Source organism: Apium graveolens, chromosome 1 (assembly GCF_009905375.1).
Source record: "Apium graveolens cultivar Ventura chromosome 1, ASM990537v1, whole genome shotgun sequence".
Taxonomy (NCBI): domain Eukaryota; kingdom Viridiplantae; phylum Streptophyta; class Magnoliopsida; order Apiales; family Apiaceae; genus Apium; species Apium graveolens.
In genome coordinates this window covers 200,648,034-200,779,147 of record NC_133647.1, presented here as the reverse complement: position 1 = coordinate 200,779,147, position 131,114 = coordinate 200,648,034, and the positions used below count along the sequence as shown (strand labels likewise).

At 35.9% G+C, this 131,114-nt stretch overlaps 4 protein-coding genes and 1 pseudogene across 4 annotated transcripts in view; 2 read left to right on the top strand and 3 right to left on the bottom strand.

The window, feature by feature from the left end:
* Positions 1-14,833: 14,833 nt before the first annotated feature.
* Positions 14,834-15,436, top strand: LOC141716940 (glutathione S-transferase T3-like). Its single transcript, XM_074519095.1, has one exon. The coding sequence runs from the start codon at positions 14,834-14,836 to the stop codon at positions 15,434-15,436; it is 603 nt and encodes a 200-aa protein (XP_074375196.1).
* Positions 15,437-17,558: 2,122 nt separating this feature from the next.
* On the bottom strand, positions 17,559-74,508 carry LOC141716924 (uncharacterized; annotated as a pseudogene).
* Positions 74,509-86,085: 11,577 nt separating this feature from the next.
* Positions 86,086-89,111, top strand: LOC141724247 (L-Ala-D/L-amino acid epimerase-like). Its single transcript, XM_074526314.1, has 7 exons — positions 86,086-86,529; positions 87,239-87,349; positions 87,507-87,723; positions 87,865-88,198; positions 88,353-88,414; positions 88,544-88,624; positions 88,854-89,111. Exons 1-6 carry the CDS (start codon positions 86,170-86,172, stop codon positions 88,618-88,620), a joined length of 1,161 nt encoding a protein of 386 aa, XP_074382415.1. The 5' UTR covers positions 86,086-86,169; the 3' UTR covers positions 88,621-88,624; positions 88,854-89,111.
* A 30,996-nt stretch (positions 89,112-120,107) lies between these two features.
* LOC141678529 (diacylglycerol O-acyltransferase 3) lies at positions 120,108-122,344 on the bottom strand. Its single transcript, XM_074484880.1, has 2 exons — positions 121,865-122,344; positions 120,108-121,074 (listed from the first exon to the last, which is right to left on the bottom strand). Exons 1-2 carry the CDS (start codon positions 122,258-122,260, stop codon positions 120,367-120,369), a joined length of 1,104 nt encoding a protein of 367 aa, XP_074340981.1. The 5' UTR covers positions 122,261-122,344; the 3' UTR covers positions 120,108-120,366.
* Positions 122,345-127,504: 5,160 nt separating this feature from the next.
* LOC141678520 (ABC transporter B family member 3-like) overlaps positions 127,505-131,114 on the bottom strand; it is a 5,561-nt gene continuing 1,951 nt past the window's right edge. The window contains exons 6-12 of the mRNA XM_074484870.1: positions 130,788-131,114; positions 130,345-130,618; positions 129,316-130,187; positions 128,938-129,204; positions 128,560-128,823; positions 128,072-128,365; positions 127,505-127,990 (exon numbers count right to left, since the gene is read on the bottom strand). The exon at positions 130,788-131,114 is cut by the window's right edge and continues 199 nt beyond it. Of these exons, the coding sequence (XP_074340971.1) occupies positions 127,640-127,990; positions 128,072-128,365; positions 128,560-128,823; positions 128,938-129,204; positions 129,316-130,187; positions 130,345-130,618; positions 130,788-131,114 (2,649 nt within the window). The 3' untranslated portion in view covers positions 127,505-127,639. The remainder of the gene's footprint in view (positions 127,991-128,071; positions 128,366-128,559; positions 128,824-128,937; positions 129,205-129,315; positions 130,188-130,344; positions 130,619-130,787) is intronic.

Here is a 131,114-nt window from a genome sequence, read left to right as displayed (position 1 = left end):
CGGTGGTGGACATCACTAAAGCTCACATTTCACAACAAAAAAATGTTCGTATTTTAGGGGCTTTTGTTGCTCTAATATCAATTGATATAATTGATAGTTCAGAACATTGGGCTACATATGATGCTTATATGAAGATCAATTGTGTTACTACTAATTTTGGAATTGATATAGATTGAATTACTCGAGATGTCATTTTAATACTTTTTCGATTAAAGTATTTGAACATTCTATGCGTTAAACAATCTGAAAACAAAACAGCTATTAGGTTAGCTCGATTTTTGTTTCATAATCAGGTTGTAATTGATAGTTCGGAGGTTTGTCCCGACCGGGGTTCAATATTTTAATGAATTCTTCATTTTGTTCGTAAAAAAAAATTAATTTTTAACCTTTAACAAATGATGTTCGATTGAAAATTATGACTTAAAATAATGTTCGTTGTTCACTTTTAATCATTTGGTTTTGATACGTCATAAGCAATCAACTATTTTAGTATCATTTTGCGACAAATTGTTGGTTGAAAATTAATAACTTTTATTAATAAACGAAATCTCATTTTTTAAGTGATTCTTTGGTTTTGCTTACCTTTTGATTCCACCACCTTTGATCTCATAACACAAATATCACACCTTTATTAATATATGCGAAATCCCTTTCTTAAATGGTCCCAAATTTTATATCACCTTATTTTTGTTCAACCTTTATTTTGGTTTCACTCCAATCATCCTATTTCATATACAATTCTATATTATTTTATTTTTAATGAAATAACTAAATTGTTGAAATTTTAGTGTAATTATTTCTATTTTTATTTCAGCTCGATAATCCTATTTCCGGTATGATTCTATATAACTATATAGTATTTTTTAATGAAATAATAAAATTGTTAAAATTATATTATTATAATATTTTTTATTATGATTCTAATGCCAATAATTTATTTATCTCATGTATATTACAATTTTTTCACTTTTCTTAAAATAATTGTAAATAAAAAAATAAAATTAACAATAACTTTAAATCTCGATTTGTTCTCATATTTATTTCACATATAGATTCATATAATTTGTATAGTTTAAATTGATTTTCAATAAATTAATATGATTATCTGAATTATTTTGTAATTGTAAATTTTTTAATAATCAATCATACTCTAATAAATAATATATGTAGTTAATAATGATGATGTATAAAAAGAAAATGCACGGATTACCCACTTTTAAAACATGATCCCGGAAATACATATTAGTTCCCGTGGTTAAAATATCGATCAACTTATACGTACTAATATTTTGTTTAAACTATACGCATGTTTATGCCTAAATATATACAAAACATACATTTTCGTGATGTATTACCCAAATTCTTCGTGTTTAGGGGGTACCTTGGCTAATTCTTTCAATCACTACATAGTTTATGTTGCGTTTTCTGAGTATAAATTGAAAATTTTGTCATAGCACCCATATTATAGCACCCATACTATTATGATTTTTAAAAATTATTTAAATAAATTAACTCGACTCGTATTTCGGACATATTATCAACTATTATATTTATAATTTGCGATCACATATTTGTAAAATGAGTATACATTTGTGACCAAAATTTAAGGCTTAAATATTTTTTTGTTGATTGAAAATAGGTATTATGTGAGTTTTCATCGTGCATGTGGGTGGAGTCACATTTTAGGAAAGTGTTATATTATAAACAATCGAAAATGTTACGCATTCGGGTCGATATTTTTGCTTTTGTTTTTAATCGACGAGTCAAGATCAAGGAGGTTTTAAACAAACAATTATATCGGTAGTTTGGAGTCGGTTTTACCTTTATTTTCAACCGACAAGGGCCATTTACAACCATTTTTTTTTAGTTTTTTTATTTTATTTTTTTTCTTGGAGGGTTTATTCACCTACTGCACTCATAAGCTAAAGCAAGATCCCATAACCTCATGTATATTACAAATGAAACATTAATAAATATCTATTAATTGCAAAATTGGCTATAAAATGATCCACAGAAATTCAATATTTCATGTACATGTTAGGGTGGCAACTTCGCAGTGAAATGAAAATAAACTAATTGATAAATGATAGAGTTAAAATTTGTGTGTGTGCAGGTGATCAAACAACATACTGCTCAGGATCAGAGACACGAGATTCATGAAATCTGGCAATGAAAGCAGAAGCTTTGCTATCAATTCGACGATCCCCAACCCAACGCCCTTTATCTTCATCACTAGGACAAATTCTAGCAGTATCATCCCAACTGTAGTGCTTAACATCATCACTTCCACCAGAACAACAACCCATGAACCTGGACAACAAGGAGGATGATCTTTTCTCACGCCTTCGGTAAGTTCCCATGGGAGTGATAAAATTGTTTGGAATGATAGGCATGAAATATCTTTGTAGACATGTGCATGTATATATACTCGAGGAGGAGGGTAGGTGACTGTGCTTATTAGCCTAAGTGGCTTATTTAAGTCCATAAGTACTTTAGATGGGTATTTATTGACCTAACTTACTTATAAGTCGATAAGTTGAATTTACAACTTATAAGCTGATAAGTTGAATTTTAGTATTTACGTATTTTTTCTCAACTTATTTTGATTTTCGTATTTTATTAACTTTTATTTTATAATATATGTTTATAAATATTTTCCTAATTTTAAATTCACAAATTAAGATAATTGTATCTAAAAGTTATTTATTTTTCATTTATTTAAGTAAAATGAATTCCGACTTTTAAGTAAAATTATCCGAACACTTACTTAACTTATAAGTATTTATATACTTATCACTTGTAAGTCACTTTATCCATTTTAAGTCATAATTTACTTATTTTAAGAATTTCCAAACGGGCACTAAACACAGTACGATTACGTGCAAGTATATATGAACAAGAAGAGTCCTCCTCGTCCATGACAAACTATTATTGTAATCATTTATTAGCTATAACTTTTGCGGATATGTTTAATACTGAGAAAATTTATGACGTCATCTATCCGTTATTAATTCATCCCTTTTCGAGTTTCTTCAAATTCGCGGAAAAATAAGAGCGTACTGATTATTAGAACAATCGCTTAACAGAGACCACCTAATTAGTAGACTGCAACAGTGAAATGACATGACAAGAAAATGAAAAATAGTTTGTGATGGTGGGAAAACACAAAAAACTAAAGCACAACCGTTGTTGTCCTCTGCTTTTGTTCTTGACCTACACAGTCTTCCAAAGTTCCCCTACTTGCTCTTAATATATTACCTAAAGAGGAAAGTATGCGGGCATCTGTCTTGGTTATCATGCATGATTGAATTACTAGGGCCTTAACCTTTCTGCAATACTCATCACTTAATTAGAATTAAACTGAAAATCAAAGTTTCAAAAGTCACAGTTAAGTCCTTTTACGGGCCTGGCATAGCTGATAACAGTATGCAGTTAATAAGAGGTCGAAGATTTAAGTATTATGAAGATTCGAGGATTCCGACGTTAAAAATTATAAGATCATGTTAGAAGCTTTCTCTAAAAACTTAAGATTTTAAGTGAATTAATTACTTTAACATGATATTAGAGCTCGGTTTAGTAAGAGTCTCGAGTCCTCTCAGGCTCAAGTCCTCTCACCCCATTAAAGTAAAGGTCTTGACGATTTAGGGATTGGGTTTTAGAGCGACCGGTTACTTAACATCCGGTTAAGTTTCACCATATATATGATGTATGATCGAGTAACATTATACTAAGAGCTTTACTAGATGGAAGCTCTTTTGTTGTTAGTGTTGCCTTTCTTTACTACTTTGAACTGAGCATCTGGCTGTAGCCTGTATGGGCAGAAATTAAAGGCGTAGCTAGTTACACTACAATACTAGCTGCCTCAATGCTTGCAAGCTGTTTTCCTTTAGAACGCCTTTAGTTTATACATGGCAAAATATCATACTGAAACCAAACAGCAGATATCTTATGCCGTATTATGATGAGAGATGAATATCGACATGATGTAGGGGCGGATCCAATAATTATATTCCAGGAGGACACCGACCATATTTTTTGAATACACTCTTATATTTTTGAATTTTCGTAAAATTTTATTTTAAGGGGGACACGTGTTCCCCGGTGCCCCTTACTAGATCCTCCCCGACATCATGCACAAATTGTAATTTTTCTGCAAGGTAAACAAAGTTCAGATGGAGAGGTACCTTAGTTTTCGTCACCCTGATAATTAATTGGGGATGAAAAGGCTTCGGATTGTTATGCTAACAAATTAAGGACTTGCAAAATGAGAGTTCCTACCTATGAAGTCGAATGCAAAGTTCTGTAATTCTGTTTTTTTTCCTTATTGCGCAAACATGAATCATGCTTATAATTGGTCTAATCTTCCCAGTAATAATAATTCTGATTTATCATAGGTAATGATTTTCTTGAAGATGATGAGGAAGTTGAGTTTCATAGGTAAGTAAGGAGTGCAGTGTGGCTTGAGTAAGATTTGAAACTTGGTAGATTTGATATACAAATTAACAAATTTAAAACTATCCTTAATAACTAATTTTAAACAATGTTGACAAAATATGCATTGAGAATCACATGAATAATGTTATACTCGCTCATTCCCTTCCAATTGTTTATATTTCTGAGCAAGTGTCCGACACGCATTTTGAGGTGCATAAAAAGTATAGTTATGTAACTTATTTTTATAATTTTCTTTTTCTGAATAGAAGTTGAATGTTTTAATTTTTATTCAGAAAAAAAAAATTATAAAAAAAAATTACAGAACTATATTTTATATGCGCCTTAAAATACGTGCAGGACACTCTCTGAAAAATGTAAACAATTGAAAGGGACGGGGGAATATATCTTTAGACTCTTAAGTTATTAAGGTAGCATTTTAGTGTTGATAAGGATGATGATGTTAATTATGATGGCGACAACGATAGTACTCCCTCCGTCTCAATTTACTTGTTCAGTTTGATTTTTGCATGTTATTTAAAGTGCATTCCGTTAATCATTTTTCAAATTTTCTGTTTTAAATAAAAATTTAAGATTTAGATTTTTATTCAGAAAAAAAAAATTTAAAAAATAATCAAAGGAGGTACGTGGTCAAGAGACCTTAAAATACGCGTAAAAGTCAAAGTGGACAAGTAAATTGGGATGGAGGAGTAATAATGACTGTTTGTCCAGTCTTTCAAGTGGAAAACGATATACTCTCCAGCTACAAGAAACCTCTGCAAGACTAATATTAGGTGCCAACATTGTACAAGTGAGACTGGGAAATTTACGCCTGAGAATGCTGCGACATGTTTTTCCAAATAGTTGTTTTCTCTTCAGAAGTACCAAAGAAAGATTCAGTCATCTTACATGATAATAATAGCAAGTCGTACATAATCCTTCGATAGTAATGGTCAGCTACAGCTGAGTGTGGCTCGACTGTGAGACAAAAACTTGGACTTGTGTGGACTATTTGAAATGCTCCACAAAGGATTGTGTTTGCCACAAGGGAAGGATAGTCTAGGATCATCCAAATAGCATATATTAGGTATGAACTAATCTTTGATAGTTTTTTCATATTTGTGCATATCAGCAAGACGGAGTTTTTCTTCCACGTTGCAGACGGACAAAATATTTTAAGCCTTTGCTGCCTCTCAAGGATCTTTTTCTTCTTCTTGCTGAAGATGTGCCCGGTTCTATTATTAGTGATGCTGAATATGATTCTGATAATAGTTATTGTGATAGCGTTGATGGTGATGATGATCGAGATGATAATCAAGAAGCTCTATGCCCTCTCTGTAACGATCCTAGTGACAGTGAAGTTGAAAAAGATCTTTTATGTGCTTTGGATAGATATGATCATCGAAACAATTCAGTTGGTAGTAGCCGTGGTTTGTACAGTCTTTTAACAGGAAAAACATATGTACTTGAGTTACCTGAAGCCTCGGGAAGACTAATATTAGGAGCAAATCATGGATGGTTGCTAACACTAGGCAGAGATTTACAAATACATCTTTTGCATTCCTTGTTAAGGTACCAAATTACACTACCACCCATGCCTACCTTACCTATTCGGTATGACTACAATGCAAGCGGATCACATAGAAGAACCTCACTTCCCAGGGAAATCAATCCATTGTATCTCTCCTCCACTTTGGTATATTTGAATAATACAGGTATCCGATTACTGAAGTTAATCCCAGTTTATACTCTAAAAGACGAAGGTTTAGGAAATATCTTTAGTATTTAGTATTACATATTCATAAACCGGAACTGATGTTTCAGACGATTTGGTATACTTTTGGGAACTAATATTATCTATGAAAGTTTTTAATTTCGTTTGAGCAATGTATTAGTATTGCCAATTCATATCTGAATGATGACGAGCAATCATCTCTGGAGTTCCCTCGTTCTGTAGTTCTAATGATTTGCAGGTGTTTTACTGCTAGTTTCGTCTAGAAATCTGGCATTGAAGTTTATCATCAGCAACTGATTGTATCCAACTATTTCTGTAGCAAGTTTCCTGTCATTCTTTTTCATAAATCTCCTAAATCTATCAAGGTCTGCCTCATATATTATCAAATTCCAAAATTAAACAACCTGTGGTTTTATCCAACTGTTTTCATGATAAAGCAGAACTGTTTTCATCAACAATACCAAAATCTTCTGACCAAACATCTAAGCACAATGGATAATCTGTTAGAAAATTAGGATTTTAGAGCTTAATTTAATTATGTTCTTGATGTTAATCCTAAAATCTAATGATTGGAAATTGTTCAATGATATTTGAACTTAAATTTTCATGTATGGTTTTAAGAATTTTCTTAATGAAATCCATATGAAATGAGAGTTGAAAGTAGCTTGGAAAAGCTTGAAAAAAAAAATTGAGAATGTTTGTCCCACATTGAAATAAATAAAGGAGGTTGTGTGCTTTATATGGTATTACCCACATGAGTAGTACACAACTACTAAGGTGTGTAATGATCCATTGTGTTGTTGTGTGCTTCACGCGCACACACACCCGTGCGCCCCGCCCCGGGTCGGGGCGATGGGCGAATGTCTCGGCGTTTCGCGTACGCGAGGCGACCTGGGGAGGATTTTATTTATTTGAGAATTAATTTTAATTCGAATTTATTTATCTGTGACTGGATTATTATTAAATTGTTGGACTGGGTTTGATACTGAAATGGACCTTTGTTAGTGGGCTTAGTCTAAATACATTGAACCTGGACAAATAATATAATCTGATCTGTAACTGATGAATAAAATCAGATAATAATGTGGGTGTTACAAATAATTTAAATTCAAAATCTGATCAGTGTGTGGACAGTTTCATTTTTCCTCTCCTATAAATAGAGACTGAGGTGCTGGTCGAAGTGGAGCTTTTGTTGCTGCTGTTAACATAAACTCCGAGTTGTTTTATCCTGGTGGAGATATTGTGCGCATCCCAAACGCAGCAGGTAGGGGCAATATTCTCTTCAAGAGCATCCAGGACTTCGAGCAAGGCCTAATGACTCAGCTGTGATCATTTTTCTTGGCATTTTATATCTGTGAACCTTTATTTCAGTCACTGTTAAAAGCTATGGTTTCAGGTACATCTTTCTTTCTCTCTTCGTTATTTCAGTTACTGATTTTGTTTACCTGTATGTTTTGTTTTGTTAACTGTGGTCTTGGCCTAAACTTGCTAAATTCTTTATACACTTGCTTCTATGTTGCTATATTTGTTAGTGAGATTTACAACATTCTTGAAGAGAATATTAGTTATATAGAATTTAGCATAATGGTTAACGAAAGTGAGGTTATCGTTGGTGGTGGTAGCAGTTCGGGTGCAACTGCTGGGGCCATTGATTGGACCACCTATAGTTTCCCACAGGCTGTTGAACTAACCGGTTTACCGGAGAAATTCAACGGTGGCATTGGCTTTTCTCGCTGGCAGAAAAGGATGAAGTTGTGGTTGACTATAAAGGGTCTGTGGCCGGTTGTGGAATATGAGAAACCAGAAGTGGATTAAGAGAAGGCTGACACAGTTAAGGCTTTTGCGAAGTGGGCTGAGAAGGATGGAGTGGCTAGGGCAGCAATTCTGGCGGCACTAACAAACACTTTGTTTGATGTCTATTCTTCTGATGCCTACTCCGCAAAACTCTTATGGGAGAAGCTGGACCAGACACATAATACTGACTCACAAGATCTAGAAAAGTATTCTGTGGCAAGGTTCCTCGAGTTCAAGCTGGTGGATAATAAGTCTATGACTGAGCAGGTGCATGAATTCGAGATGATAGTGCATGCTTTGAAGGAGTCTGGAATGAATCTCCCGGAGAAGTTTAAGGTGATGAGTGTGATTGAAAAACTCCCGAAGTCTTGGGAAGAGTTCTCTCTCTCCCTGAAAAGACAGAAATGAGAGATCACCTGGACCAACCTTATGCTGGACATCTCGGTGCAAGAACAACACAAGTCCAAACAGGGACATGTGATGCCAACTGAACACGGTACCTCAAAGGTAAACATAGCAACTGTAGGACAAAAGAGAAAGGCTTTTGCTAAGAAAGCTAATAGTAATAAACCTAAGAGTGACAAGGACAAGGCCAAGAAACCCAAGGCAAACAAACCATGGTTGTTGGTGAGGCTACGACTTCTGAAACCGACGTTGACCGGTATGTATCCTACAACCCTGTGATATTTTCTACCTATCTGTCAAATGAATGGTTGATAGATACTGGAGCTAATGTACATATTTGTGCTGATATTAGTTTATTTGTATCTTATCAACAGAGTCATAGCCTGACTGTGAAGATGGGGAATGCTAGTGTTGCTCAAGTACATGGAGTTGGAAACGTGGATCTGAAGTTCCCTTCAGGACGTATTCTATCTCTGACGAGAGTGCATTATGTTCCCAACATGCGTAGAAATATAATAAGTGGAAGCTGTTTAGTTTCTAGTGGTTTTGAAATTTCGTTCAAGTGTAATAAAGTAGTTCTTATTCACACTGGTACATTCTTTGGCAAGGGTTACTTGTCAAATGGTTTATTTGTTATTAATGTGGATCCCGTTTTGGGAAATTTGAATAATAATGTTATTCCTACTGTTAACTGTATTGAATCCTCAAATATATGGCATGCTAGACTAGGTCATTTAAACTTTGGTGCTCTTAAGAACATGATGAACTTAGAGTTGATTCCAAAATATACCATAGAAAAGAATTCTAAATGTCAAGTATGTGTGTCTGCTAAACAGATAAGGAAACCTTTTCATAACGTTGTTAGGGATTCAGACTTGTTAGATTTAGTACACACTGATATTTGTGAATTTGGTGGTGTGTTGACCAAGGACCAGTTTAGATACTTCATTACTTTTATAGATGATAGTAGTAGATACTGTTATGTTTATTTACTTAGACATAAGGATGAAACACTTAGTAAATTCATTATATATAAAACTGAAGTAGAAAAACAAACTAGTAAGCTACTTAAAAGATTGAGATCTGATAGAGGTGGTGAGTATACGAGTAATGCTTTTAATGAATTTTGTGCAAATAATGGTATAGTTCATGAAGTTACTCCACCATACACACCTGAGTCTAATGGGGTTGCTGAGCGAAAGAACAGAACATTTAAAGATATGATTAATAGTATGCTTATTAACTCTGGGTTGCCTAAATACATGTGGGGAGAGGCTCTAAATACGGCTTGCCATATTTTGAATAGAGTCCCTCTGAAACACATGGATAAAACACCCTTGGAGTTATGGAAAGGCAGGATGACTAGTCTTAAGTATCTTCGTGTGTGGGGGTGCCTTGCTAAGGTGCTTGTTCCTGAACACAAGAGAAAGAAACTAGGTCCAAAGACTGTTGACTGTATCTTTCTGGGCTATCTTGAAACCACTACAGCTATGAGATTTTTATTGTTAAAATCTGACATAGATGGTATAGTGGTAAATACGATAGTTGAATTTCGAGATGCGACATTCTTTGAGGATGTTTACCCTATGAAAACTGGAATACCTGAAATGATTTCTGATGAAGATCCTACTCACACATCAAGTTCTATTCCTGATCATGTGGAAAAGATGACAAATGTGGGGGCGGAACCTAGTAGTAGCTCTAGTCCTAAGGAACTAGAGGAACCAAGGAGAAGTAAGCGTGCAAAGGTAGTCAAGGATTTTGGAGGTGATTTCATCACTGTCAATATCGAGGACGAACCTTTAACTTTCCGGCAAGCTATGGATTCTTCTGAGTCAAGGCACTGGAAGGGCGCTGTCAAGAGTGAAATTGACTCTATTGTTTCTAGTGGAACATGGGAGTTGGTTGATCTCCCTCCTGGGTGTTCTACTATTGGGTGCAAATGGGTCTTTAAAAGGAAGTTGAACCCTGACGGCTCAATAGATAAGTACAAAGCTAGATTGGTAGCTAAGGGTTTTAAGCAAAAGGAAGGAATTGATTATTTTGATACATACTCTCCGGTTGCAAGAATGGTAACAATCCGAATGCTTATAGCATTGGCTTCAGTCCATGGTCTTATCATCCATCAGATGGATGTAAAGACGACTTTTCTTCATGGTGAACTTGAAGAAGAGATTTATATGGATCAGCCTGATGGATTTGTTGCATCAGGCAATGAAAGGAAAGTATGTAAGTTGATCAAGTCCATCTATGGCTTGAAACAAGCTCCCAGAGATTGGCATAAAAAGTTTGATGAAACAATATTGCCTTTCAGTTATAAGATTAATGAAAGTGATAAGTGTATCTACATTAAAGTTAAAGGTAATGAGTGTGTTATTTTGTGCCTATATGTGGATGACATTTTATTGTTTGGAACCAATATTGAGATTATTAACGAGACTAAAGAATTCTTGAAAAGGCATTTTGAAATGAAGGATATGGGTGAGGCAAGTGTGATTCTTGGAATCAAACTGATTCAGTCCACTGAAGGAATAACCTTGACTCAATCTCATTATATAGAGAAATCTATACTTGAGAAATATGGTTATTCACAGTGTAGAATTGCTAGTACACCTTATGATTCGAAAGCTTCCCTTGTCAAGAATACTTTAGGAGTGCCTGTGTCTCAGTTAAGGTATTCTCAGATTATTGGGAGCTTGCAGTATCTTGCTAACTGTACTAGACCAAATATTTCATATTCTGTGTCTAAATTGGCTAGATATACAAGCTGTCCAAACAGAACTCATTGGGATGCTCTTGATAAAGTACTTAGATATCTAAAAGGCACAATGTACCTTAGTTTACACTACAGGAGATTTCCTGGTGTGCTTGAAGGGTACAGTGATGCAAGTTGGATAGCTAAGAAGTTTGGTTCCAATGGAGTAACTGGATACGTGTTCACCTTGGCTGGTGGAGCAATATCCTGGAAGTCAAGCAGACAGACTATAATTACCCGGTCTACTTTTGAGGCTGAGTTGTGTGCACTTGACGCCACAGGGACGGAGGCTGAATGGTTACACGGACTTATGTCTGCAATACCTATAGTAAGCAGACCGCTTCCTGCTATTGCTATTCACTGTGATAGTCAAACAACTATCGACAAGATTAGCAGTAAAAAGCATAATGCTAAAACCAAGAGACACATCCAAGTTAGACTAAAGTCTATAAGGGGTTTAGTGACTGATAGGATCATAGCTATAGAGTTCATAGAAACTCAGAATAATATAGCTGATCCACTTACTAAAGGACTAGAACCTGCAGTGGTCCTTAAGTCAAGGTTGGGGATGGGATTGTCAACCCATCATAATTCATCAACAGTGGGAACCCAATACACATGAGAGGAGATCCCTCGAAGTGTATTCAATGGGTAATAACAAGCTATAAGGATGAGTTGGTAGTACCTTTGCTACATAGATGATACTATAGTATCTGAGTCTATCCCCTGTAAACCTAGAAGGTACTAACACTGCCAGAAAAGCAAGAGTGGTAAAACTCTGAATGGGATCAAGTCATTTGACGAGATAGAGGCAGTATATCTCTGGAGATGCCCAGCTAAGCGAATGTAATTGTGTGGTCGCAATTAGAGGATAGGGTTAATCCTTGAAGCATTCGATGAACAGGATCGATACATGACCATTAATGTCTCAAAGCCGTAGATTGGCACCATAACCTTTGACTTGTCGTCGTCTATGGAATATGGTTATACTAAACGGATTAAGATTCAAGGTGAAACATTCCATCTGAGTCCGATAGCCATTGAAGTAGAGGAATTAGGAGGGTTCAAACCCGGAAGGGTACCGACTTTGAAAAAACAAGTCATGATGGGAAATTGATCGCATTTCTGTATGGATTTGTGGGGGATTGTTAGAAAATTAGGATTTTAGAGCTTAATTTAATTATGTTCTTGATGTTAATCCTAAAATCTAATGATTGGAAATTGTTCAATGATATTTGAACTTAAATTTTCATGTATGGTTTTAAGAATTTTCTTAATGAAATCCATATGAAATGAGAGTTGAAAGTAGCTTGGAAAAGCTTGAAAAAAAAATTTGAGAATGTTTGTCCCACATTGAAATAAATAAAGGAGGTTGTGTGCTTTATATGGTATTACCCAGATGAGTAGTATACAACTACTAAGGTGTGTGATGGTCCATTGTGTTGTTGTGAGCTTCACGCGCACACACACACGCGTGCCCCGCCCCGCCCCACCACGCACCGGACCGGACCGGGTCGAAGGGCGATTTGGGCGAATGTCTCGGTGTCTCGCGTACGCGAGGCGACCTGGGCGAGGATTTTATTTATTTGAGAATTAATTTTAATTCGAATTTATTTATCTGTGACTGGATTATTATTAAATTGTTGGACTGGGTTTGATACTGAAATGGGCCAAGTCACTTTGTTAGTGGGCTTAGTCTAAATACATTGAACCTGGACAAATAATATAATCTGATCTGTAACTGATGAATAAAATCAGATAATAATGTGGGTGTTAAATGAAAAGCTGTTACAAATAATTTAAATTCAAAATCTGATCAGTTTTGATTTTTTTATTAATGAAGCAGTTTAATTCAGACATTAAGTGTGTGGACAGTTTCATTTTTCCTCTCCTATAAATAGAGGCTAAAGTGAATGTATTATAGAACACACTACATTCTCTTCTCTTCTACCTCTCTGCATTTCTCTCCCAAAAGTTCTGAAGTGCTGTTATTTTCCGGCGACTGAGGTGCTGGTCGAAGTGGAGCTTTTGTTGCTGCTGTTAACATAAACTCCGAGCTGTTTTATCCTGGTGGAGATATTGTGCGCATCCCAAACGCAGCATGTAGGGGCAATATTCTCTTCAAGAGCAGCCAGGACTTCGAGCAAGGCCTGGTGACTCAGCTGTGATCATTTTTCTTGGCATTTTGTATCTGTGAACCTTTATTTCAGTCACTGTTAAAAGCTATGGTTTCGGGTACATCTTTCTTTCTCTCTTCGTTATTTCAGTTACTGATTTTGTTTATCTGTATGTTTTGTTTTGTTAACTGTGGTCTTGGCCTATACTTGCTAAATTCTTTATACACTTGCTTCTATATTGCTATATTTGTTAGTGAGATTTACAACATAATCGTGTTCTAACTGAGTCAACAAAGTTGATTAATTTGTTCTCTCGATGCACATAAAGAGGAAACTAACAAGATTTTATAGTAGAATACCAGTCGACAGCTAGCCAAAAGTTTACCAAATTATGTAAAAAATTAGAAAAATGTTTGAGATATAGAATTGTGTAAACATTTTGTACGGATGTAGTGTGTTTTAATTGGAATGGATAAACCCAATTAAAATATCACACATCAATTCCCATGTCATTCTATACAAATATTTTGTACACAATTCTGTACACCTAGCATTACTCAAAACTATTATTATTAGTGTCCACAACGTGTATAATCACTAAATAAAATTTCCTTCAATATTTTCTATAGACTACAGAGTACAGACCAGTATAGACCTTAGAGCACCCCCAGTAGGGGGTCACTTGCCGCATCGGGCCACGTGAAATGGTTGGATTGTGTAAACTGGGACTGTATTTGCATTGGAAGAATGAAAATAAAAATGTGCAGTCCCTCGTTAGAGCACCCCCGGTGGGATTGGAAGATTGAAGATAAAAATGGGCAGTCCCTCCTTACCGGGACTGTCCCATTTGATTATTTTAGTATATATTCAAAATCAGCTGCATGTGCATTACTTTACTTTTTCAGTTTATAGATACCTACATACTGCTTTTTTGAATATAACGTATATATTTCTAACGTAAACTTAAAAAACGGTAATATTTTTTCGTATAAATACTCTTAATTCTCATACCTTATTCATAATCTTTACATTCTCAAAAAAAAATTAAAAAAAATTCTTTGGGAAAATATGAATCCAAACAATTCCAACAATCCTCCACCTTCAAATTCTCAAAATTCAAACCCCCAATTTCCATACCCATATCCAAATTCCTATTTCTCAAACCCATAAAATTTTAATTTTAATTCTCAAAATCCGAATTCTCATTACCAATTTTCATTTTCTCATGATTCTCAATTTCCATTTTCATGTCCTCAAAATTCCCCGTACCAATTTCCATTTCCTCCGTTTTCAAATCCACAATTTGAAACCCAACAAATAACCCCCGATAGTCAAAATTCTCCACGTTTGCAAGTTCCGGCCTTTAATAACCCGAATTTTATTGATTTAAATGATGATTGTGAAGAAAGTGAAGATGTTCGAGAAAATACTGGTCAGTGGAAGTGGGTTGAAGATCAACTCTTAATAAGTGCATATTTAAATGTGTCAATTGATCCATTGGTTGGTACGGATCAAAAAACTGAAGCATTTTGGAAACGAATTCATTAATATTGTGAAGAAGATAATCCCGATGTTATCAAGAGAGGAGTTGTGGCGATGAAAAAATGGTGGAGCCGGATAAATGAAGGTGCTCTAAAATTTAGAGCGTGTTATGAAAAGGCAGTCAATCTAGTCGGGAGCGGTTCAAATTTGGTTACTATATCTGACCAAGCTCATGCATATCATTTAAATATATACAAAAAGAAGTCTAACTTTGACAAACACTGGTTTGAGCTCCGTAGACATCCTAAGTGGAGAACTCCTTCAAGTACTGAAAGTTCGAAAAGAACTAAATTAAGTAATTCCGGAAATTACTCATCATCGGGAAATAATGATACACCAACAAATGAGAATGTTGTTGAATCTCCGGTTTGCCCTCAAGGTACAAAAGCAGCTAAAAGGAGGGGAAAAGGGAAGGCAAGAACAATAGAAGCAGATGAAGAGTATGAGGAGTTACGCGCTAATGCATGCCGAAAGTTGAACCTGATGCAAGAATTAAATGAAACTAGACAACTAGAACTTGACACTCGACAAAAAGAGATTAAGGCAAAACAAAGTGAGATGGATTTACAAGTCATTTTGGCTGATACTACCAAAATGACTGATGCTCAACGGAAGGCTCATTCAAAAATGCTTGAGAAGATTATGGCAAGAAATTAATATTTGTTTTTATTTTTCTTTTGTAATCTAGCCGTTGGAGGCTTGTGTTTGTCTTTATTTCTTTGTAATCTGGTCGTTGGAGGCTAGTGTTTGTCTTTATTTCTTTGTAATCTAACCGTTTGAAGTTAATGTATGTCTTTATTTCTTTGTAATGTAGCCGTTGGAAGGTAGTGTCTGTCCTGGAATATATTCCTTTTTACCTTCTATATAAACTACGTTTCTTGATTCATTTAGTTCACTTTCATATGAATCAAAATCCTTACTTTCATATGGATGAAACACTAGAAACTCTAACTAAAGAATTCATTGATGAGTTCTGCTACGATGATACTGAAGATGATCGTATTCTGGAACTTTATCATGAAAGGCATGGACAAACCTCAAGATCCAGGCCTATAAAAAGTATATTCAGAGACCGTGAAACGGGTCATCGGCGTTTAATGAATGATTACTTTTCACCGAATCCAGTATATGCTGAGCAAATATTTCGACGAAGATTTCGTATGGGAAGACATGTTTTTCTCCGCATTGTCGATGCTCTTTCTAATGTTGATCCCTACTTTTAACAAAGGGTCAATGCAGTGGGAAGAAAAGGTTTATCACCTTTACAAAAATGCACTGCGGCAATGCGTATGTTGGCGTATGGCGTGTCAGCTAACGTTGTTGATGACTATGTTCATATCGGAGAGACAACTGCAGTTGAATGCTTAAAAAAGTTTGTCTCTAATGTTATCATGGTATTTGAGGGTGAATACTTGCGAAAGCCGAATTCTGATGATGTCGAACGTCTATTACAGATGGGCGAGGCTTGTGGCTTTCCTGGTATGAAAGGTAGTATTGATTGCATGCACTGGCAATGGAAAAATTGTCGAAAAGCATGAAAGGGGATGTTCATGAGCGGTCACAAAGGAGTTGCAACAATTTTATTGGAAGCGGTTACCTCATCTGATTTATGGATATGGCACGCATTTTTTGGAGTGGCAGGATCAAATAATGACTTAAATATTTTAGATCGGTCACCTGTGTTCGATGAAGTGCTAGAAGGTCGTGCTCCCCAGATCAATTATACTATCAATGGAAATAATTATAATATGGGCTACTACTTAACTGATGGAATATATCCTGAATGGGCAATATTTGTTAAAACTATACCACGTCCGCAAGGTGAAAAAAGAAAATTATTTTCAAAATATCAAGAAAGCCAGCGAAAAGACGTCGAACGAGCGTTCGGTGTGCTATAATCCCGTTTCGCAATTGTACGTGGTCCCGCACATTTTTGGGATAAAACAGATCTTGGGAGAATTATGAGGGCATGTATCATAATACATAATATGATTGTTGAAGACGAGAGGGACACATACGCCACTCAATTTGGTCCCCTACCAACTTATGATGATACAACAAATGACTTATCGCAACCAAATTTAGGCGAGGAAATTCCAGTTCAGTATGAAACATATATTCAGAAGACTATACAAATGCGTGATAAACGAGCACATCGCCGGCTACAAAATGACTTGATTGAGCATATCTTCCAGCTCCATAATAATCGTTAATTTTTTTCCATTTTGCAATCTTTTTAATTTAATGCTTTATCGTGTGGTGTTTTTCAATATTTTTTACCGCAAATATAATTATATTTATTTATTTAATTAAATAGAATATAGTAAGATATTTATAATTATAAATTATAATTTTATAATAAGTATTGTAAAAGAAAGAATAAGATAAAGTTAAAAGGGACCCATATGTAAGTAGAATTGGGCTTGTGCATTGGAAGGGAGTGGCCACTTATTTCCAAAAGACCACTTAATGCTTAGTTGACAAAAATATAACCCCACATGTAAGTGGGTTGGGTCTTGACATTGTGGATGCTCTTATTCAATCCAGAGCCACTACCAAACCACGGACTCGGTTTGATTTTAAAACTCTCTCTTCGACTAAAATACGAAACCAAATGTCCAGCAGCTAATGCATAAAATTGAGATATTAATGTTAAACAGATGGCTTAATGATCTTTTCGTCATCAAAGTTTGCACCCGTGTAGCCCATAAATCCCCTTAAGCTTAAAAGCGTGCCTTTTCAGCCCTTACTTATCCAAAATGTGTTTTTTTACTCTTGAGCTGAAATTGGTCAGAAAATGTTACATAAATTGTTAAATCGGCAGGGTTATTTCAGCAATTGACCAGCCGACAAGACAAGTTTAAAATGTATCTTTTGGACCTTAAAGTTTGGATTGCACCCATAAACCCCTAGTTTACATCAAATGCAGAGGCTGTACACAACCCGAGCAGCAGAGTAAGGGAATTCCCCTGATGTGTCTGCAGAGAGCCTACGCTTTATGATACTTTGGAAAAAACAGACTAATGTTCATCAGTATCTATGTATACACGAAGCCTCAGCATGCAGTAGTGCATACGCACCCCAAGTGATCAAAACAGATATAATATCATACATCAATGGCCGAAGAAAATAATGTAATCAGGGGTAGTGCACTAGAACGCAAACCTCGGCATTTAGTACCTCTAAGGCTCTAACACAGCACCTGGAACTGGATCAGGGTAGAACTCATCTGGCGTGAAATTGCAGAGAATACGTTTTAGCAAAGGAAGACTTATTGATCATGGCACACCTGAAAAATGACAAAGAGATCGGAGGTAAGGAGTGAATTGATGTAAATAAATCTTAAAAGTCAAATATGTGTACTAATGTCGAAAACAGACCTCTGTTCTAACTGAGCGATCCATAAGCATGTCTTTTGGTAGCATTAAAAGATCACTCAACGCGTTTAGAAGTTTAAAGCATTTAGCTCAGCTTCTCCCCCATGAGAGACATCATTTCCGGAGCTATCTTAATCTTCTATCACAGAATCATCAACATCAATGGCAAAAAATCACTAAGCCATCTGGACCAACTTCCTACCTGCAAACGGAAATTTTTTTAAGGTATTATCACACATAAGTTCTAAGAGCAAGTCCAATATGTTAACTTAATCCTTAAATATAATATAAAAAATTAGCTCTTAGTAAGTTAATACATGAAAAAGTAAGTTTGTCTTCAACAATACACCTTAAACTTGTTTCTTATAAGATATTTTACTATTAAAAGTATATTCAATTAATTAAAATATAATGTAAAAGAGAGAGAAAGAGAGACAGTGGTTCCTATAATATATTATAAAATAATGGTTAGAGTATCTCCAACCATGATAGCTAAAATGAGGATTATCTAGAATTTTATTGAAACTGCAAAGCCATACACTCCAGTGGTATTAATTATAATTATTAGTTATATTCAAAAATATTATTTTTTCCTATTTTTCAGATTTATATGTATAAATATAAACTTTAAATAATAAAATAAATTAATATAACCTTTATTAATAAGCGAAACCTCATTTTAAGTGATACTTGGTTTCACTTATTTTTTGGTACTACCACTTTTGGTTTCACTTTTCATGATTCATATTATAACTCTAACTCTAATTGTATTATTATTATCCTTTTTGATTCCTATATGACTTATAATTCTATATATATATTATATTATTTTAACCCGTTTTTCTTTATTAATAAATTTTTTATGTGATACTTTATTTTCATTTATTTTTTGGTTTTATCACCTTTTGTTTTTTTGTTTTTATGATTCATGTGTAACTCTAGGTGTAATATTTTTATCCTTTTTATTCCTATATGACTTATAATTCTATATGTATTATTTTTACCCGTTTTTTTCTTTATTAATAAACGAAACATATTCACTTATTTTTTAGTTCCACCACCTTTTGTTTTCACCTTTTATAACTCCAAGTGTATTATTTTTATCCCTTTTTATTCCTATATGCCTTGTAATTGTATATGTATTATTTTTACTCATTTTTAAATTTTTTATAAGCCATAATTTTGTATTATTTTTATAGGTTTGAATCCTATTTTTAATTATATTTTAAAATAAATAAGTTCATAAATTGACTCAACTAAATAGGTTACGAAAAATATAAACCACGACGAAGTAAATAAGCCATGTGTTTAAATTGGAATTTTTTAATTTAGAATTTTTTAATTTGTTGGTAGAATTCCATTTTAATAAAATGATATGAATATTATAAAAAATTGTATTTTGATTTCACCACTAGAAAATAATAAAATTATTCAAACCGTAATATGATTAAAATTCTATTTTCGTAGAACTCCAAATTATTTCTTGATAGGGTACTTGGTTTCATCTTAGTAGTGGTATTTTGATTTCACCCCAATAGTTCTCTTTCATTAAAGTTCTATGTTGTTTTTTAACAAAATATAGATGAGAATCATATTATAATTACCATATTTCTATTTTTCGTAGAATTCTTTTTTATTTTTTGTTAAAATAATAAAATAGAATCTTTTAAACAGTGTTATTATTAATTAGTAAGAAAATCATCTTTTAAGGGATACTTTGGTTTCACCTCTTTTTGGTTTTACGAATTTTTGGTTTCACCCTTTTTAAATATTGCTATAGCTCTAAATATACCATTTTTATTTTTTTTATTCATATATGACTTATATTCTATATGTAATACTTTACCCGTTTTTTGATTCTTATATACCACATATTTATATTGTTATTATATAAAAAAAATCGTATATACATTGTAATTTCTAGATTCATACCTACAGAATGCTATTTTAGCACCAATTGCAAATTTATACATACATAATGAATATTTTATGAGAAAAAATTATGCAATCACAAACTATATAAAAACACAAATTCAGCTAACAATAAGAAATTTAATATGTAATTACTTAGTGCTGTTGATTTAATTTTTTGTTAAATTATCCATCAATCGTGTCGCGACTAAAGTTTTGATGTAAAATATTAGTTATGTCTTTTTGAACAATAGATACATAATAACGTAGAGTTTGTTGTTATAATAAGATTTGAATTAATGAAATTTACATATAATTTAAAAATGAAAATTGCAATAATCATACAATTTTATTTATTATATATTTTAATAAAAAATTAAAATAAATTTTTATAATCATTATTAAATATTGATATCCGTGCTGCGCACGGGTTATCTACTAGTTTAGTTAATACTTAATTCAATACATGAAAAAATATATAATTATAAGTTAATAATTATTACAACTGAAAATATAATAACATATAAATATAACAAAATTATTTTTAATAAAAAATTACTAATATATATTGTATTATATATATATATATATTTTGTTAAAAATAATTAAAAAAATTTGTTTATAAGAGAACAATATTTTCACACTTAATATTATATAAATTAAAAATATTATATATAAAATAATAATTTTAATATTTATGTATTAAATATTATATAAATATATGTATGTATTAATGTGTACGTGTATGTATTAATGTGTAGATTTAGGTTTAAACATGACCTGGAAGATATAGCTAATGCCTACAGATTCAACAAATATAGAAGACCAGATGAAGGATATCTAATTTTTTTGCTAACAGGTAATGTGATTGGAGTGCTGTTTTTTTACCTAATATCTATATGTGAGTGATAGATATGATTTTTAGCTAACATGAGGTCATGGTTGGAAGATGCTCTTAGAGGATTCTTAAAAAGATAGTGCTAGTTCTTAAAAATAAAGAGTGAAGGGATGATTTTAGTAATTTAAGTAATTACTAAGTGACGAGACTGTTGGAACATAATTTTGGTCCTCATTCCTTAAATTTTAATTTAAAAGTTTGGATAACTAGCTTGTTTTAAATAGATATGTTTTAACTTCGGGGAAAATCGGTTTTAAAATAGCTTACACATTGTTACACATATTTCCTTTAGATGTGTTCTACAACATAACCATACACTAAACACGAAGCACAGATCCCCAGCTGGAATGGGTAGGACTTTCGAATCAACTATAGGATCGGATATAGGATCCGTTGGAATCTTGTGGGCTGACTCGCGCAGAATAGCATTGAACATGGCTTATGGCTACATCTAGTCTAGCTACGCATTGTTCCATTACCTAAAACAAACACAAGTCAAAATTAGAGACCAAAGCAATAACTGTTACAACAAATTTTCAAGATTTAGCAGGGTTATTTCAGTAATACCCATGTAAACTTTATGGGTTTATCGGTGCAATTCCAAACGTTAAGGTACGTTTTAAACTTGTTTGGATATCGGCTGGACATTTACTAAAATAACCCTGCCGGTTTAACAATACACATGAAAATAATTCTTGCATGGCAACACCATGTAGTCTCGTTTTTCAAATTTGAATTCTGGAACCACAACCAAACCATTGACTCTGTTTGGGTTTAGAATTCTATGACCTCGAGTTTCTAAAGATCACATTATGAAGTTCGATATTAGTGCATCGAAACACTGGTTTGGACTAATAACGAGTAATTTGATCCCTAGCATTCCTTCTAGATCCCGGAGGTCTAATACACTGCAGATGTTCTACTTGTTTCCTCTTGGGAGTTTGGCATCGAAGTACATCAGTATCGTGCACTCCAAAGGTTTCTCTTGCATCGATTGTTTTAGACTTAATTGCACGAAAATGACTGAGTTATAATTTTTTTGTGCAAAAATGATCAATATATAATAATAGGCGCCAGTATGACTTATGTATAATTTTTTTGCCACCCGATTGTATTCCGTTAGTTGTCTTTAACTGATGTTAGGGTTTTCTAAATTAAAGATGAAATTACACGAAAATGGCCTAAATTATAATATTTTTGGAGGAAAATGGTCAATCAAGGAATTGAAAATCAAATAGAATTTACAAATTAAATCAATTACAAAATTAAAAACCAAAGAGAAGTTACAAGTTAACATGCAAACTTTTTATAAAGGTAAACGACTTCCCTTTTGTAAAACAACATAATCACACCTTAATCTACATTTCTGGGATAGAACCAAGACGGAAAACAGTAAATCATATTTCAAACATAAGCATTCAAAAATATATTAAGCTTAATTCCTAAATCTTTATCTTCTTCGTGTCCATCTCTTCCACGAGCTTTCTTTGAAGCAACCTTCTGACTAATTTGCTTAATTTTACCAGGTCGGCCACTACTAAAGGGACTCTTAAGTGAGAAGTCAATATGCTCCGGAAATCCACCATCACCATGAACGAGGGAACATTCACCATCTGCTAGTATCCATGTAAAATAAGTGTTAGAAATCTAGAATATGTTGTAGCTCAGCCACCTGCCGGAAATATATATGCAGCTCAGCCTTATCTTACTTAGAATTATGTATTTCTTATTTTCATATACAGTTTGATAACATGGAAAAAATTAAGGATACTAATGTATCAATATATTATGAATTTGAATCTATATGAAATTTCAGGAATCAAAATTGTATGCTAGACAACATTTGAAAGTGAGAGTTAAAGAGTAAGGGACGAGATAACTCATACAAAATTAGTATATTTTTTAATAAGAAATTAGTTAACGAGCATGATGTAAAAAAACACCAAAATATGAGTTATATAAAGCCATCGTAGATAGACTAAACCAAAGAGGGACTTTCAAATTATATTGAAAAAGCCAAGAAATACACACAAAGCCATGCATTTGACTTCAGATCACTTAGGATTACAGGATTATAGAAAGATTTGTAGGGTCTCTTTGATTTTTAATTTTGTGATTGATTTGATTTGTAGATACTTTTTGGTTTTTAATTCTTTGATTAATTATTTTTGTGCAAAAAAATTATAATTGAGTCCATGTTCATGCAATTACATCTTTAATTTATAAAATCCTAATATCCGTTAAAGACGACTAACAGAATACAATCGGGTGGAAAGAAAATTATAAATGAATTATATGGATGCCTATTATTATATATTCATCAATTTTTTATAAAAAATTATAACTCGCGCCATTTTCGTGCAATTAAGTCTTTGTTTTATCATCATCTTTTGTCACTCCCTAAAAACTGTTTTGAATCTACCTACCAAGAGTGTGAAGAAAACTTCCGACGCCTTTGAATTGTGTCTATATTTTGTTTTCCCTGTCCTGAGACCTGAGCTTGTCAGCAAATATTCATCCTTTAAGCAACAGTTTATACTCTGCCTCAATGGTATCTTTTTTTTGAAAGATACCTCAATGGTATCTAAATTTCATAAATTGTTATAAAATTTATATAATTATGAGTATTAATTAATTTTCTTGTATTCTTCTTTTGTATTTTTTAAATAACGGGCGGGCAAAATTTATGAAATTCAAGGTTTGACATTCTACTTAAATCCGGAAAGATTAACGAGATTATGTATAAACTAATTTGCCGCGTAGAATCAAAATCAACGACTTTTAAAATTTCATATATTATTATTAACTAGTGTTATTCCCAAGGAACTAACAATGAAATTTACAGAAAGGGGGTTGAATGTAAATCTCAAAACTTTTTCAAGTTTTGAGCAGTTTCAAAAGCTAAGTGTATGATGAACAGATGTGTGTGAATTGCTTTGAGCAGGTGCAGACAGATGTATATTCAAGACACAAATGTAAAGAACACAAAGGCTTTAAAAACTTTTCTGGTGGATTTGTTGTTCCACCAGAAATGTGTATTTCAGAAAATCTGTGATACAAAGAATTGATCACAGCTGCTTCCTAGTACAAACTAGATGATTTTCTCTCTATGTTTTTCTAAACAGCTCCAGAAAATTCACACCTAATTACTAGCTGCAACTTGGTTTATATGTCACCAAGTTTACAAGTGAAGACAAAGATTAAAATACAATTAAAAAATAGTTCTTCACATGTTTCTTCTTCATTTCTCTATTCAACGCAATCTAAGATAATCTGTGAATATTTGAATACTTCCTTGTTTGCACCAGAATGAAAATGCTGCTTTTTCTTGATTCCTCCAAGAGGCTACCACATTCCAATTATCTCTGTCAACCCATGTGCCTCTGTCAGCTTATGAATTGTCACTATCAACTGCTATTGAACTGAGCATCCGTTGATGGCTTTATCCGTTGATGCTTTAGCAGTTGAAACTTTATCCGTTGATGCACTCATCCGTTGATGGATGTTATCCGTTGAAGTTTTAGAGACATCCGTTGAAACTTTGTTTCTCATCCGTTGAAGGCCTTTAATTTATCAGTTGATACTACATCATTTACACAAAATTACATGGCATGAAATATTTACAATTAGCCCTCCTATTTACATATCCACTAGTAGTCAACATGACTTATAATTTCCCACAACTTCTAAGAATTATAACTTAAATACAGAGACTGAAATGTGCTACAATACTAAACTTCTTTCTAAGTAAAGCTACTCCATCAACGGATAACCAAGATGGTCTTATCCGTTGAGGCTACAAACACTAGATTTCTACTTAAGTATTTTGTTTAACTTATCATCAAACTAATACACATATTCCTAACAATCTCCCCCTATTTATGTCTACTAGAATTGTAGACATAAATTCAGGGTTAACTTGATGATAACAAAATACTTAACAAATATATGAGTTGAAATTAAGTAGAAATTCAAAAGTGCTGCAAAAGTATATGTACTGAGATAGAATTGAAGATTTATAATGTTTCCAAGGGTGCTCCTTTAGTCTGAGCAAATCATTTTCTTTTCCTTTGTTCCCTTGTTTTCTTCCCTAGCCTCCTGTCATTTTCCTCTACTTGAAGTTGGAGTTGTCTGTAGAATTTAGCTTCATCCTCTTCACTGATATCCAACTTAGATTGCATGTCCTTGAGAGTTTCATTACTGGCAATTTTAAGCTGGTCTTCAAGTCTGAAAAATCTTCTGACTCCTTTGTTGTCTCTGAACTCCATCAACCAATGAGGTGATGTATGAATTGTAATTCCATGCTTAGGGATGAGTAATGTTCTAGGCAAGGAATTTGACTCCCGCCAATTCTTCCTTATGCTGGCAATCTTGTTGAGAATCTCAGTTTTGGCAGTCCTGGTAAAGCCAGTATCCCTTTTTATAGCTGAGTAGACACTAACCAAGGTAGAATAGCCTTCACTTAGAATTCTTTGAAGAGGCCAAGTCCTTTCCACATTTCCTTTATATTTGAACACTAGCCTTTCTTGTAGCTGTCTAAAGGCATTTATTCCCATTACTTCCTCCAGCTCATCCAGGAAGAGTTCAATATCTGTATGTTCTTTTATGTCACAAATGTGAACATAATCGTTCTTTGAGGCTTGTGGCTTAGGCTTAGGTTTATGTTTCTGAGTGAATTTACTTGAGGTTAGGGGTGGTGTTGATTTGGATTTTCTTTTCAGTTTCTTTGGTGGTGGAGAAGTAGTTAGGAAGGTAGGCAATTTGATGGTGTCCCAATCAATAGGTTCCTCTTTAGGGATGATTGTTTCACCATGAATATTTATATTGGGATCAGCATCAACAGGTTCAGGGATAGAGGGTAGTGGTTTAGATTTTGATTGGGTTTCCTCAGTGTCATCTTCACTCTTCCTTTTTGCCTTGACCTTCTTTCTGTTCCCTTTCTGCCATTCCTTTCTTTCCTCACTTCTGAAAGGAATATGTCCTAAGTCCAATCATGTATTAGGATTTAGGAATAACTTTTTATGTAATCTGTTTTGATTTCATTGATATTAATAAAAGACTTGTTTTGTTTTTATTACGGGCTTTATCTATTTAAGTGTTTAAATAAGATATACCATAGTTTAGAGTAAAGCTTTTTATGGATTATGATGAGATCATAATAGTGAGACCTAAAAGATGATAACTCTAAACTTAAATAGTTCCTGGTCATAGGATTACTAACTGGTAATTAATAATCCGCAAAGATCGGTACATACTATGCTTGCTTCATTATGAAGGATGTCTGTTCTCATAGACTTTTGTGTGGTGACACTATAGCTAGTATGTAGGTGCTTATTATAGAATAAGTTCACTGAACATGACTCGCCCAGCTGAACAACTGATGGAGTTCACTCACGTGTCAGCAGTTGTTCACATAGTGATAGTTGTACAAGTATCCTTATACTTGAGGTCATCATAGTCATCTTGTGTACACTGAACTATGCTTTGGTTTAGTTCTTAGTCTCCAGGGACAATTATTAGGGCTCTACTGGGTATAGGAATTTGTACACGAAGATAGTGTATGATCAATATAGGATCTACCCCTTCCAGTGAAGGAAGCGAATGTTCAAGGCTGATCCACTTATGCTAGTTCAGGAATCTCTGGCCAAAGTAAATGAAATTAGAAAGGAGTTTCTAATTTGCATAGAACTAAGCATAGTAAATGGTAAGCAAGTGATTGAATTAGATAGGCTTGACACGAGATCCATGCCTTGTATTTAATCGGGACATTGTAGGGTAGAAGGAGTTTATTGTACGGTAACTATTCACTGAATAGGTTCTTGGTATTCTAAGCAGTGAATTCATATTATCCGGATGATCGCGATATGCTGAGAAGTATCCCTCACGATGTAGAATAAATGTGATTAATTAATTAATCAGATTTAATAAATTAGAGAATTTATATAAATAATGATAAAATAGTTTTATTATTATTTATTTCTACTACCGGCTTAATATTGAACCTACAGGGTCACACCATAAAAAGAGAATGATTTAATGGTGGAGGAATTAATTAATAATGGCTAATAATTATTTATTTGTGAAATAAATAATTAATTGGCAAATTTAATAATTGATTAAATGAGATTTAATTGATTATAAATTAATTAAGAAAAGTTCTTAATATTATTAATTAAGGATTTAATTTTTGGAAATTAAATCAAGAGAGAGAATTATTTCTAAAGTGTTTAGAAAAAAGATTAATAATTAAAATGTGTTTTAATTATTAATGAGAATAATAAATGGGATAATAATAATAATATTTATGGGAAAATTTCAGCTGAAAATTTTGCCTATAAATACACTATTATAGACCCTATTTTTATTCGAACCTAAGAACCCCAAAAACCCAAAAAGTTTGGAAAACTCAATTCTCTCCACCTCCTTCCTCCTCCTTAACATCTTTTTCTTGGTGGATACCGGTGGAGTGCTTCACACTTGAGGAGCAACTGCTAAGGATCTCTGATCGTTGTCTCCGAATTATTTTAAAGGTTAGATTCGATCCCTCGAATTTTTATTCATGATCTGTATGCTTTTATTTGGATTTTATATGTGTAAAAGTGTTTTGCCATGCCCTGCTGCAATTAAAATCCAACAACTTCTTTCCTCCACACTCTCACCAACTATATCACCCATATCCACATTTATGCTTTCAGTCTTGTCTCCTTCACTCTTGTCTTTAATTTTCTTCTTTTCTTAAATTTGACTTGACTTTAGCTGTTTTTCAAGCTTTGCTTGTGCTCTTTTGTCAGCCTTTAGCTTTTTGGCTTCTTCCTTTAGCCTTTTGGTCTCTTCCCTCTTGGCTATTGAGAATTTGGGATGTCCTTGCATCACACAGATGCTCTTTCCCTCTATATAGATGATAGCCATATTCATTCTTTCCACTGCATCCTTGGTCTTCTTGTGCTTTATGATGTTACCACCCAAAACTTTGTCTTCATCAGGCTTTGGAAGAGGAAAGTCCATTTCTTTTAGTTGAGCAAAGCTTAGAGGGTTCTTTGTAGAGTCCTTGTTGAATCTAGTGGTTGGCTTGAGTACCATGGGCTTCAGGTTCCTGAAATAAGTTTCTCCAACCTTATTCCTCCTTACTGGCTTGTGCTTCATAATGATTGGCTCAACTTTTATGCTATGTTTCACATATAAGGATTTTGTAGTTGAAGAGCCAAACACTTGTTGCATCCTTGCATCAATTTTTCTCCATTGCTCTTTCACCTTCATCTCAGCTGCTGCTAGCTGGATTAGATCAATTCCATCAAGCTTTCCTTTGATTTGAAGTGTTGGAGAAGTAGTGATGGCTGGAACTAGCACTTTTGATATTTGTATATGTGTAGATGGCTCCCCTTCCCTTTCCCCTTTATTCTCCCCCTTTTTGTTATCATCAAGGAGAGGGGTTAAGCCCTGTGCTTTAGCCAGTTGCATTAGAAGACTAGTCTGAGACTGTTGATTGTGAATAATGGTGACCACAGAGTTTTCAATGGCTTGAACTCTTTCCTCCAATTTGGCCATCTTCTTGTCAGCATCTGATTCTCTTCTCATTCTCAGTAATAGTTCATGCATGGTACCAAAGGGCATGATTGAATCCAGCTTCTCAGAATTGTAGGACTTTAAGTCAGCTATATCCTTCTTGAGTTCATCCACACTTAGATTCTGTCTTAATTGTTGGAGCTTCATGAGATGTAGAGAATCAAGGTGGGCTTGAAGAATAGCCTTGGTACCAGCATTAGAAGTTTCCTGAATGGCCTTTTGGATAGACATGATTTGTTTGACTAAGGATACATTGAAATGCCCTGGTGTAGACTCCTTTGTCAATGTCCATTCAGGTAATTCTGGAATAGAACTTGGGCCTTCATCTCCCCCTAAGTTCATGCTTCCATCAAAAGAATCAGAGTCATCATCATTAGAATTTACTCCAAATTCTTCAGATGGCTCACCAGCTGTAGAAGGCATCCTATTGACAGCAGCTTTATCTCTTTGTAGAGATTCTGAAGTATGTACTAGATTTAAAGTCTTTTCTGCCTCCTCATTGCCCTGAATAGCCAACAGTTGATAGGCTGACACATGATGAGTAAAAGTGTCAGCATCCAAGGAAATGTAATCAATTACAGCTTTGTAATGTTGCTGAAATTGTCTCTCCTTTTCAGCATCATCCATAATCATTGACTCACTAGCAATGGCTAGATCCACCCTTATACCTCCTGTACCTGCTTTTCTCTCAATTTCTCTCTTTTCTTGCATCAGGGGCTCCCCCTGGCTCACACTCCTCACACCCTCACCTTCACCTACTAAGGTGGTACTCCTCTCACTTTTTTTTGCCATGCTGGAAGAAATAGCATGCATATGTAGACTCTCAAGCTCTCCTTTTGCCTGGGAGCAACCCAGCCTCTCACTCAAGTTTTCACTCCCTTCCCTCAATCCTAGAAATGATTGTACAGTAACTGATGGTATCAACGGATAATTGCTATTAAGCTTATCCGTTGAAGAACAACCACTTGTCAACGGATGAGGAATATCCGTTGAAGAAGGAAAAGAAGTAGAAATTGAAAGTGACATAATTGTTGAATCTTTGTGGATTGATTTTAATTTAGGTGACACAGATTCTTCAACTAAGTCTGAAAGAATTGGCTGATGATCCAACAAATCATCTAAAAGATGATGATCCCCAATATTTGAGTGGGGCTCCTCCCTGAGTTGTAAAGAGGGAGAATCAGGAATTGATGTGAATATCATGTCCACGTCCAGAGATGGCGATGGAGAATTTGGTGATTGTTGTGTGTCAATTTTGAGAGAATGGGGCTGTGACTCCACATTTGTTGGAGTCACGTCAAGCTGAATTTGAGAAGGCATAGTACAGGTGGTTGTATCTGTGCAGTGTGTGCACCTTGTGTGGAAACTAGGGTCTTGACCCTCTTTCTTCTTGTGAAGGCTTTTACAGGTGAGTGTGTGGCTTCAGTGTCCCTCCTTCTTTTATTCTGTGTCCCTGGTTGGGGACTATTTTCAATAGTTGCACCCTTTTGGGAGGATGCAACTAGGGATGAGTTTGAATCATTTTCAACCACCACAGTCTTTTGAGAGACTGTGGATTGGCTAGCTTAGGTACCACTCACCTCTCCTACCTTATTCTGGGGGTTTTCTTGATGTTCACCCCTCCCCTCACCACTAACACCCTGTTCACTCCCCTCAAGGTTCATGGTAGGTGTTACAATTGTTGTCTTTTGAGAGACAACAGAGGTGGCTTTCTTTGACTTGGGTTTTGAAACTCTAGGTTTGGTGGCCTTGGTAGGAATCTGTTAGGACATTGACACAGATCCCATGGCCACACTTGAAGGCAAAGAAGTGAAGGGGTTGGAAGAAGTAAGAGTTGAAGAAGTATTTACCTCACTTACCTGAGGTGCATTCATGATTGGTAAGTATACCAATGGCACCTGACTGTTGAGGTTAATTCTCAAAAGGTCTGCAAGGACCCTCTTCTCTTGTGCCCAGCATTTGAGTTTATTACACTCATTAGTTATGACCAAACATTCAGCAACATGGTTAGCCAATAACATAAAGAATCTAGCATAGTAGATGTTATGAGGTCTATTAGCCTTGTTACCTAACCTAGTACCCAATTCTAGCATAACATAATTGCTAAAATTAAAGTACCTATCAGAAACCAGCATATAGAGCATATTAATAAGAGATAAAGTTATTGCATCAAAATTACTAATTTTCCCAGAGAAAACCTTTATAAAGGCATCACTAAGAAAACTTCATTCTTTCCTAAGGCCTTTTCTCTTAATACTACCTAAACTAGTAGAATCAAGGAAATAGCCTATGGAATCTAACATGCTAGATACATCATTATCAGTGTGTGGTGTCATGGCATTGTTTTCAGGTAATTTAAAATAGGACTTTATATCATCACAGTTAATACAGTAATCTTTACCTTTGAGAGAGAAAGTGATGGTCATATCAGTGGGATTGAACTCTGCAGTTGTCCACATTTCCTCAACTACCTCACAGTAAATCATTGGGGCTTCCAGCATTGCATAGCTTAGTTTGCAGTTTTTGATGAAGTCCATCATCTTGTGATAATCTGAGTGGGCTTCATTCTTTTCCACCAAAGCTACGAAATTGTTTTTCTCATAGAAAAACCCAGATTGGGACATTATCTTTACTACTGGTGCCATTGTTGTAAGTCGAAGTTGCAAAGAAAGGTTGAGAGTTTTGGGAGAGAAAGAGAGTAAAAGCTTTTGAAAATTGCAAGAAAGTGTAAAGTGAAAATAAGAATTCAAAGGGGCTTTTATACTTTCTCAAAATGAAAACATAAAGAGAATGATTAAACAATATTTTTAAGTGAATTACAGCCGTTTGAGAATAAAAGGAAAACTGCATGTATTCTAAAAACTGCCTTTAATACAAATGCATACAACTGTGTATATATATATGTATCAACGGTTAAGTAAATAGAATCAACGGCTGTGACTCACTCAAAACGACTGATGTGACACTTCAATGGATAACCTTCAACGGATGAGGTAAATAGTTATCCATTGAAGATTAACACAGTTCTATCTGTTGAAGGATAAAATTACCAGAAATGTATTTATCTTTCAACGGATAATGGACATCCGTTGATAGAACAGTTTTGGCTTTCAACGGATAGGGAATATCCGTTGACAGAATAAACTTTACTTAAAGCCAACTTTGTTCTTGTGAATGTTGATTCATCAAGTGGCTTGGTAAATATGTCTACAATCTGTTTTTCACTTAGAACAAAATGAAGTTCCAAGTGGTACTTGATGTCAATGTGCTTGGTTCTTGAATGCCGCACTGGATTTTTAGTAATGGCAATGGCACTTGTGTTGTCACAGAATATTGGAATTTTGTCAATATTTAGCCCATAGTCAAATAGTTGATTCCTCATCCATAATATCTGTGCACAACAACTACCAGCAACAATGTACTCAGCTTCAGCTGTTGATGTAGAAACAGAATTTTGCTTCTTACTAAACCATGACACAAGCTTATTCCCTAGAAATTGACAGGTGCCAGTTGTACTTTTCCTGTCTATTTTGCAACCTCTTGTGAAGTAATTATCTAGAAATTTTTTGACAAAGTCTCATACCAGGCTCTAGGTGCTTGCGTTAGTCCATAGAGTGCTTTCAACAGATAATACACATGGTTTGGAAAATTTGGATCTTCAAACCCTGGAGGTTGGCTCACATAAACTTCTTCCTCCAATTCTCCATTTAGAAATGCACTCTTAACATCCATTTGATAGACTTTAAAATTGGCATGGGCTGCATAGGCTAGAAAAATTCTAATGGCTTCAAGTCTTGCAACAGGAGCAAATGTCTCATCAAAATCTATTCCCTCTTGTTGAGAGTAACCCTTGACAACTAATCTAACTTTATTCCTTATGATAATGCCATTTTCATCCATCTTGTTTCTGAATACCCATTTTTTGTCAATAGAACTCTTGTTCTTTGGCTTGGGTACCAGCTTCCATACGTTGTTCCTCTCAAATTGGTTTAGCTCCTCTTGCATTGCTAAAATCCAATCTGGATCGAATAGAGCTTCTTCCACTCTCTTAGGTTCCTCCTGTGATAGAAAACTACTGTATAGACATTTATCTTGAGTAGCCCTTCTAGTTTGCACCTTATGTAATATCCGGGATATATCGTGTAATTATTTTTGCTATTATATAATTATTATGTGTGTTCAGTATCTATTCTGTGAGCTAATTGTTAAGTGTTATCTGTACTTGAATATTCAAAAATAATATTAATTGAGTATTTTAATTTTTATATGTTCAAAATAAAATATAGATAATTGTCATATCTTCCTAATTATTTTTATGTTGGTTTATGGATTTATAAGAATCATATGAAATTTCTAAAATCTTTTTCCGGGTAATTAAAATCTATTTTATAAAAACGGGAACCAACCGACGTCAACCGTTGTTACGTTTTTGGAACCCGAAACTCTTTCGAGAACTCCTTCCTAAACTAATTGTAATATTCCGAGCATATTCCATGTTTCGACTTTTTCGATCCGGCGTACGGTTTGTCCTGCGCGGGTCCCGGCGCAACATTTTCGATACAATATTCGTTTCGGTAAATCAATAAAACCCGTATTTTCGATAAAAGAGCTTTTTATTAAACTATCACAATTATCACTTCGTAATACGTGTAACCAGGTGCTGAGACCAAGACCGCAGTACAAATTGTACTGATTTGGATAATTATCCCGAAAACCGATACCGTTTGGATCAATTTTTACAAATAAACGTACCGTTTTATATCCGGAATGATCCAACGGGATACAAATTTTCCGTAATTATAAATAGCCTTTTACCGTATTTTATTTCGTATCAAAATCATTTGCAGATAGTTAATTATATAATTTTCAGAGAAAAGCCCTAATTTCCTAAAACTGTTCTAAGAATCAAACAGCAAAACGAAGGCGTTACCGATCTCTGTTTTCAAAGCTTGAGTAACCAAAACGAAGGATTTGAAGTGTTCTATTAGATTCTGAGCTTTGTTTCACTGCAGAAATCAAGGTTATTTTTCTAAAAATTTATTTATTTTCGAATTTATTTTATTAAAAATATGAATTTTTGTTCGGATGATTGTTTGTATGATTTGATGATTGAATGTTGTAGAGCTTGTTTTCCTGATGATTTTCATATGTCATACGTCTGATTTGGAGTTCAATAACATGCTCAAAAGTGGGTTTAATTTTCGAATTTCAAAATTAGGGTTTATAACCCGTATGAATGTTCTTAATTGAAATTTGGGGGTTTCTTATTCTGTGATAGATTGATGTTGTGTTATAGTGGGTTGTGTTCTCTGTGAAATTTGTAATCTAGTCGTATAAGTTTCATGAACCAACGAGGTCTGTAGAGAAGGGAGTTGTGTTTTGAAGTTTTCCGATGTTCGCCGGAAACTGGAAAACTTCACGGCCAAATTCCGGCCAACTCAGGGATTGTTAGGATGAATTGATTGCATGGTTGTGTTCCTGATGTTGTGTAGATGTGATCTGGAGGTGTTGGTGGGGTGAGGACGCCGAGAACATGTTCTCCGGCGAACCCGACTGTTTTCCGGCGAAGAGCTGGAAAATTACAGTTTAGTACCCCAACTTTTGAAAACGATGCAGTTAGCTCCCTGAAGTTTCCAGACTTTGCAAATTTAGGATTCCTGTTTATAAAATGTTTAAAAATCATATTTCCTATTTATTTTTATTATAAAAATTCATTTTTAAATTCTGAAAATTCTAAAAATTATTATTTTAATTCTGAAAATTATTTTTAATTCATAAATAAATCTAAATTAATTAGTTAATTAATTTCAGTTAATTTATAATTGATTAATTGGTCAATTAATTCGAAAATTAATTGATGAATTGATTTAATTAATTATTAATTGATTTTAATTAATTATTTAATTAGATTTAATTATTTAAAAATGATTTAAAAATTCTGAAAAATAGTATCGAGCTTTAAAATATTATTCTAAATTATTTTCAAGGCTCGATAATTATTCTAAAATTATTTCGGAGCCAGAATGGGCCAACCGAACCCTGTTTATTAACCCGAAATTGATCCAACGACCCGTTTTAATTCCGAAAAATATTTTAAAAAATATTTTAAATACCAGAAAGCCTATTTATGACCCGAGACTTCTTTATAAATAATATATCATTGATTAAGTGATGTATTATGTGCTATATGTGACTTGTTAATTGACTATCAGTCTATATATTCGGTGTTTACTTGATTATTGCATAACTTTCAATCCGTTAATCGGATTTGGGTAAAACGAAGGGTAGATAGAAGTATGTGTTGAATAGAATTGCATGAGTAAATTATTGATAGATGCTTATGATATGTGAGCAGAAGAGGCAAGACGTAGGAAAGGGAAATAGATAGTTGAGGAGTAAAATGGTTGTGATTGGAAGCGAGTGCAGTGTAGTAAGCTAATACCAGGCAAATGTTCTGAACTTTCTCGAGATATTGTAGTACTTGATAATCCTGTGATATTGCAAGTGCTTTGAAGTATAGAAACCTAAATCCTGATTTCAGTTATTGTTCTTGAGCCATGAATCATATTCTTTCTAATCCATTGATTATTGTATACCCAAACAAGAACCACAAATCTACGATACTACTCTACAAATACATACAAACTAAATACCAAACACTGAAATGAACTATTATATACTCAACCCATGGTATCTTATACTTTGAAAGACCAAATCCTTGAAACCTTGAAACGTTGATTCCTTTGTTATCCAATTCTTTCATTACCCAACATCCAAGCTTTTAAATTGGCTTATTGATCCTTACAAGGATTGAAACCCTTTCATTGTTAAACATTTATTGTTGTTAATGATTTCGATTATTGTTTATTATTGCATATTCTATTATTATGTTAGAATTGGATTGTTTTTATAAAATTGTGGACCAGATTCGTGGTCAGACCATATAATGATCAAGTTAGGCCAATGTGTGCCTTGGATCCAGTAGTTAGAGCAATGCTATGTGCCTTGCTCGGGGTTAGTGCGTGACTGATCAGCAGCCTAACCTTGGTTTTTAAAATAAAAGTATATTATCCAATTCTAAATCATAATCCATTGTTCACTTGATATCATAACCATATTCACCTGATGATCATTATTCTCAGTTTTATCATTGTGACTTGCTGAGCTAGTTAGCTCATTTATGCGATGTTGTTTATATTCTTTCCAGTTAAAAAGGAACCAGTTGGTACAGAGGATCCCCAGTCCAGCGCGAGAGCTAGGGGTTCAGGTTGAGAAAACTGAGCTAGTAGGCTTCTTTTGGAATAATTTAAGTTTGTGAAAGTTTGTAATAATGTTTAATACTCAGTTTGAATTTGAAATAGTTGGGATTTGAACGGTTTGTAATATATTAGTGTGTTTGGCTTGTGTGCATACTTTAACCTGTTGTGGTCCGTGGTGGTTGGTAAGTAGGGTCATTGCATATATTATTATTATCTTTATTATTGTTATAAGCAGGTTATAATTAAGGTGTGTGTGTGGACCCCAAACTTCTGACCCGGGTTTGGAGGGCGCCACAGGTTTAGTATCAGAGCTACAGGTTATAAGTCACTGACACAAGCCTAGGTTGACGGGAATGGGTAGAGGGATAGGATTAGAAGTAAGGTATAGGGTGATAGAAGGTCGAGAGCTTGAGTGTTATGGTATAACCGGTATTAGTATAGTTTGCGTAATGGTAAGAGATTCTTATATTACGATATGATTTCAGATAGCAGAGATGGCCGACTCTTTTATTCCCGTATCAGCTGATCACTCAGAGCCTTCAGTTGGAGCACCAGCATCGGATCCACGTCCTGTTATTCCACCAGCATTGGCTATTCTACCTCCACAGGTGTTGCAACCCGTACCATTGCAGGCTATTCCACCTCCAGGCATGAGGCCACCTGTCAGAGGGCCCCCACCAGCTGATTCAGATTCCACTGGGCATTCAGTAGCGAGTGCCCCATTCCAGTCTACATTGCCCCCAGTTCCTTATTACCGGTATGAGGCTCTTCTATTGGAGCGTGATTCCTTGTTGGCTCAGATTAGAGAGTTACAACATATCATTAGGACTACAGATGTTGATCGTGGTGTGAGGGAGCTTCGAGAGGAGATTCATGTGACACAGAGGGTTCTTGAGGCTAGGCTACATGGAGCTACACTACCTGGCAGAGGCCCTGATGCACTGCTGGGCTGGGCTACTGAGGTGATGGAGGACTTTGAGAGGCTGGCAGGACCAGAGTTTCCTTGGAGCTGAGTTAGAGATTTTGAGATGGAGAGGCTGAGCAGTGTTGTTATGGTTATGTAGTATGGACAGTAGTGTGTAGTGTGTATCAGTAGACTTTTGAGTTGTATTTATAGACTAGCGATGCTGACTAGTGAGTAGGTTGTTGTACCCTTTTTGCTTTTACTTTCGAAGCGTCTTTACGCTTGTACTACCTAAAACTTTTGATCTATATATCAGTACCTTTTCCTTTCCAACACTGTCATTTACTTTATTGCACCTGTTTTACTTTACCTTATTTATTGCACCAGTATATCCTGTGATACCATGTACCCTGTTTTCCATAACTGTTTATATTCTGTAAAGAAGCATGCAATTTACTTAGTTACAACTGTTTTCAAAAAGAGATATTTCTATTTCACAAAACTTTTCTTTTATACAAAGATTTGATTCAAAAGCTAAATAAATTGATTGATTCTTTACAGAAAATGCCTCCCAGAAGAAATACCCGCACCAACACCCAGAATGAAGAAACCAACAACAACAACAATAACAACCAAAATGATATAAACCAGAATGTGAACCCAGGACCCATGGACCCAGCAATAGCCCAGATTCTTCAAATCTTGGCCCAACAAACAGTTCACCTGGCACAACAACAGTAGAGACAGACCAATCCCCAGGTAACTTTCAAAACTTTTCAGGCAGTAAACCCACCAGAATTCAAGGGTTTCTTAGAGCCAATTGAAGCAGATGTGTGGTTAAAGGAAATAGAGAAGGCTTTTGCCTTGGTAAAAGTGAAAGAGGAGCAGAAGGTTGAATTTGCAAGTTACTATCTGAAGAATGAGGCCACCTATTGGTGGGAAATGGTGAAAACATTGGAAAACACAGATGTTATTACTTGGGAAAGGTTTAAGGAATTGTTTTTAGAAAAGTATTTTCCTCAGTTTGTTCAGGATCAAATGGAGCTGAAGTTTTTAGAATTAAAGCAAGGGAACATGTCGGTAACAGATTATGAGGGGAAGTTTGAGGAATTGTCAAGGTATGTGCCGTCGTATGTTGATACTGATAGAAAGAAAGCTAAGAGATTTCAGCAAGGCTTGAAGCCATGGATCAGAGGGAAGGTAGCTATTTTTGAATTGGATACCTATGCCGGGGTTGTACAGAAAGCTATGATCGCAGAGACAGAGAGTGAGATGTTCCAGAAAGAAAAGGAAAGCAAGAAAAGGAAAGTTGAGGGAAGTGAGGGTCAGTCACAAACAGGGAAGTTTCCAAATTTTAAGAAGGGCAAGTTTCAGCCAGGGAGAAATTTTAATTTCAGGAGACAAAATGTAGGAGACGGAGGCCAGGGCAATCGTTCAACTAATGTGAATCAGCCGAATCAGTTGAGATTAACTTTTCCAGATTGTCAAGTATGTGGAAAGAAGCATGGAGGAGTTTGTAACAAGTTGAATATGGTATGTTTTAAATGCAACCAGAAAGGGCACTACTCGAGGGAGTGCCGAAATCAGCCAGCAAGAGAGCCAGCAAATAAGGATCAGCCTATCCGGAATCCAGCAGTGAAAGTTCCAGTAATTGGATTTATATGCTTTAAATGTGGGAAGCCAGGACATATGGCCAGGGATTGCAAGACATTAACCCCAGTCAGTAATGCATTAAGGATTATGGAATCTACCCCAACAGTGAATGAGACTCCGAGGGCTAGAGTTTTTGACATGTCGGTGAAGGATGCGATCCAGGATACGGATGTCGTGGCAGGTACGCTTAATGTGAATTCTTTATGTGCCAAAGTGTTAATAGATTCGGGAGCAACTAGATCGTTTATTTCACAAGATTTTGTTAGTAAGTTAAATTGTCCAGTTGGGTATTTAAATGAAATAATAACTGTGGAATTAGCAAATCAAGAACGTGTAACTATTAACCAAGTTTGTGGGAATTGTGAGATTGAGATTTCTGGTAGTAAGTTTTGTGTAGATTTGATACCGTTTAAGTTATGAGAATTTGACGTTATATTAGGAATGGATTGGTTATCTAAGCATGATGCTCAAATAGATTGTCGAAATAAGAAAGTAATGGTGAAAATGCCAGACGAAAGAATAGTAACGTTCAAGGGACAGAAGCAGGTAAAGAAGTTCTTAACGATGATTCAAGCTAAAAAGTTACTACGACAAGGATGTGAGCATTTCGTAGCATATGTGATCGACAGAAGTCAGGAGCCAGCAAAACTTGGAGATATTCCAGTTGTAAATGAATTTCCAGACGTATTTCCCGACGAGTTACCAGGACTTCCTCCAGATAGAGAAATTGAATTTGCAATCGAATTAGCACCTGGAACCGAACCAGTATCCAAGGCCCCGTATAGAATGGCGCCCGTTGAGATGAAAGAGTTAGCAAAGCAATTGCAAGAGCTGTTAGAGAAAGGAGTAATTAGACCCAGCGTATCCCCGTGGGGTGCACCGGTATTATTTGTCAAGAAGAAGGATGGAAGCATGAGACTGTGCATTGACTATAGGGAGCTCAACAAGTTGACGATCAAGAATAAGTATCCGTTACCCAGAATTGATGATTTGTTTGACCAATTGAAGGGAGCCAAGTATTTCTCCAAAATCGATTTAAGATCGGGATATCATCAACTGAAGATCAAACCAGAAGATATACCAAAGACAGCTTTCAGAACAAGGTATGGGCATTAGAGTTTTTAGTGATGTCTTTTGGATTGACCAACGCCCCAGCAGCGTTTATGGACCTGATGAACATAATTTTCAAGGAATATTTGGACAAGTTCGTTATAGTATTTATAGACGATATTTTGAACTATTCAAAGATGGAGGAGGATCATGCGGAACATTTAAGGACAACTTTGGAGATTTTAAGGAAAAAAAGAAGTTATATGCTAAATTGTCGAAGTGTGAGTTTTGGCTACAGGAAGTTCAGTTCTTAGGACACATAGTCAGTAACGAAGGGATCAAAGTGGACCCGGCAAAGATCGAGGCAATTACGAATTGGGAAAGACCGAGAACACCCACTGAGGTAAGAAGTTTCTTGGGATTGGCAGGATATTATCGATGATTCGTTCAGAATTTCTCAAGAATTGCAACACCATTGACAAAGCTTACACGAAAGAATGAAAAGTTTATATGGAATGACAAGTGCGAAGAAAGTTTTCAGGAATTGAAGCGGAGATTAATCATAACACCTGTTTTGTCACTTCCAGACGATCAAGGGAATTTCGTAATTTATAGCGATGCTTCTTACAAAGGATTAGGATGTGTTCTTATGCAGCACGACAAGGTGATTGCGTATGCGTCAAGGCAATTGAAACCACATGAACAGAAGTATCCTACTCATGATTTGGAGTTAGCAACTATAGTTTTCGCTTTGAAGATTTGGAGACATTATTTGTATGGAGAAAAGTGTGAGATTTTCACGGATCACAAAAGTTTGAAATATATATTTACCCAGAAGGAACTTAATATGAGACAAAGGAGATGGTTAGAATTGATCAAAGATTATGATTGCTCGATTAATTATCATCCCGGTAAGGCGAACGTTGTAGCAGATGCGTTAAGTCGGAAGGAAAAGTTAAATGTATTATCCGTACCTAAGAGATATATAAAGAATTTCAAAAATTGGAATTGGAAATTAGAATTTGTAAGCCTGAGGAAGCAAAAGTGTATGGTATGATTTTCCAACCGGAGTTATTGGAGAAAATAAAGAAATGCCAGAAAGAGGTAATGGATCAAGATATAAATAGTTTGGTAGGTGAGGAATTATGCACGCAACAAGATGATCAAGGTATTCTTAGGTTTTCTTCAAGAATTTGGATTCCACCAGTAACGGAGCTGAAAAATGAAATTTTACAAGAGGCACATAGTTCAAGATATTCCATCCATCCAGGGAGTACCAAAATGTACAGAGATTTAAAGAAGAATTATTGGTGGCCAAATATGAAGAGGGAAATTGCGGAATGGGTTAGCAAATGCTATACCTGTCAGAAAGTTAAAGCGGAGCATCAGAGACCAAGCGGATTACTACAGCCATTGGAGATTCTAGAGTGGAAGTGGGAATATATTACCATGGATTTCATAGTTGGATTACCAAGGACAAGGGCTAATCATGATGCCATTTGGGTTATAGTAGATAGACTTACCAAGTCAGCTCATTTTCTGCCTATAAATGAAAGATTTTCGCTCGACAAGTTAGTTCATATGTACTTGAAAGAGATCGTAGTTCGTCATGGAGTTCCAGTGTCTATTGTATCTGATCGAGATCCAAGATTTAATTCAAGATTTTGGAAGAGTTTTCAAGAATGTTTGGGAACAAGATTGAATATGAGTACGGCCTATCACCCCCAAACGGATGGCCAAAGTGAAAGAACGATCCAGACAATCGAGGACATGCTACGTGTTTGTGCTATTGATTTCAAAGGAAGTTGGGATGAACATTTACCCCTAGTAGAGTTTGCTTATAACAACAGTTATCACGCCAGTATTGGGATGCCACCTTATGAAGCCCTTTATGGACGCAAATGTAGATCTCCAGTATATTGGGACGAAGTAGGAGAACGCAAAATACTCGGACCCGAATTGGTGCAGCAGACAAAGGAAGTTGTTGAAATTATCCAGAAAAGATTAATAGCCGCACAAGATCGTCAAAGGAAATATGCAGACCAGTCAAGAAAAGACATAAAATTTGAAGAAGGAAGCTTGGTATTATCACCGTGGAAAGGACTAACGAGGTTTGGGAAGAAAGGGAAGCTAAACCCAAGATATGTCGGACCTTTTGAAATCCTAAAGCGTATTGGCAAGGTAGCTTACGAGTTGGCGTTACCTCTGCACATGGAGCACATTCACAATGTTTTTCACATATCAATGCTTAAGAAATATAATCCAGACTCCAGGCATATAATAGAATATGAGCCAATAGAACTTCAAGCAGATTTATCATATGTAGAGAGTCCGATAGAGATTCTAGAGGAAAGAGAGAAAGTATTGAGAAATAAAGTGGTAAAGTTAGTAAGAGTATTGTGGAGAAACCCAAAGGTTGAAGAGTCAACATGGGAGTTAGAAAGTGATATGAGAGAAAAGTACCCTCATTTGTTTTCTTAGAGATTCTGAGGACAGAATCCTTTTAAGGGGGGAAGGATGTAATATCCGGGATATATCGTGTAATTATTTTTGCTATTATATAATTATTATGTGTGTTCAGTATCTATTCTGTGAGCTAATTGTTAAGTGTTATCTGTACTTGAATATTCAAAAATAATATTAATTGAGTATTTTAATTTTTATATGTTCAAAATAAAATATAGATAATTGTTATATCTTCCTAATTATTTTTATGTTGGTTTATGGATTTATAAGAATCATATGAAATTTCTAAAATCTTTTTGTGGGTAATTAAAATCTATTTTATAAAAACGGGAACCAACCGACGTTAACCGTTGTTACGTTTTTGGAACCCGAAACTCTTTCGAGAACTCCTTCCTAACATAATTGTAATATTCCGAGCATATTCCATGTTTCGACTTTTTCGATCTGGCGTACGGTTTGTCCTGCGCGGGTCCCGGCGTAACATTTTCGATACAATATTCGTTTCGGTAAATCAATAAAACCCGTATTTTCGATAAACGGGAGCTTTTTATTAAACTATCACAATTATCACTTCGTAATACGTGTAACCAGGCGCTGAGACCAAGATCGCAGTACAAATTGTACTGATTTGGATAATTATAACGAAAACCAATACCATTTTGATCAGTTTTTATAAATAAACGTACCGTTTTATATCCGGAATGATCCAACGGGATACAAATTTTCCGTAATTATAAATAGCCTTTTACCGTATTTTATTTCGTATCAAAATCATTTGCAGATAGTTAGTTATATAATTTTCGGAGAAAAGCCCTAATTTCCTAAAACTGTTCTAAGAATCAAACAGCAAAACGAAGGCGTTACCGATCTCTGTTTTCAAAGCTTGAGTAACCAAAACGAAGGATTTGAAATGTTCTATCAGATTCTGAGCTTTGTTTCACTGCAGAAATCAAGGTTATTTTTCTAAAAATTTATTTATTTTCGAATTTATTTTATTAAAAATATGAATTTTTGTTCGGATGATTGTTTGTATGATTTGATGATTGCATGTTGTAGAGCTTGTTTTCCTGATGATTTTCATATGTCATACGTCTGATTTAGAGTTCAATAACATGCTCAAAAGTGGGTTAAATTTTCGAATTTCAAAATTAGGGTTTATAACCCGTATGAATGTTTTTAATTGAAATTTGGGGGTTTCTTATTCTGTGATAGATTGATGTTGTGTTATAGTGGGTTGTGTTCTCTGTGAAATTTGCAATCTAGTCGTATAAGTTTCATGAACCAACGAGGTCTGTAGAGAAGGGAGTTGTGTTTTGAAGTTTTCCGATGTTCGCCGGAAACTGGAAAACTTCACGGCCAAATTCCGGCCAATTCAGGGATTGTTAGGATGAATTGATTGCATGGTTGTGTTCCTGATGTTGTGTAGATGTGATCTGGAGGTGTTGGTGGGGTGAGGACGCCGGGAACGTGTTCTCCGGCGAACCCGACTGTTTTCCGGCGAAGAGCTGGAAAATTACAGTTTAGTACCCCAGCTTTTGAAAACGATGCAGTTAGGTCCCTGAAGTTTCCAGACTTTGCAAATTTAGGATTCATGTTTATAAAATGTTTAAAAATCATATTTCCTATTTATTTTTATTATAAAAATTCATTTTTAAATTCTGAAAATTCTAAAAATTATTATTTTAATTCTGAAAATTATTTTTAATTCACAAATAAATCTAAATTAATTAGTTAATTAATTTCAGTTAATTTATAATTGATTAATTGGTCAATTAATTCGAAAATTAATTGATTAATTGATTTAATTAATTATTAATTGATTTTAATTAATTATTTAATTAGATTTAATTATTTAAAAATGATTTAAAAATTCTGAAAAATAGTTTCGAGCTTTAAAATATTATTCTAAATTATTTCCAAGGCTCGATAATTATTCTAAAATTATTTCGGAGCCAGAATGGGCCAACCAAACCCTGTTTATTAACCCGAAATTGATCCAACGACCCGTTTTAATTCCGAAAAATGTTTTAAAAATCATTTTAAATACCAGAAAGCCTATTTATGACCCGAGACTTCTTTATAAATAATATATCATTGATTACGTGATGTATTATGTGCTATATGTGACTTGTTAATTGACTATCAGTCTATATATTCGGTGTTTACTTGATTATTGCATAACTTTCAATCCGTTAATCGGATTTGGGTAAAACGAAGGGTAGATAGAAGTATGTGTTGAATATAATTCCATGAGTAAATTATTGATAGATGCTTATGATATGTGAGCAGAAGAGGCAAGACGTAGGAAAGGGAAATAGATAGTTGAGGAGTAAAACGGTTGTGATTGGAAGCGAGTGCAGTGTAGTAAGCTAATACCAGGCAAGTGTTCTGAACTTTCTCGAGATATTGTAGTACTTGATAATCCTGTGATATTACAAGTGCTTTGAAGCACAGAAACCTAAATCCTGATTTCAGTTATTGTTCTTGAGCCATAAATCATATTCTTTCTAATCCATTGATTATTGTATACCCAAACAAGAACCACAAATCTACGATACTACTCTACAAATACATACAAACTAAATACCAAACACTGAAATGAACTATTATATACTCAACCCATGGTATCTTATACTTTGAAAGACCAAATCCTTGAAACCTTGAAACGTTGATTCCTTTCTTATCCAATTCTTTCATTACCCAGCATCCAAGCTTTTAAATTGCCTTATTGATCCTTACAAGGATTGAAACCCTTTCATTGTTAAACATTTATTGTTGTTAATGATTTCGGTTATTGTTTATTATTGCATATTCTGTTATTATGTTAGAATTGGATTGTTTTTATAAAATTGTGGACCAGATTCGTGGTCAGACCATATAATGGTCAAGTTAGGCCAATGTGTGCCTTAGATCCAGTAGTTAGAGCAATGCTGTGTGCCTTGCTCGGGGTTAGTGCGTGACTGATCAGCAGCCTAACCTTGGTTTTTAAATTAAAAGTATATTATCCAATTCTAAATCATAATCCATTGTTCACTTGATATCATAACCATATTCACCTGATGATCATTATTCTCAGTTTTGTCATTGTGACTTGCTGAGCTAGTTAGCTCATTTGTGCGATGTTGTTTATATTCTTTTCAGTTAAAAAGGAACCAGTTGGTAAAGCGGATCCCCAGTCCAGCGCGAGAGTTAGGGGTTCAGGTTGAGAAAGCTGAGCTAGTAGGCTTCTTTTGGAATAATTTAAGTTTGTGGAAGTTTGTAATAATGTTTAATACTCAGTTTGAATTTGAAATAGTTGGGATTTGAACGGTTTGTAATATATTGTGTTTGGCTTGTGTGCATACTTTAACCTGTTGCGGTCCGTGGTGGTTGGTAAGTAGGGTCATAGCATATATTATTATTATCTTTATTATTGTTATAAGCAGGTTATAATTAAGGTGTGTGTGTGGACCCCAAACTTCTGACCCAGATTTGGAGGGCGCCACACCTTAGATGTTGCATCACCAATTATTAATTCAAAAGGATGATTCTTGGTCCATTTCCTTTGAGGTGGTAGATTAGCTCTAGATGAGGTCGCCTCAGTATTGTCATGATGTGAGATAAAATGTTGATTGGTTGAAATTCCCCTGTGTTATTGGTCCTTTGTGAGGAACTGGGAGTTCTATCAACTAATGATGTAAATTGATTATCTGTTGATGAACTATGATCAATGGATGCTCCATCATGTACTTCAACGGATGATGCACCTTGTCTTTCAACGGATGCTGCATTACTTTTGTCAACGGATGCTGAATTATGACTTTCAACTGATGCAGCATTTTGTGCATTATCCAAAGGCAGATTTTGAATCATTTTTGAAGTGTCTTCTTCATCATTCTCATTTCACTATCATCACAATATATCTCAATGTTGTCAAATTTGAGTCCTTCATGATGTCCCTCATTTGTTAGTCCATCAATCTTTTTATCATCAAACACAACATGCACAGATTCCATAACAATATTGGTTCTTAGATTGTAGACCCTATATGATTTTCCAGCAGAATAACCAACAAATATCCCTTCATCAGCCTTTGCATCAAACTTTCCTTTGTGATCAGGTTGGTTCCTTAGAATGTAACATTTGCAACCAAAGATATGAAGGAAGTTTAAGGTTGGGTTTCTTCTCTTGAACAATTGATAGGGAGTCATGACTTTTGCCTGATTGATTAGAGAAATATTCTAAGTGTAACATGCACAGTTAACAGCCTCAGCCCAAAAGTATGTTGGGAGTTTTGACTCTTCAAGCATTGTTCTTGCAGCTTCAATTAGTGATATGTTCTTCCTTTCTACCACACCATTTTTGTTGTGGAGTCCTTGGAGCTGAGAACTCATGCATGATCCCATTTTCTTCACAGAACAACCTCATGGTAGTATTCCTGAACTCAGTTCCATTATCACTCTTGATATTCCTTACTTTGAAATCTAGATGGTTGTTGACTTGCTTGATATGATTGATAATGATTTCACTAGCTTCATCCTTTTATCCAAGAAAATAGGTCCATGAAAACTTTGAGAAATCATCTAAAATCACTAGGCAATATCTTTTCCTTGAAATTGACAATATATTGACTGGTCCAAAAAGATCCATGTGTAGCAGTTGTAATGGTTCATCAATTGCTGATTCAAGCTTCTTACTGAATGATGCTCTCTTTTGCTTTCCTTTCTGACAAGCATCACACAGTCCATCCCTTGAGAATTCCACTAGAGGCATTCCTCTAACTAAGTCCTTTTTGATTAGATCATTCATTGTCTTGAAATTCAAATGGGACAGCTTCTTGTGCCATAGCCAACTTTCATCTTGACTTGCTTTGCTGAAAAGGCAAGTGATTGATTCTGCATCTGTAGAGTTGAAGTCAGCCAAGTACACATTCCCTTTTCTAACTCCAGTTAGAACCACTTTGTTGTCCTTCTTACTTGTGACAACACAGGCTTCAGAATTGAAGGAAACAGTATTCCCTCTGTCACATAGTTGACTGATGCTCAATAGATTATGTTTGAGACCATCAACTAATGCAACTTCATCAATGATGACATTTTCCTTTGAAATCAAGCCATATCCCATGGTGAACCCTTTGTTGTCATCTCCAAAGGTTATGCTAGGGCCAGCTCTCTCCTTGAACTCTGTGAGCAGGGTGAAATCTCCTGTCATGTACGTTGAACAACCACTATCCAAGTACCATAGATTCCTTCTTTTTCCCTGCACACAACAAAATCAAATCAAGTTGATTTTGGTACCCAAGTTTCCTTGGGTCCAGCCTTGTTAGTCTTTTTCCTAGACTTCACACTTCCTGCACCTTTTGACTTAGGTAACTTTGAGTCAACCTTGATCTCAGATATAGTAGGTTGAAGTGTAGGGTTAGTCACAGAGTCATTTAGCAGATTTGATTGAATTTGATAAGGCATAGATTGTGCAAATATATTATTCCACATAGGCATGTTGTATGGCATTTGAGGCATACTAAATACAGCAAAATAAGGATTATTAACATATGGCATGTTTGCAAAATGTGCATGTGGATTCTGTTGAGACATAACAGGCATAGCATGCAGTAGTGACATAGACATGTTAGGCATGGAGGGAGTTAAAGGCATGGGAGCATTCTTAACAGATTTGCAGTTAGCAGATAGAAGATTAACACTACTACAATGCACACAACTTTTTCTAGGAGCATACTTATTAAGTGTGTAATTGTTGTGTTTGTTAATCCCTACCTTCCCATTTCTATTAGATTTTCTTTCAGTTTTCTTTTTATCCTCAACCAACTTAAGCCTATTTTTCAACTGATCTAAAGTCATGTGTCCTATATTCACCTTACTGGCATCTTTGGATGTGCTAGCTTCTTCTTTGACAAAGTTCTTGGAAGTTGAACCAAACTTCTTACTGAGATTTTTCAAATTATTTCTTTTAGAATCATTTGCCTGTTTCAATTGATGAGCCTTCAACGGATGCTCCTTTTCTTCCTTCAACGGATGACTTTCATCATCCTTTGATTCCACATCCGTTGACAATCCATCAATTAATTCTATTTCCTTTTTGTTTTTCTTCCAAGCATTCTCACATAGTGATTCAATTCCTTGAACCTTGACAATTTGAGCACTAACATCCCTAGATGTTTTCCAGGCCTTGATTACCTCTTGCTCACGTTCTAGTTGTCTAGAAAGAACTTCTACTTTCTTAACAGATTCTTCTAGTTCACTCTCAACAGATAAGCATTTGATTTTAATCTTTTCAAGCTCAATTACTTTACCCTCTAACACAGCATTCCTATCACTTAAAAACAAATTATTCTCTTTAATTCTTGTGTTCTCTTTAGCCAGTGATTTAAGGGAAACACGTAAATGATATAATTCATTGGACATATCATTTATAGCTTCATTGCATTCATTTTTAGAGAGCTGAGAGAGGTCACTAGTGATTACCTGGTTGCTTGATGAACTAGTTTCATTTTCATCAGAATTAGCCATTAGGGCTAAGTTGACATACTCCATATCATCATCTTCATTGGCTCCATCAGCTTCCCAGTCATTTTCTTGAGTTATAAAAGCTCTTTCCTTTTGTTTGAGCAATTCAAAATATTTCTTTTTGTAATCCACTTGCTCAAATTTCTTCTTTTAAGAAGTTGACTTTCTACACTCACTTGCAAAGTGTCCACTTGTGCCACAGTTATAACACTTGAACTTAGATTTGTCCACCATGTTCTTGTTTGGCTTAGTGGCTCTAGTATTTTTTTTGAATTTCATCTTTGCAAACCTTGTGGACAGAAAAGCCAGATGTTCATCAACATCATCAGAGTCATCTTGACTGGAATTGTCTTCAACCTCAGCAGCTTGCTCCTTTCCCTTGCTTGATTCTGATTTGCTTGTACCAATTTTGAGACTTGGCATTGTCTTTTCTTCATTTCTGGCTTCAGTTCTATCATTTTCAGCTACAAGTGCAACTGATCCACCTTTTCTCTTTCCCTTCTCCAATAGCTCATCTTGCTCCATCTCAAGTTCATAAGTCTTCAAAATTCCATATAATCTTTCAAGTGTGAAGTCCTTATAATCTTGAGAATTCATTAGTGAGACAGTCATAGGCTTCCATTCCTTTGGTAGAGACCTCAGAAATTTTAGGTTGGAATCCTTGACTTGGTACACTCTGCCATACAGCTTCAATCCATTCAACAGTTTCTGAAATCTATTGAAGGTATCATTCAATGATTCTCCTTCTTCAGAATGAAAATATTCATATTGTTGAATGAGAATCTGCATTTTGTTTTCTCTAACTTGTTCAGTACCTTCACAGATAAGTTGCACAGTATCCCAAATTTCCTTAGCAGTTTGGCTGTTAATGACATTATCAAACATATCTTTGTCTATGCCATTAAATAGAATGTTCATGGCCTTCTTGTCCTTGTGAACCTCTTCAATATCTTCATCAGTCCATTCTGCTTTTGGCTTGGGAATAGACTGTCCAACAGCAACTATAGCAGTGGCAGCTGTGGCCACTTTGTGAGGGCTGTGAGGACCATTCTCAATGCAGTTGATGTAGCTTTCATCTTGAGAGAGAAGATGTAGATGCATCTTCACTTTCCAGTGATGATAATTATCTCTTTCCAGGAATGGAATCTCCACTCCAATATCCTTCTTACTCATGTTGTTAGTAGAATAGATCTTTAAACTCTTTGTATGTCAAGAGCTTGCTCTGATACCAATTGTTATCCCCAAGGAACTAACAATGAGATTTACAGAAGGGGGGTTGAATGTAAATCTCAAAACTTTTTCAAGTTTTGAGCAGTTTCAAAAGCTAAGTGTATGATGAACAGATGTGTGTGAATTGCTTTGAGCAGGTGCAGACAGATGTATATTCAAGACACAAATGTAAAGAACAAAAAGGCTTTAAAAACTTTTCTGGTGGATTTGTTGTTCCACCAGAGATGAATATTTCAGAAAATCTGTGATACAAAGAATTGATCACAGCTGCTTCCTATTACAAACTAGATGATTTTCTCTCTATGTTTTTCTAAACAGCTCCAGAAAATTCACACCTAATTACTAGCTGCAACTTGGTTTATATGTCACCAAGTTTACAAGTGAAGACAAAGATTAAAATACAATTAAAAAATAGTTCTTCACATGTTTCTTCTTCATTTCTCTATTCAATGCAATCTAAAAAAATCTGTGAATCTTTGAATACTTCCTTGCTTGCACCAGAATGGAAATGCTGCTTTTTCTTGATTCCTCCAAGAGGCTACCACATTCCAATTATCTCTGTCAACCCATTTGCCTCTGTCAGCTTATGAATTGTCACTATCAACTGCTATTGAACTGAGCATCCGTTGAAGCTTTCATCCGTTGATGGCTTTATCCGTTGATACTTTAGCAGTTGAAGCTTTATCCGTTGATGCACTCATCCGTTGATGGATGTTATCCGTTGAGGCTTTAGAGACATCCGTTGAAGCTTTGTTTCTCATCCGTTGAAGGCCTTTAATTTATCAGTTGATACTACTTCATTTGCACAAAATTACATGGCATGAAATATTTATAATTAGCCTTCCTATTTGCATATCCACTAGTAGTCAACATGACTTATAATTTCCCACAACTTCTAAGAATTATAACTTAAATACAGAGACTGAAATGTGCTACAATACTAAACTTATTTCTAAGTAAAGCTACTCCATCAACGGATAGCCAAGATGGTCTTATCCTTTGAGGCTACAAATACTAGATTTCTACTTAAGTGTTTTGTTTAACTTATCATCAAACTAATACACATATTCCTATCAACTAGTATATAACCCGTGCGCTAATCATTATATATTGTAAAATATAATTTTAATATATTGTTGTTGGTATTCGAACCTCATATCCCTAGTATAATAATTTTACAATGCATCACGGTTATATATTTTTATCATTATATATTGTAAATTATAATTTTAATATATTGCAGGTAAAATTCGAACCTTATACTTTTTGTATAATAATTTTCAAGATTATATCTAACGGTTCTCATTAGTTTGATCTGACGGCTCTGGATTGAGTGACCAAGGACTAACAACCAAACTTTTAATGTTTCATTTTTAATATAATAGTATAGATATGTTAATTTTTTTATTAATTTTGAGTAAATAAGATAAAAATAAAATTTAAATATATATATGTTTAAATAAATTAACAAGACATATAAAAAGCTAAAGTAGAGAGTCTGGTACACTCGTCGGACACCCGACGCGGGTGAGTGTTAATCTATTAGTTTTTTAAAAAAAATTAGAATTCGGGAATATGGATCCGAAATTGGACACGGTGTGGGGATTCGGCATAAAGAATTAAAATAGTAATTTATTGATATTTCTATAAAGAATTAATTTGGTGTGTGGCCTTTTAAAATAATTTGAACTAAATATTTTGAAATCAACGTCGAATCTGGAGGTATTTAATCAAGAATTAAATTATCTTTACAAATTCGGCTGTATTCACTTATGATTTCATATAAATGTTTAAGATATAACGGTATATAAATTTTATGAATTGTTATGAATTTTATATAATGATGAGTATTAATGACTTTTCTTGTGTTCTCATGTTGTACTTTTTAAAGTACGGGCGTGCAAAAACTGTGAGATTCATGTTTGACGTTCTACTTATATCTGGAAAATTCAACAAATTTTTCGTATAGAATCAAAATTAACAACAATTTATAAAATTTCATAAATTATTATTAATATGTTAAAACAAATTATTAATTATCAGTAAAGATGACAAAAATAAAATATAATTATACATATCTTTAAATAAGTATTAACAAGACATATAAAAGCTAAGGTAGCCAGACACGGGTGTCGGAGGGAATATCTCACTCAAAATGATGAGAATAGAGCAAAGGTTGTGAATAGTCTTGGGGATCAAGACTCTATTATGTTATTTAGATAGTAGTCCAATTTGACTTAATTAACCTTAATCGTACTCCTATCAGGTATTATAGGTATTGCATATTACAAAGTCCATATTCAATCAGATGTTATTGTACCCTCTAGTTTAGATTACTTAATTAGTCCAAATAGAGAATACACATAAAATATAATTGTCTTTGTTGTGTGAGACATGTCTGTATAATAACAAGACTAAGTCATATTGACAATTCTAAGATTAAGTTTTATGATAATCAATATTTGTATTCTGTAATTGTATTCCTTGAGTCTGTAAGAATGTTTAGTAGAATATACGGGGGAATTTTTCTGTGAACAGTTTTCAAGCTAAGAAATAAATTCTGGAAGAAGATTAAGTCCTGATCATGCCTCAGAGAAAAGTGTAGCAGCTTGGAGTTGAATAATGTTATTCTAGGAAAAATATTCTAAATCAAGATATCGACAAGTCATAGATCAAGGGATATCGAGAAGTCAGTCGAGAAGTCCAAAATGAATTGTAGAAAAGTCCCAAGAGATAACAACAAGTCATTTCTACTGTAGAATTCTCAGAAATATCGACAAGTCAAAATGTGTATGTAGAGATCTCAGAGATATCGACAAGTCATTTCTCCATGTAGAGATCTTAGAGATATTGACAAGTCAAACTCTTCATGTAGAGAACTCAAGATGTCGATAAGTCAGAAGCCCATGTAGAAAACTGGAGATGTCGACAAGTCATTTTACATGTAGAGAACTAGAGACCTCGACAAGTCAAATACATGTAGAAAACTCAAGATATTGATAAGTCATTATACTTATCGATATGTCACTTCTCTACAAAACAAAAAGAGATTTCGACATACTATCTCAAATTCAGAATACAGACAAGTTCAAGATTTAAGATTATCAGTCAACAAATAATTCAATCACTAAATTAGAAAAACTACAAAATCAGTTTGAAGAATACAAGATCAAGGGCCAAGATTCACTGGACAAAGGATGGTCACAGACCTGCAAGATTCTGCATAAATTTGCTAACACCAGAAAAAGAAATAGACAAGGTTGCTTTATAAATTGGTTTAGTACATTTTAGTGCAAGTTTTTTAAACCCGTGTTGCTAGACTATAAAGCATGCACGGGTCCTTAGTTTAGTGGTAACATACAGATCTAGAAAAATCTCGTATTCTCTCAAGATAGTAGTTGAGTTCTTATTTCTAAGAACACACATCTGTAGCAAGACAAACTTAATTAATACAATTAAGTGCGTTTTTGATATATTGTGTTTTGTGTGATTTGTATTAAACATAATGTCTCTACATAGAAGGCAAGAGTTGAGATGATACAGATGAAGAGGATGACAATGAAGAATTTGGAAATTATTCTCTCATGGCTCTAGAGCAAGGAGAATCATCTGCATCCAAATCAGAGGTATCAACTCTAACCACAATTAATTTAAATATAATCCAATATAAAGAAACTATTGAGAAAATGAGTGTAGAGATGTTTCATATCAACACAAGTATGATAACAGCTACTGAGAAAGTGAGTAGGCTGTCAAAATAAATGAGGAGCTTGAAACTGATAAACAAGATCTAGAACTGCAGCTTGTTTGTCTTGAGACAGTCAAACAGGAAAATGAGTACCTCAAGAACAAGCTAAAGTGTGCTGGAGAAATAGAAGTAGTGTTGAGAGAGAAGATTGAGAAGAATGATTTGAAGCTCAAATCATACAAGAATGCATCTCAGTTGGTTGGACAATATCATGAGAAAAACAAACCATGTGCTAACATATCTATTGGTTAGGACTATGAGGGATTGAACTCTCACAAGAAAGATGAAGCTAATAAAGAAAAAAATAGTGAACCATGATGTTCCTGTGATGCTGAAAAATGTGAGTGCACCTCTGTTCAAAGCCTGTGAGGTTAATTTCAGTGAAGTTGAGTTCGTCATCAAGCAAGAAATTGCAGATGAGGATAATGAGAAGAATAATGCAGAAACCACTCCTACTATTGAAAATGAAAAGAAGCCCACAGTGAGTCAAGCTGCCAAGATACCAACCAATGAGATCAAGACTGGAAACACTGGAAAAAAGAAAAAGAACATGAATGGAAAAATAGGTCTAAACAAAAGCAACAATTATGGTTATGTTGCAGATGCTCCAAGAAAATATTGTCAAAAATATGATTTAATAAATTATTTAACTCACCTTTGTAGAAAGGCTGTTAGTGAGCCAAAAGTGGGAGCATGCAAGTATAATGAGGTCGTGGCTGAAGATCCCCAATCCTGTTGTGATAAGTTTGACTACATTCCTTTTAATATGAAGGTTATGACAAGATGTCATAAATTGAGAAAAGATCTCAAGGAAGCCAATCTTGGATCTGAGATTAAGAAGGAAAATGCTAATCAAGTTATGAATGATCTTCTTTTTGAAAATTCAAATTCTACTTCTACAACTTCTATGAAAAAAAGAAAGTGCCTAACACTTAATCCTCATTGTGTGCAGGGCAAGAAGAATAAAGTCATATAGATCATTGATAGTGGATGTTCCAGGCATATGACAGGTGATAAAGCCATGTTATCACAGTTTGAAGAGATGGTTGGCCCATTGGTGACTTTTGAAGACAACAACAAAGGATTCATAATGGGATATGGCAAGTTGATTTCTTGAAATGTTGTCATTGAAGATGTAGTACTAGTTGTTGGTCTTGAAGTAAATCTTCTAAGTTTCAGCCATTTTACAGAAAAAGGTTTCAAGGTAATATTTGACAAAGAAGCTTGCTCAATCACTAGCAAAAAAACTGGTGAAGTTGCTCTGAAAGGAGCAAGGAAAGGAAGTCTGTTTGTTACAGACCTAAATTTATCAGACAAGGATGGAATATGTTACTTCTATACCAAGGCATCCATTGAGAAAAGCAAGATATGGCACAAAAAACTCTCTCACCTGAATTACAAAGCAATCAATACCTTGGTGAAAAAGGAATTAGTAAGAGATAGGCCAAATATGAAATTTGCTAAAGATGAAGTTTGTGAGGCTTATCAAAAAGGAAAACTGAAGAGGTCCAGCCACAAGAGCAAGAACGTAAATTCTATAAGTGCTCTATTACAGCTTATTCACATGGACCTGTTTGGACCAGTTAATTTATTGTCTATTTTCAGAAAGAAATATGCACTGGTGATGGTGGATGACTACTCAAGATACACTTGGGTGGAATTTATGTATTCAAAAGATGAAACTCCACAGATCATCACTGAACACATAAAGAAAGTTGAGAAGCAGGACGATGATCAAAATTGTGTTAAAATATTGAGGAGTGATAATGGCACATAATTCAGGAATGCAACTTTAAGTGAATTCTTCAAAGACAAGGGCATTGTTCAAGAGTTCTCAGCTGCAAGAACACTCAAGAAAAATGGTATGGTTGAAAAGAAAAATAGAACTCTGGTTGAAGCTGCAAGAATAATGCTACAAGATGCCAATTTGCCAACAAGTTTTTGGGAAGAAGCTGTCAATACTGCATGCTATACTCAAAACAAATATCTAATCAACAGAAACCTTGGCAAGTCACCCTACTCAATTCTATCAAAAAGAAATCCTACTGTAAATCATCTACATGTGTTTGAAAGAAAATATTTTATGCTCAAAGATAACTTTGAATATGTTGGAAAATTTGACTCTAAAGTATTTGAAGTTATTTTTATAGGATATGCATTGGAAAGAACTGCCTACAGAGTTTATGTGCTTGAGCCAAAGAAAATTATGGAAAGCACTGATGTGACCTTTGATGATGACAAGTGTCCAGACTTGGAATTCCTAGATGAAAATAAAGCTGAAGCCCTAAAATTTGAAAATAAGAACATTGATAGTGATTCTGAAGATGAAGCTGAGATTAACACAAAAAAAAATGGAGGAAGAAATAAATGAACCGGTGAGTGTAAAAATGAGGATTCATATCAAAGTAGAAGCTCACCTGAATTTGATGGCACAAACTCAGTGGGAGAAAGAGATGACAGTTCGGAAAGTCATTCCAACAAAGAAGAAAATGCAGGCAACTCTAGTAAAAAAGATCACACCAGAAAATGGGATAGGAGTCACACAAGAGATGCAATAATTAGTGATCTAAATGCTGGAGTGAGGACTAGGAGTGCAACTACAAATGAATGTTTGCATGCATGCTTTCTTTCATAAATTGAGCCTAAGAAAACTGAGGAAGCTCTACTTGATCCTGACTGGAAATCTGCCATGCAAGAAGAGTTAAATCAATTTGAGAGAAATAAAGTTTAGGAATTGGTTCTTGCACCAAAGAACAGAAGTGTCATTGGAACAAAGTGGGTGTACATGAACAAAATAGATGAAAATGGAATTGGGACAAGGAACAAAGCAAGACTGGTTTCCAAAGGCTACTCACAAGAAGAAGGAATTGATTATGATGAAACTTTTGCTCCAGTTGCAAGACTTGAATCAATAAGAATTTTTCTTGCATTTGTTGTACATTTAAATTTCAAGGTATATCAACTGGATGTGAAAAGTGCATTCATTAATGGTGAATTTGAAGAAAAAGTCTATGTGCAACTGCCACCTGGTTTTGAAGATCCATAATTTTTAGACTTTGTTTACAAACTATTAAAGGCTCTTTATGGATTGAAGCAAGCACCTAGAGCATGGTATGACACACTGTCAGAAATTCTACTAAAATATGGATTCACTAGAGGAACAATTGATAAGACTCTATTCTACAAGTAACATGGTGATGATATTATCCTAGTTCAAATCTATGTGGATGATATCATTTTTGATTCTACCAATGAAAAGCTATGTCAAAGATTTTCAAGACTCATGCAGAGTGAATATGAAATGAGCATGATGGGAGAATTAAGTTACTTCCTTGGTCTTCAAGGTAGCCAAAGAAGTGATGGAATCTTTATCAGTCAAACCAAGTATGTCAAAGATTTATTGAAGAAATTTAAAATGGTTGATTGCTCACCCGCATCAACAACTATGTCTACAGCTACTAAGTTGGATGAAGAGAAGAAAAAAAGTGTAGACATTTCAAGTTATAGAGGAATGATTGGATATTTGTTGTACTTAACTGCTAGCAGACCAGACATCATGTTTGCAATATGTCTGTGTGCTAGATTTCAAGCAAATTCTAAAGAATCACATTTGATGGCTGTTAAGAGGATTTTCAGATATTTGAAGGGGACACCAAACTTGGGATTGTGGTATCCAAAGGGAACTGGTGTTGAAGATGTTGGATACACATATACAGATTTTGCTGAATGCAGGGTAGACATGAAGAGTACAAGCGGAAGCTGTCAATTCCTTGGTCAAAGACTTGTATATTGGTACAGTAAGAAACAACAATCTGTATCAACTTCCACAACTGAGGCTGAATACATAGCTGCTGTAACGACTGGGAAATTTACTTTGTATTATACAATATTTATAATAAATTATGTGTATTAATATGTCATTTATGTGTGATTATCTGTTAAACCCTAATTGTTACGTGTATTCCGTGTCATTTCTGTATTTTTAAGATGTTAGGTCACACACACACTGTAGAGGGGGTGAATACAGTGTATAGTACACTCAAATCGAACTTTAAGATCTTAAGTAACAGAAAACAAACTTTATTGAAACAATAAACTCTGTAACAGTATGGAACTGTTACCTCTCAGTGATGAACAAATATCACGAGAGCTGCTAGGGTTACAATGAATAATCTTTTCTAATAATGATAACACTTATAGTGTAAACCCTATGTCTGTGTTTATATACTACACAGTTACAAGATAATCGCTAATTGATATGGAATATAATTCTGCTTCCTAAAATATATCAATCAGATATCTTTTCTTCTAAATATTCCATTCTTCACGGAATTCCTTCTTCATGTATATCTCTTCTTATGTTTATCTCGATCTTCTTTCCTTTAATCAGCTACTGTCCTTATCTGATTGTCCTTCAGCACTTAAGTTCTGATATCTATCTTCTGATGATTATCTCCTGATAATATAAGTACTGATATCCTTAAGTCCTGACTTCCAGTATAAGTATTGATCAACAGTTAAGTACTGATTTATCCTGTTCACGTAAGATCTGAAAGCTAAACATAAAACATATTAGCCATGACATTATCAAATATATCTAACAATCTCCCCCAACTTGTAAATTAACAAAATATACAAGTTTAACAGATATTTGATGATGTCAAAAACATTAAGTACAAATGCATCAGAAATAGACTAGATAACTACAACTTACAGTCCTTAAAGTTTTTACCAATTTCAACTTCTGATAACAACTTCAATCTGTATAAATATTAGAATTTAAGCAGTTGTAGATCTTCGACTTGGCTTCTTCATTTTCTGATCTCTCTGATGTCAGGAGTTGTTCTGAGATAGTTCTTCAACAAACATTTCTCAGCATATCTTAGTTCATCAATCATTCTCCTTTTAACACCTTTAAGCTCTGCAGTATCTTCACCAGTTTGAAAGATTGCAGCTCTGAGATCATTAATCTTTGCTTTTCTCAACTCCTGATCTAGTCTTATGACATAAGCTTTGTCAGACTCAAGATTGAATTCAAGTCCCTTAATACCAAGATACGTTCTGATCTGTGCAGTATTAGGCTTCATATCAACAATATCACCATTGTGATCTCTGTACTTTGGAACATATATACTGTCAGACTTAACAGAATAAAGCCTTTTCTGTCTCTGAATCTGTTCTTTTAAGTAGTTTGCAGCAGTCTCTGTTATTCTGTCATCCACTTGAAGTAAGAAAAGTACATGCTCCAATTCTTCAAAATACTTCAAAGGAATGGCATTTTGTCTTATATGATAAACCCTACCATCTGTCATGAAATACAACATGATGTATTCTTTCAAGTAGGTATGGTAAACCATCTGTACAGATTCCAGTTGATTCAATCTCTCAGGAGTTGCTCCAATACCTGGTTCACTCAAGGAAGTTGGATCATTGGTAGTGTTGTGTACTGTTCTTTCATCAGCACTTCCCAATCCAGTTTTATCTCTAGCTTCCTTTCCAGTAACTACTCTTGCTTCAAAACCACTTGCAGTAGTCTTCAAAGATTGAGCCTGTTTTGCTTTAGTGAATCCTGGTAGGAGTGTCTTTGATCTATTTTCTGATATCAAGTTAACTTGAGCTCTGTCAGAGGTTACTTGCTTCTTCTGAATATCAGAACTTACAATTTCTTGACTCTGAACAACTTGAGCCATGTCAGAGGTTGTTTTAAGAACTTTTCTTGAAGTCAGAGCAAGATCATCTTTTCCATCAGTAATTTCTTCTTCCTCAGGAGGTACATAAGCCTTGATAGGTTCACCAACCTTTTCTTTACCCTTGGATCTTGGATCTATCTGTGGTTGTGATCTAGCCAAAGTTGCTTCAATATGTGTCCTTTCTTTGATCACAATTCCTTTAAGTTTTGGAAGTAAATTTTTACCAGAAGCTTCAGATTTAGATGTGACTTTCTCTGATTTAAGTCTGGCTTCTTTTTCCTTTAAACTTTCCAAGTCCATCCCTGAATTTTCTTGAAGAAATAACTGTCTTGACATTTCCTCATCAAGATCTAGAAGTTCATCAGAACTTATCCTTTTACCAGCAGCAGAACTTATTCTTTTCCCAGTATCAGAACTTGTTCTGTGACTAGCTTGTCTTGATGTAAACCTTCTACCTTGACTATGACCACTACCCATTCCAGAGTTTCCTTGGTCATCTTTTCCATCATCCTTTCCTTGCAGTGTCTTGTTGGTTTTGCATTTGGACTTAATTACCTTCTCCCCCTTTTTAGCATCAGCAGGTAATAAAAGAGAGATAAGTAGTTCCACTGAGGTCTGGATTTCAGTAAGTTGCGATTGCTGAGAAGCTTGATTTATCAGAATTTGATCAATCTGAGCTTGTTGTTTCTCTTGAGTTTTCTCAATATAAGCAATCCTGTCAATGGTAGGTTGAAAGAACTTTTTCTTATCAATTTTCCAAACTTGTTCCTGTTTGATAAAGTTCGCCTGAATCTTGTGTAGTTCTGCATGAGTATTGGAATGAAGACCTTGTAGATGTTTAGTACTCAATGCAGTGACTCTAAGCTGGGTTTTAATATCATCAGAATTTAACATTTCATCAGCTTTAGTCAAGTGCTCAGCAAGATGTAAAGCATTTGGAACACATGAAACTGAGTTCCATTCCTTAGTCCACTCCTGACCTGCAGGAGTTTCACTCCAAGACACTGGTGCATCCCTGATAACAAACTCCTTTACCAGTTCAGACTTAGGAAGAGTCGGTGGAGGAGTATGTCCTGAAGGACCTGCTTCATCAGCATCTACAGTTGTAGCAGCTTTACCAGTATCTCCAACATTTGCAGCATCAGAACTTAAAGAATCAGTATCTTCTGATAAGACAACAGTGTGAGTAGCAATGGAGGCTTCAACATCCTCTAATTGCTGATCTGATACTAAGTTCTGATCAACAGCCATATCCTGATGCTCACCTAAAATCTGATCATCAGCATCTTGATGCAGAGAAGGTGTTGTTGATAACTCTGGAGTTTGAACAGCATCAGTAACAGGTGTTGTGGAAAGATTATTTGCTGTTGGAGCTTCTAAGAAAAGTATTGCAGGCACAACCAGGTTATGAATATCAATTTCAGCACTTGTGCCTGGATCAACAAGAGACACAGATGGTGAGTTAGCCTTGTCAGATACAGCTTCCTGAGATTGAGTTGATGGAGAAGAAGTGACTGGAGCAAATTCCTTGTCTTGTGAGATCAGAGATTCCTGATCCCCTTCCTTAGCTGCTTCCTCCTCATCATCTGAAACTGGCCTTTGTGCCCTCTGTTTCTTGTACTTCCTTGTTGATTTAGATTCCTTGGGAGTTTCAGGAACTATCATACGTCTAAGCCTCTTGAGAAGCCTAGAACCCCCAATTTCAGAATCCTTCTGAGAAGTTGCTTTCTCAGCTTCAACCACCACAGGTTCTGAAGAAGGAATCTGATTCATCTCTCAAAGTAATTCTCCTCCTCTTTTGAGGTGTTTGATGAACAATCTTTGTTCTCTTTGGCTTAGAGGATGTAGGCTTCACAGTAGGTGCTGAAGAAGAAGGTTGAGCAGTCTGTGAAGTGGAGAGATAGGATTTGAGATAAGTTCTGAGGGTAGGTTGAGTAGAATGAGAGGTAGGTACTGAGGTTGATGGATTTTGGGTGGTTGGAGGTGGTTGGACATCAGAGTAAACAGATCTATAAGTATCAGGATCAACATTTACCAGGATCTGTTTTACAGACTTAGGAATCTGTAATGGTCTAACCACTTTCTTCTTAGTATCAGCATTTACCAGGTCATTAAAGTATCGTTTTACAACCTTAAAAGGTGGGGTTTGAGTGCTGACTAAATGAGGTTCATCAGTACAGTAAGTGTAAATAAGTTGACAGAATCTAGCAAAATAAACAACATCTCGATCCTCTGTCATCCTATCCCCAATAAAACCAATTATTCCAGTTGCAAAATCAAAATGAGTTTGATGGATAATAGCATACCCTATGTGCTGACTCAAAATTGGGATAGCATCAAAATTTGAACATTTGTTCCCAAAAGCTTTGGTGATGCAATCAAAGAAGAAACTCCATTCTCTTCTGATATTAGCCCGTTTCAACTGTCCAAGTTTCGTCAGACTCTTTTCATATCCCAATTCAGCCATTAACTCCCGAAGGGCTGAGTCCTCTGGAACTGAGAAAGTACAATCCTCTGGAAGATGTAAAGCCCTGCGTACTGTACCAGGAGTGACTACAAAGGATGAATCACCCACTTAGAAGATAATACTGGGAGTTCCACGGTTACCACCATCATCAAAAACTCCAGTCCTCCAGAACCTCAGAACTTGTTGACTTGAAAATAATTCAGGCTGAGTTAAGGCGTACCCAACCTCACTATGTGCAAGAAGATCTTGCACAAAGTGCAATTCAGATGGAGCGTCAGCATGATCAAGAATTGCAGCATAGTTGTTTGGAACAAACTTTGCTCCATCAATGATTAAATCCTTTGGTGCCATGTGAAAAAATTGAGAATTAAGTATGCCTGTTAGGTGTTTGATATAATGTCTGTATGAAAACAACGGAAAAAGTAAAGTGAAGGAGAGTAAAAGTAAGAAGAGAGATAAAAGATGAAGAAATTAAAAAGATTAAAGAAATCTTCTCTCTGCTGTACTTATACAAAAAAAATATTACCGTTGGACACTTGTCAGACATGCAATAATAACGGATAGTTACTGGGCTCGAGAAAATAGTAATCATGACTTACCCATTTGCCGAGTTTCAAGGAAAAAACTGTTTCATTTATCAAGGGAAACAATTTTAATTCAAAATTTAACCCGTTAGCACTGATTGAATTATTTTTCACTGCAACATTAATATTCTGAAAATAAATCATGTTAAAAATGACCGAGATAATTTCGATGAATAAGTGCTGACAGAGAATCAGAACTTAAATAAAAACAAAATTTAAATGGTCATCAGAATATCAATCAGGATTTATCAACACAAGATAAAATAACTCAGAGACAAAATCTTGAAGTAAAAACAATTTTCATTAATATATCAAGACAATACATTTATGAAATGGAAATTACATCAATACTTATACAAGATTTTCCCTAAGCTTCTAATCCTAACATCAACAGCTTTAGTCCTAGCTAAGAAGCCTGACAAAGCTGAGGATGAAGAAGAACAGGAAGAAGACAAGATTAAGTCATCTTCCTCTTCCTATCTTCGACGAACAAGATGGCGAGTCGTATGATTCGCTCTTGCTGACAGATACGACGAAGGTGAAGGTCTCTTCGAACGGCCACCAGATCACGTTTGATAACCTCTGGAAATTGAATCCAGAGATTGTGAGGGATGTTGGTGATAGGGTAGGGAGTTGGAATTCCATTCAAAAAGACATGCACAGTCTCATCACCGTAATTGTAGAACCAGCCAAATTCAGCCATTTGTGATAGAAAAAGAAAAACAAGACTGAATTTGTGATAAAAGTGTGATGAGAAGACTAATGTGAAGTGGCTGCTTATATAGGCAAGAGAATGCCAAGAGACGCAAAGATATTTAATGCTGACAGGTAGAATTAATTCTACCTCGTCTCCCTAGACTTTGAAAAAGAATAACAGTCATTGGAAAGAGGAAGCATGGTCTAGACCGCACAAGACACAAGAAACAGTGGATTGTTCAAGTACAAATACCATTAATCCTAATCATAGTGACTATTAATCTTCCACTTCAACATATTCGAGTTTGAACTGAGACTGTTATCAAATTTTATTCACAGATAAGCCAAGTAAAGGATTAGACTGAGAAATCAGAACTTAGACCTATACCAGAACTTAACAGTCATCAGAACATAATTTTTTTAACTCGAAAAAGGAATGCCCATCTTAGTAAATACTCATACAAGTTCTGAGTTATGGACGTCAGAACTTAATCATCAGAACGTGTAACTTAGAACTTGTCCTCAGAATTTGTGCAATAATGACACAATGACTGTTTATCTAAAGTAACATAGACCACCACAGAAATTTTCATCATTCAGATGGAGTGATTAGTGTGTGCATTAAGCTAAAAACAGACAAAGAGTAAAGTCTGATTCACTTCAGTACATCTTAGAAATAAGGCACAACTAAAATTTTACTAAAGATCTGTCATTGTCCTGAAACCTACTGATGAATGAGTTCATGCTAGAGTCCATCTCAACTATTTTGTGCTAATTTTATGCATCTTTTGCAATTCTGTTTTACAGTGGCTTCTCAGTGTAAGTGAGTCACGACTGTTTATCAGAATTTATGCTATTTTCAGAGTATTTCTCCAGTAATCATAGAGTGTGAAAAGTCACCAAGAAAATATTTTGCTTTTCTGATGCATATTTACTTAATACCAGCAATGCACTTGGGTCGTCTCTTCCATATTTTTACTTTAGATCTCAAAGGAGTACCTGATTTTAATCTTTGATCTTTTTGCTTTTTCTTTTGATAAGAGAGGTTTATCAGCACTTAGTACATTCAGCAGTTTTACTAGTATCAGAACTTAACAGATGAGTAGCATTATTCTAATTTGTGACTTAGTAATAAGATATACAAAATAAACTTAACTAAGCTCAGTTATCAGAATTTGCTAGTGTTATAAGATTTCCACTGAAATAATTACTTCTTCCATGGAATCATTTGTTTATTGAAGACTACTAGGTCAGTATCTAGCACAGTTATCCTCATAGGATTGAATAGGTACTAGAACAAACATATCACTTATCATAGTTTAGAAACATATATCAGACAACAGTCAGTACTTAAAGACATTTATCAATTAAGCACAGAATATACAATGAGATTAATTCTGTAAATACTGAGCATAAAGTCTGATTCATAGAACATGTCTAAGCAGATTTAGAGAAAGAACCTGAAACCATTCCAAGTTCATTTACCAATCTTGTAAAAATAGCTTCACATAATGGTTTTGTGAAGATATCTGCCAATTGTTGATCTGTGGGAACAAAATACAATTCCATTGTACCTTCATCCACATGTTCCCTGATGAAGTGGTACCTGATGCTGATGTGCTTTGTCATTGAGTGTTGAACTGGATTACCTGTCATAGCAATAGCACTTTGATTATCACAGTAAATAGGGATTTTAAAATATGTTAACCCATAATCCAGTAACTGATTCTTCATCCAAAGAATCTGTGCACAACAGCTTTCTGCAGCAATATACTCTGCTTCTGCAGTTGATGTGGAAATTGACTTTTGTTTCTTGCTGTACCAAAAAACCAATCTGCCTCCAAGAAATTGGCAGCTTCCACTTGTGCTTTTCCTGTCAATTTTGCAACCTGCAAAATCTGCATCTGTTCTAGTTCTGACACCTGCATCAGGATTTCCAATTATCAAATCAGGTGTATGTGATTTTGTCCACTTCCTTGCAGATGGAAGGTTTTCTCTAGAACTGGATGCTCCCCCATGATCCATGCTATCTTCATTTTCATTTTCTGATGCTCCCCCTGAAACTATGCTCTCTGAGTTGGATTCTTCAGTATTTAGATTTTCAGCACTATCAGAACTTGGCTTATCAGAACTTGACGAATCAGAACTTGAAGAGCCAGATGCATGTTCGGATGTTTCTTGAGATGTGGTAGGATCTTGAGTATGCTCCCCCTGCATAGGTGCATCTTCCTTTAACGTAGTCACCACAGTTTCAATAACATCAGAGTTTAATCCATCAGAGTTTGCAATATCAGGACTTAGACTGTCAGGATTTTCAGTATCAGAATATGAGTCTTCATTTTCAAATCTCAGCTGATCATGGTCAATGAAATCTTTAAGACCAGTGATCTTCTTGTCATCAAAAGAGACATTGATAGATTCCATGACCACTTTTGTTCTCAAATTATAGACTCTGAAGGCTTTTGTGGAAAGTGGATATCCAACAAAGATTCCTTCATCAGCTTTTAGATCAAACTTTGATAGTTGTTCAGGATGAGTCTTGAGAACAAAACACTTGCATCCAAATACATGAAAATATTTCAGATTTGGCTTCTTTTTCTTCACCATCTCATATGGTGTTTTTCCATGCTTGTTAATGAGTGTTGCATTTTGAGTAAAACAAGCAGTCTGCACAGCTTCAGCCCAGAAATAGGTTGGAAGCTTTGCTTCTTCAAGCATTGTACGTGCAGCTTCAATGAGAGTTCTATTCTTCCTTTCAACAACTCCATTTTGCTGTGGAGTTCCAGGAGCAGAAAATTCCTGCTTTATTCCATGGCTTTTGCAGAACTCTTCCATTATCAAATTCTTGAACTCAGTGCCATTATCACTCCTTAAAATTTTCACAGAATCTTTGACCATTTTATCCAGCTGTTTGACATGATCAATCAAGATAGATGCAGTTTCACTTTTTGTGTGCAAGAAATACACCCATGTGTATCTGGTGAACTCATCCACTATGACCAACGCATACTTCTTCTTTGCAATAGACATGACATTTACTGGACCAAATAGATCAACATGTATAAGATGATAAGGCTCAAGAATTGATGAATCAGTCTTGCTCTTGAATGAAGATTTTCTTTGTTTGGCTTTCTGACATGAATCACAAAGACCATCAGGAGTAAATACTGTGTTTGGCAATCCTCTCACAAGATCTTTCTTGACCAGTTCATTTATATTGTTGAAATTTAAATGAGAGAGTTTCTTATGCCAATTCCAGCTTTCTTCAATTGATGCTCTACTTAACAGACAGATTGCAGAGCCATCAGTACTTGTTGAAAGCTTAGCTTCATAAATGTTACCACGTCTGTATCCTTTCAGAACAACTTTGCCTTTAGATTTACTCACAACTTCACAGTGTTCTTCAAAGAAATCAACATGATAACCTCTGTCACAGATTTGACTTATACTCAGTAGGTTGTGTTTAAGTCCTGAGACCAGAGCTACTTGTTTAATTATGACATTTCCAAGATTGATATTGCCATATCCCAATATTTTTCTAATGTTGCCATCTCCATAAGAAACACTTGGGCCAGCTTTTTCCACAAAGTCTGATAGCAGGGCCTTATTTCCAGTCATATGTCCTGAACATCCACTATCCAGAACTAGAATATTTTTCCTGTTGCCCTGCTATCACAAAGACCACTAATTATTAGTTTTAAGGACCCAGACTTGCTTGGATCCTTTGGCCTTATTAAGTTTGTTAACATTTGCAGCGGATTTAGCATCAGAGTTTATGTTAACATTTTTCTTATCAGAATTTACACTATCAGACTTTGAATCAGAATTTACACTAGAAGGAACAATGGAAACTTTCTTCAAAGAAGGTTTTATTTGATAATAATCATAGTACAAACTATGATATTCCTTACAAGTATAAATGGAATGCCATAAACTACCACAATGAAAACAAGGATTTTATGGTTTGTATCTAACAGACTGACTCTTAACTCCTGATTTTGAAGGTAAGGAGTTAATATTCTTATTCTTCCTGCAAAAAGAAGCCAGATGGTTAGAACTTCCACAGTTATGACATGTTTTCCTAGGAGCATCAAGAACAGGTTTATAATCATTGCTTTTATTCACACCTTCCTTTCCATTCCTATTTTTCCTAGGTGATTTTACCTTGTTTGCATTCTTGACATCTTTCAGCTTATGCTTAAGCTGCTTCTTTGTCATTAAGCCTATGTTCACTTCAGCTGTCTTTTCCTGTTTTAGTTTGTCAGAAGTTAATTCCTCTTTAACTTCTGATTTCTCATTTTTAGACTTTATAGTTACAAACTTAATAGGTTTAAACTTTGGCTTTTGCTTAACAACAGGCTTAATTTCTTCAGTTCCTTTATCATTCTTATCTTCTCCATAACCTAAGCCCTCTTTCCAGTTTCCACTACTTAGCAAATTTTGAGTTGTTTTGCCAGAGTTAGTCCAAGTCCTGATAATCTCTCTTTCCTTTTCTAACTCAGTTTTTAGAGATTCATTTAATTTTAGCACTTCATTCCTAACATAAAAAGCATCATCTCTATCCTTCTGAGTTTGATGGAACATGACTAACTCTTTTTCTAAGAAATCATTCCTTTTCTTAAATGCAAGATTTTCAGAAGTTAATCTTTCACATGTTAAAGTTTGGTCTCTATAGCTAACAAACATGGTTTTAAGATATCTTCTCAACTCATTAATATCATCAGTATGAAAAGCATAAGTAGTCTGAGGTACCTTTGTTTCAGCAGCTTCAGAACTGCTCTCAGCACTTTCTTTATCAGCATTTGCCATCAATGCATAGTTCTCCTCACTTTCAGAGTCTGAAGTGTCTGTCCAGCTTTTCTGCTTTGTGACAAGAGCCTTGCCTCTGTCACCCTTTACCTTCTTGCAGTCAGGAGATATGTGGCCTTTCTCACCACAGTTATAACATTTAACATTGGTGTAATCTCCTCTGTCAGACTTTCCTCCTCTGCCTTCAGATCTTCTGAAATTCTTCTTATCAGAACTTATGCTTTTCCTGGAAAACTTCTTTCCCTTCCTGAACTTCCTGTATGCAATCTTTGTGATTCCTTTCACCATAAGAGCACACAGCTTCATCATCTCCTCATCAGCATCAGTCTCAGGCAAGCTTTCAGAATCTGAGTCATCATCACTCTCAGAACTTGATGACTCAGTATCAGACTTTATGAAAAGAGCTTTACCCTTGTCTTTCTTTGAGGAAGCTGATTTGGGGAATTCTTCTTCAGCCTTAAGAGCAACTGTCCTTGACTTTCCTCCTTTCCTCTTGCTTCTTTGTTCCATCTCCAGCTCATGAGTCTTGAGCATTCCATAGATTTCGTCAAGAGTTGTTTCATCAAGATTGTAGTTGTCTCTTATTGTCGTTGCCTTCAAATCCCAGCATTCAGGAAGAGCTAACAGGAACTTAAGGTTTGAATCTTCAAGATCATACTCTTTATCAACCAATGACAAATCATTCAACAGTTTGACAAATCTATCATATAAATCATTCAATGACTCATTAGTCTTTGAGTCAAAGTGTTCATACTCTTGAGTGAGTATTGTCTTCCTGTTCTTCTTAATTGTGTCAGTTCCCTGACACCTTGTTTCCAGAGCATCCCATATCTCCTTAGCAGTCTTGCAGTTGATTACCCTGTTTGACATTACATTATCAATGGCACTATGCAGTAAGTGTCGTACCTTAGCATCCTTAGCAATTGATGCTATGTCCTCAGCAGTATAATCACTCTTCTCCTTTGGTACGGTCGTTGCTGCTTCACCTGCAACTGCAACAGCGAGTTTGGTTGGTTTGTGAGGACCTTCCTTGATTCTATCCAGGTATTCTGGATCTGTTGCTTCCAGGAACATGGTCATCCTTACCTTCCATATGGGATATTCAGATGGTCTCAGTATGGGGACTCTGATGGTCTCATACCGACTCTGAATTTGTGTCTTTGGTGGTTCCTCAGTTGTGGTAGGCTTAGTTGGAGTTTCTGTGTCCGACATGATTGTGTTTGGATCTTTAACTGTATGTAAGTTAACAGATAGGCTTTGATACCAATTGTTAGGTCACACACACTGTAGAGGGGGTGAATACAGTGTATAGTACACTCAAATCGAACTTTAAGATCTTAAGTAACAGAAAACAAACTTTATTGAAACAATAAACTCTGTTACAGTATGGAACTGTTACCTCTCAGTGATGAACAAATATCACGAGAGCTGCTAGGGTTACAATGAATAATCTTTTCTAATAATGATAACACTTATAGTGTAAACCCTATGTCTGTGTTTATATACTACACAGTTACAAGATAATCGCTAATTGATATGGAATATAATTCTGCTTCCTAAAATATATCAATCAGATATCTTTTCTTCCAAGTATTCCATTCTTCACGGAATTCCTTCTTCATGCATATCTCTTCCTATGTTTATCTCGATCTTCTTTCCTTTAATCAGCTACTGTCCTTATCTGATTGTCCTTCAGCACTTAAGTTCTGATATCTATCTTCTGATGATTATCTCCTGATAATATAAGTGCTGATATCCTTAAGTCCTGACTTCCAGTATAAGTATTGATCAACAGTTAAGTACTGATTTATCCTGTTCACGTAAGATCTGAAAGCTAAACATAAAACATATTAGTCATGACATTATCAAATATATCTAACATAAGATATTCCTCGGATATTTTATTTTACCTTCATCGTTTTCATTTCAAACGTTTTACGACCCAAACCATGATTTTAAAGCCAGTATTTCAAATAAAATAATGGGCCTTATTTTTCATCAAACGGTTTTTACCATCGCATTATTCTAAACATCTAGATATTTTATAAATTTTCTTATTTTGCGAAAAATGACTTTTCTGGGCCCCATTGGGTGTTAAAAATCCCACAAAAATCACATTTTTATTTTTATAAAATTATAGGACTTTTATTTATACCATTTCTTTGTATTTTTGCATTATTCACAATTTTTGAGAAATTTTGGCAAATATATTGTATATATATAATATTTATAAATTAAATTTTAATACCCAAAAATTATAAAAATTAGGGCCAAATATTTTTATTAGGAGTGTAATTGGCCCCTTAATTTTATTTAAGGGTATTATTTTTCACACTATAAATACCCTAATTATTATTAATTTAATTAATTAAAAATCAAAAATTCTGCAATTTCCCCAATTTTCCAGAAATTAGGGTTTGGTGTTCTTGACTTCCACCAGAGATTTCATCGTGATTCTGATCTCCAAATCAAGCATGTGAGTAGTCAATCAAAAGCTCTTGATCTCTACTTTCTATTTCTGTCATCAATTTTGTGTTTTATTGCTTCGATTTTCAATTTGTATTTTAGGGTTCATGAACTGAATTTGGGGATTTTTGATTCTGGGGTTATTCGTTGAAATTGATGCTTGTAATAGTTTCCTGTGCTGAATTACAATTGATTTGTGCTATTTATTTGATCAAACGATTGCTCTAAGTGTTAGTCCTTATATTCAAGTTTATATTAATTTGATTTTAGTTCATTTTTGATCTTGCACAAACCTGAGGTTATTATGTTGATAGGGGATTGATTATAGATGTTTTAAGCTTTATTTAAAGCTATAGAACATAATTTTTCAAGTACGAAATAGTTGATTTGGTGTTTGGCCGGAAAATTTCTTGATTTGATCGGAGTTTTAGTTACAGGGGTTATTAGGATTAGATAAGGCTATTTTCAGATTCCTGCTGAAATTTTGAATGAAATTGACACTGGAATCGATCCAAACGATTCCTGGATCGTCCGTAAAAGGCTCGCCGGAGTTACGTTGAAGCTCGCCGGCGTTCGTGGTGGTTCTGGCCGGAGAACGCGACCCAGGTAACGATGGTTGCAGAGAACACGACGATTGAGTTCCTGGAAGCATGGGGAATGAAAGCCTTCGACTAATTTCATCGTTTCGTCCTGATTTAGCCGGAATCCGGTCGCCGGATTCTGGGTTGTGAAGAACACCGGCGGGTCGTTCTTACAACCCAGACCCGACCCGTTTTCTTTTAATTTTGAACCGGGTTTGATCTTCAATACCCAATTTCATTAACCTGATTTCTGTTTCTGGATTTTAATTATTTAATTATATTTTAGTAAATCAAAAATTAGTTTTTAATAATTCTGAAAAGTAATTAAAAATTAGTTTTAAGTTCTGTAAAATATTATTAATAATTTCTAAATTATTTTCTCAATTTATAAATTCAAATTTAATGATTTAATTAAGTATTTAATTATTTATTTAATCATTTATCTATTTAATTATTATTTAATAGTTAAGTAAATAATTAATAATTACAGATTAAAATTTATCGAATATTAAGAGAAAGGATTCGATAATTAGAGAATAAAACGAGTAACTCGTATTTATACGGATAATTGAACGATAAGTTCAATTATTATTATTATTCGGGCGATAGTTAATTATTCGTAAAATATCGTAATGATTATTCGTAACGAATAATTAAATATAGATAATTGATATAAATCATATAAATTATAATAAAAACCGTAATGTGTTAATAATTATACGAGAAAGGTGAATAACTCGTATTAAGGCGAGTAGTTAATTGGTGAATTGAATTTTGATTCGAATAATAGTTTATTTATTCGATAGTTATCGTAACAGTTGATTGTATCGATTATTTATTTGTAAATAATCGATCTAATCGAGTAAATTATAATAAGTTGTAAATATTTGCAATAAATTGTGATTAATCCTAATAATTAGGGATTAATTATTTCAAATTATTAAATAATTACTCATTAATTATTTATTAGTTATTTATTATTTATTAATCATTTAAAAGTGATTAATTATTTCAATAATTAATCTAATAACTTTCGATAAATCATAACATGTTTATTTTAACTCCAAAAATTATAGGAAAAATTATTTTGACTTGGATTTTTTCTTAAATAATTATTTAAAAATTATTTTAGGATTTAAAAATTTGTAATAATTATTTATATTGAATAATAAATTGATTTATCAGTGTTTAATTAATATTAATTAGACCGTTAGTCCGATTTGAGCGAAACGAAAGCCAATTGACTCAGAAAAATAAATCCTTTTCATTAAAAATAATATGAAGACCTAGTTTCTTCTAGAAATTTGTTGAATTTATCAATTGCTTGATTATCAGTCGAAATGCGTGCCGAGACGAGTCCAAAAAATTCCGGAAAAATGGGAAATGAGGCATAAGGTGATCAGTGGAGCAATCAGCGAGTCGATTTTGATTCTAAAAATTATTTTAACTATAAAAATGATTATGTGCTTATGTGCTTATGTGTATTATGTGGTTAATCGAGTCTTACTTGCTTATATATAATATACAAGTCAGTCATAAGCGTATGGGTATATAATAGGAACGAAATGAAGTCCATTCAAGATATAATTGAAGTACAAAATGGCTTAACCGATCTATTTTTCTAACAGAAGCTAAACCAGCAAGGCAGGTCGAGTAGGTGATAGATGAAAAGTGATTTAATTGCAGTGAGTCGTGCAGAAGGCAAGTTTCTCCCCTATTCTACTTTCAGAATAGTAATATTCATTTCAAATTCTTATTACGCTTGTACTCTTTTAATTCTCTTTTTCATATTTCAGTTCGATTCTTGAATTATTCTCTTCATTTGAATTCATTGTTCATATTCCAATTGTTATTCATAATTATTGATATATTCTGGTGATTAGAATATATCAAAGCATACCGATTATTCCGGTTGCTATTCCAGGAACTGGATAATACTACTTTGGGGATTAAGTTTACTTAATCCTAAGGACCGGGACATAACCGGATCCTTGAGATGGGCCGTAGTGCCTGGGTGCCCGACGGGATCTATATAGTGAGATATAGATCTGCACTGTATCCTGGCTGATCAGCAGGGTATAGCTGCGAACTTGAGTCCAGTTTAGTTCGCTTGTATTCGCCAGTAATGGTTTTTTTTCTATTCTCGTGGAGTTATATCTTTGAAGATATACCCGGGTTACGGATTCATTTATATTGCCTTAACACTATTGATATTTTGTGGACTTGTTGAGCAATTTTTGGCTCACCCTTTTTGTTGTTATTCACCTTATTATTTTCAGTTAAGAAGGAATATGAAACCCATCAGGACTCGAGTGGTAAAGAAGCGGGTCAAGCCTCGGGATCCTCTCATACCCAAAGTGTTGATCCCAATCCAGGAAGAAAGCTTTGAGTTGCCTGAGCAGGTGTAGTGTTGATAGATAGTGTGTGTGTTTGGATAAAAGCTGAACTTAGTTTAAAATGAATTAGACAATGGTTTGTAATAAAGAGAGTTTGGGAGATTTTAAATTTAGGTTGTAATAAAGTAGTTAGTGGTTCTTGTTTTCTACTTCAACCTAAAAAGATCATGGTTAGTGATAAAGGGGTTTAGTTTCATTTCTTTATTATTTGTTAATCAGATTGTACATGTTTGGTGATTAGTTAATAACCTCCAGACTTATACCCCGGGTCTGGAGGGCGTTACAGCTGCCGGAAATTGTTGTGCTCAAGTGCTTTGGATTATAAATCAATTAATGGACTATGGCCTAGTGTTAAATGAAATTCCAATCATATATGACAATATTAGTGTCATATCTATTATTGTTAATTCAGTTAATCATTCTAGAACTAAGCACATTCATTTCAGGTACTAGTTTATTAGAGAACATGTTGCAAATAGTACTATTGAGCTTACTTTTGTTCCAACAGAAAAATAATTAGCTGATATTTTCACTAAACCTTTGGATGAAACAACTTTCACCAGACTTGTAGGTGAAACTGGGATGCTAAACTCTTCATCCTAAAGGCATGAACTCAGCTAATGTGTTGCAGCAGATTAATTTTTGATAAATCAAAATTAATTTGATTTAACTGGAAATTAACTGGAATATGATTTATAAATTAACTGGATTTTAATTTTTTTTCAAAATTAAAATTTAACTTGAAATTTTTCAAATTCTGAGAAAAATTGTCTAAATGTTAATTCAAATTCTTAATATGTGAAATTATATAAGACAGAACTGATAGAGAACAAAAGTATGTAGAAAACTGAGTTCTCGATAAGTCTAAATGACTTCTCGACAAGTCATTTTGAGACTTCTCGATAGAGTTCTCGATAAGTCTTTTTCATGACTTCTCGATTGACTTCTCGACAAGCCTCATTATGACTTCTCGACAAGCCTCATTATGACTTCTCGATAAGTATTGTAGAGATCTCGACACATATTTATACATGGAGTTCTCTACAAGCATAAATTTTAGACTTCTCGACAACTTACAACTGAAATAATTTAATTTAATAAATTATTTTAGTAAAATACTTTTGATACAAAATTATTCTAATTTTATGTTGGTTTATTCAATATAAATTGGAATAATTCAGTCCACTTAGGATAACTGGATATTTATTCTATATCTCGATAAGTCACTATCTAGTTCTCGATAAGAGTCAGGAAAGTGACATCTTGACATGAGTTTTCTAATTCACGTGACTTTTTGATAAGCAAATACCAACCATTTATTCCTACTTCTCGACAAGTCACATCTCTAACCTATAAATAACTAGACATCTCGACATAACCCATCTTTACACTTTCAAGATCTCAATTGACCTAACTTTTGCAAATCTAAACCGCTCTCACTCGTTTCAAACTCTTTCTTTATCAAATTTCTTACCCATTAAAACTCAAACACTTTTAATGGATGCCAACAATGTTAGAGCTGTTATCCCAAAGGATGGTACCAATTACCTGGCATTTATTGATGCAAACCAAGCTCCTGACAGTTTCAAGTGTTTTGTCAAGTTTGTATCTGAATCTTATCTTGAAGGAGCTTTGACTACTAATCATGTTCTATACCTAGATGTGCTCAACGAGTTTTGGAACTCAGCTATTTTGAACACTGTTGTGCATGAGAATCAGGCAGTTTCCTTGGTGGTTAATTGCTCAATTCAGGGTAAGCCTGGGAGTTTGATGCTAATGATATCAACAAGACTTTGGGCATTCCTATATATGGCATGATGGAGGTACCAATAACACAGAAGCTGGCTGAGTTTATGGATTTCATAAACTAAAGTGTGAAAATTAACTTGGCTATCTTGAGCAATAAGCATCTAAGGAGGGAATGGTTTTTTTTATCTTTGACTCTATTATTAGAACTTTCACATGTAGGAAGACTGGGTATGATAATATATTCAGTATTGTACAAAAGCTGGTGTTCTCCATGGCATACAACAAGCACATTAATGTTGGTCTATTGATCCTGTAAGAGCTAAGCACCATGCTAATAATGCCCTTGGTAAGTAGAGTTAAGGAAATTTTCTTCCCAAGGTTCACAATGTCTACTTTAAATTATAAAGTTGCAGACATTCATTTGCTTGAAGGAATAGATAGAACTAAAATAGGAAATTGTAAACAGGTGTCCAAAATTTTATTTGGGTCACTTATTACAAAGAATCAGGTAAAGTAGCTCTAAATGTCACTGACTTTATGTTGGAGAGATTTAGGACATACCCTTATCATATGCCTGACATGAGGTCTAGTGTAATTTCTAGTACAGTTATGGCTCCTGCACCTATAGAAGTACAAAAACAGTATAACCAACAGGAGCCTTGCACAACCGTGACCATTTCTTCAAAATATTAGAATCTAGGGAACCAACTACTTCATCCTCTCAACAGGGTGGAGTTAGTAAAAAAAGAGAAAACAAACACAATTGGTTGTTGTTACTGAAAGTGGTGAAGACCAAACAAACATTGAGTCAAACCTGGTCAGAAAACCAAAGAAGTCAAGAAATGTTGAGTTGTCCACTCAAATAGCCACCTCTGCATCTTCTCAAAAAGATGCAGGTGTAACAAAGGGGCATGAACAGACACTAGGGGCACCTTCTCAACAAGGTGTCACTATTGAACAAAGAATTCTCCCAAATGCATCCTGTATAGAGTCTGCACCACCTCTTGAGCACTCTCAAGAGGTTGAAATAAGTAATTTGGTTGGCACACACCATGAGAGTACATCTGTTGAAACTCCCTCATCCATTCAGGGGGAGTTTCCAAAAATCAATTCTGAAATTTCTAATCTTATTTCCCAAATTTCTTCTTCTTAAATGAAGGGCTTGAATCCATTTCTCAAGACTTGTCAAACTCAAGTGACATAGTTCAAGAAACTGTGTTCACCACACAGACACTATATTTAGATGGTGAGAGACTACATGTTGAGGTAGACCTTGATGTCACCATCACAAACACAAGGGTTTCACCAGTTTTTACTAAAAATCCTATGCATGTTCCTATAGCACCTTCATGTGCACCACAGTCTTCAAAGACTGTTAGGTTTGAGGGTAGTCCTCTTGAGGGGGCGCTACTTAAATCCTCTCCAATTCAATTGGAGGTTTCTCAAGTAGGAATAACTCCCCTCACAACCCTGGTTGAAATTGCTTTGTCAATTGAAATTAGGAGCCCAACTGCCAATAATCCAGTCATTGAGGAGGTAAGTATAGCACATTCAGGTGCCAGTTCCTTGAAAGAGGAACAAGGGTTTGAGGCAATGGTACATGATAGTAATCTGGTCAAGTCCCCTCCAATTCAAATGGAGGTTCCCACTAGTGGTGAACAACACACCATCACAACCACAGCTCATGCTGTGAGTCAAACTGTGACCCCTGTCACATGCATAATTACCACCTCCATCCCATACATTTCAAATACAACAGACCAACCATCAACTTAAACCATACCAAACCATTCTGAACACCTAATTTCTCAATGGCTGCAAGATGTTCAAGCCCAACCTACAACAGTAAATGATCTTTTGGTTGATCAGCTTGCAGGCCTATCCAACATAACCCAACAACTCCTTACCACTGATATATCAAACCAAGACTATCAAGCCATTCTACTCTCATACAAGGAGGATATTGAGGATAAACAACAGAAGATTGCAGATGAAGCAGATGGTAATGTGAATGCATGGCTTTCAAAAGTCTTCACAACATCCATGGATGAGACCTTAGCAAAATTTAGAGAGGATTATGTCACCATTATGAGAAGCAATGCTAAGGTCCTCACTCCCCAAGAGGTCTATTATTCTGTGATAGAAGTGTATAAAGCTTAATTGAAGGTCTTTCATCATATTGGAAGAGTTATGGAGAACACACTGGACAAGCATCAAGCTGCAGTCAAAAAATTAATAAATGATAGGATTGATGAACTGATGCCTACATTCTCAGATATCAAATCAAAGTTCAACAAGTTTTTAGATAGGCTTCAAGCTCTCTCTCTCTCTCACCAGTTAAAGAAAATGTGTTCAAGTTGAGAAAATCCTTCTTAGCCTTGCATGAAGTGATCCAGAAGCTGATAACTCAAAATAATGACTCTAAGGTCAAGCTGGATCAATTGTACAAGGCTAGGTTTGAACCATCAGCTTTGGTAATAGAGGAGATTAAGAATGTTGTTCAAAATTCTTTTGGCACCTTATCTGCATTAAGTTCACATCCTATACCTTTCACCTCAACCAGCCTTCAAATCCAAAATCTACAAACTCAAGTCTCCAATCTACAAAATTTTAATGGCTCTTTATCTGCTCAAGTATCTCAGTTAACCTCCTTGGTCACCAGCCAACAACAAGACATAAAGTCTTTAATAGACTCTCATATATATCTACAGATACAAAATTTAGTATCTTTGAGAGCTATAATGGGAGCTTTAATAATACCTCCTCTAGAAACAACTCAAGCTCTAGGGACCTAAATCTCTCTTCCTACACCTCATGTGCCTGCTATCAAGACTAAGAGGGAGATAGAGTCTCGGCTACATCTCAATCAAGCTAAGCTACAACTCAAATTCAAAAGAAGGATGATGTTGGAATGGACTAACTTGTGAAGGCAACTGAGGGACCTTGTCTTGACAAGGAATTTGATGAACTCCTCAAAGCTCTCAGAATCTCTCTAAACAACAATCATTTTACTTACAAGAAGGGTTTGGATAGAAATATAAATTTTCTGAGGGTGGTGATTGTGATAAATAGAAACTTCAGAGAAAAGAGGTTTATTGCCAACATAAATGACTCAGGTGTAGACAGGTGCATGCAGGTGTCTCTTTCTTATATCCAATCAAGAAGAGCATCTGAGCTGGACATCCTTATCAATAAAGTCAACTGGGTGATTCCAGATGACACTCTCTTGCTCAATGAACTTAAAAATGGTCAAGTGACTGCATTTCCAGAAGCTTACCTTCAACCAAACAAGGGAGTGGACTACATCTGTTCAACTACCAAAAGGTGCAAACACTTCATGATCCCTAAGCACTGTGTCATGGGAAATCCGAGATTAGTTATGACTCTAGTTACTGATTTGAATACCAAAAAGATAAATACTTTTGAAGATGAAGAGATGATTAAGATTCTAAGAAGATATCTGAAGAATGCTGAAACCATGTTGCCAAGAGCTCAAATTAATACAAAAGATGACTTGGATGATGATGAGCAGAAGAAAGATGAGCAAAAATCTTCTGGCTCAAATTCAAGTCAGTCTATCAAAGCAACTAGTAGCAAGGTGGATGACAAGAAGGAGAAGGAAGAAAAGAAAGGAAGGGATGATGGAAAGAGAAGAAAGAAGGATGGAGAAGGTGTAACAAAGTAACAGAATGTCCAAGGAACTCAAATCTCACAAACTCTACCAACTCAAACCCCTAAACCTAGCCAAACAGACACTTATCAAACCTGACCTCAAAGCCCAAATACCTTTACAAGCCAACTACAAACTCCACACTCAAGATACCTATCACAGCTAGCCAAGTCTCCTTAAAGAAAATATCAAAACCACCTTAATAGAAACCTCCAACCAAAACTCACTTCAAGACTGCAGGAAGAAAACCAAGAAAAATTCAAGCTGATGTTGGTGCTATCTAAAACTATTTCAATCAGGATGACTTTCTACCAGTTTCAAGGAGCATAACAGATGATGATTATCACCAACAACTAGCCGACGAGATAGTCAAAGTTTGGGTTATTTCTCTGGGAGAAGTCAGAATCTACTACAAGGATGGCTCCTTTATTTTGCTGAATAAAGAAGTAATAGAGATATTTTCAACTGTGGAATTGAGGAGGGTGATCAGTTTGATGAAGGTCAAGGATTCAAGTACAAGAATGAAGAGGGTTGTGTTGGCTGAAAGGTTGAGAGAAAGGAACATAAGGCATGTTAGGGAAAGACTAAGAGAGAAGAAAGGGAAAGAAAATATGTCAATGAGATTGAGATGTTTGAATAAAGATCTAATGAACTCAAGGCAAGGGGATTGAACAGGGTTTCAAAAGGTGGACACTTTCTGAATATCAAAGTTGGCAGATTTTCAAGATTTATGATTCATCTTCTCAACAATTACTTATTGGAAGAATGGCTCAAACTAGTGGAAGCTCTAAGAGGGCCTGAAATTATTGAAGAACTTGCAGTGCTAGTCAAAATCAAGGACCTCATTCGAAAAGAACCTGGTTATGAGAAATTCACCTAATATTTAGAACTGTGAACTGATGTAAATGATCAATGTATAAATAGTGTATTTTGTCAATTTGTAAATTTTATTGTATGTGATTTTAGCTTGGGGTTAGTTTTATTATCAGGCATGAATTTGTGATAAGCAATCTTCTAACAAATTGGGGGAGATTGTTGTAGACATGCATGTAAAATAACAAGACTAAGTCATATTGACAACCCTAAGATTAAGTTGTATGATAATCAATATTTATATTCTGCAATTGTACTCCTTGAGTTTGTAAGAATGTTTAGTAAATTAGACTGTGGGATTTTTATGTGAACAGTTTTCAAGCTAAGGAATAAGCTCTGAAAGAAGATCAAGTCCTGATCATGCCTCAAAGAAAAGTGTAGCAGCTTGGAGTAAAATAATGTTATTCTAGTAAAAATGTTTTAAGTCAAGTTATCGACAAGTCACAGATCAAGAGATATTGAGACGTCAATCGAGAAGTCCAAAATGACTTGTAGAGAAGTCCCAAGAGATATTGACAAGTCATTTCTACTGTAGAATTCTCAGAAATATCGACAAGTCAAAATATGTATGTAGAAATCTTAGAGATATCGATAAGTCATTTCTCCATGTAGAGATCTCAGAGATGTCGACAAGTCAAACTCTTCATGTAGAGAACTCAAGATGTCGACAAGTCAAAAGCCAATGTACAGAACTGGAGATGTCGACAAGTTATTTTACATGTAGAGAACTAGAGACCTCGACAAGTCAAATATACATGTAGAGAACTCAAGATATCGATAATTCATTATACTTATCGATATGTCACTTCTCTACAGAATTAACAGAGATATCGACATACTATCTCAAATTCTGATTTACAAACAAGTTCAAGATTCAAGATTATCAGTCAACAAACAATCCATTCAATGAATTGGAAATACTAAAAAAGCATCTTGAAGAATACAAGATTAAGGGCCAAGATTCACTGGACAAATGATGGTCACAGACATGCAAGATTTTGCACAAATTTGCTAACACCAGAAAAGGAAATAGATAAGGTTGATTTAGAATTTGGTTTAGTATATTTTAGTGCAAGTTTTGTAAACCAGTGTTGCTAGTCTATAAAGCATGCACGGGTCCTTAGTTTAATGGTAACAAACAGATCTAGAAAAATCTTGTATTCTTTTAAGATAGTAGCTGAGTTGCTATTTCTAAGAACACAGATTTATAGCAAGACAAACTTAATTAATACAATTAAGTGAGTTTTTCATATATTATATTTTGTGTGATTTCTGTTAAACATAATATCTCTACAATTCTTAAATGTTTTGTTCAACCATAATCCAAATAGTTTTGATAGCCAATTAAAATCCAAGAAACACATTCACCCCCCCTTATGTGTTACATTTTTTTGCATTCAATATCTAACAACCTTTAATTTGTAAACCAATATACTGTTAACATTATAAAATATTCTAACAAACTCTCATTCGGTCTATAAATTATTACAAACAACAAATACATCAATAACATTAGGTGTGTACAAAAATTTTTATTCTTTAAAAACATCATACTTAGTCCATCTAGTCCATCTCATATATAAATATGAAACCAAAGCAACCTTCGTCACATTGTCATAACTCGATCCTCAATGATCACCACTTAAATATATCCAATGACGTAGATCAAGTATGGATGTGTAACTGGAAATTATGTGCAATGCGATCTCAATCATGCATATTTCTAAATGAACCTTAACACTTTAGTGAATTTAGTCTTTATTCCTTCAACTTTATGTCAAAACCACAATAAAAATATATATATAACTCATTTAGAGCAACAAAGAAAAAAACTTAACTTCACATTGGAGAAACTCAAAACACATAATGCAACACAATAATGTCAAATAAATCGAGTACCGAATAATCAATCAATTATATTTCATATGAAAAATTACATGAGATTATATAAATAACTTTTACTTGGATGTCAAGTAATTACTTGAAAATTAAATACTTATATATATATAAAGTAACTAATTAAATGAAACAAATCCTTTATTTTATTCTACTACTGTAATCTATAACCTATAATCTAGATTGTTCCTAATAGATTATATAATAATTAATAACAAACCACACTTATATCCAAATAGAAATATAAAAAAAATAAAAACTAAGTTTCTAATTCTTCATTTTGCATCATTCTCCTCGCCTTTGAAAAAACTCGTCCACGAGTTTTATACAACTTAACAATCAACACACAAGGAAATGGTTGGCTGCTGAACTTGAAGACATGGAATTTTAAACTCCTGAACAATGTTTTTGGAAGCAACATTAAAAGAACAACGCATTTTGATGCCATCGCAGTTTTCAACAAGGAACACCTAAAAAGTCAATATGTTCCACCGTTAATGTTGTTCTCCTGGTTTGCAACTTCTTCTATCGCTTCTTTTTCAATATTAGTACACTAAAATTTCAGAACGTAAACATCTGAATTTTCTTCAAGAATTAAGACGCGGTCACTATTTGCTTTAATATCTCGTGTTGTTGAATATTCTCTCTTGGATTTTTTCCTCCACCAACAATGTCAAGTTTCACGTTCCTTTCACTATCAGGCTGATGTTGAGGTAGAAATGGAGGTCGTACAGATGAAGGGTTATTTTACATGTCAAGTTTATCCTTTATTTATTGAGTGTTGCTTGTAGATCTTGCATTTACAAACCCAAATTATCAAATTTATTCTCCAGATTTCTTAATCGCTGGTTGTTTTCTCGATATACGTAACAAAATAGTCGTATACACTGTGACGTCCTCAATCTCGGGGTTAGGAATGAGGACCCATAATACCAATAAACTAATATAATAACAACAGAATATAATAAACCCCGAAACTAACAGGATCTAAACAGGATAAAGTATGAGACAAGATTACAACTACCAACCAGAATATCATTATTACAACCCAAAATATAAACAAATTCAAGTTATTCGATTCCGACTTGGAATCGACAGATAACCCAAAGTATCTGATTTAGCTAATACACTTCCCACCAACTTATTATCGCTTGCTCACACTGCATCTACCTTCTCTGGCCTCTGAAATCCTACAACACGATAGGGACCACTAGGAACGCTCTTGCAAGCGGTGCTCCTAAGTCTGGACATCTTCTTGCTTAACTGCCATGGTTAGATCAAAGTAAATAAATGAGCAAATAAGCTCAGCAAGTAACTATATAAACAGTTTAAATTTCAACATAAGTAACAATATTTAAGGCATTCTATCTCAAAGTAAAATCTAGGAAAGGGTTCCAAAGGAGAGTTTCAAAGCTTTTAAGATTTAGATTCGAATAACCAATGGTTCTCAAGTTCAATCGAGAGGGTTCCCAGAGATAGTTTCACACTTTGAAAGATATATCACTTTTAAGCTATGAGCTTCAATATACAAGTATTATGACAGGGTTCTCAGACAAGATTCCCAAGACTTTAAAGAAGATTTAACTCAAACTATTCAATTTCAAATCAAAAGAAAAGCATAACACTTGTTGCAATATTTATAAACATTTACTTTCATTATTTAACAATCAGAACCCTTGATTGGAATATCCATCTTTTAATTATAATACGGGTGATCAGCCCGTACCGACCTCTATCTGGTCGTTAAGGTACCTATGGCATTGTTTCAACCTTATATTGGACTTGCCCCGCTAGCCTCTTACGTGACTGGACTAGTCCCACTAGCCTCTTACGTCTCCATCCAATCCATTAGGAATTCATTTGGAAAACCTTTATATTGGAATACAAGGAAGTTTTGCTAAATTCATTTTTAACATTACCAATAAGTGAAATCGTTTGGACTCATTCAAGTCGAATATCATTCTTAAGTTCATTTCAAGAATTTAAGGAAAGTGAACAAATCGAAAGTAACAAAGATCGCAAGTCAAGGATATTGATCTAATGTTAAACAGAGTATAACAAGGCCGTTATCAGAATAGTTCCAAAGAACAACGCATAAGCATGGCACAGTGATTATCAAAAGAATCTAGGTTAACAAAATTTTATATACGAAAGGTTCGTTATGACTCTTTATAGGGTCAAAGGATCATGGGTTAACAAAGTACGAGTACAGGGTATAAGCAATTGGAACAAGGGACTACTATTATGGTTTATCACGAGGATCTATAACGAGTTTATCGCAAAGATCAACAACAGGGTTATCACAAGGATCAATAACAATTCTACGAATACTCTTTATTCTATCAGTGCATAGCATCAACAATCTCTCTAAAAGCAATTCATAATAGAAGGTAGAATTACTTGCCTAAAGAAGCTTTCCTGTTTTATGGAACCTGAGCTACTGCCACCTAAGACTTTCTTTTCTTTTCTAGCATGAATGGCTCCGCTTTTCAAATCTACAATGCAAAACAGAACCCTAATCAGAAACTTGCTCGATTACCGATATTTTTCGGAATGTCTAACTTCTACCCAAACGCAATATTCACTTATCTTATATACACATGTATAACATGTAGCACATAATAAGATATACCTTTATACTCTTTATATCATTGACTATCTCGATACTTTACATATAGCAAACAGTCATAATTTCATATAATCTGTCACAAAGCCTTTGTAAATATTCGACTCTATTCCTTTCTTATCGAAAAATCGGGCATGACGTTTACTCTTATCATATCAATACATCGTCATAATTAAGGATCAAGTATACATAATTATTTCATTTTAACACTTAACACGCAACATGCAACATTTCCCATATCGATAACGAGATCAATCGAACTTAACTTACTAATTGAATTCAACTGAACCTTTACCCTAATTCGAATAAAATCAATACAATAAATTCAGAAAATTTCCAAACCATTTAAAATCGAAATGCATCGTCAATTATTCCTTTAACCGACACAAAAATCACATTTAATCCACATGCATTCATTCGAAATTAACATGCATATTCTTAAATCACAACTGAACCTATTTCGACTTAAAAATTATGAACAAAATCATATCAATCGGATTTATCACATAATTCAAACCAAATTGTCCTTAAACCAAGAGTTTCATTCAATTTTTCAAACCGAAATAGACATGCAATATTAATTCTAATAACCGGTTACTAAACCTTGAACCAAATACCAAATTCAAATCATTTTCAAGAATTTAAATCTTGAAACTTTAGAAAAACCTTAAACACACACATGCATGTAAATATACAAGTTAAAACGAAGTGTTTATGAAATTTTCAGACTCAAGTAGCATCATTGTTCCCGTCGGCTCACCGGAGGTTCAACGCCGACGACGGCAAAGCACAGTGGTGGCCCGTTTTGGGGTTTCCAACCAAACTCCACCCATTTCTTTGATCAATCACCACTATAATCTTACTTTATCATCACAGAAGATCACAAAACCACACAACACAGTCAAATTCGAAAAATCTGAACCAAGCTCGAAAGAACCGAACCAAAACCCGAGTTGGGGTTTCGAATCAACTCAAGGAACAACACATGCAATCACACAGAGTTGTAGAAAGAAGAAACTAAGAATAGAGGTGGTTTCAGATTCAAGAACAAGCAAGAAACATGGGAGAAATGGAGGAGAGAGATTACCGAGAGTGAGAGAGAGAGATTCGAGAAAGAGAGATAGAGATAGAGAGAGGGAGGGGGGAGAGAAACCGGGTGAGGAAAAGAAAAGGAAAGGGGAAAGGGAAGGGAGTATATATATTTAGAAGGGGAAAATGGTAACTTGCCATCTAATTTCTGAATTTTGTTTTTCTCTTCTCTTGTTTTATTTTACAATCATTAAACTCTATTTAATATAATTAAAACAACTTTTATAAAATTAGAAAATATCACGAATTCTATTTTTAAAATAAAGAGTATGAAATTAGCTCTTTATATTTGGTAAAACCCAAAATGTCCGGCTAATGCAGATAAAAAGTACCACTAAATTTGGGGGTCATTGTAGTTAACAATAAATAGGATACCCGGATATTGGATTTTTTTAAAAAAATACGTATTTAATTCGGATTTTAGAGGATTTATAATAATTTATTGATTTTGAATGATTATTACTGATTTTAATTGTACACGGAGTTGTTGAATAAATCTCGTAAAATATTGCATATTTGACTATTGATTTCTACAAATCCATCAAAATCTCTTGGATTTTGCTAAGATTTCTGAAAACATAAAATGAGCAGTGCTAGGTTCCCCAAATATCTTCCCCAATTTTTTTACCAAATGATGTGGCTGACACATGGCTTATTTTAATTCGTGTGCGCATATTAATACACGCGTGGTACCATTTTATTATTAGGAAAGTTACCAACTATTTATGTGACACATCAGATTTGGGGAAATTTTTGGGATAAAAATTTTGGGTCTCTAGCATTTTCCACATAAAATACACTAGCAAATCCATCAAAATCTGCAATTTTATAAAATACCAAAAAATTCAAGAACTTTTGAATACCACCAGATTTTATTCGAATTTTTAAAATCTAAATTAAATGCCACCGGATTTTATTGGAATTTTTTAAATCTAAATTGAATACCACCAGATTTTAATGAATTTTTTACTTTTTTCAATCCCTATTAAATACCATCAGATTTTTAAAGATTTTTTAAAATCCAAATTGAATACCCTGTAATTTTCAAAATCCAAAAATATCTTTTTTTTATGGCCTAATCGTGTCACACAAGTATATTTAATTTGTTTTGTCCTTTTTCAAGGCAGAACAGCTGTAAAAAGCTTGTAAAAGCGTTATCAATTTGTTTTGTGTTTTAAGGAAAAAAACGGAATAATTGCTGAGTGCTTCATCATCTTGTTCTCTTGTAGTAATACAATGGCAACCCCTGTAACGTGCACAAGCTTTGGTGGGTTCAAACTTTTAATGGAGACATTCACAGTTAATGTGAAACAGGCAGAGCGAAGGGAGTTAAATGTGTCGTTGATTCAACCCACAACTACTGCAACATCAACCTATGAAAAAGTCAGGAGTGTGGCTATAAGGATTGAACTGAGTAATGGTTGTGTTGGGTGGGGCGAGGCTCCTATTCTTCGTCCTTTAACTGCAGAGGATCAGCCTCTTGCCATGCAAAAAGTGGCCGAGGTGTGCGAGTTTCTGAAGAGGAGTCCTGCTATGACTTTGGGCTCAGTGTTGGGTGAGATCGCTAGGATTCTGCCTGGCTTTGAATTTGCTGCTGTAAGTTGCATACTTAACCTTCGGATACAAAAATATTTATATTCGGAAATTTTCTTAATTTTCTTATGTTTTAAATCTTTCATTTCAACTAGAGCTGGCAATTTGTTCGTTGCGTGTACTTTCGTGTTTCGTGTCATAAATGCCTAATCCAAATCCGAACCATTAAGAATTCGTTTCGTTTCGTGTTCTTCATTTGGTTTATATTTCGTGTCGTGTTTCGTGTAATTTAAAATTAATAATAAAAATAATGATAAAGAAAATATATATTTGAATATTAAATTTTTACTAGTCGAGTTTTAAGTCAATAAATTATAAAAACTCAAGTGCAGTCAAATCTTATTAAATATAAATTTGAATCTATTTTGTATCTATTTTCCGGTAAATATTATATGTAAAATATTATTGTAAGATATATGTTTTCATTTAATTTTGATAAATTTATTTAAAAATTTATTTATTTCGTGTACTTTCATTTCGTGTCGTGTACCCACTACACCCAAATCCGACACTAGATTTATCCGTATACTTTCCTGTTTGTATACTTTCTTGTTCGTGTACCAAAAATCTCAAACCAAACCCGTTATTTTTGTGTCGTTTTCTTGTCGTGTTATCGTGTCGTGTACGAAATTGCTGGCTCTAATTTCAACATCTGACCGTCACTCCTGAGTTTTTTTGTACTTCTTATTAATAATTTCTTTTGCAATTAAAGGCTAGAGCAGGGGTTGAGATGGCCGTGATTGATGCAGTTGCGAAGAGCATTGGCACTCCTTTGTGGAGATTGTTCGGCGGAGTTTCAAACACAGTTACAACATCTATAACAGTTTGGTTCTTTTCCTCTGGAGCATCCTTTTATGAGTCCAAAATTATAGGCAAACTTATTTTATAATTATAGTGTGGTCTCTGTACAAATTTTGCCTAAACATATATATGATACATATCAAATAAAATTACTAAATGTGAACCAATATAATCTATAGATTCCGATGGTTTCTCCTTCCCAAGCTGCTCATTTGGCTTCAAACTATTGCAAAAATGGATTCAAAACCTTGAAGCTCAAGGTGGGTAAGAATTTGAATGGAGACATTGAAGTGCTTCAAGCGATACGTGAGGTCCATCCTGATTGCTTGTTTATCTTAGATGCCAATGAAGGGTACACCTATTCGGAAGCTATTCATGTTCTTCAGACATTGCATGGTAAAGAATCTACAAGTTTGTCTAACAAACTGTTATACATATGTTCTTACTCAAGATCTAAATGCCTTGTTATTATAACTTGACCAATTACGTTTGCTTTTCTAACAAGTTTTTTTTTTACGAATTGGGACTAATATGCAGAAATGAAGGTGACTCCTGTTCTCTTTGAACAACCAGTTCATAGGGATGACTGGGAAGGTCTTGGTCGTGTTACTCAGATCGCAAAAGAAAAATATGGGGTATCTGTTGCTGCTGATGAAAGTTGCCGCCTTTTAACTGATGCAAAGAAGATAGTTGAAGGCAATCTAGCAGATGTCCTTAACATTAAGTTCGCCAAACACGGGGTAGTTGGAGCCCTTGAAATTATTGAGTTGGCACAGGCATCTGGATTGCATTTGATGATTGGTGGTATGATCGAGACTAGGCTTTCCATGGGTTTTGCTGGTCACCTTGTCGCAGGACTTGGATGTTTCAAGTAAGCTGATGATGTTGCATTTCAGGAATTTGAATATACATGCTCACATGCTCTATTGCTTTTACTTGACAAATTTGTCTGTGCATAACTCTTTGAAGTTAAGATTTTTCATCTAAAGTTAATCATCAGATGTAATGATATTTTACTCATACAGATTCATTGACCTAGATGGACCACTTCATCTGTCTGAAGATCCCGTTGTTAATGGTTATGAAGGTAAAAATTGTGTTGTCGTTTACAAAAATTACATTTAAAATACTTAAAACACACTTGAGTTTTGTATTTCAGATTTCTTAGTTTCAGACACAGTCAAACTAGTAACTCTTCATAATTTCTTGTATCCAGTTTCTGGTCCGGTGTATAAGTTCACTAATGACAGCGGCAACAGTGGTTTCTTCCATTGGGATAGCATGGATCAGTAGTAAAGTAAGTTATCATTTCGACATTTTGTTATCATCAGAATCAGCTTAAGTCATATTATGTTGGGAATTATAGTAATTTTTTCTGTTTGCAGTACGAGTTATTTTAAGATGCCCTAGAAAGAGCCAATACATATGGCAAAATTCTTTAGAAGTACTAACACTATTGCATAATAAAATACATGTGGTTAATTTATTCTCTATAGTTCCTAATGCTTTAAATTGAATCATTGCAGGAATAATAAAAAGAAGGAAGTTATGATATGGGATTCAGCCTCTTTGATAATATGCTTCTTTCTTCTAAATCAGCACAAAATTATATAAGAGACGCTTTTTCTAGGTTTTAAGATTTGCATGTAATTTCCTTGTACTGGGCTCAACAAAGTTCCCGTTGTAATTGACGTTGAAACTCCTTTTGGCACCCTCTATTGGAGATGCTCTAATTTCATTTCATCCTTGGATGTTTTAAAATGTATTTTATTCACTTCACTGTTTCTCGATTGCATTATTATTAGACCTGGCAAATTATTCGTGTCGTGTACCTCAAATTGTTGGTTAGCTTTTTGTGTGCAGGTCCTTTCTCTGGTTTAAAATTCTTAAATTGTTGTGGTTGTAGGTTGGTTGTTTGGGGGAGAATGTTAAAATCCTATATTTCCTTCAATTTTTTCTACAGATCAGTAGAGACCTTAATATAATCCAGAACCACAACCAAACCACGGACTCGGTTTGAGTTTAAAACTCTATGTTCAATTCAATTACAAAACCGACTGCAACTCAAATGTCCTGCACCTAATGCAACTCAAATAGTTACATGTAGAGCCGGCCCTGAGCACAAGCGGAAAAATATTGATTCAGGGGCACAAATTGATTTATTGATGGGCGTAACCAAATATGTTTTGAAACATAATATGTTATCTCTCAAATTGACAATAAAATTTTGTATTTTAAGTTGAGAAATCTTTGAGATTGTTAACCATTTAAGTTGAGAAGACTATTGCAATACTAAATTAGTTGAAAGTGATGGAAGAATTGTGTTAAGTTACAGTGATATCTGCCAAAATAAATTTTTTTAAGGGCCATAGGAATTGCATGTCATCCCGATCATTATTTTCAGAATCGCAGGCACTTGGTTGAATCAATATCTGGTACTGTATTTCTACTTGTACACATCTGCAAGACAAAGATTTTACCTCTAGCTGTCAGGCCGGATAGATATCGTAAAACTGATTTCTTATTATGGAAACTGGAGCTACAAAATGCTGATGATTCTCTTCAAATTTCGTTTTCAATTACCAAACCAACTGGGACTTCGAATGTCCTGCAGCAAAGGCATAAAAATTAAAATTTTAATATTAGACCTTCATGATTATATGAAAGTGATTAGAATGCTTGTTTAAGCTGTAGGTTAGGGAATCAGACAAAATAGGTATTCAAATTTATAGAAAACGAAAATTTGAATTTATAGCTGAAAAATATAATTGAAACTTTTTTATGTGGCTCGACTGTGGCTCGACAAAAGGTTGGACTAATGTGGACTTTTCGAAAGGCTCCACAAAGGATTGTAACCACAAGGGAAGGATAGTCTAGGATCACCCAAATAGCATAAATTCGGTATGAATGAATGTAGCTACAATACGCTGATGAATCTCCTCGAATTTCTTCATGTTTGATAGAACTTAGAAGAGAAAAACTTAGGGAATCAGGCAAAACTTTTGGCAGAAGTACAGAAAAGGTATTCAAATTTATTGAAAACGAAATTTGAATTTATAGCTGAAAAATATAATTAAAACTTGTTTTTGATATTTTTTGAAATAGAAAAAGAATTCGAATTTATACAGAGATATTTTGGATTTACAAAAAAAAAGTAAATAAAAAAATCAATTTCAAATCAGAAAAGGGTTCTTATGAAATTAATAAGCTTCCTGTATATTGAATTCTGTAATTGTTGTGGCTGTGCAACTTTTTTATGTTGTTATTGTAGAACCATGGACGATGATCATAACTGGCCTGATCTTCCAGCTGATATTTTGCTAGTTATTGTGGACAAGTTAAGTTATTTGCAAGATTATTTTTGATTTAGAGCAGTATGTAAATCATGGAAATCAGCCACAAAAGATTATAAGCCTTGGCTGCCTCTCAAGGATCTGTTCCTTCTTCTTGCTGAAGATGTTGTGCCCGGTTCTATTACTAGTGATGCTGAATATGATTCTGATCGTAGTTATTGTGATGGCGTCGATAGTGATGATGATCATGATCGAGATTAAGATAAAGAAGCTCTATGCCCTCTCTGTAACGATCCTCGTGACAATGTGTTGGACAAACTTAGTATTTTAGACTAAGTTGTGAATCATTTTGAGACTTTATATGAGTGAGACACATTATGTGTTAGTGGTGTGTATTTATTGGAACGTATTCTCCTCTTTGAGGGGATTCCAACGCATATTTACACGCTCAAAATGAGTAAAAGGTGAATGAGAACTGATGTTCCAAAGTTTTACCTTTTAATATGAAAAGTGGTTTTGTACCACATCGAGAGTAGCACAAACATATTCCTTAGTTTTTCTTATAAATTTCATGTACCACATCGAAAAGAAAAAACAAGTTCTTTCAAGCCTCTCTTTATAAATAGAGTCTTAGGGTATCAGTTTTATTAAGTCAAGGGAATAAGAGTCCTATCTTTCATTCTCAGTCTCTTTAGTCTTAAATTTTCCAATACTCCGGTGATAGTTCTCGGGCTTAGTTCAAGTTCGCTAAGAGTATATTCGATCTATCGATTATACTGGTATCTCGTTTTATCCTGGGAGGCTATCGACTCGCACATACAGTGAGAGGCGAAATAGCTTTAAGGAGACAGTTTCAACTGGACTCGAGGATTTCCATTTGGTTATATTCTTCCTTTCTCTGTTTGATTTCGTTTACTCACGCACACACTTATTTGATTTATATGTATTAATCGCAGATTGTATTCACAATCTTAAAGCTATTTATTTTATATATATTTGTGACTGATACATGTGTATCTGCTTGTTTTGTTGAGTAACAGATCGATGGAGAACCAAACTGTGAACGATTCGATGAACATGACGGCTGATCCCAACGCACAGATCACTGGATCTGATGGGGTTCACCAGCAGCCGATTAACCCTAACGCACGGATCGTACGATCTGATGGGGGTCAAACGCCTGTTGGACATGTGCCTTCGGGACATGTGCCTGTGGGACACACTGTCATTGGACAGTTTAGTGTTCCTCTTGGACAGATATCGGCATGATTCACTCCTCCGATCATACCTGCAGTGCCTACTGTTGTGCATACACCTGTAGTACAGACGCACGTACCATCTGTTCCACCTGTGGTGCCTGCTGCACCTGTTATGCCAACTGTGCCTGCTGCACATGCTGAAAAACCTGAGAACTTCAACGGAACGAACTTCAAACGTTGGCAACAAAAGATGCACTTTTATCTGACCACGTTGCATATGGATCGCTTCCTTAAGGAAGAACCACCATTGCTCACTGCTGAGAGTAACATGCAGACTGTGTATGCTGCTGATGCTTGGAAGCACTCCGACTACATCTGTCGGAACTATGTGTTAAATTGTTTGTCTGACTCGTTGTATAACGTATACAGCGCGAAGCCAACAGCTAAGGTCTTATGGGAGTCACTTGACCATAAGTATAAAACCGAGGACGCTGGGGCAAAGAAGTGGATTGTTGGCCGCTTTCTTGATTATAAGATGGCAGACTCTAAGACTGTGGTCAGTCAGGTGCAGGAACTGCAGGTGATCATTCATGACATTCATGCTGAGGGATGAGTGAATGGTCATAAGTGAGTCTTTCCAAGTTGCTGCTGTTATTGAAAAGCTTCCACCTGGATGGAAAGATTTTAAGAACTACCTTAAGTACAAGCGAAAGGAGATGTCTATGGAGGATCTTGTTGTTAGACTTCGTATTGAAGAAGACAACAGAGGGTCCGAGAAGAAAGTTAATGTTGCCACTGAGAAGGCAAACATGGTGGAGTACGCTCAAAGCTCCAAGCCCAAGAAGACTAATTCTAGTAAAGGGGCAAAGCTGGCACCCAAAGGAGGGATTTCGAAGTCGAAATTTCAGGGGAAGTGCTACAACTGTGATAAAGTTGGTCATAGGTCTTCTGACTGCAAGAAGCCCAAGAAGTCCAACAAGAAGAAAGAAGCAAACATGGTAGAGAATATCTCCAAGGATATGGGTGATATAGACCTCTGTGCTACGGTCTCTGAAGTGAACCTGGTCGGTTCTAATCCACGTGAATGGTGGATTGATACTGGTGCTACTAGGCATGTTTGCTCAGACAAGGCGATTTTCTCTAGCCTCAAAACTTCTGATGCTGGTGAGAAGCTCTACATGGGGAATTCAGCAACTTCTACCATTGAGGGTGAAGGCACGGTGATCCTGAAGATGACCTCTGGGAAGAATCTGACTTTGAAGAATGTACTTTATGTGCCTGATATTCGCAAGAACCTTGTGTCTGGTTCTCTGTTGAGTAAGCATGGCTTTCGCATTGTAATAGAGTCAGATAAAGTAATTTTTTCTAAGAGTGGTATGTTTGTAGGCAAGGGTTATTTAACCGATGGGCTTTTTAAGCTCATTGTAATGTCCGTTAAGGACGATAATGAAATGAAGAATTCTTCTGCTTACTTGCTTGAGTCTCCTAATTTATGGCATGCTAGATTAGGACATGTAAATTATGACACTTTACGACGTTTAAGTGCAAAAGAATACATACCTAAACTTACTATCGATTCAAAACATAAGTGTGAGACTTGTGTTGAGGCAAAATTAACGAGATCATCATTTAAACGTGTGGAAAGGAACACCAAAGTGCTAGACCTAATACATAGCGACATATGTGATTTAAAATTCGCTCCAACAAGAGGAGGAAACAAGTATTTTATTACATTCATTGATGATTGTACAAAATACTGTTATGTATATTTATTGAAAAGCAAAGACGAAGCTATAGATAAATTTAAAATCTATAAGGAAGAAGTTGAGACACAACAGACTGAGAAAATCAAAACGATATGAAGTGATCGTGGAGGTGAATATGTTGAACCATTTGGAGAATTCTGTTCACAACATGGTATAATCCATGAGGTTACTGCACCATACTCCCCTCAGTCAAATGGTGTGGCTGAAAGGAAGAATCGCACTCTGAAAGAAATGATGAATGCGATATTGTTAAGCTCTGGGCTTCCACAATCGATGTGGGGAGAAGCCATCTTAAGCGCAAATAATATTTTAAATATTACGATGCGCAAGAATAAGGATGTAAGTCCTTATGAAATGTGGAAGAAAAAGAAACCAAGTTACCAACACCTGAAAGTGTGGGGGTGCCTTGCAAAGGTACTGATCCCTACACCGAAGAAGGTGAAGATAGGTCCTAAGACTGTGGATTGTATTTTCATCGGATATCCTCCACATAGTACTGCATATCGGTTTCTTGTTCATGAATCCAAGATTCCTGATATTCAAAAGAATACCATTATGGAATCAAGAAATGCCTCATTCTTTGAGACGATGTTTCCCTGTAATCCAGGAAACCAACTGTTGGATTTTAAACGCAGCGGGGGCATGGCAAAACACTTTTACACATATAAAATCCAAATAAAAGCATATAAATCGTGAATAAAAATTTGAGGGATCGAATCTAACCTTTTAAAATAATTCGGAGATAACGATCAGAGATCCTTAGCAGTTGCTCCTCAAGTGTGAAGCACTCCACCGGTATCCACCAAGAAAACGATGTTAAGGAGGAGGAAGGAGGTGGAGAGAATTGGGTTTTCCAAACTTTTTGGGTTTTCGGGTTTCGATGGGGTTAGAATAAAATTAGGGTCTATAATAGTGTATTTATAGGCAAAATTTTCAGCTGAAATTTTCCCATAAATATTATTATTATTATCCCATTTATTATTCTCATTAATAATTAAAACACCTTTTAATCATTAATTCTTCTTCTAAACACTTTAGAAATAATTCTCTCTCTTGATTTAATTTCCAAAAATTAAATCCTTTAATTAATAATATTAAGAACTTTTCTTAATTAATTTATAACCAATTAAATCTCATTTAATCAATTATTAAATTTGCCAATTAATTATTTATTTCATAAATAAATAATTATTAGCCATTATTAATTAATTCCTCCACCATTAAATCATTCTCTTTTTATGGTGTGATCCTGTAGGTTCAATATTAAGCCGGTAGTAGAAATAAATAATAATAAAACTATTTTATCATTATTTATATAAATTCTCTAATTTATTAAATATGATTAATTAATTAATCACATTTATTCTACATCGTGAGGGATACTTCTCAGCATATCGCGACTATCCGGATAATATGAATTCACTGCTTAGAATACCTAGAACCTATTCAGTGAATAGTTACCGTACAATAAACTCCTTCTACCCTACAATGTTCCGATTAAATACAAGGCATGGATCTCCTGTCAAGCCTATCTAATTCAATCACTTGCTTACCATTTACTATGTGTAGTTCTATGCAAATTAGAAACTCCTTTCTAATTTCATTCACTCTGGTCAGAGATTCCTGAACTAGCATAAGTGGATCAGCCTTGAACATTCGCTTCCTTCACTGGAAGGGGTAGATCCTTTATTGATCATACACTATCTTCGTGTACAAATTCCTATACCCAGAAGAGCCCTAATAATTGTCCCTGGAGACTAAGAACTAAACCAAAGCATAGTTCAGTGTACACAAGATGACTATGATGACCTCAAGTCTAAGGATACTTGTACAACTATCACTATGTGAACAACTGCTGACACGTGAGTGAACTCCATCAGTTGTTCAGCTGTGCGAGTCATGTTCAGTGAACTTATTCTATAATAAGCACCTACATACTAGCTATAGTGTCACCACACAAATGTCTATGAGAACAGACATCCTTCATAATGAAGCAAGCATAGTATGTACCGATCTTTGCGGATTATTAATTACCAGTTAGTAATCCTATGACCAGGAACTATTTAAGTTTAGAGTTATCATCTTTTTAGGTCTCACTATTATGATCTCATCATAATCCATAAAAAGCTTTACTCTAAACTATGGTATATCTTATTTAAACACTTAAATAGATAGAGCCCGTAATAAAAACAAAACAAGTCTTTTATTAATATCAATGAAATCAAAACAGATTACATAAAAGTTATTCATAAATCCTCATACATGTTTGGACTTAGGACATATTCCTTTCAATCTCCCACTTGTACTAAAGCCAATCACTCTGGTATCTAATACCCATCTTGTCTTCATGACGATCAAAGTGACTTTCATAAAGTAGCTTTGTGAGTGGGTCTGCTATATTGTTATGTGTGTCAACTCTAATTCAATACAATACAAGAAATGTTACCACGCTCCCACTAACCCTTTTGTAGACGCATGGTTCATCTGCGTTTTTGATAAAATCAAACTCTTTGATTGTCTCATCAAAACGAATGTTCCATCTTTCGAGAAGCTTGCTTTAAACCACATATGGTTCGCAGTAGCTTACACACTAGGTTTTCATTTCTCTTGGAAAGAAAACCATCTGGCTAATTGCCAGATCTCATAGTCGTAGTAAGCAGCAATCGCAAGCGAAATCCGAACTTATTTTAACAGGGCTACAGGTAAAAGGTTTCATCAAAGTCAATCCATTGCCTTTGTTTGAATCCTTTTGCCAAAAGCCTGGCCTTAAAGGTCTCCACCTGGCCATCTGCTCTAATCATTCTTACGTATACCGTATACATAGATTCCATTCCGGATTTCATGGCACTATGCCATTTCTCTGAGTCAACACTACTCATAGCCTCATTATAGGTCATAGGGTCGTCATCATCAATGATCGACAACTCATTGTCATTCTCAATGACAAGGCCATAATACCTCTCAGGTTGGCGAGACACTCTCCCTGTTCTATGAATGGGCTGTTCCACAAAAGGTTGTTCAGTCAGAACAGGTGTTTCCTCTTGATCCGTAGTAGTTTGTGCTTCTTGAACTTCATCAAGTTCAATTTTGCTCCCACTGTTTCCTTCAAGGATAAACTCCTTTTCCAAGAAGGTAGCATGTCTGGAGACAAACACCTGATGATTGGTGTAAAAGTAATACCCTAAAGTCTCTTTAGGATATCCCACATAACTACATTTTACGGATCGATATTCCAGCTTATCTGGGTCAACTTTCTTGACATAAGCTGGACATCCCCAAATCTTAACGTGTTTAAGACTCGGTTTCCTTTCTTTCCATATCTCATACGAAGTTTGAGGAACAGATTTTGGAAGGCACCTTATTCAGTAAATATGCTGAGCTTTCCAATGCATAACCCTATAGGAATACTGGAAGATTTGCATAGCTCATCATGGACCGAACTATGTCTAACAAAGTTCGATTTCTCCTTTCAGATACTAATCTGGAGGAGTCCACTGGGAGACTATACCATTTACTTTGAGATAATCTAGAAACACTCCATTAAAGTATTCACCACCTCGATCTGATCGAAGAGTTATAATACTATGTTTGGTTATTTCTCCACTTCATACTTATATTCTTTGAACTTTTCAAAGGCCTCGGACTTGTGTTTCATCAAACACATATCGGAATCCAGATCTATCATCTATGAATGTAATGAAGTATGAAAATCCACCCATGGCTTGCGTAGACATTGGTCCACATACAATTGTGTGTACCATTCCTAGCAAATCTGCAGCCCTCTCTCCATGTCCACTAAATGGAGACTGCAGTGCCACTATAAAGTGAGATTTTCATCATCCCTTTTCTTTTATTAGTTTGTTCAATCTGAAGTAAATTATGTCACATATATACAGACCATTATTTAAAGTACCACGTCCATAAAGAATATTATCTCTAAGAATAGAACATTCATTATTCTCAATAATAAATGAAAAATCCACCCAAGTCTAATATGGGAATAATATTCCTCACAATCGAGGGAACAAAATAACAATTATTTCAAACAATAGTCTTGCCCGTAGTCCTATGTAAATGAAACGATTCTACATCTTCAGCAGCAACTCTTGCTCCATTTCCATCAGTAGAATCACCTCATCTTCCTCAAGAGTCCTACTTCTCCTTGGTCCCTGCAATAAATTGCAGATATGAGAACCACAGGCGGTATCTAATACCCAAGTAGAAATGATATATTCACTTCTATCCTGAATATACCTGAATCAGAAGCGGTAGTCTCACTATCCTTCTTCTTCTTCAATTCTGCAAGGTAAACCTTGCAGTTCCTCTTCCAGTGCCCCACCTTGTTACAGTGAAAGCAAACAACTTTGCTCTTGGGGTCTTCAGCTTTTGGTGGAACCGGCATTTTCTCACCTACTTTCTTCTTTTTGGAAGAGTTCCTCTTCCTTTTCTTAGGATTGGAACCTTCACCAATTAGAAGAACAGAACTCTTCTTAGGGGGAAAATTCGATTCCGCGGTCTTCAACATGTTGTGGAGTTCAGGCAGGCTGACATCCAACTTATTCATGTGAAAGTTCACAACAAACTGCGAGAACGAACTCGGAAGCGATTGCAAGACCAAGTCTTGGCTCAGCTCCCCATCCATGGCAAAACCAAGTTGTCCAAGACGTTCAATCAAATTGATCATCTTAAGTACATGGTCATTCACAGATGATCCATCAGACATCCTACAACCGAACAGCTCCTTCGATATCTTATATCGAGCTGTCCTCCCCGCCACATCATACAACTCTTGCAGATGCATGAGGATAGTGTGAGCATCCATATGCTCATGTTGCTTCTGTAGCTCAATGTTCATGGAAGCTAGCATGATACATTGAGCAACATTTGCATCATCTATCCACCTACGATATACAACATGTTCATCATTATGTGCATCACTAGCAGGTTCAGTAGGCTTAGGTGAGTCAATCACGTATTCCAGCTTCTCAATCCTGAGAACAATTCTCAAGTTTCGAAGCCAGTCAGCATAATTAGGACCAGTCAATTTGTGAGCATCTAGTATCTCCTGAGTGATAGTGCAGAAGACATAACGTACAAAGTAAATCTGTAAATGATAAACACATAACAACACTCAGCAAATATTCGATTTCATTTTAAAACACTATATGAATCGGGTCTTTATTCATAAGTGGCTCCCACTAGTTTATCTAATTTATTCAACCCCCTACGTGAAAAATTAAGCATTCATAATGCTAGTGGGAATAGGGATCCTACATTCCATTACACGACCCCGGCTGTAGCACGAACCGCCATGTAATGTTCAATAGGCAGACAACTCTTGTCAATTACATCTCATGTTATTCCCTAATCAAACTTTAGCCTCTTGAATAATTGAGTCTCGGCTGTAGCACGACAAACTCAATATTCTAAGTCAAGTCTAACCCAACATTCCGTACAGTTGAATCAGTCCCCAAAGGCCCACGGCTGTAGCACGTACTGACCTTTAGATTCTTATTCAATGTACACATCTCTATGTAATAGACAAGTATTTCTTATTTCGAAATCAAAGCCCTCGGCTGTAGCACGAACCGACAATGATTCAAAAATAAGAACTACTTTTCTATCATGTTGGAAGGCTATGACCGACACAAGCCCGTTGTGTCATTGGCCAATTACTACTTGATATTATTTAATTTTAGAGGGATTATATTATGTTACAATCATAATCATATTATAAAGAAATTCTTCCTTTTAAATTAAATATTTCAAATCAATAATCAATAATCAGATGATTCCCAGATCGGGTGGAGCATTGTCAAGAGGCGTCACTTAATAACCCTTTCTTACAGATAGAAATTTGTTGTTGACAGAATCATCCTTTCTCTCATATCGAAAATTCATATTCAATTACGTGTTTCACAAACACAAGAATCTCATGATTGTATTCATAATATTGTTATTAAGGTTATGAAACAATTTCACTATACTAGGTTATCTAACAAACGCCTTATGTTCATTTAAGTTCACCTAAATCTATCATCGCATGATAAACTAAGCATATATCATATATATCAACATGAATAAACATCAAGGTAGGCATGTTATATCATCTAGCACATTAGTCTAAGCATTATACATCTCTATGTATCATATGAAGCATTTAAAATCAATTCAAACGATCAAAAACAGCTTTAAAACACTTCATGGAATATAAACAGTTCAAAACTTTTATATAAACTAAAATTGATCACTCCATTAGATCCGTCTCGGAAAAACGAATCCAACGGTATATTGCACGCCCAAAACGGAGTTACGAAACTCCCAGAAAATCAATTTTAAAATCAACAGACGGGCTGTAACGCATTACAGGAACGCGTTACAAGCCCGGTAACGCATTCCGGTGATGCGTTACACCCCTATTAAGCCATTAAAGGGTGTAACGCATCCCGTGAATGCGCCACAGGTGTGTAACGCATTCCCGGAATGCGTTACACCCCTATTTTTTTTTTGTTTTTCAGCAGCCGCCTTTTGCTTTCCTCGGAAAACGAGCCGCCTGACACCTGACTTTTCTCTGTCTCTTTGCTTCCGTGCAGCCAGTCAGATAGTACAGCAGATGTACAGATTGATAACAGATATATACATACAAACAATTCATATATATATATAATTATTTAATTACGAATTTAATTACAAGAACTTCAAAAATTCATAATAAAAAATCTATACATCATAAAATTATGAAAAAAATACCCAGACGATCTACAACACTTTTAGAACCCAGATCAACATTCAAAATTATTCTGAGAAACGATTTCTCATCAGACAAAATTAAACCATGATATAACTTGTAAAAATCATAATTAATTCATACAAGCATATAAAATTCTGAAATTTTTACCACAGATCTATATGCATATAACCTATGCTCTGATACCAATGTTGGATTTTAAACGTAGCGGGGGTATGGCAAAACACTTTTAAACATATAAAATCCAAATAAAAGCATATAAATCGTGAATAAAAATTCGAGGGATCGAATCTAACCTTTTAAAATAATTCGGAGACAACGATCAGAGATCCTTAGCAGTTGCTCCTCAAGTGTGAAGCACTCCACCGGTATCCACCAAGAAAACGATGTTAAGGAGGAGGAAGGAGGTGGAGAGAATTGAGTTTTCCAAACTTTTTGGGTTTTCGGGTTTCGATGGGGTTAGAATAAAATTAGGGTCTATAATAGTGTATTTATAGGCAAAATTTTTAGCTGAAATTTTCCCATAAATATTATTATTATTATTATCCCATTTATTATTCTCATTAATAATTAAAATACCTTTTAATCATTAATTCTTTTTCTAAACACTTTAGAAATAATTCTCTCTCTTGATTTAATTTCCAAAAATTAAATCTTTTAATTAATAATATTAAGAACTTTTCTTAATTAATTTATAATCAATTAAATCTCATTTAATCAATTATTAAATTTTCCAATTAATTATTTATTTCATAAATAAATAATTATTAGCCATTATTAATTAATTCCTCCACCATTAAATCATTCTCTTTTTATGGTGTGACCATGTAGGTTCAATATTAAGCCGGTAGTAGAAATAAATAATAATAAAATTATTTTATCATTATTTATATAAATTCTCTAATTTATTAAATATGATTAATTAATTAATCACATTTATTCTACATCGTGAGGGATACTTCTCAGCATATCGCGACTATCCGGATAATATGAATTCACTTCTTAGAATACCTAGAACCTATTCAGTGAATAGTTACCGTACAATAAACTCCTTCTACCCTACAATGTTCCGATTAAATACAAGGCATGGATCTCCTGTCAAGCCTATCTAATTCAATCACTTGCTTACCATTTACTATGCGTAGTTCTATGCAAATTAGAAACTCCTTTCTAATTTCATTCACTCTGGCCAGAGATTCCTGAACTAGCATAAGTGGATCAGCCTTGAACATTCGCTTCCTTCACTGGAAGGGGTAGATCCTTTATTGATCATACACTATCTTCGTGTACAAATTCCTATACCCAGAAGAGCCCTAATAATTGTCCCTGGAGACTAAGAACTAAACCAAAGCATAGTTCAGTGTACACAAGATGACTATGATGACCTCAAGTCTAAGGATACTTGTACAACTATCACTATGTGAACAACTGCTGACACGTGAGTGAACTCCATCAGTTGTTCAGTTGTGCGAGTCATGTTCAGTGAACTTATTCTATAATAAGCACCTACATACTAGTTATAGTGTCACCACACAAATGTCTATGAGAACAGACATCCTTCATAATGAAGCAAGCATAGTATGTACCGATCTTTGCGGATTATTAATTACCAGTTAGTAATCCTATGACCAGGAACTATTTAAGTTTAGAGTTATCATCTTTTTAGGTCTCACTATTATGATCTCATCATAATCCATAAAAAGCTTTACTCTAAACTATGGTATATCTTATTTAAACACTTAAATAGATAGAGCCCGTAATAAAAACAAAACAAGTCTTTTATTAATATCAATGAAATCAAAACAGATTACATAAAAGTTATTCCTAAATCCTCATACATGATTGGACTTAGGACATATTCCTTTCACCAACAACCTACGACGTCTAAACGATCTCATGATACTGTAGATGACGATAATGAGAGTGACGAAAGTGAAGACGAAAATGTGGGGGTAGTGAGAAGGAGCAAAAGACAACGAACGGAGAAATCCTATGAGTCTGATTTTATGACCTATTTGCTCGAAGAAGGTGACCCAAAAACCTATAAGGAGGCGGTTACCTCACCTGATGGACCTATGTGGAAAGAGGCCATCAAGAATGAAGTTGATTCAATTATACAGAATCATACTTGGGAACTAGTGGACTTGCCAACTGGTTGCAAACCATTAGGTAGCAAGTGAGTTTTCAAGAAGAAGTTGAAAACTGATGGCACTATTGATAAGTATAAGGCCAGACTTGTGATTAAAGGATACAAGCAACAAAAAGGCCTTGATTATTTTGATACATATTCTCCTGTAACGAGAATAACGTTCATAAGGATGATGTTTGCTATTGCTGCAATGCGTAATCTAACTGTACATCAAATGGATGTGAAAACAGCCTTCCTAAATGGGGACATAGATGAGGAAATCTATATGGAACAACCCGAAGGGTTTGTTGTCCCAGGACAAGAAAGGAAAGTTTGTAGATTGGTGAAATTATTGTATGGTTTGAAGTAAGCGCCTATGAAATGGCATGAAAAATTTGACGAGGTCGTGCTGGCTAATGGCTTCAAAATCAATGAATGTGATAGTTGTGCCTATTACAAGGATAACGAGAGTGGCTATGTCATGATGACGCTATATGTAGATGATCTACTTATTGCCGGAAGCAATGATAAAGTGATCAAATCTACCAAGGACATGTTGAAATCAAGATTCGACATGAAAGACATGGGACTAGCAAATGTAATTCTGGGAATTCAAATTTCTAGAACATCAGAGGGTCTCGCATTAAGTCAACCATATTATATTAACAAGATCCTTGAGAAGTTTCTTAAGGATGACTTTGAGAAAGCTAGGACACCTGTGGATATGACTTTGCACCTATCCAAGAACAAAGGTGTAGCTGTTTCCCAATTGGAATACTCGAGGATAATTGGTAGTCTGATGTACCTCATGAGCTGTACAAGACCAGACATTGCATACTCAATTAGCAAGTTGAGTAGGTTTACGAGTAATCCGGGAGTTGATCACTGGAAAGCGATCATAAGGGTACTAAGGTACTTGAGGGGAACTCGAGACTATGGACTGCACTATGGTAGATACCCAGCAGTATTAGAAGGATATACTGACGCAAATTGGATATCTAGCAAGAAAGCACTTAAGTCTACGAGTGGCTATGTGTTTACATTAGCTGGAGCGGCAATATCATGGAAATCCTCAAAACAAACGGTGATAACTTATTCCACGATGGAAGCTGAGTTTGTGGCACTAGATAAATACGCCGAAGAGGCTAAATATCTACGTCAGTTTCTGGAGGATATTCCAAGATGGCCAAAGCCTGTAACTACAATAGGGATTTATTGTGATAGTCAATCCGCTATTGGCAGAGCGCAGAGCACGATGTATAATGGAAAGTCTCGTCATATACGACGACGACACAGTTCCATTAGATAATTGATCTCAACCGGAATTATAACTATTGACTATATACCGTCAAAAGATAATATCGCGGATCCACTAACCAAAGGGTTATCAAAAGAAGTGGTTGAGAAATCATCGAGAGGGATGGGCCTTAAGCCTATTGCTTAACGGCATCATGGTGGACACCCAACCATTGCTGACTGGAGATCCCAAGAACTTGGTTCAATGGGACAACTAAATCATGATGACCAAATTACTGTGGGGGTAACCCCTGGCCTGTTCCTATGATGAGGAAACAGTGAGACCCGTAAGGTACGAGGTTAAGCTTTGAGCTTTTAATGATCTTTGATGAATACATGGAGTTCAGGAGTGAACGCATGGAATTCAGTTGAGTAAACGCGGGTTACTCTATAAGATAAAGATCACCTATATGGGAGAGAAGTGGGGCCGCTTCAAAGGAGAATTGCGAGGCACAATTCTTTAAAAACTCCTGCAGAACCAGGACGATGTTCCATGGCCAAAATGGACATAATCATGAGAACTGAATGAGTCAGGAAAGATATAGTGATGAGTATGTCATCGTTTACACAAACGGTCGAACAGTTCAAGGACATCGCGTCATACTGTCTACCAGTAAAGTCGATATACTTATTCGAGCGAAGGTTCAAGGAGCATTCTCTACCTATCGTATGTTATATCTGACCGCCGAAACTATCACCAAGTCAAGCTCCGCGTCTGTCTGTCTATGTGGTGCATGCTACTGGACCATCAATCTCATTTATGGGGGATTGTTGGACAAACTTAGTATTTTAGACTAAGTTGTGAATCATTTTGAGACTCTATATGAGTGAGACACATTATGTGTTAGTGGTGTGTATTTATTGGAACGTATTCTCCTCTTCGAGGGGATTCCAACACATATTTACACGCTCAAAATGAGTAAAAGGTGAATGAGAACTGATGTTCCAAAGTTTTACCTTTTAATATGAAAAGTGGTTTTGTACCACATCGAGAGTAGCACAAACCTATTCCTTAGTTTTTCTTATAAATACCATGTACCACATCGAAAAGAAAAAACAAGTCCTTTCAAGCCTCTCTTTATAAATAGAGTCTTAGGGCATCAGTTTTATTAAGTCAAGGGAATAAGAGTCCTATCTTTCATTCTCAGTCTCTTTAGTCTTAAATTTTCCAATACTCCGGTGATAGTTCTCGGGCTTAGTTCAAGTTCGCTGAGAGTATATTCGATCTATCGATTATACTGGTATCTCGTTTTATCCTGGGAGGCTATCGACTCGCACATACGGTGAGAGGCGAAATAGCTTTAAGGAGACAGTTTCAACTGGACTCGAGGATTTCCATTTGGTTATATTCTTCCTTTCTCTGTTTGATTTCGTTTACTCACGCACACACTTATTTGATTTATATGTATTAATCGCAGATTGTATTCACACAATGAAGTTGAAAAAGATCTTTATGTGCTTTCGATAGATATGATCGTCGAAACAATTCAGTTGGTAGTAGCCGTGGTCTGTACAGTCTTTTAACAGGAAAAACATATGTACTTGAGTTACCTGAAGCCTCGGGAAGACTAATATTAAGAGCTAATTATGGATGGTTGCTAACTCTAGGCAGAGATTTACAAATTCATCTTTTGCATCCCTTGTTAAGGTACCAGATTACACTACCACCCATGCCTACCTTACCTATTCAGTATGACTACGATGCCAGCGGATTCTGGGCTGAAGAACGCTCTGACATTTTTATCCATAATTAGAAGTAACAACCAAAGATGCAGACAACATATGTAATACTAGTAGTCTAACTCATCCAATACTAATGGTCAATTATGAAGAATGTGGATATTATCTCTAGCTGTCAGGCCGGATAGATATCGTAAAACTGATTTCTTAGTATGGAAACTGGAGCTACAATATTCTGATAATTCTCTTCAAATTCCTTCGTGTATGTTATATCCAAAATTTGGCATTGGATTGACTCGGGTCAAATGCGGATTAAGTACAGTCAAAACCGGTATTGCATCGTGGATGGTGAGGACGCGTCCAGGCACGTAGGACGCGCCTACCTTTGAGGAGATGTTTAATGGTCTAGTGATGGTGAAGCTTGGGAGTGCATGATTAAGGAAGGACGCGCCCAATCGTGGTGGACGCGTCAGTCTTGGTGAAAGTACTTGATAATTGTGGTTTTGTGGCAATAGAAGTTGAAGGACGCGCCTGTCTTGCTGAGGACGCGCCCTGAGTATTGGAATATTGTGTGTAACAGTTTCTAAAGAGACAATAAAGGTTTCATAGAGGTAGGGACGCGTCATGTGCTTGGTCTATGTATCCTTAATGGTGACTTCAGGACAAAACTTGCATGGAGAGGAGCAATGAAGATTGTTTTTACTAACGTATTTGTTGCAGGTACTCTTTGAAGAATTACCTCCTTGAGACGGTCAAGGAGGGGGATGTTCGTGAAAAGCTTGAAAGCCTCCAGGGGTATGCCTGATGATTGAAGGCCTCCTCCTGTATTCAACGAGTGTCCTCGTTGGGGATGCGGGGTTAACATTGGTGTGTGCTTTGGGAACTCTGTTCTTGTATTCAACGGGTGTCCTCGTTGGAGAACTTTGGAGTCATCCTGCACTTTGCACCCAAGAGCTTGGGATTGCCTGTCCTTTTATCTGGTGGGTTATCCTCATTCGGGGGACAGGGATGCGTCCGACACTTGGGGTGAACCGTGGCTATACCTGCATCCGTAAATCAAGGGAGATAGCTGTAGCGGAGTGTTATCCTTGCGCAGGGAGATGCACTATCCGTGAAGTCCTGCGATTACGGACGAGCCTTGGGCCTTCGCGATTGGGCCTCATAGTTGGACATTCCTAAAGCTAGCAGAAGACGGACTTTGGATGGGTTTCTACCGGGCCTAGGAATAACAAGTCTAAGCCCATTAGATTTCTTGTTCTATAAGAACTACGTCAGGCTTGATCCCTATATAAAGGGTACGTAGGTACATTGAGAGGCTAAGAAGTTGAGAGCTGATAAGAGAGCCACCACTTACTCTGATCAATCTCAGCCTAAAACAACCATAAACCACCACACACCGCTTGATTTTCCGGCGAAGAACCACCATCATAGATCTTAATTCCGGCGAGAAACCTCAATCTTTGTTGTTACCAGATTCCTCCGTCAACAAATTAACGCTAGAAGGAGGGGTACTGATTAAGATCGTAATCTTAGGAGGAAAAGATGTCTTACAATCGTGATGGAAGTTCTTATGATGGAAGTGATAGCAGATCTGAAGAAGAAGGCGGGGGAGGCTACACTCGCCATGAACCCTACGTTCCCAGAAACATGGCAGATCCACCGAGAGCTCCGGATGTGGGGGGGACACCTCCGGTTCTCATCAGCTATGCTGATATCCTGGAGCAGTTGTACCGCATGGGGGATACTCTTAATAGTTTTCACTCAAGACTGAATACGGTGGAGCGTCGGAGAACGAGGAGAGGTCGTCGTTTTCCCCGTCACGGCCACGCCGTGGGGAAGGCGCCAGTAGTTGAAGGAGATACCCAGGGCAGCGGAGAAAACCCGTGAATCACTCTGCGGCGCTTGGAATATTCTGATGATGTAGAGCCTATTGTGGAGCTTGTCGATGAGGATACTGATGGTAGGGAAAGGCCTCACCTTGGTAGCCAGGTGGTGCCACACCCGCATAAGTGTGGGCGTACGATAGATGAGCGTCGTCGTGCGGAGAACACTCAGAATCAAGATGAGGAAGGAAAAGATATTTCAACCTTGAAAAGAAGGCTTGGCATAAGGTTGGAGGATGACGATTTGAGGATGCTGCTGGTAGAATGGCAAAAGGAAAGAAACGTTGGAGAAGCGAGGCCCCGTGATACAACGCGTGTGCCCCCTACATTCCAAAGGGATGACATGGTGCGGCACCGCGAGCACGAGCATGCCCCTCCGCGAGGAAGGCCCGGGAATTACTACCGGGGATATCATAGGAATGGACAAGGAAGGATGGGATACCAATATGAAAGAACACCCTACAATGGTAGGAGAGATAGCGCACCCTTCACTGAAGAAGCTCCTGTCGTTATTCCTGTAGCTTCCCACAGTGCTACGGGTAATGGGTCCAGGGCGCGTCCTCATGACCAGGACGGCGGTCGAATTCAAGTAAGAGTGCAAAATAATGATGAAATTCCGCGATGCGGTCAAGAGGAACCTCGCGTGCGGGAAAACGTTCAAAACCAAGATGGTAACATACCACAGCCGCAGCCTCAGGGCGAGGGGCGGCGAGATCCACCGCTACACCCGGGGGTAATCAAGGGGAACCATAACAAGTCGCGGAGCAACCCCAACAGCCTAATGTTCAAACCATTCCTGGAGTATGGACGTTTAATGTGAACGATCTCAAAAGGTTTCTCAACCATCTTGAAGGAGGAAGAGTAACGGCAACTGCGCAAGCTCCTTCTCCTTTTGCTGCTGTTGTGAGGGAGGCGCAATTGCCGGCAGGATACAGGAACACAACCAATGACTTGCGTTTTTATGGGAACTCTGACCCTGTGGAATTCCTGGGGCGTTTCAACATTGAAATGGATGTGTATCAAGTACCTGATTTGGCTCGATGCCGTCTCTTGGCGGCCACTTTTAGAGAAGGCGCTCAGCAGTGGTTCCAGAAACTTGGTCCGGGTGTGCACATCCTGGGAACAGATGAAAACTTTATTTTTAACTCAATTCCAAGTTGCAGTGAAGTACACACAACCAGTTACCACACTGGCTAATGTGAAACAGAAGGAAGGAGAAAGTTTGACCTCATACTTCAAAAGGTTCAATGCAGAATCCACTTTGGTAAGGGGCGCGACTGATGAAATGCTGAAAATACTTCTTATAGCTGGACTACATGTGGGAACAGATTTCTGGAAGCACCTGCAAGGGAAGGACCCTGTGTCGTTAGCTGATGTGCTTGCGCAAGCGGAATCATTCGAAGCGATTGAGCAGTCGCTTGCAGAGACAAAAAAGAATGATAACACCCATAACTCCAAGGGGCGAGCCAAGAGAAGAGATAGATTCTTGAGCCCAGATTATCGACGGAATGCCAGAAGCCCTAATAGGTTGAACACCGTGAACACGCGGAGAGAATGGAGCCCGCCATCGAACTATGAGAGAAGGGTCAACAATTATACCCCACTGGCAGCATACATTGATCATATTTTCGAGGTAAATAAGGATAGAGGAATCTTCAAGAAACCAGACCGTCTAACTTCATGGCAGAGTGGAGACAAGAAGAAGTATTGTGATTAGTCTACCGGCCATGACACCCACGAGTGTCGTCACCTAAAAGATGAAATTGAGGAATTGATCAAGGCTGGGTACCTGGGAGAATGGATTGACAAGGTGAAATGACGCAGGGGAAGCGACGACAAGGGTAAAGATGAAAGACAGCCCCCACGGGTGGAAGATGTTGAAAAAATAGCGAAAGTTAAGTTTCAGAGTGCTGGCAGTATCAGGGCAATTTTTGGAGGACACCATTTTGTTGGTGATAGTAATCGAGCATTGGAAAGAAATGCGAGAGAGGCACGACATCCGCCGCTCACCAACATTCACAGCTTAGAAGACAGACCTCCAAAGATCTTTAAAGGAGAGTCTGGTGACATTACATTAAAGGAAAAAGAATCAAGATGGGTGCATCATCCCCACAACGATGCGCTGGTGATTACCATACTTATTGGGGCAATGAACGTACAACGAGTTTTATTGGACAATGGGAGTTCTGCAAACATCCTGTACTACAGCACATACAAGAAACTGGGTTTCCCGGATAGTGATATGTATTTTGAGGACGCACACGTCTATGGCTTCACGGGAGAAGCGGTAAGAGTTATGGGTTCGGTTAGACTCCCTGTCACACTTGGGGAAGGAACTCTTTCGGTTACCCAAATGATAGACTTCAAGGTGCTGGACCAGGAATCCGCGCACAATGTGTTGGTAGGCAGACCTTGGCTGAGAGCATTCAGGGTGATAACCTCGATACACCACTTGATGATCAAATTTCCAACACCCAACGGAGTAGGCAGTCTGAGAGGGTCGCAGTACGAGTCGCGTGACTGCTATTACAAGGCTGTTAAGGAATTCTGCAGGAGAAGATACGAGGGAAAGGGTCTTGCATTTGAGGGTGCGGAGGACATTCATACAAAACCAAGTGGAGAGGTTCATGCCCACTATTTCGTAGAAGGCCTAGAGAAGGAAGAAACCCATATCACCGGGACTTCTATTTCGACGTTGGGGAATATTTCGAGGATCCGTAGTGTGGAAGAAGTTATGATGGGCCGTGCAGAGGAGATCATGCAGACGGAGTTTAACGGAGAAAAATGGGAAGGAAGAAGGGAGATTTTGCAAAGTCTCGAAAATAACCTCAAGGTGGATGCTCTCGAAAGAGAGGACGCGCCCTTGAAAAGTAAAAATGAAATTGAGGTTGATGCTCCTCCAAATGAGGACGCGCCTTCCACACCTGCGTTGCACAACCTCATGCCTTGTCCTGAGGTAGATGCTCCCACTCATGGGGACATCCCCTCAGATGCAAGAGTGGAAGTTGAGGACCCCCGAGACTTTGATTTCGATTTGGATCCCAGGATCCCTATGCCCGCCGAAAAGACGGGACCAGCCAAAGACACAATATCTATTCCGGTTGACAAAGATGACCCGAACAAGGTTTTGAAAGTGGGATCCCAGTTAGGTGATGAAATGAAGGGAAGTCTTACCCACTTCTTAATTGCAAACCTTGATGTCTTCGCATGAAGTCATTCAGACATGGTAGGAATCGACCCAGAAGTAATGTGTCAGCGGGGAAAGGGCGATAGCATTAAAAGAAGAAGTAGATCGGTTGTTGGAGGTGGGACTAATCAAAGAATCTTTCTACCCCGAATGGCTTGCAAATCCAATGCTTGTGAAAAAGCCGAACGGGAAGTGGAGGACGTGTGTGGATTTCACAGATCTCAATAAGGCATGTCCAAAGGATAGCTTCTCGCTCCCACGAACTGATCAGTTGGCTGACGCGAGAGCAGGGCATGCTTTGCTGAGTTTTATGGATGCATACTCTGGTTACAATCAAATTCCGATGTACGGTCCCGATCAAGAGCATACATCCTTCATCACTGAGAGGGGGTTATACTGTTACATAGGAATGCTGTTTGGTTTGATTAACGCTGGCGCAACCTACCAGCGGTTATGTGGATAATATGCTGGTAAAGTCCAAGGCGGCAAATGACCATATCAAGCACCTGATGGGAATGTTTAACATTCTAAGGAGGTTTCGCATGAAGTTAAACCCACAAAAGTGTGTGTTCGGCGTGGAGTCGGACAAGTTTCTCGGGTTCATCATCAACCATAGGGGAATTGAGGCCAACCCCGCAAAGATCAAGGCATTGTTGGATATGAAGTCACCTGCCAATATAAAAGAGATGCGGAGTTTAACTGGGAGGATTGCCGCGCTAAATCGATTTGTTTCAAAGTCGTCCGATAGATGCAAGGAATTCTTCAAAGCCATTAAGCTGGAGGGGAAGGATTTCATATGGCCGCCAGAATGTGAAGAGGCCTTTAGGAAGATCAAGGAACAACTGGGGAACCCTCCCATGTTATCAAAACCATTGGATGGGGAATCTCTAATACTGTACCTCGCAGTGTCTGAGTATTCAATCAGTGCAGTTCTGGTAAGAGAGGAAGACGGACAGCAGTCACCAGTGTATTATGTGAGCAAGCGATTGCACAACGCTGAAACTCGCTACACAAGCATGGAGAAGCTGGTTTACGCCCTGATTCTTGCATCAAGAAAATTACGGCCGTATTTCCAGGCCCATAGAGTTGAAGTCCGTACGGCATACCCACTATGACAAGTCCTTCACAAACCAGAGTCATCAGGGAGAATGCTGAAGTGGGTCGTGGAGTTGGGACAATTTGATTTGGAATATATGCCCCGGACGGCGATTAAAGGACAAGCCTTAGCTGATTTCTTGTTGGAATTTGACTCCGCAGTTGACGACAAAGCTTTAGTGATGCTACACCCACCTCACGTTAAGGAGTCTTTGGAGGAATTTCCACATCCCTGGTGGATCTTGCATATGGATGGGGCAGTTAACAATGGAGGACCAGGTGCGGGTATAGTACTCGTATCTCCAGAAGGCCATCATCTGATGAGCGCAATTTATTTCAAGTTTTATGCAACAAATAATGATGTGGAATATGAAGCATTGATTAATGGCCTAAAGATCGATTTGGAAATGGGAGTGCGAAACCTAATTGCAAGAAGTTACTCTGAGTTGGTGGTGAATTAGGTGAATGGGGGATTTCAAGCGCGAGGTCCACGAACGGAATTGTACTTGAGATGCACGCAGCGCCTGATTGGAATGTTCAAAGAGGTTAGGTTGGAATGTGTGCCGCGGGAGAAGAACAGTAACGCATATGCTCTAGCAAAGATGGGGTCGCAACAAGAGGCTGTGTTATTAGGATCCATACCCCTTGAAATCCAGGAGATTCCTAGTATCCCAGAGATAGAAATTATGCAAGTGGATAAGGCTCCCAAGAAAACATGGATGACGCCCATTCTGGCCTACATTCACAAGGGAACACTCCCCGAGGATAAGTTTAAGGCTCGTCTACTCCACTATCAGGCTGCAAGGTATGTGATATACGACGAAGTTCTATACAAGAGGGGGTTCAATCAACCGCTTCTTAGATGTGTTGACGAAGAAGAAGGAAATTACATCTTAAGGGAAGTACATGAAAAAATCTGTGGCAATCACTCGGGGGTGGCTCGTTGGCGATGAAAGTTTTGCGCCAAGGGTATTATTGGCCTACAATAAAAGAGGATGCTACAAATTTTGTCAGGGCATGTCATCGCTGCCAGCGCTTTGCAAACTACTCGTCTATGTCAGCGACGCTCTTGACGACTATGATAAGCCCGTGGCCGTTTGCCATGTGAGGGATAGATCTAATTGGGGAGTTGCCCAAGGCTAAAGGGGATGTCAAGTATGTGGTGGTCGCAGTTGACTACTTTACTAAGTGGGCAGAGGCTATGCCATTGGCAAATATCATGGTAAAGAAAATCAGAGATTTCGTTTTCAATTCCATTGTTTGCAGGGTTTGGTATTCCTTACAAACGTTTCTCTGACAACGGGAAGCAGTTCGACAGCAAGGAATTGCGGCAATTGTGTGAGGACCTGAAAATTAAGAAGGAGTTTGCAGCGATCTATCATCCTCAAAGTAATGGACAGACAGAAGTCGTGAATAAAATAATAAAGCACACCCTTAGGACCAAACTGGAAGAGCGTAAAGGGAATTGGCCTGAAGAAATCCCAAAAGTGATGTGGTCTTACAACACTACTCCACGATCTAGAACGGGAGAAACTCCATTTATGCTGACTTACGGCTACGAAGCTATGGTCCCCGTGAAAGTTGGTTCGGGGTCGCTTCGCAGAGATCGATACATGGAGGAGGATGCAGAGGTTAATCAAAGGCTTCATTTGGATCTTTTGGAAGAAACAAGGGAGAATTCTCAGCTGAGGCTTGCGGCGTATCAGCAACGTGCCGCAAGGTATTATAACAAGAAGGTAAAAGGACAGCTATTAAAGGTAGGGGATTTGGTGCTCAGGAAGGTGATGCCGAACACGAAGAATCCCTAGCATGGAGTATTTGGAGTTAATTGGGAAGGACCATATACGATAAAAGCAATTTTGTGAAAAGGGACTTATCACCTTGAGGACATGGAAGGGAAGCTGGTTCCGCGAGCTTGGAACGTTGAACATCTCCGAAAGTATTATCAGTAAGGCGCGGCTTTGGCCCCTTATATATATTTTTTTTACTTAGGGCTATGCCCAGACTATATACTCGAATTAAATAAATTCCTCCTAGCCTAGGGGGGTAGTGCATGTACTACTTACCTTAGAACTAGTTGAAAGGTCATTTTTTCGAAATAATTTCCCCACAGAGCATAGTAGCCGTGGGACTGGTGCAGTTTTGACACCAGAGCGCATTATTAATGAAAAATTTGAAAATTTTCCAAATGGATGTTTGTTTGTTGATTTACTTAGTTGTATGACGCATCCTAATCATAGGATGCGCCCTGAGTGGTAATTCGGTTAGAGGGAACAACAAAGTCAAGGTAAAAATGGAACAAAGACGCGTACTGTTGCTAAGGACGCGCCCAAGTTATCTTGGTTGATGCTCTAAGGACGCGCCCCTTTTTGCTTTATGCCTTGCCTAAATACACAAGTACAGCATGGTATCATGCTCATATACAGCAAGATTCAAAAGGCGACGCATCCTCATAGTAGGACGCGCCCAAATATATGACAAACAAAATAATCAAGTGAGTAAAAGTTTGCATGTTTAAGGCAGAAAAAGCATCATAAAATGTGTAGACAAATGAAGTCAAAAGTGATCATTACAATTTGCAAGGCTTGAAGGGGCCCGCACCCTTAAAGTCGTTCTAGAATAAAATTTCGAAGATGGAGAAAGGACGCGTCCTAGGCAGGAGGCGCGTCCTGTGGCTTGTCTTGGTTGTCTACAGGAGGAGGTTGAGTCTGAAGCGGAGAAGGAGCAGGGGACGCGTCCTCTTCCTCCAAGCCTAGAAAGATCCTTTTGCTCTTAATGGAATCTGCAGCCCTAACTCTGAAGTCATTTACCCATGTTTGGGTGTCTACATCGAACTTTGAAAAAGTATACTCTAGGTCATTTGCAATAAACCCAGAGCACCACTCTTCGAACCTAGCTGCGAAGCCATTTTGATAAACCATCTTTTTCTCCTCTTTCCACCCATGCAGTTTGTCATCGTTTAAAAAATGTCAAGCTCTAGCTGCATGGTGGAATTCAGTGTGATAACACTCTCCATCGTTTTCTCCATAGAGGAGACATTACCTTCCAACATAGTTTTCTCCGTCTCAAGACGCGTCTTGTCCTCCTCCAGGCGTTTGATCTCGGCATCCTTTTCTTGGGCAAGCAGATTAATATACTTTTCCAGAGATTTTATCTTATCTTCAGCTTGGCTCTTTGCAGTGTCGGTGGCAACAAGACGCGCTCTGAGTCTTGCAGACATGTTAGCACTTTGTCTGGCGTGCAAATGAAGCTCAGCTACAGCCCTCACCATTGTCTCCTCTGTCTGTCGCTCTGTCCTGAAAGTCCAGCCTCTAACTTCGTCTTCAGTGAAGTCGCCAGCTGAGGACGCGCCCATATATCGAAGCACAAAGGATTGATCATCTGGCACTACTTTCTGACGCTTTGAGGGCGCGTCCTCCTCCTTCTCAGGGATGTCAAGCACAGTAGTGTCAATTATTTTTGGTGGAGGAGAAGGAGTTACAGCAGGAGTGGGGTCTTTAACCTTTGGATCAGACTTTGTAGGGGCCTGTTTCCTGGCCCTTAGCTTTTTGGAAGCTCCAATAGCAAATCCTTTTGGAAGAGAAGCCATATATGTGACATGAACATGGAAAAGTGTTAGTCGAATAAAGAAGACGCGTCTAGATAAAAGGACGCGCCCATAGTATAATTTAAAGATTGAAAATGCATGCATTTAAAGACATGTAAGTGCATGAAGAGATGTCAAGCAAAATGAATGCAAAGATATGAAAAATGCATGTGCGAATATGACGCGCCTTATAGATATGACGCGTCCTACCTAGGAGCATATTGGATATATGGGAAAGATATAAGTAACATGTTAATAGCAGTCCTAGAATTTTATAAAGAGACGCGCCCTGAAAATAAGGCGCGCCCAAGGTGAAAGCGCAGATGTAGAGGAACGTCTATAAGTCAGGTTAAGTAAAAGGGAAAAGGTAAGCATAAAAATGGCGCGTCATAGAGTCATGACGCGTCCTATACATAATAATTCCTTACCTTGCTCTAAGTCCACCTTTTTATTAATGTCTGGCTGAATAATTTATGTGGCATGGAGCCCTTTGGATTTCTCAGAGGCAGTGAGAATGGGCTTCCCATTATGAAAATCTCAAAATTTGCAGAGAGAACCCACTCGTGGGGACAAAGCTCTTATTTTCTTCAAGTTCTCCTCAGTGATCATATCCTTGAGGTTGAAATGCTTCTCAGCATATTGCAATACCTTCACTGCTCTCTTTTTCTTCCTTCCTGTTAGCTCTCTCTGAGTCCTTTTATCTAGAGAAGAAATCCATAGGTTACAAAAAGAAAAGAGAGAAAGGGTTACAAAATGGAAGACGCGCCCTGAGGGAAAAGACGCGTCCTAGACATTGTGCTTACTCGGCTCTAGGTTGAAACGAACGCGCGTCCTTTTGACATCATAAATGTAGAAAAATGGCTCCTTCCAGTCTCGTTCATGACTAATCTTGCCTTCATTAAATCCCTTATTGTTCAGCCATTTGTTGACAACCAGGAAGTGGTACCCGGGAATGGATTTCCTGATGCTGTAGAAAAAGCTAAACTCTTTCATTGAGGGCGCGCCCAATCCCAGGTTATGGTATATAATGTACAGAGCCCAAGCTAGCTTGTACGAGTTTGGGGATAGTTGGACTGGAGCCACATCATACCACTTCAAAATTTTCTTGATGTATGGATGTAAGGGAGCGCCCACACCCAAAGAAATTAGTTTTGGTGTGAGAACCATTCTGGGGATCCTTTGATTCCCAATATTAAAAATGTGTGGCCTCATTATACGAAGAGGGCGCGCCCAGATGCCCTCCATGTCATAGTACTTCATATGCCATTGGATTTCCCAGTCAGTTGCAGTAGAGTCAAGAGCTACACAGGCTAGCTTACCTTCTTTTTTCCTTCTGGCATTTTTCTCTGCCTCAGTTAGAGCACCAAGCCTTGTCCAGTCACAATCCACTTCAACATCTGAAGGTTCCCAATGTTCCAGGGGAGGATCAGATTTCTGGGGGGACACAGGATATGCCTCAGGGTCTGGAACCCTCTTTTCATATTCACTTACACTAAGAGGGGACGCGTCCTGAGAAGGAGACGCGTCCTCGTTTGAAACAGTCATGCGTAGGGGCTGTTGGCTGTGATGGGTACAATTTCATCATCCGTCCAATCTTCGATGGCGACCCTAGCATGAAAAATTGGAGTTCTTTTCTGTTTGAGTTCTTTCATTTTCATTATAGAGCTTATGGGGACATGATCCATAGAATCAGAACTGAAATCAGACATTATAGAGATCTTTGATTTGAGGGAATCGAAGACGCGTCTTTCTGCTTCAAGGAACTCGTCATGTGAAATTCAGGAAAATCGGGTTTGAAAGAGATTAAGTGTGGGGAGTAAATCTCAAGGCGTTTATTGAGAACTTTGAATGGATGGAAAGGTGATGAAGATGACGCATCCTCCAGCTGCAAAAGAAGTAAGAAAATTTTGAGGACGCGTCCACATAAAAAGAAAAAAGAAGAAGGAAGATACTGGAAACATGCGAGGACGTGTCCTAAGAATCTATCGCGTGAGATGCACTACGAAGACGCGTCCTAGTAAAGTATTTCCCCTGTGTGACCTCTGGTTAAAACGACTTAAACATACGTCTTAAATAAGGGAATATAAGACGCGCCCTGACGGGTAGACGCGTCCTATGTGGTTGCAATGCAGTGGAATTCTAACCGACTGTTAGCAATTTGGGGAAAATATAATAAAACCCTAAAAACATATAATTCAAGAACCAAAAGAGCAACATATGGAGATTTGTTATATACACACATATATATACACGACAAAAATGAAGAACAGTCAAAGTAAAAATGAAGCATATGAACGGTTTCTTGCTCATTAAAACCGATTTACTCGGCCAAATAAAGAAATAAGAGGAGATTTGTGTACCTCGTAAGTTGGGGGTTGGATTAAGCTAAGGAAATCGATTAATGGCCGGTAAAATCGTCGGATTCTTGGACTTAACTTCTTGCAGCGACGGTAATGGCGGTTTTTGGAGAAAGAGAAAAGAGGAAAGTGATAATGATGTAATGTGACCGAGGTATTTATAGAAAAGTGGGTGGATGACGTGTGCGCCAGCTGTCGCGCAACGGTTAGTTGTGAATAGAAGCCCTGGGCGCGTCTAGATCTTAGGACGCGTCCTAACGTACTGCAATGGGGTAATCCAAATTTGTCTTATGGTTGCGAGTAAAATTCCAATTTTGTTTTCAACTGCAAATGGAATTTGGGGGGTAGTTGTTATACCCAAAATTTGACATTGGAGTGACTCGGGTCAAATGCGGATTAAGTACAGTCAAAACCGGTATTGCATCGTGGATGGTGAGGACGCGTCCAGGCACGTAGGACGCGCCTACCTTTGAGGAGATGTTTAATGGTCTAGTGATGGTGAAGTTTGGGAGTGCATGATTAAGGAAGGACGCGCCCAATCGTGGTAGACGCGTCAGTCTTGGTGAAAGTACTTGATAATTGTGGTTTTGTGGCAATAGAAGTTGAAGGACGCGCCTGTCTTGCTGAGGACGCGCCCCGAGTATTGGAATGTTGTGTGTAACGGTTTCTAAAGAGACAATACAGGTTTCATAGAGGTAGGGACGCGTCCAGTGTCTTAGGACGCGTCATGTGCTTAGTCTATGTATTCTTAATGGTGACTTCAGGACAAAACTTGCATGGAGAGGAGCAATGGAGATTATTTTTACTAACGTATTTATTGCAGGTACTCTTTGAAGAATTCTCTCCTTGATACGGTCAAGGAGGGGGATGTCCGTGAAAAGCTTGAAGGCCTCCAGGGGTATGCCTTATGATTGAAGGCCTCTTCTTGTATTCAACGGGTGTCCTCGTTGGGGATGCGGGGTTAACATTGGTGTGTGCTTTGGGAACTCTGTTCTTGTATTCAACAGGTGTCCTCGTTGGAGAACTTTGGAGTCATCCTGCACTTTGCACCCAAGAGCTTGGAATCATCTGTCTTGTTATCTGGTGGGTTATCCTCATTCGGGGGACAGGGATGCGTCCGGCACTTGGGGTGAACCGTACCTGCGTTCGTAAATCAAGGGTACGTAGGCAAATTGAGAGAGTAAGAAGTTAAGAGCTGATAAGAGAGTCACCACTTATTCTGATCAATCTCAGCCTAAAACAATCACAAACCACCACACACCGCTTGATTTTCCGGCGAAGAACCACCATCATTGATCTTAATTCCGACGAGAAACCTCAATTTTTGTTGTTACCAGATTCCTCCGTCAACAATGTACTTTGAAAAAAGAGAATAACTTAGGGAACCAGGCGATATTTGTTGGCAGAACTTCATCAGTATCTGTATCACCATCAGAGACAATAAGGCCAAACTGCATTTACTTCACAGATGACAGGGATGATTTATATCGTCGTGCAGGAGGCGGCCATGATATGGGGATCTTCAACATGGAGGATCGCACAATAGAACCTCATTTTCCAGGGAAATCAATCCATTTTATTTCCCCTCCACTTTGGTATATCTGAATTATACAGGTAGTGAAGCAATATCAATTCGCTTAGTAAGGCATATACTTAATGCCCCACGTTTAGTGGTAAATTTTCTTAAGTTTTTGATATTTCATATTCATGAACCAAGCTGATGTTGTAGACAATTTGGTATGCTTTTTGGAACTGATATTATCTATGAAACTTCTTACTTCTTTTAAGCAATGTACAAGTAGGCCAATGCACATATGACTTGGAGTTGCTAAAGATCACCTTAGGAAGTATATAATTAGTGCATAGAAAAACTGGTTTGTACTAATAACGAGTAATGATCTTTAGCGTTCCTTCTTCATCCCAGAGGTCTAATACTCTGCGCACCGATAACAAGTAATGATCTCTAACATTCCTTCTGGGCCCCGGAGGTCTAGTTCCTTCTTCATCCCAGAGGTCTAATACTCTGCCCACTGATAACAAGTAATGATCTCTAACGTTCCTTCTTGGCCCCGGAGGTCTAATACACTGCGCACTAATAACGAGTAATGATCTCTAGCGTTCCTTCTTCATCCCGGAGGTCTAATACTCTGCGCACTAATAACAAGTAACGATCTCTAACATTCCTTCTTGATCCCGGAGGTCTAATACACTGCACACTAATAACGAGTAATGATCTCTAACGTTCCTTCTTGATCCCAGAGGTCTAATACACTGCAGATGTTCTACTTGTTTCCTCTGGGAATTTGGCATTAAAGTTCATCAGCATTCTGCACTCCAAAGGTTTCTCTTGCATCGTCTGTTTTATCATCAACTTCTATAACTCAGTAAGAAATTGTTTTGAAACTACCTGCTAAGAGTGTGAAGAAAACTTGGACGCCTTTGAATTGGTCTGTATTTTGTTTTCACTGTCCTGAGATTGTCAGCACAATAATCATCCTTAAGAGCAACAATTTGTACTGTGCCTCAATGCTTCATATCAGATCAATGTTTCAAACATAGTACTCAACCAACACATGATCCTGCAAAACATTTATCTTCTGTAGGGGTTTCAACTCTTTACAAAATTTAACTTGCAATAAGAACTTGGGATTGAATTGATACTAACACTTGTAAATTTACATACATGGTTTATTCAACCAATTGTGTAATATCAAAACAAAACTACAAGTCATTTAGCAAGCTAAAAAAGGACCTATGTGACACAGGATGCATACTACATTACAGGATCAAATATCTTTGTGACAAACCAAGATAAAAATTGCTAAGATGCAGCAGCAAGCCCAAACTCATTCTGATTTGCTCCAAGGAAGTTCGAAACGATAGTTCCAACATCTTCCAAACCAACCCCTATACACAATGGATTTGCTGGCTTTCTCGCAGAATCTTCTTCTACTTCACCTTGAATCCCATCAATGGAATTCAATACTTTAACATTCGGAGCACTCTTGCATTTGCCCATGCACTTGCATCCGACAACTGACCCTTCTACTCCCACTGCCTTCTGAAACTCATCCATCAAAGTCGCTGCACCTAATTTCTTACATTTTCCGCCCATACACACCTCAATCTTCCGACTCACTGATTCTGTAGCTACACTATTTTCTTGGAAAGAATATAGATTATCCGCGGTGCTAACACCACTAGTGCTTGTCATTTGAGAACTGCAAACTCCAATATTCATTTCCTCGGCCACGTTTGGTGTGCTCAGGACTGTTAATGCGGATTCTAGATTCACTTGTTTCTGGTCATTCATTGTGCCAGATTCAATTTTCAAGCGATTCATGTCAATAACTTCTCCACATTCATCATCACTCGATTCTGAAGAAGAGCTTGAATCGCCTTTACATTCCATCTTATTTTTCATCCTCAAAGCTTTTAATTTGGACTTCTCTTCTTTCCTTTGTCGCTTAATTTCCTTTTTCTCTGCTTTTAATTGTTGCAGTTGTGCAAGTAACATGTCTGCAGCTTCCTGTACATGATACAATATACATCTGATCAGATATAATACTCTAAAACAACAATCCACATATAATAACAACCCTACAGAATCATTTTTTTGCAAACTACCCTACAAAATCCCAGTAACAATTATAAAGTCAAATCACCAAAAAAATAGCATATATTAACAAATTTATTATACATATCACAAATTCTATCACTAAAACGTATAAGTTTAGAGTGTTTTGATTGGTGTGGTGGTTGTGAATGCAGGGATCCACCCTTATTAAGAAGTACCGGTCAATCAAAACAATCCAAAATTGTAGAAGTTTGTGTTTGTGTGCTTATGGGCACACCACAGGAAAAAACCTTAAGTAAACATCTAATCACCATTGCACCCTCTCCTCGACCCACCTTAGGACCCTACTTCTCCGTATTAGTGGCACATGCTAAGTTTAATTGGTTAAGTTACACTTAAATTCAATCTTTCAAAAACTAAGTCGAAAAAACATAAACGTTCACATAAAATATATAATTCCACAACCAAAATCATGTGATCAGATACTGTACTTCAACTACAATACTCTACTACTAACTTTCATTAGTCCAACAACTTCAATAACAATACATAATCACCAACTAAACTTACTCTAATACTAGTACTAATTTTCATTAGCCCAACAACTTCTATAATATCTATAACAATCCAACTTAACAACCAACCAAAAATCACTACAAAACACACACAAAAACACAAAAACACAAAAACAATCAATATATAACCAAAAATCTTAAAAAAAACAAAAATAAATAGTACTTACAGAGATCATCTGGCCTTTAACTTCACCAGCCAATCCAACATCAGAATCCAAACCAAACCCCATACCCGAAAAAACAGATATATTTTTCGACAATCCTTTCAACAACTTCAACTTCTTCTTCATCTTCTTCTCTTTAGATTCCAACTCTTTCTCCTTCTCTTTAACTCCACCACATCTTATCATCTTCAATGACTTGTTATAGTACTCCACATGACCATCATCACCAAACTCAAAACCCTTTCTGGGTTTTACTGAAACCCTCAAATCTTGGTGGCCCATCTTGCCCGTCTCTCCGGAAAACGCAATTCCGGCGTCTCCGGCGAAAAAACAAGATTTTGTTATAAAGCTCCGGTTTAAGCACGGCATTGACTGGAAAATCACGCCGGAGACTTCCATCTTGTTATCTGTGTCTATATGTGTGTATCTATAATCTCTATATATATAGATGTATGTAGATTGTATGTATTGATGTTTGTAATTTACGTTTGAGGATGTTTATATGTACAAGGCAAGAAGATGATGCTTTTAGTTTCATGTTGGACACGTGTACAGTTGAGATTGAATGATGGTTTGAAATGTCTGACGTGGCAGGTGATTGGGCTCAGCGTACGCGCGCTTGTGACAGCACGCTCTTTATGTTTCATTACATGCTTTAATATTTGATCTGTGTTGTTAGATTGTTCGGTGGGGTTTTCAACGGCTAGGATTGAGCCACGTAGGTGACACATAAGATGACATGTAGATTAGTTTAGGAGGCTTTTGGGGAGTGATATTGTGAAAAGACGGGATTACCCCTTGACTGGCTGGCGGGGTGGTCAAGATAGGAGGATGATTTGGACATTTAGTCAAGTGTCACATAGTTGACCACGTTTTTTAACATAATAAATTTTATTTAGTATTTTTTGTAGTAATATTGTTGACTATTTTGAGGTGCAAAAATGTTATATTGAAAAAATGATTGTTTAATTTTGTGTTTTAAGAATTTTATTAAAGATAATATTACAGATACTAATTTTTTTTTAATTTTTTTCCAAATAGCGATGATAAAGCCTATAATTAGTAAATTTTTTAATAATAATATAAAATATTACATAATTTGATAAAAAGTTTGATAAATAAATACGGATCATATATAACATAAGTATTAATAAAATAATATTTAAAGCTAAATACATAAACATTAAAAAATATTCCAACATATATGATCATTTTTTAGTTAAATTTCCTACTAACCAGAACCAGATAGATAATTTTTCAAGCACGGTAGGTTAACGATGAAGAAAAGAATCAGTTGGAGGATTAAAATATAAGATTGTGTTACAATAAAAAATAAGGATCAATGAGGTCATACAAGAGAACTAGGAAACAAGTTTTTAGTCCGGGAAAATTAAAATATTTCATGTGAGATTTGATCACTTATTTAACATACCATTTTTTAAGGACTCTTTGCCATTAAGAAATTTGTAAGCAAGTTTAGTCATTTCTGAGTTTACTATGGAGACTTTCTAATATCATCTTTCACCGCGATTAATCGATAATTAATCATTATTCAGTATAAAAGAAATTGATTATGCAAAAATTAGATCAAAAATTAGTTTTTATGGAAATAAGTCAAAATCGGAAAATTTTGAATTGATCGGTCAAAAATTGGGTTAACCGGTTAAAAATCGGACTCGTTGGTAAAATTTTAAAAATATATAGAAAAATCAAAAATAAAATTTGTAAAAAAGATTTAAAACAAATATCATTATCGTATGCATAAGTACTAATTTAAATAAATAATGAACTTTCTATATTTTTCATCTAAAATTTACCTCAATTCTTAAGTTAGATCTTAAAAATTATATTTACTTCAATAATATAACATATTTTAAATTTATTTTTATAATTATATATAGTAATTATATATGTACAATCAAAATAATAAAATAATCACATATACTAATACATATATAATATTAAATTAGTTCCAAATTAATCATTCTGATTAATCTCCGATTAATAAATTAATATCTGAACTGTAATTTTATCGACTAATCCGATTCCCGCTTTTTACAATAATGTCACCACATACTCAAATTTTTAAATTTTTTACACAGATTAACGAACCACGAAAACTAACTTTTTTGTGTACAAAAGGTTATATGTTCCGATTGCGAAAACTCAGATTTTGTGTACAAAAGATCGCTGCTTCGATTTCCTTGTCCCCTTTTAATTTATACTTTGGTGTGATTTTGAAAATGATTAAAATAAATTCATAAATAATATAATTTTAAAATTTTAAAGAACTTAATTCTCTTTAGGCACATACTCACATAACTTATTTGAGATATACATATTTTTTTATGTGAATACACAATAAATTTGTAATTACATAATTTGATTAAAAAAAATTACAGCATATCACTAAAATATATTATATATAATATTTTAAATACATATCTAGGGATATTTTTGTCAAATTTAAAATAATAATTTAGAGAATATAAGAAAAAATGACAAAAATACATTTTTTTTAGAGTTTGTGACAAAAATACCTCTTTTGAAAATTTTGGTCAAAAATACTTTTCTAATACGCATTTTTAAGTTGGGTATCACTAATACGCATTTAATAAACGTGTAATTTGTGTAAAAAAATGTTTAAAAAATTAAAAAATATATATAATGGAGATACGCATTTCAGAAATGCGTATCACCCTTTGATTATTGGTGATACGCATTTGGGAAATGCGTATCTTGTGTTGTGGTTTTTTTTTGTTTTTTTTTGTTTTTTTTATATAATACCCATTTCTCAAATGTGTATCAGACTTACTCATTTTTCAAATGTGTATTAGACATTATTTTTGGCCATAATCTTTAAAAAATGGTATTCTTTTTACAATTTTTCAAAAAATCATTATTTTTGGCCATTACCCATAATATAATCTACCTAAATAAATAAACATGACCTACCGGCCTGGTTCACCTCATTATCACACAAACTCATTTGTGTGTTTTGGCAAGGGGATAATGGCAGAGTATATAATTTTTTAATATGGTATTCAATATTTATATTATAATCACTTACGAATAATCCATATCTATTTTTTACGCAACCTAGTATCAATTATGGTTGTAACATAAAAATAAATTATATATTATAAAGACTTATTATTTATATTCATGAATTTTTTCAAGAATTCGAAGGAAAAATTATAATTATATCGTTACAAATAAGGTGTACATTTAAAAGAGAGAGAGAGAGAGAGCTATTTGGTTCACCTCATCATCACAAAAAAGAGTTTGTGTGTGTATTTTGGCCGAAGGGGATAATGAGTATGAGCCTATGTATGTAATATGTATGCATGGCCATAAAAAGAACAAGCAATGGTCCTCCATATCCATCCATATTGATGTTACTTCCTGATAAGTGATAACCTTCAATTCTGTATGTCACAAATGCCCCTGTTTTTTCTATTTCATGTGCTGGACACATTGTCCACACGAAACCTAAATTTAGCAAGACTTGGATTGACTGCAAAGTCACATAGAGTCATGCATGTAACGGCACTACAAGTCCTACTGTTCTACTTGTCTTTGTCATGTAAAGGATATGCATTATCCAATTTTTAATGCTTGTTATACAAGTTTCTTATTCGAATATTCTTTCTTTCTTTTTTGACATACACATCCACTTTTCTTTGCATTGAAAAGGGACCTGTAGGGTAGGTTTTTTGTTGGTCTTTGCAATTTTGAAGGATGAAATTTCAAGTATATAGTGCAAAATGGGATCGAGAGATTAATTCATCTCATTAATACTTCGATTATAAATATTTAATATTTTGATTATCTGAATAATCACTACAACGTGTCTTTATTGACTAGTTCGGAATTGTATATTTTTAGAATCTACAATCTGTTTTTATTGATTAATTTTGATTCCTATATTTTAAAAATCGAGGATATAAGAGAGTCCGCGTCTGAGCGCCACTGTACAATATCAAAATTTTCACTTAGATCACCAGCCCAAAAAAGTTTTAAGTCAAACACTTAAATAATAAAAATATTTGAAATAAGTTACTGTTGTTAGTGCGGTTAAGTTGACTAACGGAAAAGTGACGTGTAGCATCAAGTTTACTATAGAATTCATCACTGAACTTTGTATCATTTTCAATTAGGTTACCGACTATTTTTTTCAAAAAGTTATTTCTTTTTTTAAAAGAGAAATTCAGATATTTTTTTCAAAAATCCAAATTGATTAAATAACATATTTTTATTGATATTTTTTTTAACATCGATAATTGTATCTAACGGATAAATTTTTTGAATGTTTATTTTTTTCCCGAATAATAACACCTTAATTAAAAATTTTACATACTTATTTTTTTAATATGTTTGAAAATCGATATAATCAATTTTTTGACCTTACAAATTTGTTTGAACATGCTTGATCTAACAAACAGTAAATTTTGTTACAAACTTAAAGCTGAAAACTTACGGAGAATGAAAAAATATTTTCAAAAAATTCACAATCAATAAATTTTGGTTTACGATATTTTTTTTTACGATTTGATTTAAAAAAAAATAAAACAAGATATACCTATTATTAAATAATCGATTTTATTTCAGGAAAGGCTAAGATCTGTTTTAAAATTTTTTATCCATAAAAATGATATTTTCTGGACAAACTTAAAGTACTAAACTTATTGAGAATAAAAAAATCTACCCAAAAAAATTATATAAGAAAATTTTAAAATAAAATATACCTCTTAAATTTGTAATAAAATAATTTTTTATATTTTTGTGTGAGTATATTCCAATTAATTCAATAAAATATAATAATAATTTGTTTTTTAAAAAATAAATGTTTTGGTTAAAAAAAATTAATTTTTTTTTCGACTCAGTGACCAATTTGAAAGTTTTGAGATTATTTAACGAATCTCTGTTAATAGTCTAAAGCCTTTTAACGGTCGTGCAAGAATTTTAGAGTTTTTTTTTTTAATCGCAGGTAACCTACAGCCGCTACCCTTCGGGTGCGCAATGGGTAAACCCTACAGACTCACGTAATGAATTTTAGAAGTTTAGTAATATGATTGAATATTTTATGTAATTCAGTAATGCGAATGAAATTTTTTTTGGGCTGATAACACAAGTGAAAGTTTTGGTGTTGTACAGTGACAAATTAGCTCATTTACCCCTCAAGTAATACTAAGGTAGGAACGTGATAACTACCTTAGCACAATTAATTTTTTTAAGTATTACAATCATGATTACAGATTTTGAAAACGAAACGATTCGGCTAAGGTATCGGGCTGTGATTTATCGGGAGATTTTTAAAAAATTGGATAATTTATTGACGATTTATCAGGAATTGGATAAATATTTTTTAATCGATTTATCGGCGATTTTTAAAAAAATGACTGATTTCTATAACCACGACTATAATGATGAAATTTAAATATTCACAGGAATATTGCCTATGATCTTATTATGCAAAATAAATAAATTCCATGACACTTTCCTCGTGACACTCCCTGATTCTGAAATACCAATCACGCAGTAGAAATCACCGCTTCTATTAATTGTATGTGCAGATAACAGATTTAAAACATCAAAACAAACTGTAAAAATGATAGAGTTTCACTGTTGTATGATAAAGATTCTAAATGATAATTAACAACAAGAACTTAGTTGATACAAAAGGATAAGGCCAATTTGATGCTTTGGACTTTGGAGTTTCCAATACGAAAATGATCAGTTCATCAGTTGTTTACAAGGAATGAACACTAATGTATACTAAGTAGAGCTGCAACTTACAAGAGAGGCATATATGCCATCTTTAACATTGATCAATTCTTGATGCTTTCCTTTCTCTGCAACAACTCCATTTTTAACCACAGCAATCAAATCAGCATTTTTTACGGTTGACAATCTATGAGCCACCACAAGTGTGGTTGTTCTTCTCTCAACCATAATTCTGTCCAGGGCCTCCTGGACCACTTTTTCGGACTCTGAATCCAGTGCACTAGTTGCCTCGTCTAGTAATAATATTTTCGGGTTTTTTAGTATAGCTCTGGCAATCGCCACACGTTGTTTCTGTCCACCAGACAACTGAATTCCCCTCTCTCCCACTCTTGTCTCATAGCCCTGCAGTTTTTCCACATTTTTACAAGCTAAGATTTAGTGATTACAACATGTTTTATAATTTCCGAGATTTATTACAAGAACCTGTTGCAAGGTACTGATGAAGTTGTGAGCATTTGCCAGTTTTGCTGCAGCTAAAATTTCAGACTCAGTGGCATTTCCTTCTACTCCATAGGTAATGTTGAAATTTATTGAATCGTTGAACAAGACAGGCTCCTGGCTCACTAGGCCCATCTGCTGCCTTAGCCATTTTAACTTGAAGTTTTGAATGTTGATACCATCTATTGTAATGTTGCCAGAGTCAGGATCATAAAATCTTTGCAACAAGGAGAGCACTGTTGATTTTCCACTCCCACTTTCTCCGACTAGAGCAACAGTCTGCACCGTAAAATTTCTTGTCATAGTCACATTATGTCACAATTATATGCTGCTACTAAATGGATTAAAATTAAGTGCATTGAACACTTCTTCAAATGCCTTAAAACCTAAATATTGTCAGTCTGGGCACTCTTGGCCTAATGATCGTGAGTTTGAATACGAATAACCTCAATATTTTTTAACGAGTTGTGTACCTGGCCACGGGGAATGACCAAGCAGAAATCCCTAAGAACATGAAAATCAGGTCTTGTACGATAGACAAATTCGACATGCTGAAACTCAATATCACCCATCAGATTTTCAACCGTTAATCCATTGTCATCTTTTGATTCTATTGTTGACTTCTGGTCTAGCAATGCAAATATAGAGGCTGCTGCACTTCTGGCTTTACCAGTGTCAGGTGCAAGGGCACCTGTCTGAGAAATCCCGATAGCAGTCATAGTGAGACCAAAGAAAACCTGCAATTCATGATATTGATAAGGACATGGCTGCAGGTTAAGAAAATAGGCAAGGAACTTCTCATTATTAATTATCTAGCCAGGTAATTAGGGAAAGAAAGTTTTGACACAAACCCGAAATATTTCAGGAACTGTGATCATTCCAGCCTCGAGAAATCGAGCTCCAGCATAGAAACAGGTTGCATAAACCAAGTACAGAAAGAGCGTGGATATTCCTATACCTGCTCCAGTTATAAATCCTTGTCTTATACCTGCTCTCAAAGGGCCTTCTGATTTCTTTTTATAGAGTTGTAATATCTTATCCTCGGCACAAAAAGAAGAAACTGTCCTGATACTCCCTACTGCATCATTTGCAAATTGACTAGCATCTTCATACAGCTTCTGCAACCATTTTCATATAAATTAACTAAATTAGACACATTCAAAATGTACATATGGTGGATTTTATAGAAGGAAAAAGAAAGTAATTTACGGTCTGCAGAATAATGTAACCTTTGAGTTAGCATGGAATCCAACAAAGGATGTTATCTGAAAATACGCATTTAGTCCTACTAGAGGTAGCATGGCAAGGACTACAATACTCAACTGCCAACTTGCTTGGAAACTAATAACTAAACCAGCAATGGCAGTTGCAGCAATTTGAACCAAATAACCTAATGCATCCCCGACGATACCTCTGACTGCGGATGCATCAGCAGAAAGCCTTGCACCTATTGCACCACTCGAGTTTTCCAATTTGTCAAACCAACTTATCTCCATATGAATCACTTTTTCAAAGCACATTAATCTAAGTCTTCTGATCAGTTTACATCCTGCCACGGCAAAACAGTACGTTCTTAGCGGCATTGTAAAAAAACTTGTCACACCGAAAACAACGAACATTAAAGCCCAAAACTCTGAATCCTTCTGGAGCTTATGATCTGACTCGTAGAAGGTTTTAATGACACTGGAAAGAATTAAGCCAAAAGTTGGAAGTATTAGACCATTGGACATTGCAGCTAGAAAACCTACTGCTAAAACAGGAATTTCTGGTTTGTTCAAGTAGGCCAAGCGACGTAGTGTAAATTTCTCTGATTTATTTGAGGGTGAATCTGCAGCAGATATGTCTGAAACATTTGTTGAACAAGGTGCACCTAATCGACCTGAAAGTGAGTGACCATCTGCGGTTTCTGATAATTTATTGCTTGTAGTTCCGATTACAGAAATCTGGTGCCTGGAGTGTCTTCCTGAATTTGTAGTAGTAGTAGTATCTGGCATATCCTGATATGCTGCAACATGTTGTCCGGGAACTTTGCTTACTTGTTGTAGTCTTACAAGCTGGCTGTATGCTCCTTCAGGATCTTGTAGCAGCTCTGCATGAGGACCTGATATTTAAGATAAATCATGTTAACCAAAATAAAGTTACAAATCTTGAGATTTATTACAATTATAAAACATTACAGTTCTTGTTTGTTTCTAGTTATCTATACACATGTTGTTGCTGTTGTTGGCTCTTATGGAAACTAGTTTTAGAATTTTAACCTCTTTCAACAATGTTTCCTTTATAAATTACAGCAATGGTATCAGCAGTCTTTACTGTACTCAAACGATGGGCTACAACAAGCGTTGTTCTGCTGACCATGAGCCTGTCCAATGCCTCTTGCACGGTCCTTTCAGATTCGACATCAAGAGCACTTGTAGCTTCATCTAAAAGTAAAATTTTAGGGTTCTTTATAATAGCCCTAGCTATTGCAATTCTCTGCTTTTGGCCGCCAGACATCTGAGTTCCATGCACACCGACCAACGTATCTAGTCCCTGAAGAGATGAGTTAAAGTGCTTTATGAAATCTACTGAGAAACATAAGTAGGTACATTTTTGAATATATGCAAGTCTTGTAAATGACTCTTTGTTGAATCCTTACAGAAAATGTCAATCTACAAAATTTGCAGAATTTTGGAAAAACATATAATGTTTAAAAGTTAACCTGAGGAAGATCATCTATGAACTTAGCAGCATTGGAAAGCTCAGCAGCAGCTTTAATTTCTTCAAGAGTTGCACCATCCTTCCCATAAGCTATATTTTCCTTAATGCTCAAAGCAAACAGTACTGGTTCCTGGCTAACAAGACCTATTTTCCCTCTGATCCATCCGAGCTGAAAATCTTTGAGATTAATATGGTCTATAAGAACTTCACCTCCTTGTGGATCATAAAACCTCTCTATCAAACTGATCACTGTTGATTTCCCACTTCCACTATATCCTACTAGAGCCGTAGTTGTTCCACTTGCTACTACAAGATGAAATCCATTTAA

Excerpts from the sequence above, each read along its gene's own strand:
- LOC141678529 (XM_074484880.1), bottom strand. The coding sequence starts at position 122,260 with ATGGAAGTCTCCGGCGTGATTTTCCAGTCAATGCCGTGCTTAAACCGG. Across the intron at positions 121,075-121,864 it reads TTAAAGGCCAGATGATCTCT|GAAGCTGCAGACATGTTACT; the intron begins GTAAGTACTATT and ends TATCATGTACAG.
- LOC141716940 (XM_074519095.1), top strand. The coding sequence starts at position 14,834 with ATGAAAAAATGGTGGAGCCGGATAAATGAAGGTGCTCTAAAATTTAGA.
- LOC141724247 (XM_074526314.1), top strand. The coding sequence starts at position 86,170 with ATGGCAACCCCTGTAACGTGCACAAGCTTTGGTGGGTTCAAACTTTTA. Across the intron at positions 87,350-87,506 it reads CAGTTACAACATCTATAACA|ATTCCGATGGTTTCTCCTTC; the intron begins GTTTGGTTCTTT and ends TATAATCTATAG. Across the intron at positions 88,415-88,543 it reads CGTTGTTAATGGTTATGAAG|TTTCTGGTCCGGTGTATAAG; the intron begins GTAAAAATTGTG and ends TCTTGTATCCAG.